A 144179-nucleotide genomic window follows, 5' to 3' on the forward strand; every position below is an offset into this window, starting at 1 on the left:
TATTATTACGCGGGTTATCATTAGATCTTAATGGACGAGGAAGATGCAGAAAAGATAGCATTCATCACGTCGTGGGGAACGTACTGCTATCGGGTCATGCCATTTGGCTTGAAAAATGTTGGGGCAACCTACATGAGGGCAATGACAACAATATTCCATGATATGATACACCGGGAAATCGAGGTGTACGTGGATGATGTGATCGTGAAGTCTAGAAAGCAGTCTGACCACGTCAGGGATCTGAGGAAGTTCTTCCAAAGGCTTCGCAGGTACAATCTTAAGCTCAACCCTGCAAAGTGCGCTTTTGGGGTGTCGTCTGGAAAGTTGTTGGGATTCATAGTCAGCCACTGGGGTATTGAACTGGACCCATCGAAAATCAAGTTCATCCAGGAATTGCAACCTCCGAAGAATAAGACCGAGGTGATGAGTTTGTTGGGGAGATTGAATTATATTGGCAGGTTCATCGCTCAGCTCATGACAACTTGTAAGCCAATCTTCAAACTATTAAAAAGGGATGTTGCAGTCACGTGGACAGATGAATGTCAGGAGGCGTTTGATAAGATAAAGGGGTATTTGTCAAATCCACCCATGTTGGTCCCGCCAGAACCAGGGCGACCTTTGATTCTATATTTGACGGTCTTGGACAATTCATTTGGATGTGTGTTGGGACAGTATGACATCACTGGCAGGAAGGAGCAGACCATCTATTATCTCAGCAAGAAGTTCACGTCTTACGAGGTTAAGTACACTCATCTTGAGAGGACGTGTTGCACCTTAACTTGGGTAGCCCAGAAGTTGAAACATTATTTGTCATCTTATACTACTTACCTCATCTCTCGCTTGGATCCGTTGAAGTATATCTTTCAGAAGCCTATGCCCACAGGGAGGCTCGCAAAGTGGCAAATCTTGCTCACAGAATTTGACATCGTCTATGTGACTAGGACTGCAATGAAAGCCCAGGCATTGGCTGTTCATTTGGCTGAGAATCCAGTAAACGAAGAATATGAACCTTTGAAGACTTGCTTCCCTGATGAAGAGGTAATGCACGTTGATGAATTGGAATAGATTGAAAAGCCAGGATGGAAACTTTTCTTTGATGGGGCTGCAAACATGAAGGGCGTGGGGATAGGAGCGGTGCATATTTCTAAAACAGGGCAGCACTACCCTGTTACGGCTCAGCTTCCTTTTTACTGTACCAACAACATGGCTGAGTACGAGGCATGCATTCTGGGTTTGAGGTTAGCTGTGGATATGGGTGTCCAGGAAGTCTTGGTCTTGGGTGACTTGGACCTTCTGGTGCACCAGATTCAGGGAGAATAGGAAACACGAGATTTGAAACTCATACCATACAGACAATGTTTGCATGATCTTTATCAACGGTTTCAGTCAATAGAATTCAGGCATATCCCAAGGATCCATAATGAAGTTGCTGATGCTTTGGCTATTCTGGCGTCAATGTTACATCATCCAGATAAGGCTTATGTAGACCCTTTGCAGATTTAGGTCTATGATCAGCATGCTTACTGTAATATGGTGGAAGAAGAACTTGATGGGGAGGCATGGTTCCACGATATCAAGGAATACATCAGAATGGGAGTATATCCAGTACAAGCTACATGTGATCAGAAGAGAACAATTCGTCGTTTGGCAAGTGGATTTTTCTTCAGTAGGGGAGTTTTGTACAAAAGAACTCCAGATCTTGGGTTGTTGAAATACATAGATGCTAGGTAGGCCACAGTTATTATGACTGAGGTACATTCTGGAATCTGTGGACTGCACATAAGTGGGTACGTGTTGGCAAAGAAGATTCTCCGAGCAGGTTATTACTGGCTCAATGTGGAGCGAGATTGTATCAGTTTCGTGCGTAAATGTCATCAGTGCCAAGTGCATGGAGATTTGATTCATTCTCCACCATCCGAATTACATACAATGTCTGCACCATGTCCTTTTGTTGCTTGGGGAATGGATATCATTGGACCAATTGAGCCAGCAGTGTCCAACGGGCATAGGTTTATTCTAGTGGCCATCGATTATTTCACCAAGTGGGTAGAGGCTAAAATGGTCAAGTCTGTAACCAAGAAGGCGGTGGTTGATTTTGTGCACTAAAATATCATTTGCCGGTTTGGGATACCAAAGGTGATCATTACGGACAATGGGGCTAATCTCAATAGTCATCTGATGAAAGAGGTATGTCAGCAGTTCAAGATTACACATCGCAATTCTACCCCGTACCACCCTAAAACAAACGGAGCAGTTGAGGCGGCCAACAAGAATATAAAGAAGATACTTCAAAAAATGGTGGAAGGTTCTAGGCAGTGGCATGAAAAGCTGTTGTTTGCATTGTTGGGTTATCGCACTACTGTCTGTACTTCAGTAGGGGTCACTCCTTAATTGTTGGTGTATGGAACGGAGGCAGTAATACCCGTAGAAATTGAAATCTCATCCCTTCGGATTGTCGCTGAAGCAAAAATTGATGACGCTGAATAGGTCAAAACCCGCTTTGAGCAATTAAGTATGATTGATGAAAAGAGATTGGCAGTAGTATGTCACGACCAATTGTACCAACAGAGAATGGCGAGAGCATATAACAAGAAGGTACGTCCATGAAAGTTCGAAGTGGGTTAGTTAGTGTTGAGACGTATCTTGCCTCATCAGGCTAAAGCAAAAGGAAAGTTCGCCCCAAACTGGCAGGGGCCATTTGTTGTAAATAGAGTGTTGTCCAATGGCGCGTTATATTTGACAGATATATAAGGGAAATGTGTAGAAATGGCTATCAATTCCGATGCAGTCAAGAGATACTATGTATGATTTCTTTGTTTGATTGTACTTGTTTGTATTTGGCATATTTTAAAGATTGAAATGACGAAGGCGTTTTTGTTCTGCTATCTAAACACTTTATCCCTCGTCGCCCCTTTTTGAGCCTTATTTATTTTCTTTCATACCCCTCTTTCGGAATCAGTAGCGAATATCAGAAACACAAGCGTGAAAGATAAGAAAAGGAAGAAAAGAAAAAGAGAAAGAAAAGGAAAGAGAAAGAAAAGAATGAAAAAAAAAAGAGAAAAAGGAAGAAAAACAATAAAAGAAAAAAGAGAGAAAAGCAAAAGGAAAAAAAAGAAAGAGAAAAAGAAAAATCACAACAACAAAGTAATTTCTATGACATGAACTACATTCGACCTGATTCCTTTTAAGGATACGTAGGCAGCCTCACAGTTCGGTCCCATCAAAACAAAATCCAAAAGCCCCCAAGCGAGAAATTGGGGCAGAAGTTGTGGTTGTTGTGAGAAATTTGATTCCGAAAGTTGTAATTTTAACCCATTTGAATTGTTTTGAGCCTTTTATACCCTTTCTTTCTAACCCCATCCAGAATCCCACGTTACGGTCCAAAGAAAGACCTTCTGATCAGTCTTCGAGAAATGCCAAGTCAAGCAGGTAAAGGTAATTCATGTCAGGGGCAGCACTCTGGTTCAAAAAAAATTGAGAGAGTCTTATTGGTGAAAACCTTCACGGGCACCGTAAGGCGACGGAAGCTAAGAGAAATAAAAATGAGAGAGTCTTATTGGTGAAAACCCTCACAAGCACCATATGGCGATGGGAGTTGAGAGAAATTAAAATGAGAGAGTTTTATTGGTGAAAACCCTCACGGGCACCTTGAGGCGAAAGTGAGTTGAAAAGTCAAGAAGTGAGAAAGGTCTGTTGGTGGAAAACTGTTTCAAGGCACCGCAGGATGAACAAGGTCAAGGTGGGTAAAGTAATCAGGTCATGGAAATTTTGAGGCAACAAAGTACGACAACTAAAAGTTGATTGGTTGGACAGATTGGGCCGATTAATCCGAAATGCATGTCATGATCATTGGTACCAGCTTTTCCACTTAGATAAGTTTCTTTTTCTTTTTTTCCCTTGTAGCAGTCATCTGGTTTTGGATTCTTCTTATCCTTAACCCGCAAAGTCATTGCATTTCATTTTCTCTTGGGTTTATTTGTCTAAGATGTTTCAATGTCAGTCTTGTTCAAAGCAAGTGAAAAAGAATTTCAAAGCTCACTACCAACTTCCAAAATTGCAAAGCATAGTTTGGTCAGCATACCAAAGACAACAAGATGTAAGGTGGGATACAGGGGATCACCCGAAGTTTCATCGGTGGAATGGTTTGGTAATGTCATGGGAGATTCAAAGGTTCAGATAAAGGGGTCAGAGGTAAAACAACAACATGGGTATAGAACACTTGGTTCGTTAGAGGTCATGGGGTTTGAAAGTCAGTCAGAAAGTCAAAACAGTTCAGGGCCAGTCCGGGGAAGCCAGTCAGAACAAAACAATGCAGCGGAAAGATCTTCAGCAAGAATGCCATCAACTAACCACCATTTTAAACTAACAAAATTTTCTTTGATTGAAACAGTGGCAGAAAATTTGTTTGTTCCGGAGGAACTCTCTGTAAGGGTAAAACAAGCATTAATCAGGTTTGACCGTAAACTTTCAGGACCCTCCTGGAAAATGTAGCTTAGTTAAAATTCAAAACAATCATGGGTAGCATAATTTAGCATAAATGTATCCCAAAGAAATATGAGTTGGTTTCAATGTTTGCATGTTTAAGATAGAATTCAATTAGGAGTTTTTAGGACCTTCCTGGATAATAGGATGTAGTTTAAAACCCTCTTAGATAACAGGACTTAGCGGAAGTAATACCTTTAGAAGATACAGCTTAGATCTATAATTGTCAGTTGTCAGGACCTCCCTGGATAATAGGACTTAGCTTTCAAATTCTTAGTAACAGTTGGTAGAATGATTCAGTTTAACACTCATCCATGTGCCCAGCTACCAAACTGGGGCAGAAAATTTTCTTTGTTTTATTTGTTTTGCTGAAGTCAGGAGCCCGCCTGGAGAGCAGGAAATACATTTCAAGTTGAAGTCAGGAGCCCGCCTGGAAAGCAGGGAAAACTTTCAAGCGTAGCAGTCAGGAGCCCGCCTGGAGAACAAGGGAGTATAATTTAAGTTTTAGCTTTCAAATTCTTTGTTTGTCTATCTCGAAGTTAGGAGCCCGCCTGAAGAGCAGGGAGTACTTTCAAGTTGAAGTCAGGAGCCCGCCTGGAGAACAAGGGAGTACAATTCAAGTTTTGGTTTTCAAAATTCTGATTGATATTCGGTAATGTGATTCGTTTTACACTTACACATGGGCCCCCATACCCAAATTGGGGTAGAAAATTTCCTTTGTTTTGTCGTTTTGTTGAAGTCAAGAGCCCGCCTGGAAAGCAGGGAATACATTTCAAGTTAGAAGTCAGGAGCCTGCCTGGAAATCAGGGAATACGTTTCAAGTTGAAGTCAGGAGCCCGCCTGGAGAGCAGGGAATACATTTCAAGTCGAAGTCAGGAGCTCGCCTGGAGAGCAGGGAATACTTTTCAAGTTGAAGTCAGGAGCCCGCTTGGAAAGCAGGGAATACATTCAAAAGCAGCAGTCAGGAGCCCGCCTGGAGAACAAGGGAGTACAATTCGAGTTTTAGCTTTCAAATTCTTTGCTTTGTCTATTTTTGAAGTCAGGAGCCCGCCTGGATAGCATGGAAATACTTTTCAAGTTGAAGTCAGGAACCCGCCTGGATAGCATGGGAATACATTCAAGTTTTGAAGTTAGGAGCCCGCCTGGAGAGCATGGGAATACATTCAAGTTTTGAAGTTAGGAGCCCGCCTGGAGAGCGTGGGAATACATATCAAGTTCAATAGTCAGGCATCCACCTGGAGAAAGGGAAACATCTCAGTTTACAATTCAAGGCGGCAACAAAGGAATTTCACCAAGAGAATACAAGACAACAAGGCAACAAGAAACACAAGAGCAAGTTTGAAGGTCTAGATATGATTTTATAAAGCATAGATCATAGTCTAGTTTAGCTTCTTTTATTTTTGACATGGTATAATAAGGGGTTCAGCAAGCAGTAACAGCAACAGCAGCAACTGTGAAATCACAGCCCCATGGTAGTCCCAACTACCAGACATTCCCGAACTACACTGACCTGATTCCTTATTAGCCAAGGATATGTAGGCAACCTCAGAAGTAGGTGCGGTCAAATCTTTCAAAAATGCTTCTCACGGAGTATTCAAACGGGCAAAAATCGCTCGTATCCGCTCACTTTATCTTTGCACGAAAACTCTTCATGTTTCCGAGCAAAGAGGGGCAGCTGTGAGCACGTGATTTTTGCCCTATATGAATTACTCTCATAAGTTCAAAACAAAATAATTTCGTTTCATTATTTGCAATTTTTGTGGATTTTGTGGCATTTTCTGTTAATTATTTGCATTTGTTTGTGCATTTCATGTTGTTTGATTAATGAAAAATACAAAAATATATTGCATTTGCATTTAGGATTTAATTTTATATTTCAGGATCAATTGACAAATTAGTTGTTTTATAAAAATGGAAAATCACAAAAAAAAGTAACTTATTTTTTGCATTTTTAATTTTAGTTTCGAATTTTGGTAGCTTTTCTTTGATTGGGTATTTAATTAGTTGTGGTAATTATTATTTAGAATAGTTAATTTAATTTGGTGGGATAATTTGATTAGAAATTAATTTAGATTTATTTTAATTTTAATTTTAATGTATAAGAAATTAGAAAAATTGAAAAAAAAAAGAAGAAGAAGAAGAAGAAAAAGTTTAAAATAAAGAAAAGGGAAAATTTGATTTTTGGGCCAAAATTAACTCATTTCTTCTCAGCCCAGTGCTAAACCCGCCCCGTCCAAGCCCAGAACCCATTCCCTAACCCGGTCCGCCCCACTTTAAGGTCAAACGACATCATTTCATTAGGCTTGATCTGAGCCGTTGAACTGATCTGATCGAACGGATCGGAACTGGGGAGGGTTTAATATATATATATATATATGTCCAAACGCTACCCTCCATCCCCCCTCATTTCATCTCTTCCAACACCCCCATCTCAGAGATCACCCTGAAACCCTAGTTAGCCACCCCCAAATCCTTCACCGCCAGTGGCGGCGCCACCACAAACCGCCACCAAACTTACACCAAATACCCTCCTCCATCTCCACATCCCAGATCCGCACCCCTTTTCTCTCAAATCGAACCTCAACCGTTCGAATTTCAAATCGAAACCCAGAACCCTAGCCCGCCGCCCCAATTTCCACCGCCTCAGCCTCGTGGCGCCGGCTCCAAACACTACCAAAATAACACCCTAGACCTCCCTCCCCACTCCCCTCTTTCCGAATCCATAATTCTTTTCCCTCGAACATGCCCCGAGCCCATCGAAACTTGAGTCGAAGATGAGACCTAGAAAGTCAAACTCTAAAATCGGCAGATTTGGTGACGATTAAGACCAAAATGGACCTTGGTCATGTGTTTTCATCTGAGAACACATGATCGAGACCCCTTTCGGTCAAAATCGAGAGATTGAGGAAGAACTTCAAAGTTGGCCATCCTTGCTAGGTATTTCTGTTCGTTTGCTGGTCTTGCATGATTTCTTTTTGTCATTTTGATTTCATTTTTTGTCGTATCCGTTTTCTTCTCTTCACCATAGGTTCATCTGTTAGTCTGTCCGTGTTTCATATTTAGCTTAATAGCATGTTTAATTCATTGGTTCTATTATTTAGTTCATCACCATCTAGTTTTCTGCCCCTGATTCCTTTTTAGAAGGTTCTTGTTTTTTTGGTTTGAATTCCCAATTCGGCCAGTTCTTAAAATTCTGGGTTTCTTTTGGACTTCTAAAAATTCAAAATCCCAAGAGGGGAATTAATGGGGGTTACAAACTTATGGGGGGTCTGAATTGGGTCAATTTGACCCATGTTTTGGACTGGTTCATTGGTGTAATTAACAAGGCTTAGAGGGGCAATTTGGGTAATCTAGGCTTAGGGAATCTTTTCATAACAGAATGGGAGGCTTCTGGTCGGGGTTTCAATTGAATTTCAGGAGTGGGATGTTTTAACTTGGCAAACAAGTCAGAATTTTAGGGATTAGGTAGCAAAATAAGAATTAGAAAGGGACTAAGGGGGTAAATACTAAATTGTCTAGGCTGCCCTATTTGCTTGCCTATAAAGGCACCATTTCTTGCCTTAGAAGGCATACTTGAGAAATCAGATTTTAGAAAATCAAAAACGGCTGAACTTAAAAAAGGGATTGTTCCATTGCTTTCTTTGTTTTGAATTCAGAGGTCCTCTATAGCTAAAGTAATTTCTCATTTTTTGAGTTGGAAAATGGATTGAACTCGGTATTAGAAAAACTGGTTTAAATTTGTTGATGGGATCACTGTTCTATTGATTTTTGTGAGGGAATTTTACTGTTTTATTTGGCTAAGTAAGTTGGTGTCTGATTTGGTCTATCCCTCCTGGGTGTTGATTACTGGGCTGTCTGTTGCTTACTGCTTCCTCACCTCTTTCTTCTCTTTTCAATTTCCAGGTACACTTCTTCATTCTACCTTATGTGAAGATTGATTTGAGGAATAAAAATGGAAACTCTAAAGTTCAAAACATATTTTCAACTTTCTGTTATGAGTTTAGCCTTTTACTTTGTATTTTATGGTGTTTTATAGCTTAGTACATTATTTCTTTGTAATTAATTTCTAATCTAGGCCAATAGTTTGTCGATTCTACCTCTATTTGGCCTTATTTCTCTTAAGTTTGAGCTCTATGTGGCTAAGTGGGTGCTATACGAGCTATCTCCTATCTGTTTAGCTATGAAAGTGTATCTGATGCTTCGTCCTCAGTTTTCTTTTCTTCTGATTGTTCTTTCAAAACTATAATTGATGTTTAGTTATTTGTTGCTGTCATATAGATTTATTAGTATTTTATTCTTAAGTTATGAATTAAATGTCAGCATGGAATTTAAGCTTCATGAGGTTTTGAGCAGTCCTTTCGTTTCCTTACTTGAGTTTGGCCTTCATGAAGTGGGAATGCAACTGTTTGAATGGTTCGATTTTTAATTCAGTAATACATGGCCACGATGAAACATATAGGTAAAATCAAGTTAAATAAGGGCAGCATTCCTTCCTTGAAATCTGTTCAAACTCGATAATGGTGGGTTCGACTTTTGAAGATCTGGTTTGTTAGAATGCATCATATTGATTCAAGTGTGGAATCTTTTAGAAAAATACGTGAATTTGAGAGTTAATATGGTAAAGATGGGTAATGAATAAGGTTTCCTAATTAATACGCTTAGTTGCTAGCACTGATTTATTTAGGCTCTAAATTGTGTGTTTATTTTCAGTTATGATCCATCTTGGTATAAGAAATCTATTTTGTTGAAGGTTGACTTTAACTCAGCACGGACCATGCCTGTGGGGATTCGATCCTCGACCCTAGCATAGGTTGATTTCATTGAGGCCTAGTTTTTCTTTATGGGCTTAGATCTAAAGCAATGTGCAAAATTTGAACGACATATTTTTGGGCCTGTTGATGTTCGTTTACTCAAATTAACTTAGTTTCTTCCTAATTAAAAATGGTTACGATTTTATTAGGCCATATTTAATGGGTAATCCCTTTTAGTTAATTTGAGGTGAGCTATTATTTAAGTCACAATTTATGGCCCTCAGACATCTAGTTTGAATTTCCTTTTAAATTGGGTTCAAGGTGTGCCGCGCCGAACAAAAATCTCAATTACACAGCCCTCATTTAATTATATCTTGTAATTCCTTAGAATTCGAGGCATACTATTTAGCAAGCTTTTCATGGACCTCGCAAAGTTGCAAACGCGTAGTTGCTTTAGGGCCCGCTATTTTAATAATTTACCTTCCTAAACTCGGGTGCGCATTTATGTGACCCAAATCCAAATAACAATGTTAGATAAGATATGTCGAGAGCCGCGGGTGCATTTATGTGACGTGGTTCAAGACATATTTTAAATAACGTTGTAATTTTTCCTAAAAATAATTAAATAAAGCGGTTAAGGCTAAAAATGCACATAGTTTTGAACTTGTTCTAAAATCAGATAAATAGGCCAATAATAACAGTTGAGCGACCGTGCTAGAACCACGGAACTCGAGAATGCCTAACACCTTCTCCCAGGTTAACAGAATTCTTTGCTCGAATTTTTGGTTCGCGGACTGTTAAACAGAGTCAATCTTTTCCTCGATTCGAGATTCAATCGGTGACTTGAGACACCATAAATCTCTCAAGTGGAGACTCTGAATCTTTTAACAATAAATTTCGTTTCGATTGTCACTTTAAATTGGAAAAAACTCCCTTTATACCCTTCTAGGGGTGTAGAAAAAAGGAGGTGTGACAATATGTCTAGTGGGTGTCTTGACTGCTCCTCGTCACTACTCTACCGAGGTTAGTCTTGATACTTACTAGGTACTCCTATGGTGTACTCATGCTACGCTTACTGCATTTTTGATGCAGATCTAGGTACCTCAGAGCTTGTTGATCACTAGATAGCTGATCGACTATTGTTGTGGAGACTTCAAGGTATACCTGTCGTCGCGTTCGCAAGCCTCGGAGTCACCTTCTAAAATTTTACTTTGTACTGTTTATCTCTATTCATGAACAGTTTTGCTTAGAGATTTTCTAGTAAACTCAGTAGAGCTTATGACTTGTAATACCGATTTTGGGATGTTATATATCTACTTTGGATTATTGGCCTCATGTCGAAATTTCGGGTTCATATTTAATAGTTGATTGGTTGAGATCTATTATAAATTTAGTAATTATTAGGCTTACCTAATTTTAGAGACTAGATGTCATCACGACCCCTATGAAAAAATTTTAGGTCGTGAAGTATTATGTTATAGATATTCCTTCACATGCTAGTATAACATGTGAGATTATATGTATGTCAGATTACATAATTGTTGATAGTCATGCTTTATAATTATACACCTTTATCTGTATGAGATACACAAAATTTGTTGCGGTTATGGTACATTAAGATTGGTTCGTACATCTTGTTATGATTATTTACGTGAGATTGATCCGTGCGATTTGTTATGATTAGGCACATTAAATTGGCTGTGCAGTTGAGTGTAGATTTGGATTTATCCCTCTTAGAGTCATTGAATACTGAAATCATGCTAGTAGTATCCGCATAGGTTTATTGGACACTTGAAGGATATCAATTTATTATAAAGTTTGAGTTTTTATTGCAGACTCTTGTTGATGCATTTCTTACGCATGCTACTTAATGCATATTCCTTTTATACGTTGTTTGGCACATTGGCATATGACTTGATCATGATATCTGAAAAAGAAGGCATTACATCTCATTCTTTGACTGTGCATTTTATATATGCTATTTTCTTGTGTTCTCTGTTATATGTTATTTTCTTATGTCAAAATATTTTTACTAAGCTTAATACTTATTGAGTACATATTGTATTACACTCGTACTATATTTTTATATATTTGTGTCCATATACTGCTCCTAGTACTAGTGGGAACCAGGAGGGTGCTTAGGAGCTTTCATTGGAGTTCGAGGGTGAGATGCTTCGCTCGATCCGCAGTTCCTTGGAGTCACCTTCTATCATCTTTTATTATTGTTTATTACTATTCACACAATGATGTATTATGATATAGTGTTGTATTGTATTATCTAGAAGCTCATAACATCGTACTACTAGTTTTTAGGATTATTTGATATTATTGACACATATATTGACTTATTGTCATGACCCAAAAACCTACCAAGTCATGATAGTACCTAATCCAACCCACAAGGTAACCAAACCATCATATAATAATGTTCGAATGAAAAATCAACAAATAAAAAAATAAATAACAATAACAACAACAACCCAGTAAAATCCCACAAGTGGGGTCTGGGGAGGGTAGTATGTACGCAGACCTTACCCCTACCCCAAAAGAGTAGAGAGGCTATTTTCGAAAGACCCTCGGCTCAAGATAATAAGAAAAACAAAAAGGAGAGAATATTAGTTTCACCACAGAGATCATAGGAAAAATAGAAACATAAAATACAGAAGGAAAAATGCAAAACAAAAATGATGGCTAGTAAATAGGTTCTGCACTGAAAAGAGAAAATAATAAGACACGGCAATGCCCCTAGCTATTTCAGACAAAAACCCTACCAGACTAGGCTCACAACAGTACAAGGTAACGCAAGACTCAGCTACCTCCTAGTCTACAACCGTAATACTCGACCTCCATAACTTCCTATCAAGTGTCATGTCCTCGGAAATCTGAAGTCTCGCCATATCCTGCCTGATCACTTCTCCTCAATACTTCTTAGGCCGCCCTCTACCTTTTCTCGTGCCTTCCACAACCAGTCGCTCACACCTCCTTACTGGAGCATCTGGGCTTCGCCTTTGTACATGTGCGAACCATCTGATCCTCGTTTCCCGCACCTTGTCATCAATGGGAGCCACGTGCACCTTCTCCCGAATATCATCATTTCTAATCTTGTCCATCCTAGTGTGCCCGCACATCCACCTCAACATCCTCATTTCTGCTACTTTTATGTTTTGGATATGTGAGTTCTTAACAGTCCAACACTCAGCCCCATACATCATTGCCGGTCTAACCACCACTTTATAGAACTTACCTTTGAGTATCGTTGGCACTCTCTTGTCACACAAAACTCCGGATGCTAACCTCAACTTCATCCATCCTACCCCAATACGGTGGGCGACATCCTCATCGATCTCCCCTTCCCCTGGATAACCAAACCAAGGTACTTGAAGCTGCCTCTACTTGGGATAACCTGTGATTCAAGCCTCACATCCACACCCACTTCCCCCGGCTCAGTGCTGAACTTACACTACAGGTATTCCGTCTTTGTTCTGCTCAGCTTGACACCTTTAGACTCAAGAGTCTATCTCCAAACTTCTAGTCTCTCGTTAACCCCGGCTCGTGACTCATCAATCAGAACTATATCATCGGCAAATAGCATGCACCATGGCACATCCCCTTGAATATGGTTTGTTAATGCATCCATCACAGGGTGAATAAGAACAGACTGAGTGCAGAGCCTTGGTGTAACCCCATTTCAACCATAAAATGCTCAAAGTCGCCTCCTACTATCCTAACCCGAGTCTTGGCCCCATAATACATGTCCCTAATTGCCATAATATAGGGAACCGACACACCTTTTGTCTCCAAGCATCTCCAGAGAACTTCTCTAGGAACCTTGTCATACGCTTTCTCTAGGTCAAGAAACACCATGTGCAGATCCTTCTTTCTCTCTCTGTATAGTTCCACCAACCTCCTAACAAGGTGTATAGCTTCTGTGGTAGAACGGCCCGGCATGAACCCGAACTGGTTGTCGGATATAGACATTGTCCTCCTCACCCTCGCTTCAATGACCCTCTCCCATACTTTCATGGTATGACTCAGTAATTTAATACCCCTATAATTGTTACAACTTTGGATATTACCTTTGTTCTTATACAATGGAACCACCGTACTCCACCTCCGCTCATCTGGCGACTAAGAATATAAATACATAAATTGAAGAAAGATATCATGGGCGAATAAGAATATAAATACAAAACTGACATGAAGAAAGATTATATCATATATTTGGAATATACATAAATTGAAATATAAGTCCTAAACTGCCATGAATAAGGTGGTAGCTTGGTCATCTATAGTAGCTTAGCTCCAAAATCTATATGTAAGGTATAGAAGTATAGTATGAGTATAACCGATCACATATACTCAGTAAGCATCAAGACTAACCTCAACGAAATAGTGACAAGGTTTTGTCAAAAGATACTCACTTTGTATAGCCTGTGCAGCTCAATAACATGTATAATAATATAGATATATCCAAGGAACAATCAAAGAATAAAGAATATCAATTAAAAGGTGCACACATTGTGTAAAACGCAGTAAGCATGCTGATCACACCAGTTCTAGTCCTAAAAGGATAAGCGATCGTTGCAAATATAATACGGTCTAAGATTATAATTTCATTTTAACCAAATTAACTAAAAAAAATACTACAAAGAAGTAAGAATTTATCAACTAAAGAGACTAAGGGTTGGAGACACGATTAAGAAGGTTTAAAGTTATTTTTTCTAATTGTTAGAATCCTTCCTGATATGTCTCCTATAATTTTGCCTAGGTATTCTATATTGATCGTGATCACTTCACGTGTCATAATTCTCTTTCGAGCAACTACAATAATTTACTAGATATATTCTTATGAATTACGCTAGCTGGCACTATCTTACTGCTCAATATGATAACGTCAAGACTTTGTTATTCCTAAACCCACATTTAAACCCGTCATATTGATTTCTCACATAAGTTAGGAGTGATGTTGTTAAACAACCACCTAAATATGTATCATTCCCAAGAAAAACATAATAAATAGGCAAACTCAATTTATGGTCATTCAATCAACAACAATAAATACGTAGTTCAAATTCAAAGGCTAAATTATATTAAAATATAATAATAATTCTTCCTCCAAAAGGTTCCATCAAAACTCTAGATAATAAATTAACTACTCATAATAGTATGTAGAAATACAATATTAAAACTCATATCCAACAATAGAAAATAGGAAGAAGAAAGAGAAAACTCGTAGTTGAATCTTTTTCCTTGCTCCTAGCGTATTCTTGCCACAAGGAGTTGTCTAACCCCTAAAGTAGTGTCTTCCCCCTTCAAAAGGATGTTTTAGGAATTATTTATATCAATTAGGATTTATATGACACGTAACAAATCAATCCAATCTCGAATAGAAAAGTTGGAATCCGCATCAACTTTCGCGCAACGCAACCTAGACGCGAACTCAGATTTTGAAAATTTTCTATTCGCTTCACTTCACTGTTTTGTGCATTCAATTTTCTCCTTTTTCATGTCCATTTTCGTGCCATGCGCGATAATAGCCGAACTCTCCGTTTTACCATTTTTTTCTTTGCTACAAAGTGATATCTTTTAATCACTTATTATCCAAACTTACTCATATACACAAGAAATACGTAACGAGCATATTTTATTTTAATATTATGTAATCTCCCGTAACTCACACGATAAATGATATGCAAACACACTTAAAAATATGCACTTTTGGTCATTTATCACCACCCGTACTTAAATATTGCTCGTCCACGAGCAACTTTAAGAGTAAGCACTTCGGCAAGAAATAAATTTTTAATCCTACTCAAGCATCACACCAGTGATAATGATTTATACCAATTCTTAGAACTTAGCATAAGTACTATTCACACTTTTCCTCAAGTTTACGTCATGCCAAGATTAATTAAAATAGTTGTGTGACTCTTTCTAACTTCCTAACCTCAAAAATTGACTTCAATTGATTCCATACTATGACTTGCTTCTTGTGCCAACTTAAAAATCAAGGACACGACTAATCCTTTGCAAATCATGTGCCCTCACCAACAAACCAACGAGAATAATTATTCTCCACACTCAAATATAAGTTCAAGTATCTTACGAAAGAATTCACTCATTCTCACAAGAAAACTCATATGCCAGCTAAGTTCGTACCATATGCTTGCAAGTAGTGTAAGACTCAGCTAATTTAAGCTCGAAAAGTCTAGGATAAATTAGGTCTTTATGGGTAGTAATGTAGGATAAGGGATAGGAGGATAGATACGGATAATAGTGATAACCTTCCAAACCACTTTTAGTACATTACACTTCTAACTTTTAAGCACATCCTCTTCATGATCACTCAACACCGTACATAACATAGCTCATTAACTTTAAGCACATCTACACAATCACTAGCACATATCAGTGAATTGGAGGGGTATTTTTTTATGGCATTCTTGTATCTTTTTTAAAAAAAAAATCTTTTCAATGCCCTCTAGAAGTTGGTATTTCTCGCTAGTGACCTTCATAATACATACGTATATATTTTGGCTTTTCTATGGTTCCACTTAAAAGCTACTCAATCTCTTCCCTTGCTATTCTATTGGAGGTAAAGATTTAATAAGATTTAATTAAGAACAAAGGGGATTGGCTAGTAATATGAGTGCCAAAGAAAAAGTCTACAAGCTCAAAATGATGACTATGGATAATATTAGCACTGGTAAACAAATAGGCTAAATGCTCAATCAAAGAAATACATGTATCACTTCCTAAACTTACACTTAATCATTTTGCTTCGACTCACATACATGACAAGTTCTAGACTAACAAGGGATGACACAGAGTACAACTAAAATTTCACCTCATACAATATACATAACTCACTCAGGATGGCTCAGACCCGACTTTCAGGTTAAAGCAACTAGCACAGTCATCAAATAATCCAAATACATAGGATGTAATAACATGAGTCAATAGACGAGACTAAGTGTTAAAAGAAAGCCACATATGCTCTCAAGGCATGTAATCACAGAAATTATAGAGAAAGTACTGAGTTCAAATGCTCTAGACTTAAGCCCCAATATAAACCATATTAGCAATATAGACACTCAAGTTCTTCCCATTCCATTATCAGTTCAAAAAGGGAAAAAAATCTTTTTTTTATTTTTCTTTAGACTTTAAACCTTTAACAAACTGTCTAAAAAGTCCATCATCGGGAAGTCCAAAACTTTTTGAAAATTCTACCTAAAAAATAATTATTACCCAATTCAAAGAGTCATCCCTTGAAAAAGAACAATGGTCATAAGAAAAACCAAGAGGAGTTATTTCTACCTAATTATTATTTTTCAATTCATTTTTTAATTAAACTAGCTAAATTAAAAGAGCACAAAATTATTCAGAGAACCTTTCCACCCCATGCTTCAGATATCCCCAATGTGGCAGGGCATCCCAATGCACTAAGATCCCGCTATGCACAGTATACCTTGTCCCTAATATACACCATAAATATAAAAGGGTAAAAGAAACTCCCTAGTAGGCCAAAGGCCGAAGTATTAACAACTCATATGATACTCAGACTTCTCCCAGCCTTGGTCCTTTGAGTGGGCACCCCTCACTTAGTTACAACTACTTTGCTTGCTTTTGCATCCTTCCAATGGTTTTACATTTCATATTCCTACTCCTACAAAATCAAAATAGTACTACAAAAATAACACATTAAAATAAATAATAAAGAACTACAAATAAATAAAAGCGGTAAAGTTAGGTTGCCTCCCAACAAGCGTTTGATTTAATGTCGTGGCATGAAGTGAATCACTTTTTGTCTCTACCTCGAGCTTATGAATTAAACGGGCAGTGAAATAAATCTAACTGGCCAAGCAACCAATGTGGTATTCTACACTTCTTGGCCTTTAGATGAGGTATCTAATCCTGTCTTTCTTACACGAAAATTCCATAATGTAGGCACCTTGTTCCTTATTCCTTGACTCTTCAATTGGCTCGGATGACTCTATTTCCATATAATCATCCAAATACAATGTGAAAAAAATTCTTGGAGTAAGGAACAATGCGCTCAAATATATAAACTTCAGGATTTTCGACATCCCCAACACCAATGACACTAGAGTCAACCAAATTTGTATCCCCAATTTCCTTGCCTGACTCTAGTATTACTTCTTTAACTCCTCCATCAGTGTGTCAACTGTTGATTCTAATCATACTGTTCTCGGCTACTATCCACAATATTAGCTTGTTGAATATTAAAAACTTTCATCAATTGACTCACTTGAGCCTCTAAGTTGTGAATAGTTGCCTCTTGCCTTTGTATCTGCAATTGTGTCTCATTATTTTGTTCCACAAGGCACATTAGATCTTCTTTAGGTCAGTATCCCCTAGTTCTTTATTCTTACTAACTTCACGAGAAAAAGTAGAACCATCATAATACGAGTTTGGGGGAGGATAAGAAATACAAGCACAACCATAAAAGTGACTATCTTGACCACCACACATATCATATATATTCCACACATAAGATTGAGTTGGTATACATAACTCATTTCTGGAAATATTTTGATAATTTTGTGGTTTCTTTCACAATATGCATAAGAAAGATCAAAAGTAGAACTACCAATACTTGAATCCTCATAATTCCAAGATGCCACATTTCTCAAATCACAAATAAAATAAAATAAAACAACATAAATATTCAAACTTGAACCCTCACAATATTTATAGCAACAACTACACTGTTAATTCTCTGGCAATGGTGCCAAAATTTGATCATGCCCAACTCTATTCCTAAAAAGGATAAGCGATCGCTACAATATAATCCGATCTAAGAGTCCGGGTCGAATCCCACAGAGAACTTAGAGTCAGTTACAGTTGTTCAGTATCGCTAAGAAATACAAGTCTAAATAATTTTCTAATTATAAAGATTATAATTTTATTTTAAATTAATTAACTAACAAAATACTAGAAAGCAGTAGAAATTTATCAACTAAAGAGACTAAGGGTTGGAGTTAAGAAGGCCTAGAGTTATGATTTTTCTAATTGTCGGAATCCTTCTTCCTACGTCTCCTATAATTTCGCCTAGATTCTCTACTGATAGTGAGCACTTCTTGTATCGTAATTCTCTCCCGAGCAATTGCAACAATTTACTGGATATATTCTTCTAAACTATTCTAGCTGGCACTATCTCACCGCTCACCATGACCGCGTCAAGGCTTTGTTATTCCTAAATCCACCTTCAATCCCACCATATTGATTATTCACATACGATAGGAGTGAAGTTGTTTAACAACCATCTAAATATATATCATTTCCCAAGCAATACATAATAAACAGGCAAAGTCAATTTATGGTCATTCAATCAACAACAATAAACACCTAGTTGAACAAATAGAGAAATTCAAAGGCTAAAATATAATAAGAATTTATCCACCAAAAGGTTCCATCAAAACTTTAGAAAATAAATTAGCTAATCATAATAGTATATGGAAATACAATACTAAAATCATAACCAACAATGGAAAATATGAAGAAGAAAGGGATGCTCCTAGCATATTCTTGCCTCCAAAGGTGTTGTCTAACCTTAAAGTAGTGTCTCCCCCTTCAAAAGGACGTTTTATGATGTATTTATCAATTAGATTTTTTAATAGATGGAACAAATCAATCCAATCTCGGATAGAAAAGCTGGAATTTGCATCAACTTTCGCGTAGAGTGCGACCATAGACGCGGACTCAACTTTTGAAAAATTTTCATTTCGCGAAGCGATCCGTGCCTTCACTTCATTTCATTATTTTGTGCATTCCACATGTTTTGCGTCCGTTTTCATGCCATATGCGAGAATAGACGAGCTTCCAGTTCTTTTTTTTCTTGCAATAAATTGATATCTTTTAATCACTTATCATCCGAACTTACTCTTACATGCAAGAAACACGTTTTACTTCAAAAAACATGTCCCGTGGCTATACAACAAATGAGATGAAAACATACTAAAATTATAAAATTTTGGCCATTTATCACATGCTTTTTAAATAACCAAATCAAGCATGTCCACATGCACCAAATTAGCATATCAATACAATTTGCACCAACTAGATCTAATTCAAGTACTCACACATGATCTTAAAAGGGACTATGTTTACCGTAAAAATGGTAATAATAATTAATTTGTTGATGGGACTCTAAAAATATGTGATCTATTTTTATGCTAGTTTGTTAAGCAGTTGATGCTAAGTATATGAAATTTAGGGGCGAAATATAGTTAAGGAGAGAGCTGTAATCAAACCGCTAAGTCAGCTATTCGGGGCCTCGAGCCTATCGATTTGGGGCCTCGAGGTCGATCCCAGGGCTCGGACTCGAGCTATCATAGGTGATCGGGGTAGGTCTAACAGTTATGAAATAATTGACGAAGGCTCTTTATGGCCAATGATGAGCAATAAATGATGAACAAATATGAAGATAATAAATGAAAGCAATAATATCAAGAGAGTGTATGAAAGAGCAAAGAGAATATTTTTTGTATATTTCTTGCGGAGCAATTGGGGCAACAGAGAGTTACAAAGTGTCAAGGATCCCCTTTATATAGGAGGAAAAATTTCAACATAGTACAAAATATATTAACTACAAAGGTACGGAGACGTGACAACTAGATGATACCCTGACTCGGGTCTTAGAGTAGCTCTCTAGGCTTCGTCAGTCCTAGCCACGTGCCTTGGGAACTCCCTATTTCCGCCGTGGCCGTGGTTGACATTATCACAAGACCGAGTGCCGACGAACCTCGAGGGAGGAGTATCGATCATAACCTTGCAGCCTCGAGGTCTCGAGATGATCTCATGAAATGTCTTAATGATGAGAAATTGGACCCTTCGATTTCGCTATATACAGATAGTCTCCGCGTTTCCTAGAATGAAGTGATGTGAAATTTTTTTGAGCCTCTGTTCCGAGGACATCATTACCGTGACATCAGCCTATCAGAGCATTAAATGTCATGTCCCAAAAAACCGTTCAAGGGTCACCGTCAAATGCGACTATCGAGAGACTCACAAACTACTATTGGCTCGTCCCTTCCGCTGCCCATGTGGTTCCTATAAATATACCAACCTTTTGATAATTCTTATTTTCTCAACATCTTCAAATTCACGAATCCAAACCCATCTCCTTTTACATTCATTCTTTTCACTTTCTTAGAGAAAATTTTACCGTCGCAATGGCCAGAATATCTAGGACGGTTCCTCGGCGGAACGAAGTCACCTCTTCATCTTGGTCGTTTAAGGAAAAAACAAAAGTGATACCCACTCTGGGACAATGTACTCTCCCCCCCCCCCCGATCTTGACATGTCTAAAGATTATACGACCGATAAACCCCCTGCTACACCGGGCCAATGCGAACACGTGTCCCAGTACGTCAGTGTCGTGACCAATGCGGGGACGGTAAAAAGGACTGCCGATTGAAGAAGGCAGCGGAGGTGGAGATTCCCGGCCCTAATGAGAACATAACGGATTACAAAGATGGTTTCCTCTACGTATATACTTATCCCTTTACTTTGAGTCCGACTGAGTCTTCTGGATCGCCTCCCCCGGAGATAGATCCGGTCATCCTCGACTTCTGAGACAAATATCAAGTGACACTCAGTCAAATCTATCCCTTTTTTTGGAGGATAGTCCTGATGCTCCGTTATTTCACTAATAAGGTTGGGTACGAGACCTTTACTCTGAATCATTTGATCAGGATGTACAACCCCTGGTTCTATCGAGGCTTGATTAGGCTTCGTCCTCGATCCAAGAAATCATTTTTCTCGAGCACCGACGAGGAAAAAGATCGAGGATGGATGAGTAGCTTCGTTCGGGTTAGAACCTCAGACATCATTCTAGCCGGGAAGACACCTTTCCCAGAGAGATGGAACATGCAGCGTAAGCATTTTTTCCTTCAAACATGTTTTAAGATCTTCTTTCCCTTCTTCCAAAAAGATAACCTCTTTTTATTTTCTACAGCTGCCGCTTGGTACCCTGAAGCGGTCTCGGATCTACCGGGGTGGATTGAGCGGTTAGACAAAAAGTTCCCGTATCTTACCCGATCTTGGACCGACCTGGACAAGACACGATGGGTGGCCAAAAATCATGGTAAAGTTTCTTTCGCAACCCTATGTTTTTTCTTGTACCTTCTTGTGCTGACAAGTTGTGGCCGCTATGCTCGTGTAGGCCTCGGTGAGAATGTGCTGATGAGACCACCCCTAGAGGCGAGATGGAGGTTTCGAAGCCTGCCAAGGGAAATAAAAGGAAAGGCAAGGAGGTTGCCGACCCTTCTGTGACAAAGAAACCCAAGCCGCACAGGCCTAAAACCGCCATTGGGACCTCAGCTTCTGCTTTCGAGGCAAACCTTGGTACTGATGACGAAAATGATGATGAGAGCGGGTACCACTTGGAGGAGAGGCTGAGGCCAGATGTGAAAGCCCCGCAAATACCCCAACCGAAAGCTGCAGAATCGGGGACGGCTGACTCAGGTCGGCCCCGTAGATCAGAGATCCGCGAGGAGGGTGTTAGTGGCCTCAGATCCCATGACCGAGTTCGGCGTAGTTTCCATTGGGGGGGACCGTTGTCACTGGCCCTGAAGGGTAGGGACTTGGAGCTTTTCAAGAGCAGGAATTGCACCTCGGGGACATTGGTGATATAGGTGATTTCATTTTCGGCTCCTATTTTCGTTAGGGGAGCTAAGGGATGCTCAAGATACGAATGCCACCAAAGCCGGGGATCCTCTCAAGGGAGGAGGCACGCTTGGCGATATTCTTGGCGACGTTAGCGGGAACGTCGATCTTGACACTCCCAGTTTTGTCAAGGCGGCCGAGAGGTTCATGCAGCAAGTGATAACTGCTTTAAGTATATTTATTTTAGCCTCGGACATCTTTCTTCATTCTTTTAACTCTTCGGTTTTGCTGTAGTGCAAAGAGATGTATGATCATGCCCTCTTCAGGCTTAACGGGGAGCTTTCGTGCCGTGAGAAGGAGCTTGAGAAGCTGTCCTCAATACTGCGAGAGTCAGAGGCTCGTTTTGCCCAGAAGGAAAAAGAGTCAGGTGAGCTCCGGGCTACTTTGGAGGGAGCACTCTGAGAAAAAGATGCCTTTGTCGAGCAGGTATTTTATTACGCATGAGTCTTTCCCTTGCTCCCATAGTTCGATACTGACTGATTTACTTTTCTTTTTGTAGGTCAAGCAAAATGACTCACAGATCGGGCGGCTAAATGTGGAGGTCCTCGGTCTGAGGAAATAAAATGAGGTGGTGACCTCAGAGTTGGCATCGACCCCTGATCTTCTCAAGGATGCCCGAAAGGAGATAGATGTGCTGGTTGCGGCCAAGTCCGAGATCAAAAGAAATGTAGCTACTTACCTGAAGGACGCAACCACAGCGCATCAAATAGCCCGTGACGTATCGATAAAGGCCGAGAAGAAACTAGCTCGGGCCATCAAACATGCTAGGGCGTAGGCGAGGAGAAAAATATTGGAAGAGATCGAGGCCGTAGGCATCGATCTGTTAGTTGGAATTGAGGAGGCCCGGGAGCTGGAGAGAAAGTTGGCGCTTTTGATCGTGCCTGACGAGGATCCCGGATATGGTTCGGGGGACAGTGGTGATGAAGAGTAGGCCTTGTGTTGCTTTTGTCCCCCCCCCCCCTTTCTGTGCATGTACCCCCGGGGGAGTGAGTCTTGTAAAGACGTCCCTTGTAAATACATATATTTTTTGGTAATGAAAAGAAAGGGTTTTTCTTCTATCTGTCTTTTCATTCTTTTTACCTCGCTTCCCGAGCAGGGTTAACCTTAGACTCTAGGCGTTAGCTCTTTGAAAACGTATTTGGAGCGGCTGGGACCCCTAAATCGGGTCCTGTCCCGAAGTTAGATCGGCAGCTTCTTTAGGGTCAGTGCTAGTGATAGCGAGGAGTCCTTGAGGCCTCACTGCTTCTCGAATTTCGTGGGATAGTAGCATTCGAGCAATCTGGTGAAGGGACCCCGAGGTGGTCTTGTTAGTACATTTCCCTAGAAAAAAGGTGATGTTAACGCGGCCAGAATTATTTGGCCCTCTGGGTAAGCGAGCAACCGCTGCCTTGCCCCTATATATTCATTCATTTGCCTCTCAAGTGTAGATTTTGCTCCTTTGAGTCACCGCAGGACCTGGCGCTTTGTGCTAGTTCTCCCGTTGTTCCATTTCAAAATATTTGCTCAAATTCATATCTCCCCCTTCCCATTTTTCATAGCCATGACTAATACGTCGACCTCTGCCCACCAAAGAGAGGGGAGTTCTGCTTATGTTCCGTATTCGGTCATTGGTACATTGCCGGTGCCTAGTGAACGGGCCTCGAGGTGCCTTTCCTCGAGAAAAGACATTATGTTGGGGAGACCCCCTGTTGTTCCAAGACATCGGGAGCATGCGTTGAGGTTTATCTCATCAGTGGGAGAGGAAAACCTTGAGATGATCAGAAAAGATTGTGAATGGGGGGAAGGCGTGGTATTGCAAGTGCCTTCCTCTGAGGAGAGCATCATGACCTATGTCGAGGGGTTTTTGAGTGTGTACACGCATACTTTCACATCGAGTCCCCCCGACTGGGTCGTGCTTGAGTTCTATTGGAGATATCGGGTTACCTTGGCACATGCTCACCCATTCCTTTGGAAGATAGTGCAAATGATAAGGTATTTTGCCGACAAGGCCGGGATTGATTTTACCCTCAGTCATCCCGTGAGGTTATATCGGCCACTGCACTATCGAGGTTTGATTGTTCTGCAGCATCGATCCACCTGGGCTTCTATCGTTAACAGCGTAGAGGATGAGGACCGTGGATGGATGAATCGATTAGTTCGAGTTCGAACGATCGATATCATTCCTGGAGAGTTTCTGCCCTTTCTTGAGAAATGGAACTTCACACGTAAGTGTCACACCTGTTTTTTCATCATTTTGACTAGAGGCGGGCTCCGTAATGACATTTTTCTATTTCGTTTTTATAGTGATTCCTTGGTTGCCGAACGAGGTCCCTGATTTGGCCGAGTGGTCTCGTAAGCTAGCAGCCTACTCGACTTATGATAGGCGCAGGTGGCGAGACCTATCCAAAGGGATGTGCGAGGCAAAGGATCATAATAGGTGCCTCGTAACTTGTTTCCCCAAAATGGTGTTTTTTTTCAACGTACTAACTTAGCCGCTGCAGGTACCGGAGATTTTTCTGAAATGAGACCGTTCTCTCTAGGAGAGGAGAAGAGACTGCCGAACTCGGTGTCGAGGGTCGATAATAAACAAAAAAAATCTTCGGGGTGCGAGGAGGCTTATAGCGGGGCGAGTCCTTCTCAGCGAATCAAGAGAGGTGATCTGACCGATCATTCGGTTTCGGGGACCTCCGTTCTCGAAAGAACATTCCCCGTTTCTGCTGATGGCGCTTCGGGGGATACTAAGCCATCGGACATTGGCTCGGCTTTTGGTGAGGCTAGTGGCTCGGCTTTATGGTAAGTTTGGTAGCCGGCATGGGACTATTCTGGCCTCACACTTTTCTTTTCTTATTGAATTTTCTTTCGCAGGCCTTCGACAGGCTCAAATTCGAGCTACTTCGATATGAGGCTCGGTTGCGGAGAACTGTGGATAGGGAGAAATCCCTTAAGCTTTTTTGTAAGAAAAAAGAAAGTGAGCTGGTATCCCTGTGGTGCGAGGCGGGTCGAAGACGAAATCACGAGAGCTGCCTTGAGAGATAGGTATCTTGTGTTTCATGTTGACGTATGCTTCTTCTTTCATTTTCGGAGGTTAACGTTTTGATATTTCAGTTGGAGAGCAAAATGGAGGAGCTGGAGCGGCTTTGGGGCGAAGTTGGCAGGGCAAAACGTGAGTTCGACGAGCTGCAAGCCCATGTAGATGCCCAAGTTGCGGCCAAGGAGAGTGTTTTGGCTAAAGTTTCCACCCTGGAGATGCAAATTCGGACTGCTCGTGCGAGTGATTCTGCGCGAGCGAACATGATCGCAAGGCTCGAGTCTGAGCTTTCAAAGACGAAGGCCGAGGTGATGAATGCCCGGGCCGAGGCTGTGATGAGTAGCACTAGGGCTGATCAGAGAGCGACGGCTTATTTGAAGAATGCTGCCACTGCTAAAGTTGAGCTAAGGAGAACTCTTGGTCGAGCGAGCAGTAGTAAAGAGTACGTAAAGTGCAAATCTCGCAGGGAAACTCTCGAGGAAGTTCATGCCAGGGGTTTCGATCTTTCGTAGGAGATCGAGCAAGACAAGGTGGAGGAGTATGATGCCAAGTTCCTTCTGTCTGATGCCGAAGATGGTGAGGACGAGGCCATCGGGTCATATTCCCCAAGGGGGACGTTTGCTTTTTTCTTGTTCTTGTTTATATAGCTTTCATATTATGTTATAAACAGAGCTTGTATTCTATTACCTGTATGTATAAGAGGGGAACCTCACAGTTTTGTATCTTCTGGGTTTCTGTTTGCCAAGATTTTAGCCAGATCAATCCGATCTCTTGAGTTAGTAGGAGTCTCTAGATTCGATGATATGGCCCTGGGGCTCATTAGGCTGGCCCAGGGGTCTTTTACACGCTTGTTCGATACGACCTTTAATATAAGCTGGCGTTTGAGCTCTTATGATTTTGTTCAACCGTTTTGGGTTTAGTCTCCGAGTATGGTTTCAGCTCGAGCTCATTTGACCCTCAGGATTTTACGTTTGCGTGGGCTGGCGATAATGACTCTTACGCCTTGGGCCGAAGTGGCCTTTTAATGTAAGCTGGTGATAGTGGCTCTTATTCTTTGGGTCGAAGCGAACTTTTAATGTAAGCTGGCGATAATGGCTATCACGCTTTGGGTTGAAGCGACCTTTTAATGTAAGCTGGCGATAATGGCTCTCACGCTTTGGGTCGAAGTGACCTTTTAAAGTAAGCTAGCGACAATGGCTCTCACGCTTTGGGTCGAAGCAACCTTTTAATGTAAGCTGGTGACAATGGCTCTTACGCTTTGCCCTTAGGCATATATAGTTAACTATTTTGGGTCCATTCTTCGAATCGGGTTACGACTCGAGCTCATTTTGACCCTCAAGTTTTCAGATTTTAGGCTGGCGACAGTGGCTCTTACGCTTTTGGTCGATGCGATCTCTTATGTGTGTGGCCTTGAAGCTCATTAGGCTGGCGATAATGGCTCTTACGCGCTTGGTCGATGCGACCTTTTATATAGGCTTTATTTTCCTCTCGTTAAGGACTTTTGAAGTAATTTTTGCCTGACTCATCATCGGTTCGGGAAGAACCTCAATTTCAAGTAACTTGCGGTGACGTTCGAGCACCTCGGGAGGCTTGGCTCGAAGGATGAGTAGCTCGAAGCCTATGATTTGGAGCTGACATGGTTGAAGCTCTTTTGCCTATGTCGAGGGTAGCCTGTTTAACCGGTTCTTTTCGAAGTAGATTCGAAGTAATGGCCTGTGATTTTATAGCGACGGTCGGGCATCCCCGAGTCGTGTTAGTTTGGCTGGTACCGCTGTGTGACCAGAGTCACTTATGTTTGGCCGGAGCCATTTTGATCCCGAATGAGATAGTTTCGGCATCTATATCAATGGTATGCTTTTATAGGGGTTTTACAAGTTCGATATATAGCCGAAACTTTGAGATCGGGTTTATGACTTTAGTAAGGTCTTACAAGTTTTTCATGCCTTTGAGGTCTTACAGTTTTGGATACTTGGTACAAGTATTGTTCATGCCTTGCTTGAGGTCTTGCAGATGCAACTGCTGCCTTATATAGGTCTTACGAGATCGAGTCTGCCCGCTCGGGGTCTTATAGCCTAGCATTTTGATAAGTCGATAGAGATGGTACTTGGCGGCAGTCCCCGAGTCGTCGAGGGTTTCTTGACTCGAGAGCTATTACTTCCTAACTTTGTATTGCCTCGTTGAGGGCTTACGATTTTGGAGATCCCGAACCTAAAGTCATGCAATTTTGGAGATATCGGCGCCAGTTCCCGGGTGTTCGGGGCACTTTTGGCCTTGGAGATGTTTCGAGATTTTCCTGCTTCCTCGTTGAGGGCTTATGAGTTTGGTGTTCTGACCCTAAGGTCATGCGGGTATCGAATTGTTGATGGTAGTCTCCGAGTGTTCGGGACGTCTTTGATAGAGAAATCGTTTTTGCGAAAATGTTGAGTTTCTTTTGGAGTATGAAATGCTTTGACAAAAAGTATTCTTTGATTGCTTGACACAAGTATAAATTGTTTCGTTATCGGGGGACCGACTATATAGGCACGGTTCGTTCGACCATTTGGCCCGATACATCATTTTACTAATGGGACCCTGGGGGGATGCCCTCCAGTATTCGGGGTTGATTGCAAAAGAAGACCAGAATACTCGTCGAGTCTTCCTCAGGTAGAACACGGATATTTCCTCATTAAAAACCTTGCCAGTAAAACCCTTGTCAGGATAAAAACCAGGTCGAAGGAAAGAGTGCAATAGATGTTTTAAAACCTTAAGGTCTTTGGGCTAGGTTAGCGCTTTGACTGCATCGATCGGCGCCTGTATGAGGGTTAGTATGGAATATAAAATAAAAAGGGAGATGGCTATACCTCAATGGCGATTGCGCTTTTGATCCTTGGTATTCGTTTGGAGAACGCGGTACGCTCCTTTATTCGGATACGGTCGAGGGCGTATCTCGCGGCTGCTATTTTTTTACCGATTTATCTCTTAGTCCCTCTGCTGGAGAGGGCTTTAGTGTTCCGGCTAGTGGCGGCCGTCTCAAAAGATCGTGTGGATGACATGTTGTGGCTCGTCTGCTTTGTTCTTCTTGGTTGTTTCCCTTTCTCGAAACTGGTTTTTGGCTCGGTCGCTGAGGAATTCCCGAAGATGGCCATTGTCGAGTAACCGGACCATTTCCTCCCGGAGTTGCCGGCTTCGGTCCTGTGTCCGTGCGTGTTGTGAAACTCGCATACTAGATTATAGTTCCTTTGTGAAGGATCCGATTGTACAGGCTTGTGTCATCTAGCGTCTCTGATTTTATTGATTGCGAACACGATGTCTGACACATCGACGTTGAAGTTTTACTCTGACAAGCGAGGTGCCTCCGTTGCCCTGTGTTCCTACCGAATCCGGCTCTGTTGGTGAGTTCCCTATGATTCTGTCCTTGGTCTATCCTTCGATCATTGCGAAGTGGGTTGCGCCTCGGGGCATTCCTCTTGTCTTCGATGTATGGCTGATATCTTTCTTTGTTTGGTTTTGGCTCCTTTGCCAGGAGCCTGTTTGGGTATACTAAGCCCGAGGGGGCTCCCAACTGGTCATCTTCGGCCCTGATTTTCGATTGGTACCGGTTGTGGACGTCCAACCAGGTCACAGCTGGATACTCGATCAAATTCTATTTCAAATATTTCGAAGCCACCGAGCTTCGTTCATTCAGACCTTGAGTGAAAGCCTGCACTACCCAGTCGTCGTAGACTGGTGGTAGCTCTATCCGTTCCATTTGAAAGCGAGATATGAATTCTCGCAGCATCTCGTTCTCCCTTTGCTTAATCTTGAAAATGTCGGATTTCCTCATTGCTACTTTGATGGCACCGGCATGTGCCTTTATGAAGGAGTCTGCTAGCATGGTGAATGAGTCTATAGATTTAGGAGCTAAGTTATGATACCACAGCATGGCCCCCTTCGAGAATGTTTCCCCAAACTTTTTCAGTAATACGGACTCGATCTCGTCTTTCTTTATATCGTTGCCCTTTACTGCACAAGTGTAGGCAGTAATGTGTTCATTAGGGTCTGAGGTCCCATTGTACTTTGGGAGTTCCGGCATTCCGAACTTCTTTGGAATGGGTTTCGGGGTCGCTTCCTCGGGGAGCGGCCTTTGTATGAACTTCTCCGAATCCACACCTTTCAGGACCGAGGGTGCGCCCAGGATTTGATCAACCTTGGAGTTGTAGGTTTCGACCTTTTTGTCGTTGGCTTCTATCATTTCTCGTCCGATTTGATCTTTTTGGTGAGATCCTCGAGCATTTTTACGATGACAGGGTCGGCTATCGACCCGTTATTGCTCAATCTCTCAGATACCTATTCGGCTGGGGGAGCTGTCCCTGGTGATACCGTGCTAGGAGTTTTCTGGTGACTTTGTAGCTAAGCAATAGCTAGCTGTTGTGCCTGTAAAATTTCAAAAATAACATGAAGGCTAACCTTACATTCTTCTCTAGTTGGGATTTTCTGTGCTTCTTGTTGATCCCCTTGGTGCACGCTCCTGTCAGTGTGGGAGCTTATGTGGATGCGCTGGGCGTCGCGTGACCGTGTCCATGGGATTGGCTCTGGTGCATTCCCAGGGTTTTGTGGTGGCACAACAACACCTGGAACAGCCACACCATTTTCCCCATGGTCCTCAAGATTGTTATTTTCATCTCCATTTGCCGAGTTAGACATTTTGACCTGAAATCGAAGATCTTGGACAAGAAAAAGCGTGAAAGATAACTTGCGTTATGTAGTAAAACCAGCAACAAAATAATCATTATTATTTTTATCCCCATGGTGAGCATCAAACTATTTACCTAAAAATGGTAATAACAATTAAATTTGTTGATGTGACTCTAAAAATACGTGATCTATTTTTATGCTAGTTTGTTAAGCAGTTGATGCTAAGTTTATGAAATTTAGGGGCGAAAAAATAGTTAAGGAGAGAGTTGTAATCAAATCGCTAAGTTAGCTATTTGGGGCCTCAAGCCTATCGATTTGGGGCCTCGAGGTCGATCCCAGGGCTCGGACTCGAGCTATCGTGGGTGATCGGGGTAGGGCTAACAATTATGAAATAATTGACGAAGGCTCTTTATGGCCAATGATGAGCAATAAATGATGAACAAATATGAAGATAATAAATGAAAGCAATAATATCAAGAGAGTGTATGAGAGAGCAAAGAGAATGTTTTTTGTATATTTCTTGCGGAGCAATTGGGGCAACAGAGAGTTACAAAGTGTCAAGGATCCCCTTTATATAGGAGGAAAAATTTCAATATAGTACAAAATACATTAACTACAAAGGTACAGAGACGTGACAACTAGATGACACCCTCACTCGGGTCTTAGAGTATCTCTCTATGCTTCGTTAGTCCTAGCCACGTGCCTTGGGAACTCCCCGTTTCCGCCGTGGCCGTGGCCGTGGTTGACATTATCATAAGACCGATTGCCGACGAACCTCGAGGGAGGAGTCTCGATCGTAACCTCGCAGCCTCGAGGTCTCGAGATGATCCCATGAAATGCCTTAATGACGAGAAATTGGACCCTCCGATTTCGCCATATACAATGCATGATAAAGATCCAATTTCTTAAAAAAATTCCAAATAATATTTATATGAATCTAGCATGAGACAAAGTGTCAGTATATAACTCGACAATTGCATCAAACCCGACACTCTCCAAGTGTCCAACCATTAGCTAACAAGCCTCATGCATATGAAAATACATGACTATACATATGTCAATTATATGTATGCATGTTTCTGCACGAGTCTAGGATGTCAATGCATGCTCAAGAATCAATCCTTTTTGAAAAATCAACATCTATACATACACACCGCACACATACTATGCTCTCGGGGCTTAAGGTACAAAAAGTGATCACCTGACTCCAAAGGGACAGATTCAAATCCAAGCATTGTACGGACAACTCACGTGATGCACTGACAATTCACATGCCAATAATAATATCACTCGCACGAATAACTCACGTATCGTACAGAAAACTCATATGTTAATAATAATATTTGCTCGCACGGGCAACTCACGTGCCTTAACATACCAATCACACGGATGACTCACATTCCATGCTTACTAATAATATCGCAATAACCACACGGTAGAAATTTCGTGTCATAATCATCTAAACTGCACTGGCAACTCACGTATCATAACCCTAGTCCATATAAGAGAATAATATGTAGAGTTGCATGCATATAAATAAAAGATAAGCATGTATAATGCACATGGGAAGAAAAGTAACCCTACAGGGATGCATGCATGAGTACAAGAGATGATTTCTAGGCATGATGTACGCCTAGGTATAACGTATGACTACGGTCGCAACACCTAATCTATAATCTGTTGTCCCAAGTAAAGGTAAAGTTTTGAAGACTGATAAAGGAACTCAGACATGAACCAGGTCCATCTTGTGAAACACAGTTGTGATCAACCCAAACATGTGAGATGCACGTGAAGGAGATAAACCTAACTTATCAAAAGTAGTGTCTCCTGATCATGATTGAAAAGGTTGCATATTGGATAAGGAGAAAGACTCCTTACACAAAGAGAACACGGTTTAGGAAAAGGATAGAGTTAGAGTATGAGATCAACTAGAACTCTTCCACCATGGAAGAGTAGCATCTTTATCCTAGTAAATCTCTAATTGCTAACTCCTTAAATATTAGTATTGTTCTATTTTACAGGTAATGCACATAAGCAAAAGTTAAACGTGAATTGAGGGCAAAATAGCAAGGTTTTTGCAAGTAATTTATGTGTGATTCAAGCGTGCAATCCCGAAGCTACTTGAACCAGATAGAAGAACCAGTTCCAAGTGTCTATATTTTATTCTAGATCAATTGTAGTAGGTGATTTTACATTGTACCTTTCAGCTTATATAGAAGCAATTGTATTAGGTACTTAGAGTTTTCAAGTTATAGTTAACTTGAAGTTGTCACAACAGTTGAGGTTGTGTACCACATCGGGATTAGAGTTAATCCTAGGTTTACAAAAGAGTTTTTGTAAATGCAGTTTTGGCTCAGTGATTTTAGTAGAGAGTTTGGGAAAATCCTGCTGGAAGGTAGGTCATGGTTTTTTTACCTTTTGAGCCAGGTGTTTTCCACATAAAATCTTTGTGTTCTTTATTTTTTGTATTTATTATTCCGCAACAGTAGTAGTTGGAACACATAGAAGAGCAGGTCCTTCTATAATAAAGTTAAGCGAAAATTGGGTACCACACAAATCATCCCCCCTCCCCCTCTTGTGTGGTATTGAAGTCTAAAATATCATAATCCAAATAACTTTCACGTCTAATTAAGCATCAAAAGACTAAACATGATCTTTAACATGAATAGAGAAGTTCAAGTAGTCATAATATTTTAAGGCATATCACAAGAATAACATGTGCGAATATGTTTATAATATCACATGTCACTATGGCCGAATCAAGTATATCAACAAATCTCAAAAATAGCTCACATGGCCCAAATAAGATGTCATAAGATAAAACATAATCTCTAAGCACGAATAATTGTGCCACAAAGTCATATATATCAAATAAAGAGTCAAGAAGATCACATATCCAATCAAAGCATAAAGAAGTGTAAAATCCAACCTCGACATGATATAATCTCAGTATCCGCTTATACACTCGTCACCTCGCATATACATCACTCCCAAAACATATAACATATAGCAAATAATTTCATTTTTAGAAAAATAATCCCTCAAGTCGAGGTAAGCGAGATACTTACTTTTTGCAAGCCAAAAGAATCTTTCAAAAAAGTTTTTCCTTTAAAAATCATCTCCAACCGGCTCAAATCTGGCCCAATAATACTCAATAAGATCAAATAAAGCTATAAAAATCAACTTCAAACAATAAAGTTTTGTTCTTTAATCAAATCTCAAAAAGTTAACCCCGACTCACGGGGTCAAAACCCGAGTCCAAGACCAAAGCCCACTGACCCATAATCTCACGAGTCCAAATATGTGATTATATTCTGAATCCGAGGTCAAATTGGTGTTCAAAATCTTAAAATATATTTCCTTAAGTTGTAGATAAAATTCCCAAATTTTACTTTAAAATTCTATGTTTAAGGTGTATAAATCTATGGGGAATCAAGATATATAATTAAATTCAAGTAGAAATTACTTATCCTCAAAATATGGGTGAAATCCATCTCCAAAATCGTCTCTTCACGATCTCCAAAACTCAAAATAGTGAAAATGAGCATTACTGAATTCTGGACATAAAATACCTCTGACAGCATTACCCTTCGCGAACGCGACCTCAACCTCGCGTTTGCGAAACACAAACTTCAGTCTCATGAAGGCCCTTCTTTGCAAACACAACATGTCCCATGCGAACGCGAAGGCCATATGCTCATCCTCCTATGCGAATGTGAGAAGCACTTCATGAACACGAAGGCCAAATCTACTCCGACCACTCCCTACTTCGCGAACACATACCACCTCTTCACAAAAGTGAAGAACAAAATCCTCCTGTCTACTCTCTTCTTCACGAACGTGAGCCTTCCCTCGTGATCGTGATACACACCTGACACCAGCAAGAACTAGCAATCTCAAAGTGATCCGAAACACACCGCAACCCCTCGGGACCCGTCCAAACATACTAACTAGTATGTATACCTTCCCCGAACTTATCCACGACCTCAAAATACGAACAATAACATTAAAATTAAGAATCACGCATCACACCAAATTCTTCAAATTTTCTTAAGTTCAATATTCCAACTTTCGAATAGAAGCGTCGAATCAACCCGGGCCACCTTAGGCCCGTACTAAACATACGTACAAGACCAAAATAATCCGGTCTAGACTCGTTTACATAAAAGTAAAATATTGATCAACTCTTCCAATTTAAAGCTTCCAAATTAAGAATTACTCCGCCAAACCTTGATCAAATATAATATAAGAGGTAAAAGTGAAATTAGGATCCCATGACAAAATTAAAACAAAACGATATCGAAGTTAAAGTAAAGGAACGGAAAAGAAAAGTAAAGAAAAACCACGAGTATACAACCACAAGGGTAGTTGAAAAGTTTGAAACGGGTAAGACTTTGTAGACACTATACATACACAGACCATATTAAGCATATGCAAAATAATCTGAATCTTACAAGGACAAAAGGGGTCTCCTTAAGGTTATTATAAGCCGTCAATCTGAAATCCAATCTCACAAAAAAAAGCATCTCTCCGATTGTTTTGCTTCTGTGTCCGAAAATTCTTATTCTTCCTTTTTCTTCGTCAGCCCTATCTAGGGTTTCTCTCTATTTTCTCCATTCATTCAGCCCACCACCCTTCTTTCTCTCTCTCTACAAGGTTTGCTTTTTTCTTCTCTTTCTCCATATATATATGTGGCTCTCTGTGTTTGTTTTGTGTGTTAATACTTGATTTGATCTCATTCCTGTATTTTTAAGGCGTTACATTTTGTAGATGTTTTCATTCTGTTTATGTTTTAGGTATTTTCATTCTGTTTTTGTTCTATTAACGCATTGCTTTTGCTGATGCATTCATGATTTCAGTTTTTTTGTGTGTTCATGTGTTAGCTTAATCTGATTCTGCCGCATATGGGTAGGTCGAATTTTTGAGTTTCTTTTGCTAGATGATGCCATGTCAAATAGCTGATGTAACATATAACTACTGGTTCAGCCAAAACAGTAGCTTTGGCTCATACTCTGTATATGTGCTGAAAAATCTACTAAACATGCACAAGTATTTAAATTCAAACCAAGTAACTCAAATGGTTGGTGGATTCAGTGGCATCACAAACCCATAAAGTTCAAATCCTAGATCCTTCTTTAGAGCTATTCATTTTGGATTGTGTTTGGTTTTGTAGTGTTAATCATAGTGTTAAGTGTTTCTTTTGGTCAGGTTTTGGACTGCTGTTACATTCTAAGCAGATTTTTTTTGAGAATAAGTTCTCTGAAATTTTCTGGTTATCAGGGTCAGCTTTAGGTTTGGGGATTAGGATTTTGAGCTGTGTGTATTAGGAGAAAAAGGAAAATTTTGATAATGAGGAACTCGTGGGCAGATTCTGTTGAGAATACAGCTACTGATAATGTTGGGCCTAGTGGTGGGAGTGGAGCTTCTGCTTCTACAAGGAGATCATCTTATGTCCCACCACATCTTCGCAACAAACCAATGGGAGCGGAGCCTCCAGCTCCATCACCGGGTGGTCCACCGTCTGGTAATGATCGTTCAGGATTCAATGGACCAACTAGTGGGTCTCGATGGGTTGGTTCTAGACCGGATTACGGACGCCAAGGTTATAGCGGTGGCGGCCGCAGCGGAGGTGGTTGGGGTGGCAGAGGCGGTGGTTGGGGTAGAGAGCGGGAAGTGAATCCTTTTGGTAATGATGCAGATGTGGACTTGGAGCAATCATTTGATCAGGAGAATAGTGGTATCAATTTTGATGCTTATGAGGATATTCCAGTGGAAACAAGTGGAGAAAATGTGCCACCTCCTGTTAACACATTTGCAGAGATAGATTTAGGGGAGGCCGTTAACTTGAATATTAGGAGGTGCAAATATGTTAAGCCGACTCCTGTCCAGCGTTATGCAATTCCCATCTCCTTAGCAGGGCGAGATCTCATGGCCTGTGCCCAGACTGGATCCGGCAAGACAGCTGCATTTTGTTTCCCTATTATTAGTGGAATCATGAGGGGGGATTTTTCGCAACGGCCTCGTGGGGTGCGGACAGTGTTTCCCCTTGCTCTTATTCTCTCACCAACAAGAGAGCTCTCAATGCAGGTAGGTATGGTACTAGATCAGTTTTGTGAAATGCATTCTTGATCTTTCTATCCCTTTTTTCCTTGAAAACCTTTAGGTTTGTTAATTCCAGTTGTATGCTGCATTTACATGTAGATACATGAGGAAGCTAAAAAATTCTCATATCAGACTGGTGTTAGAGTGGTCGTGGCCTACGGTGGAGCCCCGATTAATCAACAGGTACCTTTTTACCCTCTTTCCCTTCTCCGTATTTGTGAAGGAAAACAAATACATTTCCATGTGATATACTTGGGTACTTTGCATTTGATGTTGGATGAATATGTATCTTTTTGTTAAGTAGATGATTCCTGTAAGGTCATGTTCTGTTTTTTTCTTCTTTTAATAACTGTGGTTTTTATTTGACCTAGACACTGTGCATTCTTGAATGTCCACGGAAAGAGGCATATAAACTGAATCTAGAAGCATTTTGCTCCCATAAACATAAATAGCATAACAGATGACTCCTTAGTGCAGTGTTATTATGGGTTATTGCTTCATGGGCGAAGAGAAGTGTGTGCTTCACAAAGTGATCCCAATGAGGAGATGTCTATTCTTCGAATCTTATCTTTGAGGAGGTGGATTAATATCAATATTATTGTGTAGTGAATGCTGAAATTAGTTATTTTAGTTGAAATTTGATTAATTTTAATACTATGTCATATGCGTTTGGTATTTTTAAGCTTCCATGAATTGTGCACTACACGTCAAAGATGCGTGCGCTTCACTTCTCTCTCTTTATTTCCAGTTCCATGAGCCTTGCCTTTTTTGTGCACATTTCGTTTTTGAAGCACCGCCTTAGTGCACCATTTTGTTAAAACAAGTCTAATTCATGTCTCTAACAAAATGCACCTAAGGATGTGGCCTAGTGGTCATTGAAGTGGGAAGAGATGGTTGGAGGTTGCCCGGTGGAATAGTTGAGGTGCGTGCAAGTTTGTCCGAACACCACCGTTATATGAAAAAAAAATATATCTAATGAAATGCACAGGTGAAGTATGAGATACATCTACGGACTACGGTTAAACAGAAAATCTTTTAACTTTACAATATGCAACCTTTGTCATGTTGGCTTCATTTTTGGTGAATTTAATATTTCTTCTAAGTGTTCAGGGAAGGAAAGTTGAATATATGTAATGCTTCTTGTTGGTGTCAATTATTTAGATGAGAACCCATTCCTAGTTATATCTTTTTTTACACGTCTTCTCTGTTTTGGTGCATGTTAAACTGTTCAAAATTTAAGGATAATGAGTTATATCTTGCAGGTCATTTTGATTGTCTGGTTACTTGTGAATTTTTGTTTGATGACAGTTAAAAAGTATCACTAAGTGGTTATTGAACAGAGGGGCAAACAAACTTTTCTTTTGAAATAGTTGCATTTGTTTGGAGTTTTTAGCCAATATTATCCCTTATCTTTTGGGGTAAGCTTAACTTTGTCCTTTAAATATAACCTTGAGCACATTTAGTCTCACCAACAGAAAGCACCAAATCTGTTAGAAAACTGTCATGCTAAACTCCGCATGTATTTTTCTCCGTTAACAGCACTAGACTTCAATGAGTCTTCTTATAGAGGTTATAAGAAATGCACAAATTTACTGGTTTGTCCAGAAATTAGTTCTCGCTTCACATGTCCCAAACATTAAACTCCAACCACAACATTATTTTCAGCATAACTTGCAAAGATCTGATTTTGGCCGTAAGACGGGGAAAAGAAAATGAAAGCAGTGTGTTTTGTAGTAAAAGGAAAATGTAAAGAGGGTAAATGAGAGCATCAACAAAAAAATTCCAATTGACACATGAGTTTGGCAAAATGAAGAGCCAAAACCACAACTAGAACTAGAAAATTAAATATCAAAAGCTATATTGACTTGTAGGAGAAGTCGCTGAAGTAGTTTTGCCTGAAACTGAATTACGACTTTTAGCACTCACTATAACTAGGATTTGTTCTGCCACTGCTCCTAATAATCATTGCTAGGATGAACCAAAGTATTAAAGACTTGAATATAAATCAAGAAGGCTAGGGATTTTTTACTGTTGTAACAGATATGCAAAGGTTAATTCGAGAAGAAGGGTCCTTCAAAAGGGATGGATATCGACGATTTATGGGTTATTAAGCATCACGTGCAGATCACAGTGTGCTCTGCTGTTAGTTTTCTAACGGAAGTGGATTTTCTTTGTTTGTGAGACTAAATGTGCTCAAGTTTTACAAACTTAAAGGACAAATAGTGCTTAGGGTTATATTTAGAGGACAAAGTTAAGCCTATCCCTAAACATAAGGGATAATTTTGGCTAAAAGTTTCATTTGTTTGTATGATTAGAACACTGTTATTTTTACACCAGTCAATGTTCAATCCAATGGAGGTGTATGTTTCAATGCTGATAAGCCCAAGGTCGAACAATAAATTTTCTCATCGTCTGGTTTGGATAGTGGCACTCTGTATCTGGATAACTGAAAACAGGATTTTGGATAGAGGAGCATGGTTTCTTGTTTTCCTGTAAGTTTTTAAAGCAGAAATTCAAAGATGCACAGAGGTTGTAGATACTTCAGGGAGACTGATGTTTTTTTTTTCTTTATGAATTTAATTTGTGATTTATTCCAGCAAGAAAGTATCACTGGTTGAAAATGTCATATGGGTTTAACCAGATAGATTTCTCTGTTACTAGCATAATGATTATTTCCTTGAATATATATATATATATATATATATATATAATTTATATTTATATGCAACAACATCAATAACAACAACTACGCCTCAATCCTAGCAAGTTGGGGTGGGTGATATGAATCCTCGTCCCTTTCATTTAGCTCAACTCATCATCATTATTACCAAAATAAAATAAAAGTATAAGTAAAAAAAGATAAATATGTATAAATAATAGGAATAATAATAATGATGATAATATAAGCTCTTTGTCAAGTCTAAAACCTATTCTCAACTAGTAGGTATCACCTATATAGATTTTTCTTTTCCTTTGTGCCCTATCTTTAGTTAAGTCGACACCGATTCCAAGGATTTGTAGGTCTTTGGGGATAACTTCCTTCCATATGATTTTACCTCTACCCCATCCTATTTTTACACCTTCCACTACTACGGTTTCACACCTAAGGACCGGGAATTCTGTAGGTCGACACAGGACATGACCAAACCATCTCAAGTGACATCTTCTTATTTTATCCTCAATGTGTGCTACTTGCACCTTCTACAAATGTGGCCATTTTTATCTTATCTAATCTTGTGTGACCGCACATCTGTCTTAGCATTCGTATTTCTACAACACTCATCTTGTAGAAACGTTTGAACTTTAGCAGCCCAACATTCACTACCATATAACATAGTAGGTCACTAGGTCTAGGTCTAATAGTTGCTTTATAGAACGTACGTTTCACCTTGGTAGGCATCTTTCTATTACATAACACCCCGGTAGCACTTCTCCATTTCAACCATTTGATTTTAATAATATCTTCATCTATTTGTTCCATTCTCTTGAAATAACGAGCCTAGATATCTAAAAAAAAATTGGCACTATAGTTCTATCTAGTTTCATCTCAACTTCGCTCTTTTCATGCTACCTAAAATTGCAGTGCATATACTCAGTCTTACATCTACTTAGCTTAAAGCCCTTACTCTCTAAGGTGTTTCTCCATAGCTCAAGCTTTCGGTTGACACCCTCTCTAGTTTTGGCACTTATTACAAGATTATCAGCAAATAGCATGTCCCATGGGATCTCATCTTGTATTTTGTTGGCTAGCTCATCCATAACTAGGGTAAATAAGTAGGGGCTCAATGCAGAGCTTTGGTGTAAACCCATTGTTATGGGAAACTCCTTTGTATCCTCTACTACTATTTTGACGCTAGTGACAACTCCTTCATATATGACATTTGTATATTTAATATGAATTTATTTCTTCTCCTTCATCCATCAAAGAAGCTTCTGTGGTACTCAATCATATGCTTCTCTAGGTCAATGAACACCATGTGTAGATCTTTCCTCCTTTCGCGATAAATTTCCATCAAACTTCTTAGCACTTTTGTCGCGTCCTAAATCTAGGCTCTATTACTCTTTAGTCTTTCTCGGAGTTCCATTGTATGACTCCTTGAGTTTAATGCCACTATAATTCGCACAACTTTGAATATCTCCTTTTTCCTTCTTTTACTTTCCATCTCCATACATTCTCTTTGGAAATGACCTTCCTTTGCCAAGCAAGTGTCTAGATTTTGTCAAAAAATTGTTGTGATAAGAGCTAATGGTTTTGGCATGTTGTCAATTGGGTATCATTATATTCTTTCATGTTTTCAGCTGTTTGAGCAAGTATTGCCCTTCTCTCTCCTCTTTTCTTCCTGTAAGTAATCAGGAAAGAGAAAGTGTGCAATGTTTTGTAGTTGGACTTTAAAGTCATACACTGAAAAGTAGTTTTGGAGACTTGAAACAATCAAATCTAGTAATATTACTTTTATTTGGTATGCCGGCGAAGTGAAACCCACCCTGGAAAGAGGTCCTAGAATGTCAGCACTCAGTAGAAGTATTAAGAAATATTCAGTTATTTGACAATGGTGATTTGAAACCCACCCTAGAAAGAGGTCTCAGAACGTCGGTAGAAATGCTGAGATATTTTCAGTTGTTTGACTGTGGTGATTTGAAACCCACCCTGGAAAGAGGTTTCAGAACATCGGTAGAAGTGTTGAGAAATATTCAGTTGTCTGACTGGTGATTTCATTGTTAGATTTGCTCTCAAAGCCTGAACCTTCGAATATAAAGTGGTGTTTCGTGTCGATTTTCTGCTTGTTGATGAAGTTGTGTAAATTCTCTACTTTTTGGTACACCTCTTGTATATGTTGTTTCTCCTACAATGTCAATAAAATAGTACTTTCTTCAACATTAAAATAAAGTTGTATTTTACACTATTGCTCAAACAATTGCTTGTTACATATCTGTAGCTCCGAGAGCTTGAGAGAGGAGTTGATATTCTTGTGGCAACTCCTGGAAGACTGGTTGATTTACTTGAGAGAGCAAAAGTTTCATTACAGATGATTAGATATTTAGCTCTTGATGAGGCAGATCGTATGCTGGACATGGGATTCGAACCTCAAATCAGAAGGATAGTGGAGCAAATGGATATGCCTCGACCTGGTGAAAGGCAGACTATGCTGTTCAGTGCCACATTCCCAAAGGAGATTCAGGTTTTTCTTGTAGTCACTAGGGCTGTTTTCAATCAACGTTATTATTTGTTACTATAGTGTTTGCTACTTGCATTTTCTTTTGGAATTACGCACATCATCTTAAAGCATGGTTTGTGCTTCTTTGTACTTTTACTAAATTTTCCAACGTTTTCTTTTTCTTTCTCCAACCCACTCCTCCATCCAATTCCTTGCTTGCTGAATTCTAATATGCCAATTTTTCTTGTTATTGTTTGGTACACTATGCCACCTTTCTTTTTGCAATTGTAGAAAATATGCCTTGCAAAATGTTGAGTTTGCAGTGAGTAAAGTCTTCCGAGCAGTCATAGTCTTGTTTTATATATGACTCTAACCCTCCTTTTTTTTTTGTGGAATGCAGAGACTGGCATCTGATTTTCTTGCAAACTACATATTTTTGGCAGTTGGACGGGTTGGTTCGAGTACTGATTTGATTCTTCAGCGAGTTGAATTTGTTCATGATGGTGATAAGAGAAGCCATCTTATGGACCTACTGCATGCACAGATGGCTAATGGGGTTCATGGCAAGGTAGCATGTTACGCTAGCTCTCTCTTGCTTTAACAGTTATTTTCATCTACTTTGATCACATTTGAGGAACTTCAAGCAGTTGACTGGATGGAGAAGAAATCAAGATTTCTAATCCTAGGAACATAGCAGAGAATTGAGAATGTTGGCATTCTGCTTTTCCTGTGTGTACAAGCACTAGCATAAAACCTCTCTGCCCGGTCACTATTTTTTTTTTGTTGATAAAGTTCTCCACCTGGTAACTATTAGCTGCTCATTCTATCCATGATTGGTTTTGTTGGTTTACATACTATAGATATGAATGCTGAATTTCCTAGATTGGAGTCTTCGTAGATTTTCATTCTGCATGAGTTTTCTTTTAGTTTGACTGGTTTTGCAATTACTCTTCTCTCTTAAAATGTTTTAGTGTCTTCCACTGACATGATTGCATCCTCTTCCCTATTTGCTGCTGCTTCGTTGAACATAGATTCTGTTGTATTGTAAAATTTATAGATAATGGAACACAAAGTGGAGTCTTTGAGCTTTAAATTGACTGGCAATTTGACTGTGTTATTGTTTTCTACAGCAAGCTCTAACTTTGGTATTTGTCGAAACAAAGAAGGGTGCTGATGCATTGGAGCATTGGCTGTGTATCAATGGGTTTCCTGCAACTGCCATTCATGGTGATAGGACTCAGCAGGTAGGCGAGATCTAGGTATTTTTAGGTAGATCAAAACAATTTCATCTTCGATCTTCTAATATGACCTTTTACACTGTTTTGCGCTTCCACTACAGTGATTAAATGGTGCCATATCTTGCTATCAGTGCTTGAATTTCAATACTGTCTATTTAACATATAACAAAGATGAGGTGATCCAATATTCTTGTCTGCTTTTACAGATACGTGTATGCATGTGAGTATAAAAAGCATTGAAATGTGTGCCTGAAGCATGTGTAGCTATTTTACTTTTAGCTGTAGAAGCATAGTGATTTGTATAATATATTGAGAAAAAGGGGCATTCGGGCACGTGACACATGTACCTGATACTTCTAATTCAGTTCATTTTTTGTGTTGCACCAACTATTACTCGCATACACTATTTTGCAGCTTCATAGCCAACATTACCTGTGGGTTTATTTTACAGGAAAGGGAGCAGGCGCTAAGAACATTCAAGAGAGGGGATACCCCAATTTTAGTTGCGACAGATGTGGCTGCCCGAGGCCTTGATATCCCTCATGTTTCTCATGTTATCAACTTTGACCTTCCTAATGACATTGACGATTATGTGCACCGAATAGGCAGGACAGGTCGTGCAGGCAAGTCAGGATTAGCAACTGCTTTCTTTAATGAAGGTAATCTTTCAATGGCCAAACCCCTAGCTGATCTGATGCAAGAAGCTAATCAGGAGGTACCTGAATGGCTGACTCGTTATGCTAGCCGTTCATACGGAGGAGGTAGAAACAGGCGGTCTGGTGGAGGCCGTTTTGGTGGGCGTGACTTCAGGAGGGATTCCTCTTACAGTAGAAGTGGTGGAGGTGGTGTGAGTTACTATGAAGGAGGTAACAGCAGTGGTGGTTATGGCAATTATAGCGGGGGATATGGTCCTGGAGTAACTAGTGCTTGGGACTAGCTTTTCAAACTTATGATACCTATATTTTCCTGCAGTTGTATATTACTCATCAACAAATTTGGATTATGATATTTTTCAGTGCGAAAACGGGGTTGAGTTCTTGTTGTTTTGTGGTCCTATAGGGGACAACTGCAAGATTGTTATGGTAGTTAGATTGGCAATTGGAGACCACTGACAGCTTTGTCCAACAGTTCAATGATGCCTTTGTTTTAATATATACTACTATTTCCCGAATTATTTTCTTGAATGCATATCAAAGGTTTATAGCGACACATGCAATGCATCTCATTTAGAGTGGTTTTATTGTATTTTCAACAAAGTGAGATATTAGACGCCTCAATCTTTTGAAGGTTTCTTCATTTTAGTTGTATCTTTCTTACTTGGGGAGTGGAAACGGGAAAGAAGGCTCATACGGACATTGACTACTATTTGTTTGTAATACTGATTGTTGACAGTGGAAATGGATTGCATGCAGGATCACAAGTGTTGGCATTGAACTAGCCTGTCTTCATTTTGTTTGACAATCTTGTATGAGAAACTCAAATGAAGCAATGCGCTCTTCAGAAATCTTCACGAGTTGAGAGTGGCTGTTCTATTAATGGCCTCTACGTCTGATGACGAATCTTAGGATGTGTGTAGTGTGACAGAGGTCGTGTTTGATTACCAAGAAAACTTTTGGTTCCTAAGTTGACAGGTATCCAAAAATTCGGTGCATGTTATGTTAGAAGAATCCAATGTAAAAGGGAGGGGAATGTCATTATATGAAAAAGGACATTCACATCAAGCACACGCATTTTGCACTCCTCAATGTAACATAGCCTAGTAGACAAATGCCGTGGGCTTTGTGTGTGACGTAGTTATAAGGATTGACCAAGAAATGCTAATATCTTGTTAACGATGCAAATACTATTTACCATAAAGAGTGTTACAAAAGTCGGAAAAATGACACTATCTATCCGCTATAAAAACAATAGCCGAAAGAATATATAAAATTTGTATATTTTTTGTATATATACATTTTGTATGTCATATACAGAAAAAATTTATACACTTTTGGCTGTCAGATGTAAATAGTTTCTGATGCGGACTAAAAGTGATAATACCCTTAGGTTCCAACACATACATATATTATATGCGTGATTGCCTAACCTTGGTGTCCAGGACCAAAGTATGCATATCCGAAAGAATTGAACCCATGCAATCTCACCACTGTGTCGAAGATTAATTGGCAGTCCCCTCTTCAAACAAGCAATTTTTTTAAAATATCTTCATAATTTCTCTAAAGAGAGATATAGTGGGAGAATATTCATCAAGAAAGTACAAATGAGATATAGTAATAGTTTTGGGCTAAAGTATAAATATTGGAGAACTTGTAATTCTTTTCATGAAAATCGGACAAAGTTGACCAATTCTCTAAAATTAGCCGTCAAAATAGAATACCCTAAAATCACCCTAAACTATCATGTTTTTGTCGGTTACATATTTAAACTATCCGGTATCCCTAAAACCCTCCCTTAACTATATCCACCTATATATTAAAAAATCCTTCGTCGATTTTTTAATGAAATATGTAAGGTAACTCGTTAAAAGGCGTGAGAGATAAAATTATACATAAAAATGGCCCCAATTGATCATTTTTAATGGTTAATTACTATTACCTTCTTTAAAAATTTAATTTTTATATTTTCCCTCTATTTTCTTTGTATTCTAGCCTTCTTCTTCATTTTTTTCTCTTCCTTTAATTTTATGGGTTTCATATGAAATTCTTTTCTTCTCTTGTTCGTTTGAAAATTATTTTTCTTCTTCATTTAGGTTTTCTTCTTTCAACAAAACCCTAATTTTTTTATCCCAAATCTCGTATTAAACTAATTCCCCTTGAAAACGAAGGCTAATAAAAAAATCTATTGTTTAGTCGAAGTTTAATGATGGAGATCACATTGGGACATGGTGTAGCCATTATCAGAGGAGACAGAAGAGATTTTTTTTTTTTTTTTTTTTTTTTTTTACAGGTGACCATGTGTTTATCCCTTCACACATTTAATTATTTTTATTATTAGTTAAAATTACTAATTAAATTGATATATCAGATTAGGCTAAGTAAATAGAAGGATGAATCACACTCACCACTAAAAAGTCGACAAGGGTTTTTTTAATTGAAAAAGGGTATGATATGTCCCTCTACTATTACAAATTGTTTAAAGTTGTCCCCCGTTATACTATCGGACCATAAAACTCCTTACCGTCTTACTATCCGCACACATTTATCGTTAAGTGGACGTAGGGGACATGTGACACTCATCCGTACCTTTTTTACATATGGTATCATTAGACTCGACTCGATACCATATTACCCGATAGCCAAAATCGTAAAATATAACTCAAAAAATGATTAATCTTCTCTTCTCTCACCTCACACCAAAACCACTGAAAAACATGACAGCTCACCGAAAAATTCCTCTGATAGTACTAACCTCCACTGTACTGCCACCTTCTTCATCTCCCTTCTTCTCTTCTTCTTTTTCTTCATGTTCCATCATCCAAACAACAAACCCGTTCCACCAAATAAGCAAATGGAACCGGTGAAACTCGCCAGAAAATACACAAAGCCAACACCACTGACTATCTCAACTCTCTCTCACTGCTTTCCTTTTTCATTTTATAACCACTATGAAAATCGGCAAGATCTACTACAGATCTTGGCCAAAACACCACTGCCTTACTTTTGTTATCTTTTTCAAAAAAATAAAAAAATACCAGTGCCTTACCCCCTTCCTTCATTTTCTTCTACTTATTTTCTTTTTCTTCTGTCCAATTTATTGGATCTAAAAACTCAGAGGTTTTGTATTTTTTGAAGTTCGCCGGAAAATAGAACCTCGCCAGATCCCATTGAAATTCTTGAATTTGCTTGTTGGTTTTTACGGGTTTGGGTAAGGGGTAATATGGATCGGGTCGAGTCTAATGTTACTAGATGTAAAAAAAGGCACGGATGAGTGCCTCGTTCCCCTCCGTCCACTTAAGGATAAATGTGTGCGGATAGTAAGACGGTAAGGAATTTTATGGTCCGATAGTATAACGGGAACAATTTTAAACAATTTGTAGTGATAGATGACATATCAGACCTTTTTTCGATTTTTTAATATACAAGTGTATATAATTAAGTGGGGATTTTGGAGACACCGAATAGTTTAAGTAGGTAACTGACAAAAAAATGATAGTTTAGGGGGTTTTAGGGTATTCATTCGATAGAATATATCTATAAGAATTACTCTTTGGACTCTCTGCGCCTTATAAGATTGCACGACCACTTGATTTAAATGACTTGTGAAAATGTCTTGATTTATCATAGTTTTTACTGATTTCCTCTTTTCTCGGGGCTCGTTTGGTATAAAGGATAATTAAATTCTGAATAAAATTTGAAATTGATTTATCCCACGTTTGATTAGGATAAAATTCTAAGTGGGATTATACTGGGTTGTTGTTGTTGATTAGGATAAAATTATGGTATATATAACTAATTCCGGAATTAATATTCTGGAATTGTAGTATTTTTTTTATCCTTATGGGAGAGTGAGATAATTAATTCCTGGATAACTTATTTCCCAATCAAACAACCCCTTAGGATTTAAATTTTAGCATACGTAAAAAAATATTAAGAGTTTTTTCTTATTTATAGATAGAATTATGTAGCAATAAAATAATAATAATACAATAATTTCTTTTTACTCTGACACTTATACTAGAAAAATAATAAATATCTAGTGGAATAATATGATATACGAACTGATCCAAACATCACTTTTATCCCGTGAAAAAGGGTTCTAAATGTCCCTAAATTATTGGAAAAGGTTTAAAAATACTCTTCATCTATCTATTGGGCTAAAAACACCCTTCCAACCACTTTTTTAGTTCACTTATACCCTTTGACCGTTAGGTCAATGCTAAATTAAAAATAATTATTATTCTTTTTGTAAAACTTAAAGAAATATTTTGCAAAATATTTCCGTTTTTTTGAACTAATGCACCAATAGTCCACTAATTTAGTAAAGTCATCTTTTTATTTTTTTTAGTTTTTACAAAAAACAATTCAGTTTTTACAATTTTTTTTTCATTTTTTCCAGATTTTTAAAGCATTATTTTTTGTAAAAACTGAAAAAAATTGTAAAAATAGAAAAAATATTTTTAATAAAATATTTTCGTTTTTTAAAAACTGAAAAAGATATTATTGTTTTTGATTTTTTTACATTTATTTCAGTTTTTTTCACTGAAAAATGAAAATAAAACGAAATGCTCTAAAAAAACTGAAAAAAATGAAAAACAAAATTTCAAAAACAAAATATTTTGTTGAAAATATTTTTTTCAATTTTTAAAAAATGAAAATATTTTATTAAAAATATATTTTTCTTGTTTTTACAATTTTTTTCCAGTTTTTACAAAAAAATTGAAAAAATAAATATTTTTTTGTAAAAACTGAATCATTTTTTATAAAAACTGAAAAAATAAAATAAGAAGACTTTACTAAATTAGTGGACTATTGGTGCATTAGTTTAAAAAAACAAAAATAGTTTACAATTTGTTTTTGTAAGTTTTACAAAAAGAATAATAATTATTTTTAATTTAGCATTGACCTAACGGTTAAAGGGTATAAGAGAACCAAAACAGCGGATGAAGGGATATTTTTAACCCAATAAATGAATGAAGAGTATTTTTAAACTTTTTTAATTTTGAACTCTTTTCCGTTTTTATCCCCCAAAAAAAGGGGGAGGGGGAATGGATTTGACATGTGCAAGTTGGAGTCGATTGGAAGGTTGCTTCGCACAACAACGTTTAGAGTTTTGACTTCTGACTTCTGACGAAAGACCATATCAGATCTTTGTCAATATATAAATACTACTCCTATACTAGAAATAACCAAATTATCAAATAGTACTATGTTTGACTAGTAAAAGGGATTTTTATTTCTCTGTGTATTTTGTAAGGTAGTGTTTTAGTTCAAATATAAATTTTTAATATCTTAAAACTTCATAAGTACATAGTTATCTGGCATGGTTAGTGATAATAATTTTTGCTAGTGATGTACTCAAAGTTTTGCATTTTTTACATAGCCTATTATTAATTTGTTATATTTCAATTTTTAAGTGATTTTTATATGAGACTCAAAACGAATATAAGGTTTTAAATTAATACTTTGTATTATTTGTCAAGAATGTCAGTGTAGTGCATATAAACATATTTCTTTTCCAAAAAAAATTACTCTATTGAAAGAAAAAAAATACTACTCTTTTATTACCCTCTAAAATAGTTAGAATTAGTTTTCGAGCAGAAATTAATTCTACATGTACTTTTGTGACCTTATCATCCCAATCAAGACTTAAGGGGTGGGAATTAATTGATCAACACAAAGGTATAAAATTAAAATTAAAAAGGAAAAAAAGTGACAATCAGGACTAGTGGTGGCAAAATAGTTTAAAAAATAAATATTAGTCCATTAAAAAATGAGTTGGATAACGAATTTTAAAAATAAATTGAATATGGATAAGAAACATATTATCCATTTAAAAAATGGATAACCAATGAATAACTAATAAGTTTAACTTTTACATTTGTAAAGCCTCAAATTGGAGGTTACTCAAGTTTAGAAAACTAGGAAATCTCCCAAAAAATGATCATATTCAAGAAGTTATCTATAATATGGATATCCATATTATCTGTCACTCACCGATTAACCCATTTTTTATCTGTATTAAATATGATCAGAGCTGAATAATTTATTTGTTTTTGTATTATCCGTTTTCGATCCGCCGCCCATATCAGATCTGATCTGCCCGTTTGCCACCTCTAATTAGGGCTAATGCAGGAGTAAAGGCCAACTGCATCTTAATTTTTATAATTTCAATTAATTAGTTGTCTTTGTTTGCTATTTAACCACAAGAAAGAAGAAGAGAGACAAAAGAAACAAAAAACAGAAGGTTTGGGATAAACCTCAATGAAATAGTTATTTTTTTTCATGTTTGAAAAAACGAAGTGTTTTAACGGAAAATTCACGGAAAAAAATATGAATCGTGACAAAATGTAAGGCCGGATAAAAACAAAAGAATAGCGGAAAAAAAAAGAGAAAAGAAAATACTCTCAGAAATTTTACGGCGAAACACTAAGTTTGGAAAAAATAAAAAAATTCTTATGTACAAACGGGCTCTAAAACAATTAACTCATCATCACTGCGGATGAAATTGGAATTTTTCATCATTTGTGTTGAAAATAAAAAATTGTCTTAGAAATCTTTTTATAGTCAAGTCAAACTGACTCTTTCTCTGCCAGCCAAATCCAACAAGGAAATTAGTTGTTTCCTAGAAAAATACTGTTACCATTTTTCTAAAATTTAAAAACTAAAAAATGGAAAACAAGAAACCAGAGAATCACTTTCTTGTTTCTCTCTCATCCCCTTATAGTTTCAAATTCAATCTTTTTTCCCTTTAGCTGTCTCTGAAGAAAAAAAGGAGGAAAAACCTCTGTGGTTTCTTCAATCCCTCTTTCTAAATTCTTGAGAAAAAGGGGTAGAAGAAAATTAAAGGAGAAATTTGAAAAAAAATAAATATAGTGATGGAGAGCATCCCAGGGTGGGAGGTGGTGTTTTTGTGTGGAATTGCTACATGGGTTGTTTTGTCTTCAATATTTAATGTGACCCAAAAGATTAGATCTTTAACTCAATATTGGGTTTCTAGTTATGTTGTTTCTGGCACCCCCATTACTTTAAGGATCCAGGTTTGCTTCACAATATGCAAAATTCTGTAGATTTTATGATAAAGTTTATGTCTTTTCTGAATTCTGTTTGATGGGTTTTTCTCTTTTTTTTTCTTTGTAGAAATATCAGCACAAATATTTGGATGCCTTGTTTTCTGGTCTTTCTTGTGTTGTTTCTGTGCCTTTCTACACTGCTTTCCTTCCCTTGCTATTCTGGGTATGTTTTTCAGTTTTACATTTGGAGCTCAAAAGTTTAAAGCTTTCTGTTGTAAGTTTAAGACATTTTTTTTATGTTGCAGAGTGGACATTGCAAATTGGCTAGACAGATGACCCTTTTGATGGCCTTCTGTGATTATGTTGGTAACTGCATAAAGGTACTACTCTCTTTTCTCTTAACTTTACTTATCTACTCAGTTTTAATTTTGTTAGGTCATGGTTGGCTTTATAATGAGCTAAATGTGCCATTTCCAAAATAAATACTATGCTGAATGTGTTTGCAGGATGTGGTATGTGCTCCTAGACCCAGTTCACCACCTGTTAGGAGAATAACGGCAACCGAAGATGAGAAAGAAAATGCTCTGGAATATGGACTTCCTTCTTCACACACCCTCAACACTGTCTGCTTGTCAGGGTACACATCTTCTTTTTGTTGTGCCGCTTCATATCTGTATTGATGCTGAAGATTCCTATAGATTGGTGAATGCACATTATATGTGCTGAGAACTTAACGATATTGTGATCTAGGAAAAATCAATAATGGTTCACGTCAAAGAGAGAGTTACTGTTTTGACAGGCATAGATCTATATTTCTCTTCCTAAGGTGAAAAACTTAATGCTTTCGCATTATTGATAAAAAAACATATGCTTACTACTTCTGAGGGAGAATAGTCCGGCAGTACTTTGATCATGTTTCTTTTTGTGATTGACCAAAATGGTTTATCAAGTGTCTGAATATGCCCATTCCTCCAACATTTTCTTTTCTGTGAATTGGCGGCCAGAAGGGGCAGTGTCCAACCACCTCTTGGGTTGTAATATATACTATAGAGAAGGAAAAATACTTAACGTGCTGCATTTTTGGTAGCAAAACGCTTTACTCATGCCTCATCCAATCAGCATAGTCTTACTCCTCTCTTCTATGGATAAATCAGGTTCCTTCTTCAGTACATCTTATCCTACACAGAAAATGAAGATGCCATTATTGGATTGGCAGGATTTGCAGTCGTTTGTGTGTTTGTTTTCTTGATTGCAGTAGGTAAGTTTTACTTCTTGCACAAGGCTCCTATCTTTCTTCTTTAAAACGTCCAGGACTGAATTTTTGCTTATTTATCAGGAAGAATATACCTGGGAATGCACAGCTTGATTGACATCATTGGGGGTCTAGCTTTCGGATTGGCAATCCTGGCATTCTGGCTCTCTGTTCACAAATACATTGATGATTTCGTAGTCTTGGGGCAAAATGGTATGAGTGCTGCTACCTGTTTTGAATTTGCTTTGGTCTTAAATGGATATGGAGTCAGGTTCTTAATGTATTGGCATAAAGGTTCTTAATGTATTGGAATCTGTCGGAAAATCCTCTTGTTCCTCATATATCGGGTGTTATAACCTCAGAGCTGGATGAGAGAAGACATAGCTCTTTGCACCAATATCAATGGTAGATTTTTGGACGGCCTTTTGCGGACTTTCTTTGAGTTCTTTCATAATAAAAGAGTATAGATCAGTCATTACAGAGATATATTCGCTTTAAGTTCCCTCTTGAGCATGAAGATGCCCTGTGCTCTGCTTCTATATCATTTTCCCCTGAATCCTAATGAGGGCTAAGTTGCGCGGACTCTTCGATTTTGATGTCGTCCCCGTCCCGATACGAGACAGGGAGCGGGATACGTCCCGGATACGGTCAACTGACTTCAGACGCTTTGACCGGAGTCCATCGACAAATTTGGGAGAAAAATTGAGATTTTGATTTCTCAAAATAAAAAATAAAACAGATTTAGGAGAATGAAAGAATAATGTCCATCTTGGAGAGTGAAAGATTGAATTCTACAATATTCATGTAAGTTTTTCACAGCATATCTCTCAAAATTTACAATATTTTTATAGCTCTATTTTTCTTAGCCGAATCCCCGTACCCGTATCCATATCCGGATCCACACCCCTGAATCTTAAAATTTAAATTTTGCCGAATCCGATACTCGGATCCGTCCCGTATTAGATACCCGCACCCGAGTCCGAGCAACTTAGAATGAGGGGCTTTGTCAGTATTAGGTTCTTATCAAGGATTTGAATGAAAGTTTGATATGGGTAGACTGAACCTAACTTTTAATAATGCCCATATTCAGCAGCAATTTCTATCGAAGAGCAAATATTTTCTGCTTACAATCTGATGCTATTAAGATAGCTTAATTTGTATGTGCAATTTTGTCTCCTAACAATGCTTGTTTTATCCCTACCAGACAATTTGAAAGAATTGTGTTCTTCGCATAACCCCCAAAAAATTCTATGCTGGGAAAGTTAGATGCTTCACCTTGGTTAACCCCAGTGCTTCAGTGCGGGCTGAATACAACACTAAACAAGAAAATAGAGATAGCAAGGATATACTAATTGTTAAGGAAAATTTATTGATGAATGTTAATGATAAGGTAGGAAGATTTGAAGTTTAGTAAAAGAAAATTAGTCAGTAATTTGAACTAGGAACTTGCATCTGAATCAGAAATTTAAAATGATCTTTGAATTTGATTTACATGGTTTGTAATTTTTTGGTCCGTATAAGTAGTGAATATATTTACAATTATTATTTTGCAATATATGTTTTAATCTATTTCTTTCATTTGCGCTTTTTTCCGCTAATGCTCATGCTTTAATTGCTCTTAAAGTCTTAATAGGTGTTTGGCGCTTTTCTATGCTTTTTGCCTTTGATTCACTGGAAAGAACATTGGTTATGAGAAAATTCTATCTTTTGATTATTTAAGATAGAAGAAAGTCGATTCTTTGACAAATGGGAGTTTGTCTGCTGTTCTGAGATTTGGCATCTTTTGCAGTTTCATCCTTCTGGGCTGTGCTTAGCTTCTTATTGCTCTTTGCTTACCCAACACCAGAGATACCAACTCCAAGTTTTGAGTTCCACACAGCCTTCAATGGTGTGGCATTGGGAATTGTAAGCACACAACAGTATTTCCTTGACTTTATCTTGTGAAGTTCATTTTTCTTCTTCCACCTATTCCTTTGTTGAGACCTCCCACTGAAATTTCTGTTCATTGACCAGATTGTTTCAGTATGTTTGCATAAAATTTGTACAACTGAAAAATGACTGTGTAGAGAAAAATGTGGGCAACAGTTATATCTCGGTGCTTAGCATATGATTGTAATATTTTGCTTCTCCTGATTCATAGTTCATGTTAATCAGTTATCTAGATATATAAAAAAAGGTGATATTGTTTTGCGAAGTTACTTCTTCTGTTCTGCTTTTCTCCTTGATGAGTTAGTCAGAAGGTAGTCGTCTATCTACAAAGTGATTGTCTTTGGACAATTTGTTGGAGAAGGTGGACTTTCGACTGTTGAATCCAACATTTTCTTTTACTCTTAGTAAACTTGTTATTTGTCGCACTTTGACTTGTATGATTAACATGGTTCTGTTGGTAGTCATGAAACTCCATTTAAATTGAATGACTAATAGTGCAAAGGCATCTTAGTATTAAATATTGGTGCGGGTAGGCTGTCCCGAATTAGAAGCCATTTTGTGTTGCTACCTTGGTCGTGGTAGCCAAAAAATAAAGAGTATGCATGCTATTTATTGTCTATCAACGAAACAACTAGATATGTCAAGGAGTAGCATAAGTATCCTGTGTCCAATTCCTCCTCTCATATTTCGTTCGCATAGCTATTATTTAAGCAAAAAATGGAATAAGTAGAATTGCTGGAGAGAGGGAGAGAGAGGTGTCTGCTCTTTTCCTCGTAGGTCCACAGTCAATCTTAACCTGTGTCTTCTGCTCAAGCGCCATCCTTTTTGATTCCTACTCCTGTTTACATTCCTGCTCAACACCTCACTCTCTCTGGGGATGAGGGCTAATAATCCTGTAGACCTTAGTTATTGTGGATTCAAATGTTTAGGACTGAGGAAGAATTACTTGGTATTGGTTTTCTCTATGAGAGTTCACGTAATGAATTTCTTTCCTTTTGTTCTAACTTTTGGCAAGGTTACTGGCAGTAATTTGCTTTTAGTTATGATGCATGTCCTTGTGCTCTGCCTTTTTTTTGTTTTCTGGACGTAAGAAAGGATGAAATGATCTCTTATGAATAGGGTACAGGGTAATTGCAAGTATCTCTAATTTCATGAAAAAAATTCTTCTGTCCAGGTAATTGGCGTCCAGCAGACATATCATCAGTTCCATCATGAGAGTGTTCCTCGTATCTTCACTCCCGATCTTTCCTTTCCTGCATTTTTGGGAAGAATGCTAGTAGGATATCCGACTATACTCCTTGTGAAGTTCTGTAGCAAGGCTCTTGCCAAATGGATGCTTCCCATACTTGCCAGTGCGTTGGGTATCCCAGTGAGATCAACCAGCTACGTCCCATCACTAAGCTTTTCACCTTCCGCTAAAAAGTCAGATGAAATAAAGCAAGCAGGTTATATTCAAAAGCTATTCTTTTTCTCCCATCAGGACTCGTTTGACGTGGATACTGGTATAAGGCTTCTTCAGTACACTGGTCTTGCATGGTCTGTGGTGGATCTTGTGCCTTCTCTATTCTCTCACCTAAGCCTATGATGCTTGGTATATCATGTATAATAGAACATATTTTTTGTGTTGATATGTAGGAATACGTTCTTAGCTGACCATATTGACCTCTTGTATGTCAATTTTGAACATGTATAATATATCATTACTAATGAAAATGAGGTATATTCTGCGGGTTCTGAAAGCAATACTAGCTGCTTTGCTTGTCTCATCTCAATTCAAAGAGGATTGTTTGATCTGTAGAGAGATAATTTGAAAAAATTTATCCCCTATTTAGTTCAAGGATCAGGTATGGGATAATTGTTGGAATTAGATTTTCTTATGTGATATACAAATCTATTATTATTAGCAACTTAATAACATTTAATTCGGACAACAAAAAACATATAAAAATAGATGATGTGGTTTAGTTGTGCTGATTTAGCGATGCTCTTTTGCTTTCTCTTTACTCTAAAAGTAAATAGAATATTGAAAATCATTGAATTTGTTTGTTCTGATACAAGAGATTGACCCGAAAACAAGATATGGTAGGTCTTGAAGATCACGGTGGTGAATCGTGTGATGGGAAACCTTCCTGCATAATTCAAAGCGCGCTGAATTAGAGTGGGAGATTTACCACCTTATCATTGCATGCAAGTGTTTTTCAATAAGGAAAAGAGAGAAGAGCAGCCGATTTAATATATTAAACCCTGATTCGATCTTCATATAATAGACATTTGTGGTTCGGCCCTTCCCCGGACCCCGCGCATAGCAGAGCTTAGTGCACCAGTCTGCCCTTTTATACTTTCCCGGTGTCATAGGTTACCTTTATATCTTCCTCTGCCATGACATGCCAAAGTAGGCTGTCCACTTTTGTGTGATTCATGAAAGCAAGGCTGTCACACTCTTGGGTATTCGGCCATATACTGAAGGGTATCCGAAAGCTACTTCTATCCCGATTTTTGAACTTTTCTAGTATCATTAGGTTACTTTTCCATCTTCCTCTCCCGTGACATACCTAAGTCGGTTGTCAACTATCACATTTACTGGGATCCGGGCATGGTAGGGTCTTTATCCTGAAGCTAATACAGGATAAAAGAGGTAGAAGTGGAGGTAGGGTTGGAGGTAATATTTGTGAAATTCTCTAAGTTCCAACCCAGTTCCAACAATGCACTTATGGGCACATCATTTGTAGGGGAAAGCGGAACTGCTTGACGCTGTATGCTAAATACAACAAGCCCGATTCACATCATTATGCTCAATAAAAGGAACAACTCTTCAGTAACCCACGGTGATCCGACCCCACCGACGCTTTTTTCGTTGTATACCCCCTCCATCCTTCGGAAGTGGAAGAAAGGGTACTCTAATTTGAATACATAGTAGGGCCCCAAAACGCTTATGTTTTTCCTTTTTAATACAAAGAACTAGAAAATTTGTAATCCATGTAGAAGCTGAAGAACCCTAAACATTTTTCATGGTAGACTTACATTGAAGTGATATTACATCAGTGATTTGATTTATTAATTGAAATGATATTACATTAGTGATTATCAGGAAGTTCTTTTTAAGTATGATTTTGTCCGGAAATCACAAGTCTATACTTCTATTACAGTAAGATGCAGAAACTTAAAGGAGCACACTGGGATTAACTGCATGATCCTCTTCCTTTCATCACATGCTTCCTTAGCCCTGGAATGTGGACGTTAGAGATGTAATCTTTCCAATCTATGCTCTCTACATCAAATCCAAATTGCCATCTTTCTTCTTTAGACATGCATTCCATCAACCTCTGAGTATTGCTGTTGTCAAATCTGGAAATTTTGGAATTTTCATTTAGTGTCATGACAAACTTTATATATGCATAGGGTTATGTTTTTAAACTCTTACCTTCCTCCATAGAAAGTGTACGGTTCATAGATATTAGCCAAGTACTTTGCTTGCTCCACTGACTTTCTACAGATATTCTCAAGTTTCTTGGACAAGTTGCTGTTTGGATCAGCCAAATCTGTTAGGCCACTCCTGTTAATGGCGTCTTGCCAAAGGTGGGATGACAGGTCCTCCATGGATCTCAGCAGCGTCATCTTTGGAACATGAATTGGTCTTCCTTTGGAATCAATGTATGGTGAACGATTGAAGTGATCAAATAGCATTCTTGCCAAGTCCTTGAAGACTAATGGATTTACAGCAGATGAAGCAACCTGGTAAACACTACTTCCTGGTTTTCCTTCTGTCCCATGTTTTGCCATGGCTGCCAACGTTGCATTCACAACCATGTCAGCTGGAACCTATAAGAGACATAGAAATAATGTTGATTACACACTACCCTTTATATTAGGATTAAAATTGAATCAGTGGATTGAAGAACTTGCCACATCAAGAACCCCATTAGGGTCTACAAGAAATCCTGTGAGCTGCCCTTTACCATAGTACAAAATGATTGGATCCATCATCCTGCATAAGATTTCAAGGTTAATATTATTCGGAAATTACATTAGCTTAAGGTAAATGGAGGTCTTTTAGGTTAAGTAGAATACCTGCTCCCTTCCATCCATCCTGGAAATGGTTCCTTGTAGGTGCTTTCAATGACACTTGGTCGAATAATAACTACCGGAATATCACCTCTCATACTGTCTATCATCATCTCTCCCATTGCCTTTGTGAATACATAAGTGTCTTGCCAACCAAATTTGTTTGCTCTGATCAGTTCAAAACTCTTTGTTAAGCAAATTGTGTTTACATATTTCTTAAAGTTATAATGAAGCAAATGTCTAGTGTTACATATACCTCTCTAAACCAATTTCTTTCATTTTCTGAGACACTGAGTTATTGTCTAGAGCTTGTTTAGACTCCAAAACTAACTTTATCTCATCTTCAACATTCAAAAAGGGGAAGGAGTTGTGATTGACTCCAGAGAGAAGATTCTCCCTTGCTATACTATCTCCAATGCAGAATGGCTTTTCCATAATTCTACCTTGTCTCTGTCCATTTACATAAGCTGTTTCCAACATGAAACAATCTAGTAAATCGATAGACACATAATTTTAGTTGAATAAGATCAACAGTTTAACTTGCCTGTAGATACTTGTAGAAAGAGTTTAAGATTGTGGCATTGTTTTGCAAAGTTGATAAGGCGGCTTGGTCCTCCAGTGTTTATATCAAGTGCAATATCGTACCTGACTTTCATCACATATATTTGTTAGATATACTTGAGAAAACATGAACATACACTATTCCAAATGTAAAATTTCCAACAACCTTTCATCAAAAGTTGTATTAGCAGCTGAATTCACAATTATGTCAACCTCTTTGGCTATCATTTTGGATGTATCTTCATCAATTCCTAGATTAGACTCACAAACATTTCCTACCACAGGTACCAACTTGGTCAACATGAAAGTCTGATAAAATTTCCCATGGACTTGTTTGAGGGACTTGAATATATCAGCATTGAGGATCTAAACATGTGAGAGAACTGTTAAAAGGTTGAAAAGGACCAAAACAGAAAAATATTATGACTAAATAAGATTAATGCATACTTCATTCTTCAATCTCTTCATAGCATGTTCTTTGTTCTTTGCCTTGATCAAGATGAATATTTTGTTCACATCAGGTGCTGTCCTTAACATCTTCTCAATTAGAACTGAATTTCCAGCAGAGCGAAAAAGGTGTTAGGAAAATCAATAGCATAGAAAGAAAAAATGAACAACAACAATCTCAATCCCAAGCCTCGGCTATATGAATTGTCTTATCCATATTGCCTCATTTAAGCTCATCTTAGTCTAATACGAAAAAAAATTATGCATTGGAAATAACCTTTTCCCAGAAAACCAGTTGCACCAGTAATGAGAAATGCTTTTCCCCTCAGAAACTTGGTAATGCCTATACCATCATCATGCCTTTCATAAGGCACCAAATCTTTCACCTTAATTTCAGCTTGGCTGTTACTATTTGGACTCAAAACCAAACTTCCTGCAGCCTCCATAAAAGCTGTGCTATGATCCGATCTAATCACCGATGACCTAGAAGACGATTTTATAACATTTGTACCACTACTTTGGCAATATATCATGTTGTCAACTTTCTTGGCAGGGCATCTTGTGGAATTATTAGACAATTTCAAAGCAGTTGTTGATATAACAGAGCAAGAACTTAGAGTGCTCAAAGCCTCCATTGATGCAAAAGGGAAAGAAGAAAAAAAAAGTTTAAAGGAAAATAGCAGGAAAGGTTATAGCTATGAGGTGCAAAGATAGCCTGCAACAATCTACTAGCTAGCTAATCACTGTTTTCTTGATTTTTTTTTTTACTTTTTCTTTTTTTTAAAGAAAAGAAAGTGAGAAACAAGTTAACTAACAAGTTTCTATATTATAAGTGAGTTTGGTTTGATCTAAGAGGGAGGGAAAGATTGAGGGAATGTGAAGAAAAAGAAGGTTTGGTTTAGGGATATTTAAAAGGAAGAGGAGATGAAAGTTAGGAGAATGAAAAAAAGGCACTCTTTTTGCCTCTTTCTTCACACTAATAACCAATGGCTAAGTTGGCGGGAGTAATTTATATACTTGTTCTCATTTGATTATTCAACTTTGGTGTATAAAAAAGTCAAGAAAGTATATAAGAATAAAGAGTGTGATAATTGTGGGAAGAAAATTGTGCGAGAAAGTGGAGTCAAAATGGGAAATGGCACCATTGGTCAGCTATTTTAGTGTGGAGAAAAAATTATTACTTTCCATTCTTATAGACCAAAAATTATTAATTTTTTCATTCTTACAACTTGTGACTTAATATTTGGAAACACAGGGCAGAGTGTTGTATGTATCATGGCCATGGGGTAGGACGTTCGCCATATAAATTTGTGGAAGCAGAGGGGTGAAGTATTTTACCTATCATAGGCAGGGGCGGAGGCAGAGAGCGAGTTACGGTTTCGGCCGAACCCAATAGCTTTGGTTTACACTCTGTATTTGTTTGATGAAATTCATTAAACATGTACAAATAATTAATTTAGAACTAGGGGCGAAGGTATATATCCCTAAGGGTGGTCAACTGACCATCCTTGATCGAAAAATTACACACACACACACATATATAGGTAAAATATTAGATTTTAATGGTATATAACATAAATTGAACACCCTTTATCGGAGATTTTTTACTTATTTCAAGTTTGAACACCCTAAATGAAATTCCTGGCTTCGCCACTGTTTAGAACTCAGTAACTTAAAAATAATTAGAATTCCGAACCTATAAGCTTCAAATCCTGGCTCCGCCTCTGATCATATGGCAGGACATTAGCCCTAACCCACAAAATTTTATAAAAATAAATTTTGAGATAAAATATACAAATTATTGAAAATGCATCGAAATTGCATGAAATTCAAAATTAAAAGATGTACATAAATTGATTTAACTTTCTCGGTAATATTACATAACAACATTGTTTTAAGTCATAAATATAATTATTATATAAGTTATATTCAAAATTCTAAAAAAAGATCCAAAAAGGTAACGTCTTTAGCCATGCAGAGCAGACAATTTAATGACAAAAAGTAATATTGTGACATTTTCGCTCTAGATTACTTCAGAATTAATAGTCTTTTACAGGAGCTACTATAGTGTTTAATTGCTGAATAAGATTGACTTCCACCTTGACATGATTAAACTTGAGTTGCAAAAGAAAAAGCACACGGTCTATTTCACTAATCTTGTCCATTTCCTCGTCGGGAGTAGAGGCGTAGGCAGGGTTAAAGGATTCAAAAAAAAAGGAAAAAGTTAAAAATCAATGACCTTACACAGGTTATGAACCCCTTGACCACTAAGTTATGCTTTTGGGCTGTGTCAAAGGGATTCAAAATATAATATATAGAAATCAAAAACAGATTTTACCTTATATATAAAGTATAATTTTTCGGCGAAGGGGATCCGAGTGAACACCCTTCTGCCCCCTAAATCCGCCCCTGCACGGGAGGAGTAGATTGCAATTGCTGCCTCAATGGCCAGATCTTCCATGTGTGACTGAAGAGCTCCAAGTGGAAAATGCCTTGATTTAGAGAACTCGCCATCCATATTTTGGTCAGCCCTAATAAACAACATAGGTATGCTGCAGTGTAAGCTACATCCTCACCATTGATAGCTACATCCTCAGCTAGCTACAGTGGCGAAGCTAGAAATTTTCCCAAGGGTGTCCAAATTTAAAAGAAGTGAAAAAAATTTCTGACACAGGGTGTTCAATATGTGTTATATAACTCTAAAATATAATATTTTAGCTATGTACACAGTGCAATTTTTCGACAAAGGATTGTCAGTTAACCACCCTTGTTACCATGTGACTTGCCACTGCTCAGCTAGTCATTAACGTCTTTACTCGTATGATCTTATCGAGATTTTTAAAGACACTTTTGCTCTAGTTTAGTTCAGAATTAATAGTCTTTTAAAACATGTGACAACCCCTTTCTTGTACACTAGTAAGATGTTAAGGACATATTCCGTTCCAAAAGAAATGATAGAATTCTATATTTGGAAACAATTTAACTTTAAACAATTTCATTCTTAGTGAAAAGTTTTGATAGTCACACAAATGTCATGGCCTTACAAAGCTTTTACCCTTAAGCTTTTAGGATTATATATTTCAAAAGTTCATCTAAATTGAAGCGAAGGAAAGGAAGTATATTTCAGGCCAAATAGGACTTCTTGTTCGTCCCTCCTTTGGGACAATTATATTAGAAGGTCTTCTAGAGCTACCCTTCCCTCCCTTTCTTGTTCTGTTAATGACTGAAGTCAAAATTGTCATCATCTTCTTGTCCTTCTCTTTTGTCCAATTATACTACTCCGCATATACCGTTATTTGGTGAAAGTAGAATGTCAATGTGCATATTACGTTCTTGACTGCAAGTTTACCTTGAAATTTGACTATTTCTGTCCTTTGAGTCTTAGATGATAATAACACCCATGACCCACTCTCAAAAGTTTTACATCATTTTAGTTGAACGCAACAAATCAAGTGAAGGAATTTGCGCTGTTTTTGTTCCAGAAAGTCACACCCAAAAGGCCAAATTCTATATTTGTCTTGTAAAAGACACTCTCAATGAGGACTAGATTAACGTCCCCTGTTGATGCTATATCCTTCTCTTTTCCTTTTCTTCTTCTTGAATAGTCGACGACTTTGATCAACACTTGAAACAAAAGTAATCAAAAATGAAAGTTCATACATTTCATAATTTGAGGATCACTAACACTACTAAAAATCTGCTTAAATTCGTCCAAGAAAACCGATCAAAATCGGTCGGAAATTGTAAAAAAGCGATCGATTTCCAACCGTTTTTAATTGGTCGGAAAAATGATGGTCGCTAACATGTTGCGACCGAAATCAGTCGAAATTTTCGTTGACTGGCCGTCAAACTTCACTTACCGACCAAAATCAATCGGTATTAATTAAATTTTTTAATATTTAATTTTCAAATACCGACCGAAATCGGTCAAAATTTTAAGTAAAAGATAATTTAATTTAAATATGTAATTATTTATAAATTGTAATTTATTTAAATAAATAAATTTAAATTCATAATTTCCAGCCAAGTTCGATTGGAAAATTTGAATTTCTGGGCAAAAACTAAGCAGAAAATGCCTGCTTTTAAGCTACACCTGACAATTACAACCAATATACATCCTATAATGGCAGCATTACATTGCTGTCATTCAACCATAATTAATCAACAACAACAACAATTAACTAACAACAATAACAACAATTATCTAACAATAACAACAATTAACCAACAACGCTAATAACAACAACGCCAACCCCAAAAACAACTATACAAATGTTCAATAACAAAATAATATCAACAATACAATCATCATTCAAAACTAGTCTCAACAATAATTATAATTATGAAGGACTACCTATAACCGCCTTTTAAGTCAGTTGATTGTATAAATAATTTTTATATAATATTCATTGAGTTATCGAGGACTAGTAATGAAGTTTACACATTTGAACTAGGTTTTTAAAAAAAATGGCTCGCTACACTAACAAATACCACAAAATTATGCCCGTTTTACACTGATTGTCCCCCTAAGGAAATGTTCTTTAAATATAGTGCCCGTTTTATATTTTATTACAAAAATCAACTTTTTCTTTACGAAAACATCATAGTTCTTCAATATTTGAGCTTTAAATTATTGTTTGGGGTGAAACTGAAAATTAATGATCAATTATTATTAAAATTAAATAAAGACTGATAAGTTATGCTTAAATTATTAGGTCAACACTCATTTAGTAATTTGTTTTAAAATCTCAAACCTTCATTGTTGATCCTGAGAAATTGTTGAAAAAGAGAAAATGGATCTTTTTGATTTGGTATTATTTGACCAAATTAGTGAATGAGAATCATTTGTGTTAGTATTTAGAGGTTTTGTTTTAAATTTGGGATCATTCGGAGCGGATTTGAGGTGGTTTGATCGAAATTGCAATTGTTATTTTAAAGAACACTTTGTTGATCTCAACATAGATAAATTATGTTGATCGGGTAGATTTTGATGAACGATTTAACAAATAGGTCGATTGCAGATAACACAAAGTCATGCCAATATGGTAGAGTTTGGTGACCAATTGTGACGACCCGGTCAGTCGTCTCATGAGTTACCGCTCTGTTTTCTCCATTTCTGCTTCTTTATGCTTTTTTTATCCGTGTTATGTGGTATCGGGTTGGTCGGATCGAATTTAGAATGATTTTGGTAGGGTTTGAGACACTTAGTCTCTTTTGAGGAAGCTTAAGTTGGAAAAGTCAACCGGATGTTGACTTATGTGTTAAAGGACTCGAATGTAAAATCCAATGGTTCGGATAGCTTCGAGAGGTGATTTGGGACTTGAGAGCGTGATCAGAATGAGTTTTGGAGGTTCGGAGTAGATCTAGGCTTGAATTGGCGAAGTTGATATTTTGGTGATTTCCGGTTGATAGGCAAGATTTTCATTCCGAGAGTTGCAGTAGTTCTGTTGTGTCATTTGGGATGTGCGTGCAAAATTTCAAGTCATTTAGACGTAGTTTGGTTGGGTTTTTGATCAAAAGCGTAAATTAGAATATTTTGGAATTCTTAGGCTTAAATCCGATGCGAATTTGGTGTTTCGATATTGTTTTGAGCGTTCCGAAGGTTGGAACAAGTTTGAATGAGGTTATGGGATATGTTGGCATATTTGGTTGAGGTCCCGGGAGCCTCGGGTGAGTTTCGGTGGTCAATCGGACCATTTCGCGATGTTTAAAATTGCAGAAAAACTGTTGTGTGTTGCAGAAGATTTAGACCTTCGTGCTCGCGAGTGCATCCTCGCGTTCGCGAGTGGGTCAGCTGATGAAGGCTAGGATTTAAGCTTTCACGTTCGCGAGGAAGGCTACGCATTCGCGAAGGGCTGGATGTTTGTGCTTCGCGTTCGTGAGGAGGGGAGCGCGTTCGCGTAGAGGAAATTGGTCAGCTGGGTTTGAGGTCGAGTTGTTCATTGCGTTCGCGAGAGAGGGAATGCGTTCGCGAAGAGTAAGTCTGAGGAACCATCGCGTTTGCGATGGGCATGTCGTGTTCGCGTAGAGGATATTTGGTCAAAGTTATTTTTGTGCTTCGCGAACGCTAGACGTTGACTGCGTTCGCGAAGAAGGAATTAAGGCCTGGACAGAAGGTTTAAAAGGTCGTCTTGTCCGCAATTTTGGAGTTATTTCTTCCATTGTTGGTCGTTTTTGGAGCTTTTGGAAGGGATTGAAGAGGGATTCAAGGGGAGTCACTTGGAGGTAAGATTCTTGGCCTTAAAACTCGATTCTAATATGAATTCCACCTAAATAATCATGGAAATTAATCCAAAAATTGAAGAACTAGGGCTTGAAAATTTAGACCTTTGATTGAGGATTTGAAGGACCATTTGAGGTCGGATTTCAGAACTTTTGATATATATGAACTCGTGGGGAGATAAGAAATCTATTGATGTAAAAATTATCAAATTCCGAGACGTGGGCCCGAGGGTCGAGTTTTGGTAATTTCGGAATTTATATTGTAATTGATTATTTTCGCTTGGGCTTCGTTCCCTTAGCATATTTTGACATCCTCGTTCTGATTTTGGATAGATTCGATGTGAGTGGAGGCCGATTCGAGGGGCAAAGACATCGTGAGCTAGAGATTTGACCGGTTCGAGGAGAGTAATGATTGTAAATGATGTTCTGAGGGTATGAAACCCGGACTTGCACATCGTTGTGCTATATTGAGGTGACGTACACGCTTGATGATGAGCGTGGGGTCGGGCACCATTGGGGATTGTGACTTAGTCCGTCCCGAATGACTATTTTACCGCATATTTGACTGAAATCTATTTGCTATCATCATGATTTGGACTTAATGCCATATTTGGGCCTTGTGCCAACTATTTGAACCCTTCAGGAATTTTTACTGGTATTTCCTCACTGTTTTGACTTTATACTTGAACTCAGTCATGTTATATTTCACTGTTTTCATACTCAGCCATATTTACTCTGTTTAACACTTACATGATCTTTTAAATGATATTTTTGGGCTGAGAATCATGTTTTACTATTGCCCGAGTGGCTTGTGAGGATTTTGACTAAGTAAGGCCGAGGGCCTATGTTGTGAGGAAACATTTGATACTGATTATGAGGCCGAAGGCCTGAGATATGTACGCCACGAGGTGGCTTGATTAATATGAGGCCGAAGGCCTAGTGATGATGCCATGAGGTGGCTTGATATTGCGCTTGGGCCGTAAGGGGCCCCTTCAGGAGTCTGTACATCCCCAGTGAGCGCGGATACCCATTGTGATGTGAGATTGAGCTCGAGGGGCTGGTATTGTTCTATGTGATTGCCCGAGGAGCTGGTACTGTTCTATGTGATTGCCCGAGGGGCTAGTACTGTTCTATGTGATTGCCCGAGGGGTGAATTTGTTGATACGGTGCACGAGGGGTGAACCTTTATGTGTTTATCTTTTTCTTAATTTCATGTCAATTACCATGCTTGATTGTTGAAAAAGGCTTTTCATGAAGTTAAATTTGAGTTAAAGAATTTTTACCTATCTTTCACTGGTTTACTGTTTTAAAGGTTTTACTGCTTCATTATAGCATGCTTTTGTGCCTTACTTGATTTCCTGCTTTCAGTCTTTATTTATGATTATTACTCACTGAGTTAAAGTACTCACTTTACTCCCTGCACCCTGTGTGCAGATTCAGGCGTATCTGGTCCCGCTCTCGAGTGCTGATCATTTCTGGCTCAGGCGGATCCGAGGAGTCTCTAGGTAACTGTATCCCTATCTTAGTCCTTCATGTTCTTAGTTTTCTGTATTAAACTCTGTAGTTATATTTGGAGTATTCCGTTTTGCTAGATGCTCATAACTAGTGACACCCCGGTATCGGGTTGTGTTGGGTTATTTTCCGCGAACTATGCTATTATCTGTTAACTTTGGATTATCTTATCATGCTGTAGATTTATTTCTTATGGTTTAACTGTTAATAATTGGATATGGGAAGTGTCGACTGGCCTTGTCTTCACGAGAGGTGCCATCACGACCAGGTCAGAGTTTAGGGTCGTAACAACAATTGAACAAGAACAAAGTCATGTCAATCAATTAGGTTAGTGAACAACTTAACAAATAGGTTGAATACAAATAATACAAAGTCATGCCAATACGGTAGAGTTCGGTGAATAATTAAACAATAACAAAGAGTTTGTGAACAATTAATAGTATATGTAGAGTAAATATAGCATAAAATCTACCAATCTAGCAGATAAGTTATTGGCAAGCAATAAATGTGTGGGGGGCCAGGGGTCATTTTTTTTTGTTGGTATTCTCGCCTATATTTATGTATTTCGTAGGTTATTTTTTGTGGCAGATCCCTGTGTTTTTTAAAATTTTATTGTTTGAATATAGCCAAATTAAATACAGTGTAAAAGCAGCTATGAATGAATACAGTAAATTGAATACAACTGAATATCAACTTTTTGTGATTTTTTGTTGTTTGAATACAATTGAATTAAATAAAATGTAAATGAATATAGTCGAATTGAATACCTTGTATACAAACGAATTGAATAGAGCGGTATACACCCTATTTTTTTTTTGATTTTTTATTGTTTGAATACAACTGAATTCAATACAGTACAATGTAAATATATAAGAATGAATACATTTGAATTGAATACAGTATGTACAACCGAAATGAATACAACGACATACATCACATGGCAAGCAATTAGTAGCTACAGAATGTAATCAGCTAAATTATAGTTACGCCCAGAAATACGTCTCCAAATAATAGTCATTTCTAACGTTCCCATTTTCTAAATACTTTAAAAAACGAAGATAGTATTTAAAGACCAACCCCTTGTAAGGTCATTCGTATCAATCACCCAATTATTACTGCCTCAAAAGTCCATATTATGCTTTCCAAACAATCGTTTTATATTAGAAACTTTTTAATATGGAACACTTGGTTAAGATCAAGTCCCCTGAAGACTATGCTTACTCTGATGGATTATTTTACATGATTTGTCTTTTTTTTTTTTGGTTTGAATCTCTATCCATATTTTAATACAATAATATATTGAAGGTTAATTTAACAGGATAATTTGACTTGACCAGTTGACTTCTAGCTTAGTGAAGGTCAAGAGTGAAACAAGTGATACAAATTTCAATTGTTAAGAAGCCGCGTTTGCTCCTCTTTATTTGACTCCTTCTATTTTGTGTATGTAAAAACTCTCCAAATTCAGAAACTAATTCCATAGAATTTCTTTATTTTTACTTTTTTGGCCATTATTCTCCTCCTTTTAACCTAGCTGGAGGCCAATTCAAATTTACTAGTTGATTGGCTTTATCCGAACATCCGCTACTGATGAAGAAATTTGTTCGAAAATAAATAATAATAACAGCGATAATATCCCCAGTTAAACTTCAGAGCACATAATATTATGCTAACACAATATCTTTTCCAACGGTTAGGATAATTGCCTTCCAAGCAATAGACCCGGGTTAGACTCCGGCAGACGCAATTTTTGTACCTTTTACTTATTTACCAATTCTGTGCATTTATTTGTTATTTAATGAAAATCTGCATATATCGTTTCGGTCTATAAAGTATGGTATGTTTATTTTGTAAGATGACAAATTGCAGGTCTAGAGTGTTTCCTTTTCTATGCATTTATTATTGCAGGTCTAGAGTGATTCCTTTTCTATTCATTTATTTTTATTTATTTTATTTTCCTATTGTGAAAATCTGCATTTATTCTTTCGGCATATTTTAAAGAAGTTTGGTAGGTTTATCTATTAACCTAAGAATTGCAGGTCTAGATTGTTTCCTTTTCCCTGCATTTATTTGTTTGTTTATTTCCTTATTTTGAAAAACCATGTGTATATTATTTCCACATTTCGTTGAGAAGTCTGCTAGGTTTATCTTGTAACCTAATACTAAAAGGTTGGAGGTCTAGAGTGTTTTCTTTATCTCTTTAATTATTCCCTATTTTTGATAATTTGCATATTCTTTTTTAAAATACTTTGGTAGGTCTTGTCATGTAAGCTAAAAATGCAGGAGTGTTTCCTTTTTTTTTTAAAAAAAAAAAAAAGATAATAAGCGGCCATTCTTTGTTTTTGCACGCCTTGTCTTAATAAGCTTTTAAAGATGTAGTTCTAAGCACTTATTGTTAAGAATTTAACTTGAAAATTTTGCAATGTGCACGTTACAGCTTCACCTCCACGCAGTACGATTGGCTTATAACATTTAACAGCTTGTGAGTTAGTTGACTTCAATACCTAGAACAATGAAGAATATAAGTAAATGCTCTGACGCCAATAAGTTTTTCAAAATAAGAAAATAAATTAAAAAATTAATGCAGAGAAAAGAAAACACTCTAGTTATGTGTGAAATTAGGCGCATGTCAATGGTTCGCATCTTGCCACAAAGTCTGATATTTAAGTGGGTAATGCGGGCCCATTATCCGTGAATAATGCGTCACTAGGTTTTGGTCTAGTGGTAAGAACGCATATGTTATGTGTGAAATAGGCGCACATTAATGGTTTGAACCTTGCCACAAAGCGGGGGAAGTGCTCAATGAGCCACTAATTAGAGATGTCTTTATTCTTTAGCCACTTTTTAAAATGTATTTATTCTTTAGCCGGTGCTTAAAATTTTTTTATCCGTTCGGACGAAAATACCCCTGTGCTAGACATGGGTGCTTTGTAAATATTAAGGACATGGTGTCCTTAACTTCATGAGTGTTGTGTAAATATTATGGACAAAGTGTCCTATATTTGCACCTTCTGTTGTTAAACTTTAAGACATCATGTCCTTAACTTAATATGTGCAGTGTTAATGTTAAGGACATAGTATCCTTAACTTCAATTGTGCGGTGTAAATGTTAAGGACAAAATGTTCTTATCTTGTATTTGCACATTCTGTTGTTAAACTTTAGGACATCATGTCCTTAACTTCATATGTGCAGTGTAATGATGTCCTTAACTTCATGCGTGCAGTGTAAATGTTAAGAACATGTGTCCTTAACTTTATGAGTATTGTGTAAATATTAAGGGCATGATGTCCTTAACTTCATGAGTGTTGTGTAAAGTTAAGGACACCATATCCTTAATATTTACACAACACTCATGAAGAAAGGGTAAAAACGTCTTTTCGTATTAATTTTAATAGAGCAGTGACTATTTTTGCTCAGCATTAAAAATACTGAATAAAAACTAAATACCACATGAAAAAATGGTTATCTCACGCCATTTTTACCCACAAAGCCTGATATTTAAGTGGACAATGCTGGCTCATTATCCATGAAAAATGCATCACAAGCCCTCTGGGATTTGTCGATTACAAAATAAAAATACATGCCCTGATCATTCTTTTGAATATCATGGTCCTAGATTAGACATTGTTCTTCTGGAAGCTGTAGGAAAACTAGAAACTGAGTTGAGTGTGTTCCCTAAAGAACTGAATGGAATGCAGACAAACTAGAAGTGCAATTTTCTAGTCAGTAGACATACATCGAGCACATTTGCAATGGAAACCGAATCCTTCAGAAAGGATAGCTTGCCGAGCATTATGATCCATGCTTGCATCGATGTAGCATATCCGCAACTCTTCTCCTGTTATATAACATGACAGTTTAAACGTCAATGCGAAGTTACTGATGAAATCCTAGAGATTAAGAAACAGTTAGATGACTGAAAACAAAGCAGGGAATTGACGACTTATTTGTCAATTATATTATGCCAACATGCTCAGCTGGACGGGAGATCACCAGTTGAGGTTTATCTTTAAACTATTTATAATAGAAAATCTCAGAGAGACATATTCATGGGCAATATTACCAGTAGAAGGAAATCAATCAGAGAGAATTGGAATTAACAGGCCAAAATGGAGCAAATGAATATTGAATATTCATATTATTGACCTCAACTAGCTTGGGATGGAAGATTTTGTTGTTGACGATTTTTGCTGTTTTCTTGTTGTGTTTGTAATATAGCAACATTAACCAAATCATAATTACGCAGAAACGTAGATGTTCACCGCAATAGAATTGTAGGTCTAACAGCTTATGCAAAATATTAAGCATGCATTGTTTTGAGGTCAGAATTTGGATAACTGCTGCTATCGGGCTATAATCACGTGGAACCTCTGTATTCAATGACAATGAACATCCAAAAATTGAACCATAAAACAAAAGCCTAGACGGTTTCACCACATAAGTAAATATAGCGTTCTTAAATCTTATGGGACTGATTCTCTTACAAAGACACATGTATAAAACCGCAAAGTGAACAGATCAAATAACGAAAGGAGAATCACCTGCTTCAATATCACGAAGTGCCTTCAATTTTGCGTTCACACTTTCTATCCACAGAATGTGTATATTGGGATCTGCAGGGGGAGAATATGAGTTAATTGAACTGCTTTGTGTTCCATTGGCACATCTCTGGATATAAGCATTGGAGCAAAAAAAGTTCTTTCTTTGTTCTTCTTCTAGGTTATTTTGTCTGCTTAAATTCAATTATTTCTAGGAAGTGGGTAGTACGGAAGTGAAACCACTAACAACAGTTGCAGATCAGAACTTGGAAGATCATAGCAAGAATGAAAGTACGGCCCTACCCATAAAGGCCAGTTTAGAAGAAAATGATTAAAGCCAATTTATAGGAAGAATGTTCAAATCTTTTGAATCACTGTGCATAGTATCCTTAGTCCTAATTGCCACAGATTATGAGACTCCACTGGGGCCAATTCATTAGCCGCAGCCCTTCAGAGGAACTAGATAAAATTCCTATGCGCCCATTCGACAACCATCAGAAAATTGCGGCCATAAGTTTATGGAGCTATGGAAACTTCATGGAGTTGGGAAACAAAAACGTGAACATATGCATAGTGTGAACATTAACCATGTAAATTGTACTGTCTGTCGTACAGAATCAAAACAACAGGCATGCAGACCAATGAAGTTTTTGTTTTGGTATGTCTCTACAAATATGCATTGCGATTTGTGATTGATGGCCAACTGAATTTTTTTAGATAATGTAAGTGCTAAACATCAGAAGAATGAAAACAAACTCTTACCGCAGTCATGATTATAAAATGACGGTAGTATATAAATAGCATTTCCAACAGCAGCCTCTGCGTCTACTGATGCTGCTGCTGACAAAAGGATATCTTCATACGATCCCAAGGCCAATTCAATCCGAAAAGAATTAATACGGATCCGTGCCAATACATCAATATACCATTGCTTTGTCAAAACTAGTAGAAGTTAAAGAGACAATAGCACCATTTCTCTCCCAGTATGTCCTAACTGATTGAAGTCCTCTACTTTAAATAATAACGAGACTACACCGAACACGCCTACTGTATTTCTTCAATAAAACTATAATACACTCCAATCCTACGAAGACACTAGATACGAAAGAGTAAGGATACATGCAATCTGCTCATCTGTGAACCCTGCATCTTCAAATGTGCTTCTCAGCAGCTGATATTCCTTCTCCATCTGATATTAAAAGGGTCAGAATAGCCTCCATTGATTACAGATCTAACTTGCAAGATGTAAGTCACAGGAATCTATCTCATTCACAAACTAATTAGGAAGAAAGTTTTATTTCATTCCACCTTCCAAGGAAAAAGAATCAAGCGGAACTTCTTTTTGTAAGTCATACAACATTCTTGACAGAGTATTTTCATAAATTCTGGTCATTGGCTGTTCCATTCATGAAAAAATAACTTCTTGAAGTACATTTAAATGGAATATAGATTTAAATGATGTATGCCTTTTAAAGGTACAGGCAGTATTATCAAAGGCCAAAAGCGGGAAAGAAAAAGCTCAGTTGAATCGGGTTTTATGTGCAAATCACAAAAAGGAGCAAATGAGTAAAATATATGAAAAAGATACGTACATAATGCATTAAAAATAATAATATAAAAAAAAAAAAAAAAAAATAACTCTTACGCACAAAGCGCGCTTAAGCCTGAAGCTCGGTGAAGCTCAAGTTGTGCACTTCACTTCGTTTAATTGGCGCTTCACCTAGTTTGACAATACCTGACTACCTTAGCCACCATATATTATGCACTAATGCCTCTCCTTACTACTGTTGGTATGATCGAAAATATTTCTTCAACCAATAAGAAAAAGAAAACCTTGCAAAAGAATCCCAAGTTTCTTGTTGAAGATATTTATCTATGTTTACACGACGACACTCACCTGTTAACTTCGGAAACAAAGTTTTGCAGCAAAAGTTCGTTACACTGCTGAATGAGATACAGTAAAGATTCTCAAGGATTAGAAAACAGCTAGCGAGTTTGAAGTTTTAATACAAACACCACAAACATGGATTCCAACTTCTAAGCAAAAGGCTGAACCTGAAATACTCACCAGTAAAATCATTCCGGAAGATAACGTTGCTGGCTGAAGTATGTCAAAAGTTTCAGGAGTGGAAGCTCCAGATATAATCATGCAAGCCAATCTCTTTACTAGAAGTGGATACTTTAGGCCCTGAGTTCTTCATAACAATAACAAGCAAAATGAGGAAAAGCGACTTATAAAGATAAGTGAAATGAATATCTCCAAGCTATGTGTCATTAGGTCCATATATGCTTTCTAAAGCAACTCCAACAGTCATTCACGCCTTAATAGCTAATAGTACAATGAATCACGAAGGATGATTTCCTCCCTATAATCATATCCTATCATCATATACAAAACCATGATATAAGGTTTATTAGCAAAAAAATGAGATGGAATGAGAGATCAATCATATGTTCATATTTTCTACTTTAAAATGGAAGCAGACCATAGGAAAGCCACTTCCTTCTTTTACATGTGGAAAGAATATCTATTGCATTCGAGAAGTATCCTAGTTTCTAGCTAAAACTAAGAAAAGACTTACTTGGTAACAGAAACTAACCAATAAAACATGAGAAAGAATCTACTTATGCAGACAACCCTTATACTCGAATAGTTCTGCTAAGCAGATTAATTGGAATACCCAAATCTGACCTGCCAAAAGAAATTCAGATTATAGGAAACCTGATAACTTAACATGTTCCATGTGTGGACAACTTATAAGCTAGAGAACAGTAAATTTTATCTCATTCAAAAAATAAGTATATCTTTCTCAAAAACTTACTCTTCGAATTGTTCTATAAATGTATCTTTTCTAAAAAAGTATAAATGTATCTTTTCTAAAAAGCAAATAGTTATAAAAATGTTAATGTAAGTTATCTCGCATCATCTGTCTCCTAGCAAAAGCCAAAAGGTACGTGGGACAATTCCCATGATATCCTGTAGCTAAACGCATACAAAATTTATCAAATTTGTTGAAATAAATTGTTTAACTAAATGTAAAAGAATAGTTCTGAGTGTTGATAGATTTATAAATGCTTGAATTCTTTTCTTTGGAACATATGGATGTTGGGAAAAGTGCCCTCAGTGATCTAATTCAGAATTTCCTGTTGACAAATTAACATTTTGAACATATAGGAAACAATATTTCATTGCCTTCTCCCCCCTCATGTATAAGAATTTAGTAGTGGTATGACTCGAACTTAACCATGTAATGCCCATATACATAGGCAAGAATGTGACGAATAGGATAAAATTGATTCAGGAGAAAACCAATAGAGCAAACAAGAAAAATTCTATCCAGAATAGAGGGAAACTAGAAACTTCCGTACCGACAGTATTCATGAATAGCTGACCAATCTGCTTGCTTTTCAGTCTCATAGAAGATCTAAAACCGTGAGATAACATTAGTTAAAAGCGAGATATACTAATACAAGCAAGCTTCTTTATCGGAAAAAAAACATTAATACAGACGAGCTTATTTTAAAATCCAACAACCAAGACACATTAAGCACAACAAAGTAAGTATATAGAGCAAGTCATAGGATAGTCCCCTTGTGGAGTTATTAAAGCATATAAAGTTCATAGTCACTTAATTACCGCTAAAGAAGCCATTAGGTTAATTAATGGAAGCTAAATAGTCTTTCCATAAGAAGATCCAAGAAGTAGTTAGTCCATAAGGTCTTACTGTGCGTTCTGATATCACCAGCTTATTGCATGCTCGTGATATCATCAACTCCAACCTGTCACCACAGGTTCATTCATTTGGTAATGGATCCAGGATTTGAAGTTTATGAGCTCCTAGCCTCCTACCAAGAAATCAATATATAATTATAACTGGCCAAATATTTATAATTATTCAGTGGATTTCTTAATACTTATACAGGGCCAGAGAAAAGAAGCTACTAAGTTCCCGTGAACCCATAAGTTGTGCTCTCGATCCGCCACTGTTGGTAATGCCAGCAAAAAATGAAAACCCCCTCTAACCTGAGATTTGTAGAGTGGCAACGCGGCGGTAGATTCGTTACTGTTTCCAGAAGACTATCTCAACTAAAGTAGAGGGCACAGTCTGACGACAAAACTTGCCGTTTGATCCTTGGAGATAATTAAATTGTTCGTAAGCATGAATTTTCACTCTTTTAGAAGGTCATAATAAAATTGAAATGATCAAACTGACCACAGTTAGGAACTCTATTGACATTGCACTTCTCTTTCATTTTTTTTGATATTAAGAGGGCACAAAGTGAACTTCAACCAGAATTCATAGTATTATGTTAATGCTGCCTCTCAATCCTTAACCGCCAACCCCACCCCACCCCCAAGTTCTCCTCCCTCTTAAACAATGTTCTGAATGTCTTTCCCGGAAGGTAATTGACAAATGACAGCACAACACAAACATCAAACGAATTGTGGAAATGGCTCAGTTCAAGATGTTGTTAAGATAGCTTCCCTATAGTTAAATGGTAGCATAACCAGATTTGGACTAACCTCCAAAGCTATTGAAATGGGTCAATTCAAGGTGTGCATTTCTAACAACAACAACAAACCCTGTATAATCCCACATAGTGGGTCTTGGGAGGGTAGTGTGTACGCAGCCTTACCCCTACCTTGTGGAGATAGAGAGGTTGTTTTCAATAGGCCCTCGGCTCAGAGAAGCATAAGAACCATATTAATGAAGAGAAAAACAAGAAGCGCAACCGCGAGAAGCCATGTAAAAGCAGCATAAATAACAACCAGATAGTAAAATGACCAAAATGAAAGAAACTACAGGTAATCATAGAAATCTAATACCAACAGAATATGAAAGTACGTACTAATACTACCGGTATGACAAGGAGAACATTAAACTAACTAAGGTGTACATTTCTACTTACTCTTTTTTCTGTGATAGTGGTCCGCTCCAACTTATGCACACCTCCACTAATTCATCCAGCAATCTGCTAAGGGCATCTCCAACCTTCACTCCAAATCTTTACTCCAAAATAGAATAAACTAACTCCAATTTCCTCAAAAAATGAATATTCCTTTTTATATTCTTCTCTCTCGTCTATATTATTTTATTATCTTTTATTTAAATTTTATTTTCTTATTTCCATTAAACAAATCCTATCTTTTTTTTCCTTTTTACATATTCATCCCATATAATTCATATTTCTTTCTTATATAACCATTTAAAATAAAATTATTTTATACCATAATTTTTTAAATAATATAATTTGTATGCAAATATTATAGATTAAACATATTAATGGATAATTCAAATCGTTGAGATATAAGATAATTCAATACATATTTCATGTAGTTTAAAATTTAGTTTAAATATTACTTAAATATTCAACTTCCACCTCTAGTATGCTCCCATAAATGATCTATTAATGCATTACGAAGCGGAAAATGAGCATCTTTGTCCTTTACATACAATTTTACATAAAAATAATATATGCACGAAAATTAATTTATCAAATTATACGCTAAAATTAAGATGTAAAATTAATATTATAAAGATATTACATAAACATAATTAGGTATATATAATATGATAAATTAAAAGGGTTAGATAATAAAAAATAAAAAATAATAGAGAATAGTGATGGAGTAGATGTCTGGAGTGACACTATTCACCCTCCAAATTTGGAGGTGGGTTGAAGCAAAATTCCTCCATTTTTGACTCTAAAATGGAGTTTGGAGGCAAAAATATAGTATGGTTGGAGATGGCCTAAGCACTAGTATTGGGCAAACTACCAACTAAAGACTAAAGCAGGTGGGCTTGCGCTGAGCGCTGTGGTTAGGACTCCGGGCACACTTCCATTATCCACTCAAAGTCTCAAACAAAGCTAACCATACAACTCTATAAAAATACCATCCATTTGGAAGAAGAAAAAATAATCAATCTTTGTCATAAACCCACTTTCAAACAGATTGTGACATTTACATTTCTAAACAATGGATACCTAGTTCCCATAGCTATATGTCGTCACTAAACAACGACGTAATCTCTCAAACATATAAAGAAAACAAACTTTACGAAAAAGGGTTAGTATACCTTGGAATCTTCTCTACATTCATCACTACAAAACGGAATATTTGACGCTTCAGTTTGGTTCTTGAATTGAAGCTTCTTGAGGCAGAAATAACAGACGCTATGAAGTGAAGAAAGAGAAGGGTGAGAGACGATGGGTTTGGCAGTGTGGATGAGTTCGCCGGAGCCGATTCTCCGAGAGGCAAACACACCTCGACCGGCTGACTCGGTGAACCCGACTTGGATCGGAGGCGGCGAAGCGAGTCGACTCGGGCTTGACTCATTTGCGTAGCCATTACAAATTGAGAGGAACGGGTTTTTCCTCCTCGTATGAATATGAATATTGGACATCCGACGGAGTAATGGTAACATTGCCGCTACTTCTGAGTGCTGACCCAAATTGGATTTGTAAATTTTACCTCTAAACCCCGAACTTTTTCTTTTTTTTCTTACTCATATTCCTTTTTTCGGTAAAATACACACCTGAGCACTTTTTAAAAAATATTTAAGAAAATAGTATTACTACTTTTTGTTTATTTCATAAATAGCAAATTTTCTTACACTAATGGCAGATAAAGATTAAGCACATAATTAATGAGCAGACAAAATGCATAAATTATGGAATATTGCCTTTCCATACTTTCTCTCCTTTTTTAAAAATTAGGAATTCAGTTATGTTCTCTTAATTTTCGTTACATTTATCTACATATTTTTTAAAATTTTCCTTTTCCTTTTGACACCATACTTTCTGTTAGACCCCTGACAAAGCTGATCGGCAAGCGGCACGGCAGTGGCAAGGATTTTGGCATGATGGCCTTGCCATTGGCCTATGTGCGAGGGAAAATCAACATGCAAGACAATGCGGGGGTGTTGTCAATGGCAACAAATTGTTGCTAAGCAAGTGAGACGGACTACACTTGTATTTGAGGGCTAAGGTGCGACGGACTACACCAAAGCAAGAGGGGGCTGCGTACAAGCAAGGCCAAGACCTTGACGGAACTAGGCGGGCTGGATGGGAGCTTGACAAGCCAAAACGGGAAAGACCTCGGCGCTAAAGTGAGGCAGCTTAGTGCCAAGGCAGTGGCATTGGCAATGTGGTGTTGCCATGACTTAGGTGAGCGGACTGGCACCTAAGTTAATTGTGGGCAAACGACTTGGCAAAGGGAAGGGCATCAAGGCTTGGTGACTTGATGTTAAAATCAGTATGGGCAATGGGCAGACTTGATCAAGTAGGGGCGACTTGACAAGGACAAACAACTGTGGCAGCGGATTGGCGTGCGGCTAAGTCAAGGGTGACGAGCTGTGGCGATGGCATTGAGCGGGAGCAGTGTCAAAGGCTAAGGCTGGGCGCAAAGTCAGCCTTAGACGTGCAGCAGCTGGCCAAGAAACACGCACATGCAGTGCACATGAAGTGGTTTTCAAGTGTGCTGTGCACATGCCATGCAGTTGGCGGTTACAACCCATGTCCAAGAGTTGCTGATTAAATGGCTGAGTCTTTGCACGTTTTTGGGGGCATGTTAGAGACATGTTCCCCACGTTTTGATCATGGGGATCACTTCCTATCAGTTGGGGGATGTCAACTGAACATAGGAGACTCTTTGGGGCTGACTACACTATATATATGTGTGTTAGCAGCCTTAAAAACGGGCTAAGTACCTAGGGAGGGAAATGTCTGAAAATAGGCATAGGGTTGTCTATTTTGTGGCTTGAGCATGGCAAATTATGTGCCATTGCCTTGCCAAACGAGTGGCAGCACGAGTAGCCTTAGGCAGGGGCTTTTATAGGGCTGATTCGTGCATGAGTAGGCCATTTTTGTGAGTTGGTGCCTGCCAAGGGTGGCAGCACCTTGCCTAACTCGAGATTTTCCTTTGTAATTTGATTTATTATAAAAGGTTGGGAAAGGGTTCCCGTAAATCTGTGTTGCCTTTGTTTTTCTTGTTGCCTTTAAATTATTCTAAGTGTTGAACCTCGAAACCAAACGAAAATTGGGTAAGGCTGAGGTCAAGTGGGGACTTGACTGCCGCACATCGGGCAGCATTTTCGGCGGACAGAAATTGCCGGTGTGACAATTGGTATCAGAGCCAGGTTAGGCTTGGTTTGGTTTGGTTCGTGATGAGGTCGAGATGGCCATGGACAAGACTGCAAGACAAGGGGTCAGTGTGCTTGTTCGTGGAAGGGACTGTCTTGGCTTAGAAATTCAGAAAAGGCAAGGAAGGCAGTGATGCAGAAATTTCGAGTTTGAGGGTGCCAAAAATCAGTGTGGGTTCTTACAAATCAGTCAGTTGGCGTGCTGAATTTGCTGTGGGAACGACGGACAAGAAATGCAATGAGAAAACAAAAACGTTGCACTTGAGGGCAAGGACAACGTTATTCTCAAAAGGGATGCTGAACTTGTGATGTCTTTGCAAATGGCAGCATGTGTTGGGATCTATTCGACGAGGGCGTCGAATTCAACTGGTTGGGGTGGTTTGTTAGACCCCTGACAAAGCTGATCGGCAAGCGGCACGGCAGTGGCAAGGATTTTGGCATGATGGCCTTGCCATTGGCCTATGTGCGAGGGAAAATCAACATGCAAGACAATGCGGGGGTGTTGTCAATGGCAACAAATTGTTGCTAAGCAAGTGAGACGGACTACACTTGTATTTGAGGGCTAAGGTGCGACGGACTACACCAAAGCAAGAGGGGGCTGCGTACAAGCAAGGCCAAGACCTTGACGGAACTAGGCGGGCTGGATGGGAGCTTGACAAGCCAAAACGGGAAAGACCTCGGCGCTAAAGTGAGGCAGCTTAGTGCCAAGGCAGTGGCATTGGCAATGTGGTGTTGCCATGACTTAGGTGAGCGGACTGGCACCTAAGTTAATTGTGGGCAAACGACTTGGCAAAGGGAAGGGCATCAAGGCTTGGTGACTTGATGTTAAAATCAGTATGGGCAATGGGCAGACTTGATCAAGTAGGGGCGACTTGACAAGGACAAACAACTGTGGCAGCGGATTGGCGTGCGGCTAAGTCAAGGGTGACGAGCTGTGGCGATGGCATTGAGCGGGAGCAGTGTCAAAGGCTAAGGCTGGGCGCAAAGTCAGCCTTAGACGTGCAGCAGCTGGCCAAGAAACACGCACATGCAGTGCACATGAAGTGGTTTTCAAGTGTGCTGTGCACATGCCATGCAGTTGGCGGTTACAACCCATGTCCAAGAGTTGCTGATTAAATGGCTGAGTCTTTGCACGTTTTTGGGGGCATGTTAGAGACATGTTCCCCACGTTTTGATCATGGGGATCACTTCCTATCAGTTGGGGGATGTCAACTGAACATAGGAGACTCTTTGGGGCTGACTACACTATATATATGTGTGTTAGCAGCCTTAAAAACGGGCTAAGTACCTAGGGAGGGAAATGTCTGAAAATAGGCATAGGGTTGTCTATTTTGTGGCTTGAGCATGGCAAATTATGTGCCATTGCCTTGCCAAACGAGTGGCAGCACGAGTAGCCTTAGGCAGGGGCTTTTATAGGGCTGATTCGTGCATGAGTAGGCCATTTTTGTGAGTTGGTGCCTGCCAAGGGTGGCAGCACCTTGCCTAACTCGAGATTTTCCTTTGTAATTTGATTTATTATAAAAGGTTGGGAAAGGGTTCCCGTAAATCTGTGTTGCCTTTGTTTTTCTTGTTGCCTTTAAATTATTCTAAGTGTTGAACCTCGAAACCAAACGAAAATTGGGTAAGGCTGAGGTCAAGTGGGGACTTGACTGCCGCACATCGGGCAGCATTTTCGGCGGACAGAAATTGCCGGTGTGACACCTACCATGGTGGTGACGGGTGACGGAGAATTAGGGTTCGATTCCGGAGAGGGAGCCTGAGAAACGGCTACCACATCCAAGGAAGGCAGCAGGCGCGCAAATTACCCAATCCTGACACGGGGAGGTAGTGACAATAAATAACAATACCGGGCTCTATGAGTCTGGTAATTGGAATGAGTACAATCTAAATCCCTTAACGAGGATCCATTGGAGTCTAATAAATGCATCCCTTCCAGAAGTCGGGGTTTGTTGCACGTATTAGCTCTAGAATTACTACGGTTATCCGAGTAGTAGATACCATCAAACAAACTATAACTGATTTAATGAGCCATTCGCAGTTTCACAGTCTGAATTTGTTCATACTTACTGTTACGCAACGCCTTCCTGATGATCTTTGGAAGGGCAACGTAAGGCTAAGCAACCGATGTCAGTGCGGTTGCTGTCCGCCAATGAGGTCCTCGCCGCACGCTAGACTAGATTGTCAGTGCCGTGCGGGAAAACCAATGTCGTGGGCAATTGCGGAAGCTTGAGAGAGAATTGGGTTTTGAATGCTGATGATGATTTTATTGATGACTGAAAATGATGATTACAATGATGTGGTGTCGAGGGGGAGAGACACCAGAAAATGCTGATTGAAATGTTTGATTGTTTGGTCCCCCTTAATAATGCTTAAAAAAAATAAACCAACATGACAAGACTAGTCCTAATAAAGCTGTAGAAGCACACTGAAATGAAAATGATGAAAACTAGTCTATGATTACAATGAAAAGGACTTAGATTATTACAAGGAAAAACTAAGTCCGATGGCAGCATCTTTGTCTTGCGGGTCTGCGCGCGCGTTGCTGTGGGCGCGCGCGACACTTGATGTGCTGGCCTGAGGCTGGGCACTGGTGCTTGGCATCAGGGTCTGTGCGCGAGGCGCTGCTGGAATGGGCCTGCAGCTGGGCGCTGGCGAGGCATCAGGATCTGCGCGCGCGGCATTGTCAGGGCGCGCGGCGCTGTTGTCATTGGCCAGCCCTTGGGCGCTGGCGAGAGGCATCGGTGGGGCGACAGAGGCACATGCGCGCTTGTCACTTGGCGCAGCCAAGACCACGGGGCCGACCATGGCGCTAGGCATTGTGAGGCTTGCTAGGCCGCCATGGGGCGCGGCCAAGGGGTCATGGGGCATGTCTGGAAAGCAGCCCATGACATTCTCCCCCACCTGAGTTGGCGCCGTCCTCGGAGCCTTATGATGATGATGATGATGATGATGTTTCTGATGGTTGTTGGATGGGAGGTCTGCGCCCCTCTGTTGTTTGAGCTTGCTGTTGTAGCGAAGCAATGATTTCATGCGGCTGACATGGAAGACTGGATGGATCTTCCACCAGGATGGAGTTTTTACCTGGTATGTGGACTCCCCAATGCGTTTTTCAATGGACAGGGGCCCGATGTATTTTTGTTGCAGGCGAGGGTCATGGGTCCTTTCTGCAAACAAGTACTGCTTTGGGATGCGTAGCATTACTTTGTCCCCTGGTTGATGTTGGGAAAAGCAACGCTTTTGTTCGGTGAACCTTTTTGCCCGCTCTTGGGCCCTGATGAGATAGCTCCGCACTATCTCCATGTTGCGCTCCCATTCGCTCGAGAAGTTGGCAGCTCGAGGAGATTTCGGCATGGTTGAGGCATTCACCGTTTGCGGGAGAAGCGGTTGCTGTCCGGTAACAATTTCAAAAGGGCTCTTGTTTGTATGATGGCTCTTTTGAGAATTGAAACACAGTTGAGCAGCATCCAGGAGCTTCACCCAATGCTTCTGTGATCCGGTTGCGAAGTTGCGGAGATATTCCTCCAGCATGTCATCGAACCGGTCTGTCTGGCCATCCGATGGTGGATGGATGGATGTGTTGTGACTCAATGTTGACCCAAAGCACCTGAAGAGGTGGGTCCAAAAGTTGCTAGTGAAGCGTGAGTCGCGCCTACTAACAATGTTCTTGGGCAGGCCCCAATGTTTGACAATGTGCGAGAAGAAGAGTCGAGCTGTATCTTCTGCTGAGATGTTTTGCGGGGCTGCTATGAAAGTTGCATAGTCTGAGAATTGATCTATGACAACCATGATGGATGCAAGATTGCCGACTTGGGGCAATCCCGTGATGAATCTGAGGGAAACACTTTCCCATGGTCTCTGAGGGACATGTAATGGCTGCGAGGGTCCCGGCTGTGATGAGTGATCCGACTTGTCCTTGTGGCATGGCTGACAAGTCTTCACACGATGATGAGCGTCACCAGTCTTTTGAGGCCGATGACATGATGGCTGATTGTTGCTGCGAAGGGTAGCCTGAACCTGAGGTTCATGTCTGTTGACTACCTTCTCCAACTGCATGGCCGAGATGTTTTCAGCGGCCATCTTTATGGGAAAGCATGGTATGGTGCAGGGCTTGGCCCCGTTTTCTCCCATCATCAGGAGCATGTTGGCAAATGGTACTGGAATGGTGTTGGTTTGCCTCATGAACTCCAAACCCACTATGATGTCGAAGTCATCTATGATTGCGATGCGCAGGTCGATGCTTCCTTTGTATGGGCCAAGTTTCACTGGGACATTTGTAGCTGTTCCACCCAATGTCTGAGGTGGTGAGTTGATAGCCTTGACGCGGCCTTTGCTCTTTTGTACAACAAGACCTAGGCGCTCTACTTGTGTTGATGACAAGTAGTTGTGGGTGGCACCCGTGTCTATCAAGGCGTGAAGGGGCTTGCCGTTCACTTTCAATTCGACGAACATTAGGGTCCTCGCTTGTTTAGGAGGTCCTTCGTCCATCTTTTCTTTCCCTTTCCTGGTGATCGGGACTGATGTTTTCTTAGGAGGACATGCACTGGTCCCCGCTAAGGCATGAGGGATAGAGCCAACAATTGCATTGAAGGCGCCTACCTGGTCGTCGTCTGATGAGTCTGATGTGTCTAACTCACCCTCGACCGTCTGATGAGCATTGACCTTGATGTTTGGGCATTCATTGTTCCAATGTGCCCCGCCGCAATGACGGCATTCTGAGGGAGGCTTTCTCCCCTGATTGTTGTTGATGGATGCAGCACTGTTGTTGTTGGAGGGAGGAGTCTTAGTTTTGGATGCACTCCGATCTCCCCCACTTTTGCTTGGGCCACCATTGCTGGGATGGTGCCCGTTGGATCCCCCTCGGACAGACGGCTGGGGCCTGTCATTCTGAGTTCCCAAATGATAGTCGCCAAGGCATTCTGCAGCTTGAATGGCCTTGGGCAGGGTGTCTACCCGTTGTCGCTGTAGTTCCATACGGGCATGAGGTTTCAAACCTTCTATGAATGCGAAGAGTTTGTCTTTGTCCCCCATGTCGCGTATGTTTAGCATGAGTGCGGAGAATTCGCGCACGTACTCCCTCACTGATCTGGTGTGGCGGAGGTCCCGTAGCTTTCTCCTTGCGTTGTATTCCACATTTTCGGGAAAGAACTGCAGGCGTATGGCTACCTTCAATTCGTCCCATGTCTGAAGAGTATCTTCACCGGCCTTGATGGCTTCGTGTTTGACCCGCCACCAAAGTTTGGCATCGCCCTGAAGATACATGGCAGCAGTCGCTACCTTTTTGGATTCCTCCAAATGGCCCACGGCATCGAAGTATTGTTCGATGTCGAAGATGAAGTTTTCCACTTCTTTAGCATCCCGGGATCCGTCGTATGGCTTTGGCTCCGGTATCTTAAGCTTTTGTGGAATGGGGGTGAGGTTTGCTGCACCCCTGATGTGATGGTCGCCTTCTCGAAGTAGGCTCTGTAAGGCAGCATTGACAACGTTGAGCTTGTCAGTCAAGTCGTTTATGGTTTGCTGCATGGCAGTTAGTCTGTCTGCCTCATGTTGCTGATGGGCCAAATCATCGGCACGCTCCTGTTGGAGGTCCTCAAATTTGCCATGGATGTTGGCAGTTTCAATGGCTGCCGTTTGTCGGTCCTCGTCGGAGTCACGACTGATGTTTGCAATGTCATTTTCCGCCTGCCGCATTCGGCGGTCCAGGTCGTCCAACCTTTGCACTAGGTTGTTGCTTTGATCAGGCACCGTTTCTACGATGGGTCGTAATCGGTCAACCGTCTCTTCTAGGGATGCTAGACGCTCCCCATGATTCACCATGGTCAGAAATGGTGATGATGGCAAATGTTCCCTCGTCCGATGTCGAGCCTAGGCTCTGATACCAACTGTTACGCAACGCCTTCCTGATGATCTTTGGAAGGGCAACGTAAGGCTAAGCAACCGATGTCAGTGCGGTTGCTGTCCGCCAATGAGGTCCTCGCCGCACGCTAGACTAGATTGTCAGTGCCGTGCGGGAAAACCAATGTCGTGGGCAATTGCGGAAGCTTGAGAGAGAATTGGGTTTTGAATGCTGATGATGATTTTATTGATGACTGAAAATGATGATTACAATGATGTGGTGTCGAGGGGGAGAGACACCAGAAAATGCTGATTGAAATGTTTGATTGTTTGGTCCCCCTTAATAATGCTTAAAAAAAATAAACCAACATGACAAGACTAGTCCTAATAAAGCTGTAGAAGCACACTGAAATGAAAATGATGAAAACTAGTCTATGATTACAATGAAAAGGACTTAGATTATTACAAGGAAAAACTAAGTCCGATGGCAGCATCTTTGTCTTGCGGGTCTGCGCGCGCGTTGCTGTGGGCGCGCGCGACACTTGATGTGCTGGCCTGAGGCTGGGCACTGGTGCTTGGCATCAGGGTCTGTGCGCGAGGCGCTGCTGGAATGGGCCTGCAGCTGGGCGCTGGCGAGGCATCAGGATCTGCGCGCGCGGCATTGTCAGGGCGCGCGGCGCTGTTGTCATTGGCCAGCCCTTGGGCGCTGGCGAGAGGCATCGGTGGGGCGACAGAGGCACATGCGCGCTTGTCACTTGGCGCAGCCAAGACCACGGGGCCGACCATGGCGCTAGGCATTGTGAGGCTTGCTAGGCCGCCATGGGGCGCGGCCAAGGGGTCATGGGGCATGTCTGGAAAGCAGCCCATGACATGACTTTTGTCAAGATCAAGATGATTGGGTATTGTTTAAACCTACAATGAGTAATCAAAGTTTTATTGTCTCAAGCTATTCAAGTCTCTTCGAGAAATGACGCAACAAAGCAAATTTCTTGCTTAAGTTTGATAAAAGCAACGTTACTGTGATGTTGCTTTATAGAAGACCATCTTTGATCGATCTAACAATAATTATCTTCCCAAATGTGACCATCCCAAGTAGACGGATCTGCCTTTGTGATCTTACAATAGGAAGAAAAGGAGTTTTTGAAGTTGAAGTTGAAGGTGAATGAGAAATTGGTTGAATAAATTTTTTATTGGAGGAGTATGGCAAAATAAGAAGAATAAAAGATTTAATTAATTAAGGAGAATATTCAAGGCTGCTGTATACATTTAAACATGATTTAAAGATAAGGCTTTGTTTTCAATCTTAACTAATTAGTTACCAAATAGAATAAATACACCTTCTAAAACAGTACACAACCCTTCAAAATATTTTCTGTTTTTCTTAATATTTTTAAATAAATAATACACACACAAAAGAATTTGATCCTTTTAAGTTTCTGTCCTTCATTTTTCTCGAAACTAAGACTGACTATAATATAAGAGAAGGAAAAAATAATGAATTTCTAGCACACCAGTATCCGTAGAAAGCAATAGGAATGCAAGAGTATATCCAACGATTAGTGGCGTTGGTCAAAAAGCCATTGCACTTTCTATACTCATACTCGCATGGAGCATGCATCCCCTGTATATTCACTTAGCATTTGACTTCTACCTATGCAAACTCTTCCAAAGGACTTTTACACTTTATACGTACCAGTAACAAGTCATCGTGCCTACAATGACAAAATAAAAGATTATATTTACGTTTAGTCATCTTGATAGATTGTTCAAATTGTGAATGCCTTGACACCTACAAAAATTAAAATTCAGTCAATGACCAATCAAATATTATCTAGGCGTCGCTCATATATTATAAGCTTGTCAAAATGGAAACAAAGAGATATGATATAAACACGTATTAGTAATAAATTTAAAAATTTACTGCTAGTATAATAATTTGGTATTAATGTCAATAACTTAATTTATAAGTAACATAGAGGAGTTAGACTATGAGAAAATTGATGCGTAAATGCCAGTGCGTTAGTAAATTAAGAACCTGGAAAGCAAAATTTGACTTGTGCATGTTCAAGATTTTAGGTGCTGGGTTTGCCAACTATCAAGCATTTTATACGTGGTATTAGTTCTTATTAACAGTGTGTGAATGAAAGTAATCGGTGGCAAGTGGCAACTCCAGATGTGGAAAAGCGTGATGTCAACCGATACGATCCTTAGCTTCCTTTTGCACTTGTTAGCATAACAAGCGCTTGTTTACCTTTTCCTTTTAGGTTTGTTTTTATCTATTAGGTTATTTAGAAGGGTAATATGGTCTTTTAACTTTTTGATTGAGAGCTTTATGCTTTTAATATAATATAGATAGATATAGTTAGATACGTGCATACATATACAGGATGATATGTAATTATTAAATACAAAATTTGTCGATATATATGAGATATCACATATATTAGCATACGAGATAGACTGAAAAAAGGATACATGTATCAATTGAGATACATACAAATGCTATTACTTAGTTTTTGGACTTCTAATATTACTTTGGGCCCAGAAGCTCACTCTTGTATTTATCTCTTTACATTAGTTAGCTAGGCGGGTCAATATAAAGTGGGCTCAGATAGGTGATCGGTATATTGTATTGAGACAACACTTTTATTTTTTACACATCAATAAATACAGAAAATCCTTTTTTTCTCTCTCCACGACCCGTATCAACCCTAGGTAGATTTTCACTGATTGACGCTCAATCCAAACTTTATCATGGTATCAGAGCCAAGATCTGGATAGATCGGGTGATTACCTCACGTCCAATGCTACACTTGAATGGTTTTGCCGAAGTTTTGTTGTTCCGCTGTTGTCCGCTATTTGACTATTTCTGACGAGTTTCTCCAGTTGCGATGTCGAAATTAGTGTGATTCCTGGTGGTGTCCGATCAAGTTTTCTGATTAATCGAACTTTTTCTTGTTTTCCCGTGGATCTTTGTCAAGTTAGGGTTTTGATAATTTCTGCAGCTGCACATTCAGCTAGAGTTTAATTGTGTCTTCTGTCATTCGTTTTTATAGATAACAAAGCCGTTGTTCCTTCCGGTCGCGAAGGAAATTGGTAACCCTAGACTTCTCTCTTCTGTTTTTTGTGTAACTTGCATGTGTAGTATTTTTCTGTTGATTGTGTAAAAATGTTGGATGATAATACTTCTCCATTTGTATTGTCTACTTTTCGACCTGCAACCTCTTGTTATGTTTTTCATGAAGACGATTATACTCATCCTTGCCATCCCTTTTATGTGCATCTATCTGATTTGTTGGGTTCTTCGTTGGTTTCTGTACGTTTTGATGGTACTGGATATGGGCCATTATCTTGTGGCTTTATCTGTTAGAAATAAGTTGGATTTCATCAATGGATCCTCAGTCAAACCTCCTAATAGTTCTCCCTTGACAAGACAATGGCAGAGTTGTAATTATTTAGTCGTCTCATGGTTAACTAACTTCCTGTCCAAAGATATTTCTCGTAGTGTTGAGTATTCTGAACTTGTCAAAGATATTTGGAGTGGGTTGGAGAAAATATATGATCAGGAAGATGCTGCTAGTGTTTGAGCTTAAGAAAGAACTGGCTCACATCTCACAAGGTTCACTCGATATTGCCTCTTATTTTAATAAGATCAAACAATTGTAGGATGCGATTGATGCCTTGTCAATCAATAGAGTCAGATCTTGTAGTAATTGTGGTTTTAAATCTAATTACCAGAATGATGATGATGTCCAGAAAGTGTATCAATTTTTGACGGGGGTAAATGATGCATATGTGCATATTAGAAGTAATATATTCATGATTAAGCCATTTCCTTCTGTAAGCACTGTCTACAACATATTATTGTTAAATGAGAAGCAAAGGCAGTTCTTTACCTCTCCTAAGTTTTTCAGTTCATTTGCCTCCTTAATACCGATGTGTCCAAACAAGAGTTTCCTTCCAAAGTTAATTTTAATGTTCATAAATCCCCTACATGCAAATACTGTATGAAGCCAAGTCACACCATTGATAAATGCTACAGATTGCATGAGTATCCTTCTAATTTCAAATTCACTAAAAGGTCTGGCAGTAGAAAGATTGTTGCTCATGTTGAAGTAAATTCTCCTGGTCCTCCTGCTACTGTGGCTCCTACTATGAGTCTTGAGTTTGTCAAGCCTTCTGAGTCTGGTCCTATTTCAATGGTTCCTGGTTTGTCTCAAGATCAATTCTCCCAGCTGATGATATACTGCAACAGTCCCATGTCCCTGCTGACTCCTCCTCTACTCCTAGTTATGGCTTTTGCTATCTTTGCTGGTAAGCTATTATCAGAAAGTATTTTGATCAAGTCATGTATGCTTTCACAAGTAGATAGTTTTATTTTAATTATAGACTCTGGAGCCTCTGACCATATGACCTCACATAAAGACTTACTTTTTAACCTACAAACTCTATCTGTGCCTTGTCTTGTTTCCCTTCCAAATGGATATAAGGTAAATGTTCACTTAGTAGGATATCTGACTTTATTTCCACTTTTCACAATTCATCATGTACTTTATCTTCCCTCTTTCCAATATAATCTCATCTCTATTTGTAAGTTATTAGACCAGTACAATAGGATTGTTCTATTAACCAGAACTCTTTGTGCTATATAGGCCCCTTCTCTGAAGATGTCTCTGGCTCTTGGTAAAGTGGATCACAATCTCTACAAGCTACTCCTACCTCATGTTGCTTCCGCCAGCACCATATTCTGCACTCCTTGTGCTGTTAATTTTCCTGATGTTTTTCATGTTTGTGCTATTCTTGAAATACATACAAATGTAAATACTGATGTAAATGTTAATGTTGTTAGTTATAATAAGTAACATGTAAATACTGATGCAAATTTGAATAATATCAATAAAATGTGTGATTTCGCATTATAGAATTGGACATATCCTTTTTTCTAGAATGAAATACATTTCCATTCTTGACTCACATTTGTCTTCTAAGCAATTTTTTTCTTGCGCAATATGTCCACTAGCCAGACAAACTAGATTGCCCTTTTGTGATAGCAGTATAGAAAACATAAAACCTTTTCAATTGATACACATTGACACTTGGGGGCCACACCACTCACCTACATATAATGGCTCCAAATATTTTTTAACCATTATTGATAATTTTCTATGAGCCACTTGGACTCACTTAATAGTAGCCAAGAGTAATGCCTTTGACCTTTTTAAAGCCTTCATTGCCATAGTTGAAACTCATTTTCAATTAAAAGTTCAAAATATAAGGGGTGACAATGCCTTAAGGTTGGGATCTACTACTGTTGGGTCCAAATTCTTTTCTAAAAAAGGAATATTGCATCAGACACCATGTCCTCATACTCCATAACATAATGGAGTTGTGAAAAAGAAACATAGACATCTCCTAGAGATTGCGGGAGCCCTTCTCTTTCAATCTGGTCTCCCTCTTAGGTTTTGGGGGGATTGCATTCTAACTGCAACCTACTTGATAAATAGATTTTCCTCTAGTCTATTAAAAGACAAAATCCCTTATTAGATCTTATATAACAAACTCCCAATATATTCCAATCTTAGAGCTTTTGGATGTTTGTGTTACTCTATTGTTCCAAAACCTCATAGAGATAAGTTGCAACCTAGAGTTGTTCCCTTTGCATTTCTTAAATATCCTTTTGGAAAGAAGGCCTATAAGCTGTATGACCTGTAGGCTAAAACCTGTTTTGTTTTAATAGATGTCACATTTCATGAACATATATTTCCTTTTATTCAATGAGGTTTTATCTCTTCTACCATGTCTAATTTACTATTTTCTGCTTGTTTTGACCACACTGCTAAGCAGAGTTCCTCTCAAATTTCTGATTACTTTTCACCTGACCCTTCCAATTCTCCTTTGTCTTTATTGCCTGCTTCTCCAGATGTACATTCTGACTCTCACAACTCATTTCTATCTGATTGTCCTGATTCTGGGGTGCCTGTGATTGCTTCCCCCTCATCTTCTGGATCCTCTTCTCCTACTACTAATTCTGAATATCCTTCATTGAGGAGATGCTCAAGGCCCCATAATCCTCCTTCTTACCTACAAAATTATGTTTGTGACTTACCATCAAATTTCTTCAGGTCTGCTAATTTTACTTTTGTGTCTACTTCTAGTTAACATCATGTATTTGAGCCAAATACTTATTCTCGGACAACAACTATCCTTGAGTGGCAGGATGCTATGAGAAGAGAGTTTGAGCCTTTGGGGGCTAATGGGACTTACGATATAGTTGAGTTACCCAAAGGCAAAAATCTAATTGGTTACAAATGGGTATATAAAATTAAATATAAAGCTATGAGAGCATAGAAAGATGTAAGGCTAGACTTCTGGTGAGGGTTGACACACAAGTTGAAGGCATAGACTTTCATGAAATACTTTTACCTGTTGTTAAAATGTCTAATGTCAAGACTTTAATTGATGTAGCTGTAAAAAGGAAATGACCATTGTTTCATCTAGATATTAATAATGCTTTATTGCATGGGGACCTAGATGAGAAAGTTTTCATGAAAATACCACCTGGTCTTTCTGTTTCTTCTAGTAAACCATCAGTCTCATGCCTTTCTCCTTCTATTTCTCTGGTTTACAAACTCAAGAAATCTTTACATGGTTTGAGTCAAGCTTCAAGGAAGTGGTATGTCAAGTTGTCTCAATCACTGTATTCTAGGGGGTATGTGCATTCCTTAAATAACTACTCCCTTTTCCCTAGAGGTTCTGGTAATGAATTGGTGATTCTAGTGGTTTATGTTGATGACATTATCATTACTGGGACTGATTTGTATGAAATCTCTGTTGTGACAACTTTCTTCCATGATCAGTTCAAAATAAAGGATTTAGGTCAACTTAACTATTTTTTAGGCATTAAAATTTTATATTCTGATGGTGGCGTGCTGCTTCATTAGAAAAAGTTTGTGCACAATTTGCTCACAGAGTTCCAGTCTTCTGACTGCTCATCAGTTGTGTCTCCTCTTGAAATGTATGATAAGTTGAAAGCAGACCATGGTGATCCCCTTCCTAATCCTGAGACTTACAGGTGTTTGGTGGGTAAACTTAATTTCTTAACCCATACCAGGCCTGACATTTGTTTGACTGCGCAACATTTAAGTCCGTTTATGCAGAAACCTTGCCCTCTTCACATGTAGGTTGCTTTGCGTTTACTCAAGTATCTCAAGGGTACCTCTAACTTTGGAGTTTTCTATAATGCCTTATCTTACCTCTCTCTTAGTGTCTATTGTAATAGTGATTGGGGGTCTTGCCCGGATAGTACGAAGTCTATCAGTGATTTTTGTATCCTTCTAGGGGAGTATAGTGGGTTCGAAGTCAAAGAAACGACCTGTGGTGTCTTTGTCTTCTGCCGAGGTTGAATATAGGTCTATGAGTAAGACTACTGCTGAGATTACTTGGGTTTGCAGGCTTCTATCTGATTTTGGCATTACCAGTTGCTCTCCTGTTAGGTTGTTTTTTGACAATCAGACAGCCATACATATTGCTAAGAACCCTGTCTTTCATGAGCGCATCAAACATATTGGCTTGGAGTGCCATTTTATTCGCACCAAGTTGAATGAAGGACTGCTACACACTTCCAGTATGATTCAACTTGCTGACATGTTCACTAAGCCCTTAGGTGGAGCTGTTCATCATCTGCATCTTCGCAATTTGGGGATTATCTCACCCTCCAACTTGCCGAGGGGTGTTGAGATACGTACAAATGCTATTACTTAGTTTTTGAACTTCTTATTTTACTTTGGGCCTAGAAGCCCACTCTTGTATTTATCTCTTTATATTAGTTAGCTAGGCGAGTCAAAGTGGGTTGAGCCCATTTCAGATAGGTGGTTAGTGTATTGTATTGAGACAACACTTTTCATTTTTTATAAATCAATGAAATACAAAAAAAATCCTTTTTTTCTCTCTCAACGACCCATGTTAACCCTAGGTATATATTTACCGATTGACACTCAATCCAAACTTTCTCAGTATCATATCAAATTATCAATTGAATCTACGGGATTATACATTAACTTTTTTTAGAATACAGTTATCTTTTCTTTAACTATATTTTATTTGTAAACATATTTGAAAGATGATATTTTGAGCTAAAAAATGGGAAAGGAAAGATTGTAGTTTTTATGCCTGTTTTCCTTTATTTGATTTAGGATACTACTATGGTGTTGTTAATATTAGTTGCCGTAATAGATTCCTAAACAGTCGATAACGACGTTAAGTTGCTGCCATTTTGTTAATTATGAACTATTGCTATGATTATGTTAAATTTTCTAAATAGTTCCTACTTATATTGGTTCCTCTTTTTTGGAGTAATATATAGACATACCATCCCTAATTAACTGATTCGATTAATTTGAATCAGTGTCATGTAAGATTTTATAAAAAAGGAGTGCGCTCCCTATCAAGGATTTTTTTTATTCCCAAATTCAGAGTGCTATATTTTTTTGGATACACCATGAAATTCTAAATATCTCCTGCTTATATTGATTTCTTGGCTAAAATTCTATATACTCCTTTCATTCACTTTTATTTGTTCACCATGCTAAAAATACATTTTTACTTTTAGTTGTTCACTATACAAAATCAAGAGAAAAACAATCTTATTTTCCTATTTTAGCCTTATCATTAACTACTTATTCCCCTAGTTATTTCCCAAGACTTTTAAAAAATCTATTATTATTATGGATAAAATTATAAAATATATACTTCATTGTTTTAAAAGGAGTGCAAAGTTAAAGATGGACAACTAAAAGTGAATGGAAGGAGTATGTCAGACTAGTTAATGTTATATTTCTTTTCTAAACTAACAATTAAGCAACGTTTTAAAGTAAAAAACAAAGATCAAGATGTACTTATGATAGTTCTTGCTTTTTATTCAAACTTATTAATTTTGACCATGTATTAATATAGAATCTTTAAATTTTTTGAAATAAAATTTGCATATTTAAAAACTGCGTAAAAAGTACTATAAATTATAATAATTAATAATTCAAATATTTAAAATACATATGAAAGAATTATAGTCAGAGAACAACTCGTTTAACTCTCGAAATTCATATGGAGGGAGTACTAAATTTTTAAGCTCTAAAGAAAAATAATTTCATAAAAAAATGAAGTTGCAAAATAAAAAATAAAACAGCTAAAAGAAAAAAATATAGATGCATTTTTTAATGACTGTAAAATATTATTGCATAATTTTTTATTGTCAGAAAAACATTTCGTCGTAATTAATAGTACTAATTTAGAGTATTTTTTTCTTTAAAAAAATGCTAGAAATTGTTATCTTGGCAGTTGATTTTGAGGTGAAGAGCATTTATGTCCCATTCAACTTGTTAAGGGTATTATTTTCAAATCCACAAGTTAAAGGAGTGTACAGGGCAAAATTGGTCCGTAATAAATGGTCGAATGATAGAATGCCATATGGAACCGAAGACACGTAAAAGGCGAGTCAAATAACTACCAGTACCGTGAACAACAATTGCAGTTGGTATCGAATAAACCCCGAAGGGAGCCTGGTCAATGGGAGCGGTTTGAATGTTTGCCATCGGATAACACTCAATGAAGAATATTCTTTATCATAAATGGGCAGTCGTTCCAGAGAATAATTGCATTCATGGCAATGCCGTTACATATTCATCAATGGCTCTTTTATTGTCATTTAAGTGGGGCTTGATCCTAGGATCTTGTTTCCCTAGGTATAGTTCTAAATAGCAAGTTTAGTAGCCATTGTCAAAGACGAAATTCTTGGCAAAACCTATGATGTATTCTACTTTCACTCTCAATCAAAACAATTTTATTTGCTTTTTTATTTTGTTCTCATTTCTGTCCTCGGAGACGCTGTTCTCGGAGCCAGGCTTGTCTCTTCTTCAATCTTAATCGCTAAGTCTTACTTTATAATCTTGTTTATTTACCATTTTTGGATCAAATTAGTTTGCTTATCTCTAAACCACGTAACAAATTCAACTGTACCGTTTTAAAGGTAAACAGTCTGGTACCCACCGTGGGGCTTAGACAATTGCGTAATTACTTTAATCTTTGCATTTGTTACTAACTTATTTGATTTTTTCCTTAGAAAGAAATCGGAAATGGCAGATAATGATGTCAACATCGCACAAAACATTGAGGGACACGAGAATTTACCCCCAACATGAAGATTCAATCAGTGACACCCATAACAGAGGGGACGAGGAAACTTCAGCTCGTGAAGGGCAATACCTCTGGTATGTAGGGGAGTCAATTCCCGATGATGCGAAAGAGGAACACATTATGGAAACAATAAGAATCCTAAGAGAGGAACAAAAAGCCATAATGGGACACCTCTCAAGGCATGATCAAGTATTGACGGAGTGGAAGCAAGCGTTGTCAGGTGCTTCCAACAATGCAAACAGAAGGGGTCCAACTCTTCCTAGTATTCCTACAAATCAAACGGCTCGAAGTGTTGATAACAACACCTCAAAGGGAAGGGTTGGTTTCGATGGTGTTGGGGGGACCGGTAGCGAGTCTGGTAATGATAACGATAATGATCCCTTAAAAATCGAGCTCATGAGATTTATGAGGGAAATGAACGAATGGATGGATTAAAATGCGAAAGAATTTCACGCCTGAATGGATCAGATTTCGGACGCACCACCAGTTTTGAAGTGCGCAGATTCGAAAAAATAGACTCAGTTGTCGTTTAAACTGAGCACATCACCGGAGCTAATTTCGAAGAGGTTCAGGATGTCGGACATACCAAAATACGATGGGACTTTGAACCCGCATGAGCAGATCACAAATTATACCACGACTGTGAAAGGGAATGATTTGGCTCAACGTGAAATTGAATCGGTTCTGCTGAAGAAGTTTGGAGAAACCCTCACAAAGAGGGCCCTGACATGGTATTCACTCTTACTCAAGCATTCAATTGACTCATTTGAAATGCTTGCAGACTCATTCATTAGGGCCCATGCCGGGGCCAGAAAGGTCCAAGCCAGGAAGGTGGACATATTCAGGATCGTACAAGGTGAGTCTGAATTGTTGCGGGAATTCGTGATCAGATTCCAGAAAGAGAGGATAGCTGCTACCGGCTGTACCAGACAAGTGGAAGTGGAGGCGTTCACAAAGGGTTTGAATTCGAAGAGCTCGAACGCTTGCCGAAAGCTGAAGGAAAGCCTGCTCGAATTCCAAGTGACTACATGGGGCAGATGTTCGTAATCGTTATGAGTCAAAAATAAGAATAGAAGATGATCAACTCGGGTTCTACGGGACCGATACAAGAACCATGATAATTTCAAAAGCAATTTCGATACGAATCGACGATCTTCTAAAGTTCGTTTCCTGCCATACGAGAGAACCAAAGGACACAACAACAAAAGGTTCTGGTCCTCAGATAGGTTTGCTCCCGACAGAAAAACTGACTGCGGCCAAAAATAATAGATCGTGTTGGCCCAAGAACAAGTGAAGTTTTGAATAATGACAAATGAACTCAGTCATGGACCAGGTCCATCTTGTGAAGCACTGTCATGATCAACCTACACATGTGAGATGCACGTGAAGGAGATAAGTCCTACTGATCAAGCAACAATATCTCCTAATATGATCAAAAAGGTTGCATATTGGATAAAGGGAGAAAGTTTCCTTATATGAAGAGAACACAATCCGGATAAAGAGAGTGTTAGAGTTTGATATCTTCAAGGACTCAACTACGATAGAAGATCAGAAATTAAGTCCCAATCAAACTCTGATTTCTAACCTATTAAATGACAGTTATTATTTTCTTTTACAGGTATTGCACAAACACAGAAGTTAAACTAAATTGAAAGCAAAAGAGCTAGGAGATTTTGCAAGCAATTTATGTGAGATTTGAGTGTGCACTCCTGAAGCTACTTGAACGAGATAGAAGAACCAGTTCCATTGTGTTTTTTCTTATTCTAGTTCAATTGTAGTAGGTGGTTTAAAGTTGTACCTTTTAGCTTTCATAGAAGCAATTGTATTAGGTACTTTGAGTGTTCAAGTTATAAGCTAACTTGAAATTATCGCAACACTTGAGGTTGTGTGCTACAATGGATTAGAGTTAATCCTTAGGTTTACAAAGAGTTTTTGTAAATGCGGTTTTGGCTCAGTGATTTTAGTGGAAGTTTGGGAAAATCCTACTGAGTAGTAGGTCGTGGTTTTTTCACCTTTTGAGCCAGGTGTTTTTCACGTAAAATTCTCTGTGTTCTTTATTTTATGTACTTTTTATTCCGCAAACAGTAGTCGTTAGAACACCTAGAAGAACCAGGTTCTTCTAGAGAAAAAATTGGGTACCACACAAATCATCCCATCTTGTGTGGTATTGACGTTTAGAACATCAATTGGTATCCGAGCGGTTATCCTTGAAGAGGCTAACACCTTAGGAAAAGATCAACATGAGTGCACCACTTGGGAATTGGGAAGGGCAATCCACTACTAGGCCTCCACTTTTCAATGGTCAGTACTATTCTTGGTGGAAGAACAGGATGAGGGATCACATCATAGGAGAAGACTATGAACTCTAGGACATAGTCACTGATGGTCCTCTAGCAACCACTAAGAAGAATGCTGAAGGAGTGGATGTGCCAAAGACAAGAGCTGACTGCACTGCACTGCTGAAGACCTGAAGAAGTGGGAGAAGAATGCCAAGGCCAAGAAATGGCTTGTGTGTGGACTAGGTCCAGATGAGTACAGTAGAATTCAAAGTTTTACCACTGCTAAGGAAACTGGGACACTTTGCAAGTGGCTCATGAAGGAACACCTCAAGTGAAGAGGTCCAGAGGAACACTGCTGTATTCTCAGTATGAGAATTTCACCATGAAGGAAGGAGAAACCATCCAAAAGATGTATACAAGGTTCACCACACTGACAAATGAACTTAAGTCTCTTGGAAGGATTATTCTTGAAGAAGACAAAGTTGAGAAGATTTTGATAAGGGTTCTTCCAGTCTCTCGGGAAAGAAAAATCACTGCTATTCAGGAATCAAAGAACATTGCTACCCTCAAGCTGGATGAACTAATTGGAAACCTTACTGCCTATGAACTAAGAAGGCAAACCATGAAAATAGATGTACCAAAGAAGGAAAGAAGTTTGGCTCTCAGAATTGCTGAAGGTTCAGATCTGGAGGATGATGAAATGGCTATGATCACAAGAGATTTCAAAAAGTACCCGATGAGAGGACTCATTATAAGCGTTGCTATGGTATTTGTTTGGCACGAGTGGAGTATGATGTTGAGCATGGTTATGCAATAATTAATAGCATGTTGGCACGTATTTGCACGTTAAGAAAGCAGTAAATACAGTAGTTTCATAATTTAAAGCAGTAATAAAAGAAATGAACAAAGGAGACAAGTCAGTTTTGCAGTTGAGAAGGAAATCGAATGCTTAAAGGAATTAAACAAGTAATTGCACATAAGGAGGTACAAATTAACAATAACATTCTGAAATGGTAAAAGCCTAAATATCCCCAGCAGAGTCGACATGCTATCATGCCCCCTTTTTCCCCTCTTATGCATCGGGAGATCGAGTTTATGATATTTTAGGACAACTCATTCCTTTTGGGAACTGGGTTTTGCATTTGAAGAGTCGCCACCTAATTATTTAAGGTGCATTAGGACACCTATAAGGGTTCACTTCTAAGTTCATTTGATAACCAGAGATAGGGTAAGGGCTTGAAATTATCCTAAGGGGAAGGTGTTAGGCACCCCTCAGGATCCACTAGTGTGGTTCCCGGCCAGACAGTTTCTTGTGAATTTGTGCAATTTAGCAAATAGACAAGTATAGGCTCAAATAATAGGGGATTTAAATTTAAATACATAAGAGTATGAAAGAACAATTAAAAGATGAATTTTGAAAAGGAATTACAGTTCTACATATACTTGAGGGTATATAAAAGAAGGGGGTCCTAGGTTTAAATATAACATGGATCACATCAATGCGATACCCGGTATGACACTCCTCGAAAGAGGGGATACACGTGGTATTAGAACACTGGTCATCATGTCCATATCTACCCTCCCCACCCCATTAAGGTATTAAAGCGTAGATTGGTCTCGACCACTATTGCATGCTATTACCCGTCCCATTCCTATGAGTCCCGGAGGAACTTAGGACTACTATTCTTAAAGGGGAGGAATATTAGGCTGACTTTTGGGTTTCAAAAGGTGAAAAAGCTAAGGAGACATACAAAAACACATAGGACTGCATATTAGGGGAAACATGTAAACAACCAAAAGGCTCATGTATGCCTCCTCAAACAAAGCACATAAATAGCATGACTTAAACATAGTTAAGGTCTGAATTTGAAATACTAAGGCAAGGAGAATTTTAATCATTGAGGCAGACCAGTTTATTACATAACTCAGATAAAAAGTTCGATTAGGCCTACTTGCTGGTTGTAACAATTACTACTTAACAAAGACGAATTCCATTTTTACTTGTTGTTATCACCTAAGGCTTGCCTAAGGGTTTGGGTGAGATCCTATGAACATGGTATCTACTACTGATCCAGAATGTGGCAAAGCAATAACAATTTTAAACGAACGATTTGGATCCTATAGGCATGTTTTCTAACCGTGTTAAAGTAAAGAGTAAGGTTGTTTAAAACCGATTCAGGGTCAAACTGATTTTAAATTGGTTTCAGATCCTATAGGTAGGATATCTAGTATTGTTCATTTTAATTCCTACAGACATGATATATAGCTTGATCGAAAAAATGAAACAGACAGGATTTACTTCCTATAGGCATGCTTTCTACAAAAAGGGGACTGATTTTTAACCTTATGGACATAATGTCAGATTTTAGCTGTTTAGATCCTAAGAACATGATGTCTAAGCGTGGCCATAACATGCAGAATTTTGAAACAAGTCCTATGGGCATGTTATCTAAATGCTGAATTAGATGTGCAGAATTTAACAAATCCTATAGACAGGTTCTCTAAATGCAGAGTTAAACATGCAGAAAACAAGTCCTATAGGCATGGCATCTAAGAGCAGTAATAAACATGCAGAAATTTAAACAAGTCCTATAGTCATGTCTTTTATAGCTAAACATGCATACATACCCATCCCTTTTCACTAGCCAACCCCAATGTTTATTACAACTTATTACAGACCAAATAATGGATTGCATCAGAAAAAGTGTAAAGAAGAAGTTACAACCAAAGGAAGTATGATTCTTGACTTTCTCTCTGAGTTATGGAATAAATCACCTCAAATGTCATTGTTTCAAAGCCTTTATCAAACTTGAGTGTGTCAAAGTCCCTAAGGGTCTCAAGGGGATCCCGGACAGTGCTCACACCCAAATTTGCATAACCAGATAGAGATGAGAGCAGTGTGGAAGGGCCAACCCTTATGTGTCCAAGTTCAGAGGGAGCTCATGGGTCCCAAGGCAAGACTCACATAAGAGGGGCAAAACCTAAGTCTAAGAGTATAGTGGAAGTGCAAAAGCAGAGATTTGTTTAAAACTAGGTTGAGAATTGCAACGGGGTAAGGGTAGTTTGGAAAACAGTAGTAGTATAACTAAAATTATACAGCATCAGTAATTGCTTAAAGGGGGCAGGGGTTTGGGAATACATTGCAGGTAGCATATGACCCTAGAAGGGGTCAAATCTGGACATGCACAATAATAAGTGATACTAGCATGCCCATAAACCAGCCAGAGGACACAACACATAGAGAGGATACGAAACATATGATCCAGGGAGGGTCAGGTTTGGGTCATACACAACAATGTCTAATGCTGACATGCCCTCAAACCAACCAAGGAATACAAACACATAGGGGATATGGGGCTTTGGAATTCATAAGTCATCATAGGTGACTGACAGACTTAAAACATTAGGAAAAAAACGTTAATTCAAAAGAGGAAGGGGCAGATCACAGCATGCTTAATAATGGAACTCGATTAAACGCAAGCAGGAAATAGGCAAGAGTGCAAGAAATAGTAAAGAAACATGTTGTTGATGCTGAAGATTAATTAGAACATACCAGTAAAGAAATGCAAAAAGAAAGTAAGCAAATTTCCCACAGCCTAGCCCTGGCTTTCAGCCGGCTAGGTAAGGCAGTAACAGAAGTAGTAACAGAGAAAAGAGAGAGAGTTTTGAGTGAAGTGTGTGTTCTGAACTCAAGTGCTCATTTTTTTTAAAGAAGAAGAGTGCAAGGTATTTATAGTTTTTTGAAAACTAGAAAAGGAAAAGTAATAAGATACAAACATGGAAACAATCATAGGTCAGAATCAATTACACAAGTGATTCCCTTTAATTAAGGAATCACTGTTTAACGGTAGTGACAGATTCAAAATAAGGAAAGAAAATCAATTTGTAAGCAGACTGATTGTTGCCATAAAAGGAGTAGTAAAACCATTAAGTAAGCAATCAAGTCTCAATACAGAGATATGTTTTTTGGGAAAGAAATCAGCAAGGTAAATATTACAGTAAAGAAAGAGAATCAATCAGCTTTGAATAGGCGAGTGAAATTAGGGTTCATAAAGGAAAAACTTTAGAAATTAATCATAAGATGAAGATCAATTAAGGAAGAAACTCCAGCATATACTTAGAGTGAACAAGACATCAGGCATGCGATGCCAAACCTATTGGCAAAAGAAACAACATATAATAGCAGCAGGAATAAACATATGGTTCAGTAGATAGTCAGGGCTCACACATATACCCAAAGCAAAGAAGAGAGTCAAAAGTGAGTAAAGCTCTCACAGTAACAAGTGAGGAAACCTCTTTAAAAAGTTAGGGTTTCAACAATAGTCGAGTTTAAAGGATAGTAAAACTCAGAATCAAATAATCTCATAAAGAAAAGAGCCAGAAACAAAGAACTTTAATCACATCACATGTATGCTCAAACAAACAGGTCCAGGCCAAGAAGACCTAGGGTTTTCAGCAATAATTTTAAAAGATGGTAAACAGACAAATCAAGCAAGAGTTTAAACAAACAAGCACACATCAAACAAACATCTTCAGGACTCGATTGAGACCCAAAAGAAATTATGGTTTTCAACATGCTAACTCAGATAGAAGAACAACACGAGCAAAACATAGCAGAATCACAAATATGTTAAAATCAGAGAAGAGATTTTGAAATAACTTAAAAGAAAAACCCTAATCGGAAAAGATGAAGAGTCGTTTTGAAAGCAAAGTTAAAGAAATCTTCGAGAAAATGTTTAAAAGTTCAAGGTAATCACAGATCTAAAGCAGATCGGAAAGAAAGTTAAAAGATCTTAAAGATTAGGGTTTCAAAAAACCCAAAAAGGTGAGAAAAGCCCTAAAAGTTATCGATCTAACCAAGAGAATCAAGGTTCTGACTCGAACGACCATGGTTGGCCGGAGAAAAGGTCAAGGATGACCGGAGAAGAGCCATGAACTGAAATTGAACAAGGAATGGACCAGGCTCCTTCAAGGTCTGGCCGTGAAACCATAAGAACAAACACATAGAAGCCATGGAAGGCTGGTACAGGTCTCAAATGACCATGGAAGGCGATGGATTAGGCAAATATCAGGGTGGGGTGAGAGGTCGACGGCTAAGGTTCATGAGAGTTTCAGAGAGAGTGTTGAGAGAAGGGGATTCAACGGCGGCGGTAGGTGAGAAATGAATTAGGTTTAGGGGTTGGTTTGGGTTAAAAATGGTAAGGGGTAATGCGAGCTGTTGATCTAAACGATCAATGGCTGGGATTAAAGTGGTTAGGTGGGAAACCCGGGTTGGGTAATCTAAACGGGTAAAGGATCGGTTTAATTTGAAATTGGGCCAGGATAAATTGGGTTCAAATTGGGGTTCAAATTAGGCTGAAATTGAAATGAAATCTGGCTAGATTTTAAATAATCATTTTCTCCATTTATTTTATAAAAAATAGCAAATTAAATTCTTATATTAAATTGAAAGTACTAGAATGTTTTATAATATATAATTATCAATTTAAAAATATTGGACTTAATGTTTATAAATGTAAACGCAATTAAATCTTAAAAGAGGCTAATATTGCAATTATATGCAATTTGACTTTAAAAATACTAAATAAATTGGTAAAAATATGCAAAAATTATCTTAGGTATATTTGGAATAAATATGAGAATACAATAAATGAATCATCAAAATGATAATTTTGGGAATTATTATTGGATTTTTTATGAATAAAATAGGGAAATAAATTGGTTTAAAAATCTTTAAAAATTAAGAAAAAATAATAAAGCATTTGGACATACTTATATATGCACACATATGATATTTTGAAAGTATTTTACATATTTAAAAGTTATATAGGGAAAAATTGGGTATCAACAAAGTTTTGACCAACTTTATGGCCTATTTTATTCCCGGGTTAATGCCCCAAGTTTCTAAAGAGGCAATACTGGTGTTGAAAACAACATCAGGAATTTGGACCTTGTTTACGAATGGAGCCTCCAATGTAAAAGGGTCTGGGCTTGGGGTGGTTCTAATAACGCCCTCGGGGAAAACCCTAAGGGCGAGTATGAGGCTTTGGTTGCAGGACTTAAATTGGCTCAGGGACTCGACTCTGAGGTCATAGAGATTAAATGTGATTCCCAAATAGTAGCAAACCAGGTGTACAGAATATTCGATACAAAGGAGGAACGCATGTTACAGTATGTGAATAAGGTTTAGGAATTGCTTACACGATTCATGGAATGGTCGATCATACACATTCCAAGAGAAGAGAACGTGGAAGCAGACATATTAGCTAATTTAGGGTCGTCTACGGAGATGAAAAGATCTGACTCTGATACTGTCGTTCAACTTATGCATTCGGTACTAGATGTGGATGTCTATTGTGAAGTGAATACGACCAACTTAGTATGAGACTAGAGGAATGAGTTCGTCGAATATCTTCGGCATGGCAAGTTGCCCGAAGACCCGAAGGCGTCCCGAGAACTATGCACCAAAGAGGCTATTAGTGCCTCATAGACGGGCAATTATATAGGAGATCGTATCAAGGCCCGTTGGCCTAAGGTCTAGGAGCCTTTGAGGCAGACTACGTGATGAGAGAATTACATGAAGGAATTTACGGGAACCATTCCAAGTAGTTTCATTGGTACTGAAGCTGGTTAGGGCAGGATACTATTGACCCTGTGGCCATTCAAGAAATAAGGAATGGATATAGTATTCCCACTGTCATCGGGTCCTGAAAAGGTAGATTCCTCTTAATTTTAACTGACTAATTCACTAAATGGGTTGAAATAGGTCCTTACCAAAAGTTCGATGGGTGCGAAGTGGTCGACTTCGTATGGGACCACATAGTCTACCGATTTGGAATACCAAAGGAGATTTCCTGCGACAATGGACCACAATTCATAGGCTAAAAAGTTAAATTTGTTTTGGAAGATTTGAAAATCAAGAGGATTACATCCTCACCATACCATCTGAGCGCTAATGGACAGGAGGAGTAAACAAATAAAATGATTATCTAAAACCTCAAAAAGATGTTAGAAGCTGCTAAAGGCAAATGGCCCGAAAAATTACCGTGCGTGTGTCACGACCCAAACCGAAGGGCCACGACAGGCACCCAATACCGTACTCAATCGAGTACCAACGTAACATATCTTTCTTATCATACTATCATTGGTAAATGGGACAAAAGGGTCGTCATGAGATAATCAGAATAAAACATAAGGGAATACTAGACATAGGACGACCCAACATGATATAGAAACTTATACATATGACATACGTGCCTATAAGGCCGACATGATCATTTGTAAACTCAAAGCATAGGCCGACAAGGCCATACAAGTATCCACATACCTGACATCTGTCTATAAGCCTCTAAGAGTATATCAACATCATAAAGGTCGGGACAGGGCCCCGCCATACTAGTCAATACATGTACAAATCATACTGACCAAATAGGCAACTTTTAGTTAAGCTGATTTCCTACTAGGAGGACTATCAACCTGTCTTTCAGTACATGTGAGTATGAAACGCTGCGTCCCCAGAAAAAAAGGATGTTAGTACAAATAAAGTACCGAGTATGTAAGGAATAAAAAGTAGTATATAAAAGACATGAAGGAAATATGAAGTAAAGTACTCAACCTGTAAGTCTGAATAGCTCTGTGAATCATAAAACATTTATAATGTCATGCATGTGCATGTAAATGTCATATCATGCATAGGTATATGCTTACATAATATCATCCAGCCTCTGAGGGCATCCCATCATATCATCTCGGCCTCTGTGGGCAAAATCATCAACGTATACCAATTGATCAGGTGGTGGTGCATATATAACGGCATAATCTTTCCCTATACCCCATATACATATACTATATGTGTATATAAAACCATCTGGTCATGGGTCAATAGACATGTATAAATGAATGCAATGCATAATGAAGTAAGCCAATAAGATCTCTCAGAATATCATGAGACCCATGAACAAACGATATGATAGTAGGACGTATGGAAAATCAAGAACATAGGCAACCCTAGTACTTCTAAGAATAGAATCATTTGTGAAACTTGCGTGCTTGCTCGTTTTGTTGTGTCATATGGATCATGCCAAAAGGAAAGACGGGATAGCCTTAACGTAACTCTTCCTTATTACTCAACCAAGCTCAACACAACTTCTTGCATCTACAACAAGCAAAATGATATTGTCGTTAACATATAATATCATACCATCGTATTTGGCTAGTTGTATGGATTAAGGAAATCGGGCAGCAACTCCCCTAATTTTAATATATCCCAAAGACCACTAAGGGTCATCAATAGCCCAACAACAACAACTATAACCAATAATAGCAACAACAATAATATAATCTAATATGAGTTTCTCCGATTATCTTTACAATCATATTGAGCGGCAAACCCGTTTTTACTTATAACAAGATATAAATTAAATCCAACTGTTATTCCATAAATTAGTTTACAACCTTCAAAACGTCATACTTATATGTACTATATTATTTCTAGTTCAAAACATCCACAAAATGCCTTCCAAAACAACCCCATGCATCTAGCACCTTAATTTTTATCGTCACTCACTTATTTTTATCTTTTTTTCTTCAATCAACTTAATTGACACCTAGAAAAGCTTAACAATAGCAGCCAAAATATTATCAAATTATTTCTCACAATTTCCAACCACCACAAACCATATATTTAGCCACAAAACAGTCCAACCAAAAAGACGACCATATCCCATGTTCTTTCAAGTGCTATCTTATGGTTTTCACTCAAACAACACAACCAACGCAAGATTAACCTTAGGCACAATGAAGAAGATGTTATACATACCTTGGACAACAACTACAACTTGAAACCAAATCTCAACTTAGCTCAAAATAGCCCTCAATCACACCACAACATCATACAAGCATTCTCTTGTAGTCTTTAACACCTTTGCTGATGATTTGAGTTGATTTCCCTTGAGTTTGGTTCTTGGGATCTTGGACTAGTTCTTGGAGAGCTTGAGAGTGTTTTGGTGTGAGTAATATCTATAGTATTGATGAGATATAAGGGGATAATACCACTTATAAGCCCACCGCCTCAATTCTTCAAGAAGGTGGGTAAACTACCTGCTTGGCAGCTTGAGCAGCGAAACTTCGGACACTTGTATCTCTCTACTCCGATATCGTATTGACAAACAATTTTCAGAGTTAGAAACTAGACACATGGGGATTTAACTACATATAAATATCTCCCTATAACTCTCAATAGCTTGGGACAAAATTGAGTTGCAACCTGGCCTATAAACCTGCCAGTTTCTCTGAAGTGCGGCGACTTGACTTAGCGACCCTGCTTTAAAAAATTCATGTTTCTCTAACCCGATATCGTATGAATAAATGGTTTGGAAAGTAGGAAACTAGGTTCAAAGACCTTAATTTTGGTATATAATATGTCCCCAAATGACCTTATATAACACATGAAATATATTGCTCAAAATGCTTTATTACAAGGCAAATCTTTAGTCGGTTTTTCCGCAACTTAAATGCGATTTTCCCAAACTTTATATTTAATATCTAAACATCATATATAGTTATATCATGCCTTTAAACTCATTTAAATCATGATTAACAAGTGTCATATTCATCTTAACTTAGTTAAGACTTTGGTAAACCTTTCTTATCCTTGTAGAAGGATTTCGTCCTTTTTAATTTTACATTAAATAATCATATAATGACAGTGACGTCCGAAGTACAGGGTGTAAAAATATTATATCAATTTATATACTTTCAAAGAGGATCTCATTTCCGAGCTTACATTAATTGACTTACGACATACTTTCACGTATAAAAACATGGGGTGTAATAGCGTGCTATGGGCATATCGGACGACATCAAAGTCGAGTACAGGAGACACACATTTCTCTCTCGTATATGGCACAGAATCTATGATATTGGTAGAAGTAGGGGACCAAACTTACAATAATGAGTCATTATTGGTGAAGCTGGATTTGCTAGATGAACATAGGGACTTGGCATACGTGAGGATGGTGGCTCAGAAGCAAATGATGGAGAGATACTATAATCGGAGGGCCAATCTCCATTACTTTAAAGTATGAGACTTGGTTTTAAGGAAGATGACTCAATGCACTCGGGAAATCAATGCTGGGAAGCTGGGTCCGATGTGGGAAGATCCCTACTGTGTTTCAGCAGTCACTGGTGAAGGATCGTACGAGATGGAAAATTAAGATGGAGTCATATTGTTGAGCAATTGGAACGTGACTCACCTCAAAAGATATTACTGCTGATGGATCCTACAAATACTGAAAGTATGTGATGTACTCTTTTTCCCTTCGACCCATTTTGTCCCAATCGAGTTTTTCTAGCAAGGGTTTTAACGAGGCAGCAACAGAAAGCATACTACGAAAGGAGCGTCATCAGTAAAGTTAAGAACTTTAAATGACAAGGCATTGAAATCACAAACCACGATGGTATGGTTAAATAATATTTGGCTCGATGGCAAGTTCCTAATGGAAAACAAAACTTGCCATCGAACCAACGACTATTTAACCATTCACGAGTTATTTCCACCAACAAAATAAGACTTCTGGTATTCCAATTTGCATACTTCACATTCAAACACTTGGGGGAATAGTATCAGATACGACAACATGAATGCCATAAAAATTAGGGACTGCGAGAACCAGAAACAATAATGTCTCATCAAAACCAGGGACTGCATGGCCAGCCCCATAGAAATAAGTTGTACAAGTTAGCCATATGTACTGGCAATTTTTTTAGCGAACGAATGCTTATGCGCTTTTAAAGATAGAAGGAATAAAATAAAATCCTTTTATTTTTATCTTGTTTCTTGTCCAAACGATGAGTTGATTTTACCTTTTGAAAGTTAACAAAAAACTTTAAATGCTTGTGTGGGAATGAATAGGAGACGTCCTTTTCAAGAGCATCATAAACATAAAAGGTCCCTCTCTATGAAATCCTCATAGTAAAGGGTTGATTCCGGAAGAATTTATTCCTGAATCAGAAGCTATCAGATGAAAATGTGCCTGAAGCTTTAACTAATTCAATGCAAAGAAAATGTGTCTTGCACAACAGTTAAGCAAAATTCTTATTTATTTGTCAAAATTGCCAAACTCAATGAAAAGTTTGGCATAATTACAAAAGTAAAAAAAAACAAAGGAAAGGGGAAAAACAATAAAAGAAGAAACTCTAAGCATTATCATCGCCGGAGCCCGAGGGAGAGAGTCATCTATGTCCCTCCTAGTGGAAGAGGGTGGATCAGTCGTCGTTCGGAGCTTGGGCCTTCATCATCATCCTCTTCAATTTCATCATCGGTGCTCGAAGAGTTAGTTGCAGCAGGCTGAGCAGGGATATGTTCTCAAGCAATTAACTCTAGTGCTTGGGTCGTGGCAATGCAATCATCAATATCAACGATGCCCGCTTTGGCCTCTTCCAAAATTTTTCTCCTCATATGATACCTAGCATATGTATTTTCAAATACGAGGGAATCCCCTTGGTACTGGATCTTTGCCTTAAGTCTGTCAACCTTGGCATAAAGTCCATCCCTATTGGATCTCATGGCACCGAGGCTAGAATCAAGATCACGGGTTGTAGATAGATGAATCCGGTTTTGATCCATGATCTTCTTGAATATTTTCTCCATTTTGGCCCTCTTCTCCTTGGCAGCATTGTCCTCCTTGGTTTTGGAGCTCAAGGTTGCCTTTAAGTTATTCACTTGTTCCTTAGTGGCAAACTCGTACTCGCCAGCAGCAAGCACAGTATCTTGAAGTTCAGCCTACTTAGCCTTAGCATCTTGAAGTTGTGCATGTAATTGAGTGGCTTCTTGACTGTGGGCCATCACTTATCATTCGCTTTGCTGCAACCGGGCCTCAAGCTCGCTCGCCTCAGCAGCTTTTGCCTCTAGCACTAGGAGGCGTGCAACAAGTTGATCTCTCTCGACCAACAAATGATCCCATTCGGAGGTGAGTCCTCGTTTATTGAGGATCAATATATGCAGACCCTTGGAAGTAAGGAAGTTGGCCTGTAAAAAGAATATCAAGATTAGAAATCCCGTTATATCTGATAAATAGAGAGTAAATGATAAGAAAGAAAGTACAGTACCGCTATCGCATTATGCATTGTATTATTCAACAAACACTCCCCCGAAAGGGAGCGTATTTTGTTCTTATCTTTCTCCGAAGCTATCGGCTTCAGGCAGTTGGCAAGCTCCACCGGCTTGGATAGCAGATGACACTCCTTTGAAACTGAAAGAGTAGCGCACCTCCTCCCACAGGGATCTGGGGAAGGGGGTGAGTAGTTGTGCCCCAAATTGCCATGTTCGGGAGACCGGGGAGGAGAAAAACCCTCCTCTCGAGTGTCTTTTACCGATGGAGGAGATGCAGTGGGTCCTGGTGGCGAAGGTGAAGCTGGTTTTGAGGGGCATGAAGTTGTCGATGTTGAAGGTTAAGAAGTAGAAGCGGCGGGAGCAGTGCTGATTATTGGTTGCTCAATTTATGAAGGTAGAAGAGGCTCGGGGTCTGAACTCCTTGGACCAGAAAAGCAACGAGGACAGGACAACAGGAATCGACATTATCTACCAGATCCATCTCACCCCAAAGTTCTTGGACCTCTTCTATGGTCGGATTTTGAAGCTCTCAGATGATGAAATTCTTCTTCTTCTTTGGAAGGGAGCCACTACATCACTGACTTCTCCATCTTCCACAACAACCATTGTGGTCGGCTCAGTTGTTGTGATCTTTATTTTCTTATTTTTATCCCCAGCCGAGGAAGAACACCGCCTTTTTGGTTGCTTTTCTGGTTGGGGACTCCGAGAGGAAGCAACACCACCGGAAACAAATTCGCATGCACTGATTCGAGCAAGGGCACTTTGTAGTACCATCGCGACATCCGTGGGGTCAGCCAAAACATCAACCTTGGGGAGGGTGCCAGAGCCTTGCGGGAGTCCTGAGTCATGTAAAACATGGAGTTAGTAAAATTACCTACATTCATGCGAAGACAAAATAAAAAAGGACTCGGTTTACTATGGCTTTTGGCCTTCCACCCGTATTTGGGTCCATTCCCTTCTACCGGCGGGATTCTGGTGTTGTAATATCCAAAATCTTCTGAACCTTCTAGTCCAGGTCTTGAACCCTTGGTGGTTCCCACCGGGTAGCTGAAACAACAGAAACAAAGAGGTCAACAATGACGGAAAATGGTCTTTTCACGAAAGAAATAGATGAATAAATTACAAATTTACGAGAACGATTCCATGATTCAGGAAAAGATGGAGCTGTGGCCGGGATGATATCCCTGGTAGCGATGATGACAAATCGCTCCATCCATCTACGGCCACTGTCATCATCCGCACTAGTGAGAAGGGTGTGGTGGCCACATTTGCTGAATTTATTAGTCCCCATGGAAGATTTTGGGGGAGTAAAGTTTTATTGTATGTGTCAGGGTTAGGGTTTTCTAATCTCCGTGCACAACTGCCTTAGCCAAGATACCGTATGCCATATAGACGGGCCTACTTGTGCCAAACAGACCTGGTACCGGTGGCAAAACCTCAAAATTACGGGGTCATGCCCTTCACTCGTCCCCAAGGAGAGCGGACATAAAGTGAAAGGATACGTATAGACATACGTAAAACCTTTCTTGGTAAATGTAAACTACTCTTTCATATCCGGAGCAAGGATGTTAAGGTTTGGACCGTTGCAGTCCTCCTTCACAGAAGAAATACTCAAAGGACGAATAGAGGAAGGGTACCTGCTAACGGCCCAAGTCTGTGGGGACGCGGATGGATACTTCTTTTGGAAGTCATTGGCGGTGCTCAGGTGTTTGGGTATGATGGTGCTTACCTTGGGAGGCTCAGAATCACCGTCAGCCTCTTTGTCTTTATTTCTCCCTCCACCGAAGAGAAGACTAGAGTTTCTAAAAGATTCAGTAGAAGAAGTCATGGTAGTAAAAGGATAGTAATTTGTTTTAGACAAAGTCAGAAACGATGAAAGTTTTCTAAGCACAAAGAGATTAAATGCAAAGAAAATGATGAACTTATGAAGATTTTGGAAGTGAAAGAGGTAAAATGACGAGTATAAGTAAAGATATAGACGACAAAAATTGTGGTCATGATTACCTCGAGAACTGGCGAAAATATCACTGAATTGTGGGGAAACACATGTTCAGAGTATTAAATGCAAGGAGACGTGCGTCCTTTCAAGCGCCAGAGGCTGTTCAGGAGATTTTTCGCCAAGAAAGGGATCTTCACCAACTTCTCGATAACACAAAGACATGTCACTGGAAAGCAGCGGGACTATTTGTATAAGTTAAAATTGATCCGTAATAAATGGTCGAATGATATCATGCCATGTGGAACCAGAGGCACGTAAAAGACGAGTCAAGTAACTACTAGTACCGTAAACAACCGCTGCAGTTGGTATCGGATAAACCCTGAAGGGAGCTTGGTCAACGGGAGCAATTCGAATAATGTTTGCCATCGGATAGCATCCAATGAAAAAAATTCTCTATCATTAAATGGGCAGCCGTTACAGAGAATATTTGCATTCATGGCCTGCTGTTTTATATTCATCAATGGCTCCTTTATTGTCATATAAATGGGGGTTGATCCTAGGATCTTGTTTCCCTAGGTATAGCTATAAATAGTAGACTTAGTAGCCATTGTCAGAGACGAAATTTTTGGCACAACTTATGTTGTATTCTACTTTCATTCTTAATTAAAATAACTTTATTTGCTCTTTTACTTTGTTCCCATTTCTGTCCTCGGAGAAGCTGTTCTCGGAGCCGGGATTGTCATCTTCTTCAATCTTAATTGCTATGTCTTACTTTTTAATCTTGTTTATTTACTATTCTTAGATCAAATCAGTTCGCTTGTCTATAAACCTCGTAAAAAAATTCAACTGAACTGTTTTACGGGTACACCCTGAGGTTTGATTAAATTTACAAATTTCTCTCCTCGTCTGGTTTAGTTATTATTGTTCCTTGATAATGTTAGATCTAATATTTTGGTCATCTCCACAATAATGGATATCCTTAAATGTACTGCTCTACTTAAAATAGGATAAGAAGTACGAACTTAAATCTTTAATAGGTTTCAATTTCTGGAAATCAACTTGACAAAATTTAGAAGAGCATAATTTAGTGTTAATTACGGCAGGTGGCTGAGCCAGCTGGAACATATATTTTCAACTGAATTTCAATATATTAAAAAATACTCCTATAATTTCCCCCCTTATACTAGTAAGTAGTATGTAAATCACTTCATTTCTTATTTTTATGATAGATCCGTACAAAAGAAATACATGTCCGAGACTTGTCCGTTTTCTGTTACATTTTCACTTTGAAATTTGTCACCGCAATTTGCATCTTGTATTGTATAACTTTCTTGTGTGCATTTCGTGCTTGATAATTTAAAAATAATGAGATCAAAATTCACATAAACTCTCATAAGATTACATATGTATCTAGCTCCGAAACTGTTAGGGAGTATTTCTTTTTCGGTTTGACATGAATTCCTAAAGCTAATTCAGAACCTAATAATTGTTGATTTTTTTTACCTACTAATTATTATTAATTTTTTTTTATTTTCCTCATGTGCCCGGTATCTACTTTGGGACCACGACTAATCCAGATTCCCACCGCCTAAGGCCGCTAAAGGAGGAAGCGTTCCCCACTAATTCTAGCATTGTTCCTCTTTTGACTAGGCCACTTTGAACAATAAAAGATTATACAATAGAGAAAGAGAATGTGCGTAAGCATTAATGGTTGTTTTGAGATTTTCAAATTTTAAAGAGAATTTGCCCAATTAGTCCATGCCCTTGACCCCTTGGATGCGCTCCATGGTGTCCTAGCAATTCTTTCAACGCCTAGCGCCATGGACGGTCTCGTAGTCTTGGTCGCGCCAAGCAACAAGCACGCCTATGCCTATGTCGCTCCACCGATAGTCCTCGTCAGCGCCCAGCTGCAGGCAGGTGCCAACAGCGCCGCGCGCGCAGACTCTTATGTTAAAGACAAGGTTGCTGCCAACGGACCTACTTCTAGCTTGTAGGAATCTAAATCCTTTTCATTGTAAATATAGAGTAGTTTTACTTCCTGTATTTCCATTATGTTTCTCTAGCTTAGTTAGGTCAAGTCTTGTAACTTTGGTTTTTTTTAAGCATTATTAGGGGGGATCAAAAAATCAAACTTTCAAGCAAGCAAACAATTTTTTGTACTAGTGTCTCTCCCCCTTGACATCGTGTTGCTTTTCTGTAATAACTTTCATTAATGTAATCAAGCTTTCTTTCATTTTCATTCTCTTTTCTGTTCTGTCAATTGCTCTTGACATTGGTTTTTCCGTACGGCACAGACAATATCGTCTAGCATATGGAGGAGACCCCAGTTGGTGTATAGTAACTGCACGGACATCGGTTCCTTAGCCTTACGTCGCCCTTCCAAGGAATCTCAGGAAAGCATCGCGTAACAACTGGTATCAGAGCCTAGGCTCGACATCAAACGAGGGAACATATTGCCATTACCACCATTTCTGACCATGGTGAATTATAGGGACCGTATTACGACCCTTGAAGAGACGGTTAACATATTACAACCCATAATGAATACCACATGATTTAAGAATCAGCCTAGTGCCCTGGGCAGTAGAATGCGATAGGCCAAAGGTGACATCACAAACATCAGTCACGACTTTTAAGGAGACTGGCAAACGGCAGCCACAATGGCAGCCGAAATTTTCAGTAAATTTGAGGGCCTCCAATAGGAGCGGACCAAGGATTTAGCCTATAGGGCACAATGGGCAGACAGGGTGACTACCATGCAGCAAACCATAGACAAATTGACAGGCCAACTCAATATGTCAATGCTGTACTACAAGGCCTACTTCGAGGAGGCGAAAATTAGATCAGAGGTGCTGTGAACCTCACCCCTGTGCCACAAAAGCTGAAGATTCCTGAGCCAAAACCATACAATGGAGCTCGGAATGCCAAGGAGTAGAGAACATCATCTTCGGCATCTAACTCAATGCTGTGGGGGAGTTAGAAGAAGCAAAAAAGGTAGCAACTATTGCCATGTATCTTCGGGGTGATGCTAAACTCTGGTGGCGGGTGAAATACGAAGCCATCAGGGCCGGTGAAGATACTCTCGAGACATGGGCAGAACTGAAGGCAACCATACGCCTACATTTCTTCCTAAAAAATATTGAGTGCAATGCGCGGAGAAAGCTACTGGAGCTCCGCCAGACCAAGTCAGTGCGGGACTACGTGCGAGAATTCTCCGCGCTCATGCTGAACATACGGGATATGGGGGACAAAGGCAAACTCTTCATATTCCTGGAAGATTTGAAACCTTATGCCCCTATGGAGTTGCAAAAACAAAGGGTAGACAATTTACCCAAGGCGATCCAAGCAGCAGAATGCCTTGGGGACTATCAAGTGGAAGCTCGAAGGGATAGGCCTCAACCGCCTGTCCGAGGAGGATACAAAGGGGGCCATCCTAGCACTGGTGGCCCTAGTAGAAGTGGAGGAGATCAGAGCACAACCAAATCTAACACTCCTTCCTCAAGTAGAAATAATGATGCGTTTCATAACAACGATCAGGGGAGGAAGCCCCCTTTAGGGTGCTATCATTGCAGCGGGCCATATTGGAACAATGAATTCCCATAGGCACAAGTTAATGCCCATTAAACTTTTGATGATGGGATGGATGATGACACAGATGATGCTGGCCAGATAGAACTAATAGGTTCTTTCAACACAATTGTTTGTTCTATTTCTGAGGCCTTAGTGGGAACTAGTGCAGGTATCCATAAGAAGAAAGACCCATGCCCAACCACCAAGAAAGGAAAAAAGAAGGCGGATGAGGGGCCTCCTCTTAACCAAGAGAAGACCTTGAGGTTCGTCGAGATGAAATCTAATGGCAAGTCCATTCAGACAATGATAGACACAGGCGCTACTCACAACTACTTAGCCTCAACTCAGCTAGAACGCATCTAGTTTTGGGAAAAGGCAGAGTTTGTGTCAAGGATATCAACTCACTGCCTCAGCCAGTGGGTGGAATAGCCAAAGGAGTGTCGGTGAAGCTTGGTCCTTATAAAGGACAACTTACGTGTGGTGATCATAGATGACTTCAATATGATAGTTGGATTGGAATTCATGAAGCAAACCAACACCATTTTTGTACCTTATGCAGACATACAATTGATGATCAGAGAAAACAGGGCCAAGCCCAACACTATCCCATACACAAACCATAAAGATGGTCGCAGAGAACATCTCGACCTTGCAGTTGAAGAAGGGTGTCAAAAGACATGAACCTACATTCCTGGCTACCTTATGTATTTAAGATATTGAATGCTCTTTGGGTCCCATTCCTGCACCCGTGCATGAGCTGCTAAAGGAGCTTGAAGACGGCATACCACATGACATGCCAAAGTGACTCCTGCCTAGGCGCACCGTGGACCATGAGATTGAGTTCGTGCCGGGTGTGAAGCCACCCGCTCGAGTGCTGTCACAACGCGAACTCACCAAGCTTTGGAGATAGTTGACATAAATGCTGGAAAGAGGGATCATTGTGCCCTCGAAGTCCCCTTATGTCCCTTGTGCTATTCCAAAAGAAACCAGATGGCACCCTACGACTCTATGTGGATTATCGGTCCCTAAACAAAATAATTGTGAAGGAAAAGTACCATATCCTGCTAATGTCAAACTTGTTCAATAGATTGGGTGGTGCTATAGTGTTGACCAAAATAGACCTGAAGACAAGTTACTGGCAAGTTCGAATTGCTGAGGGAGATGAACACAAGACCACCTGTATGATAAGACCTGGGTCGTACGACTTCCTTATCATGACATTCGGCTTGACTAATGCTCCAGCCATATTTTGCACCCTGATGAACCAAGTCTTCCGAGAGTGCATTGATGAATTCATAGTGGTCTACTTGGACAACATTGTGGTATATAGAAAAACACTAGAAGAACAACTGGAGCACCTGCAGAAAGTCCTAGACCGACTGCGTGGGAACGGATTATATGTGAAGCTAACCAAGTGCTCCTTCGCCCAAAAACAGATTGACTTCCTCGGACATGTTATCGAGGAAGGGCAGATAGATGGTCCAATAGAAGATTCAGGTTGTCACAGATTGGCTGACGCTTAAGGATATCCACGCCTTAAGGGCGTTCCTTGGACTATGCAAATTTTATCGGCGATTTGTGAAAAACTCTCTCATTTCAGTGTCGTTAATAGAAATCCTAAAGAAAGTCATGCCTTGGGATTGGGGTCCCAGGAGAGTGGAGTCCTTCAACACATTGAAAGCGGCTATGTCTAGTAGCCCCGTCTTGGCCCTTCATAATTTGGCCAAGCTGTTTAAAGTACAAACGGATGCCTCTGACTAAGCTCTGGGCGGAGCCTTGCTATAAGAGGGGCATCCGGTGGCGTACGAGAGCCGGAAACTGAAGGATGAAGAACGATGCTATGCTGCCCACAAAAAAGAATTATTAGCTATCGTCCATTGCTAACGCCTTTGGAGGCACTATCTACTGGGAACCCCGTTCGTTATCAAGACAAACAACACAGTTGTTATCCATTTCATGACCCATCCAAAGCTAAATGGCTGATAGGCTAGGTGGCAGGAACTCCTAGCGGAATATCACTTCAACCTGGAGTACCGAAGTGGGAAGACTAACCAAGTTGCTGATGCGCTCATTCGGAAGGCTGACTTAGCATCGGTGTGCCTACTCGCCATCCGAAGGGGGAAATAAGTGACCACCACTATAAAAGAAAAGATACATGATCTACTCACCAAGGATCCTGTTGCATAGTATTTGATTGATTTGGTAGGACAAGGCAAGACTCGCCAGTTCTATGTGGAAGATGTGTTCTTGAAGGTGAAAGGGAACCGACTTTATGTTGCTAAAGGAGGCGATCTGCGAAGGACTCTTCTGATGGAATCCCATGATACTTCAAGGGCCGGCCACCCATGTGTAGAACGCACCATATCACTGTTGTGCCGTACTTATTATTGGCCGCAAATGGCTGATGTTGTTGCGGAGTATGTGAAGACTTGCCTAGTATGCCAGAAAGACAAGTCAGACCACTTTACACAAGCGGGTCTTTTGGAGCCATTTCCCGTTCCAAAGATACCTTATGAAAGTGTTCACTAGATTTCATCACCAGATTGCCCAAGGTCGGAGATCTTACAACTATCTTGGTTGTAGTAGATCTGTTTTCCAAGTATGCTACATTTATAGCAGCCCCAAAATATATATTAGCAAAAAATGCAACTCAACTCTTCTTCTCTCATGTTGTCAAATATTGGGGTCTGCCTAAAGACATCGTTAGTGATCGGCGGCTCTCACTTCACTAGCAACTTCTGGACTCATCTCTTTAAGTGCCTTGGGACCAAATTGAGCCACAGTTCAAGTTTTCATCCGCAATATGATGGCCAGACAGAGTGGTTCAATGACATGTTGGAGGAATATCTCTGCCATTTTGTTACCGGATCATAGAAGAATTGGGTAAAGCTTCTGGATGCTGCCCAACTCTGTTTCAATTTACAAAAGAGCTCTAGTACAAATAAAAGCGCTTTTGAAATTATTACCGGATAGCAACCTCTACTCCCACACATTGTGAATGCTCCAAACATGTCATAATCTCCTCGAGTTGCTAGCTTCTCAAAAGAATGGAAGTGAAATTTGGAGATAGTGCGGAGCTATCTTGTCAAAGCCCAAAAGTGGATAAAAAAGCATGTTGATCAAAATCGTCACTTTGTTGAATACCAAGTAAGAGACAAAGTGATGCTGAAAATCCCAAAGTAATACTTGTTTGCAGGGGTACATGACCCTCACCTATTGCAAAAGTGCGTTGGACCCTTGTCCATTGAAAAGCGCATTAGGAAAGTTACATACCGGATGGATACCCCAGCCTAGTGGAAGATTCATCCAGTCTTCTATTTCAGCCTTCTAAAACCTTTTCGGGGAGATATGGATGATCCTTCACAGAGCCAACTCACAATATCCAGTATTTGAGGCCCTAATTCAACCGAGAAAAGGCATGTAGAAGCTATTCTTGATGATCAAGTGGTTCATGCTTCAAGGAATGATCACCAAGAGTTTTTGGTGAAATGGTATGGCTGTGATACAGAGGAGAATACTTGGGAGAGGGGAAAAAACCTCAAATCCTACAAGAGCCTAATCGATGATTATCTTGCAAGTTAGGCGCTGAGGACGTCGCCAACTCAGGTAGGGGAGTATGTTATGGGCGGCTTTCTAGCCATGCCCCATGACTCCTTGGACGCACCCCATGGCCTCTTGGCAAGCCTCCCAACACCTAGCGCCATGGACGGTCCCGTGGTCTTGGTCACGCCAAGTGATAAGCGCTCATGTGCCTATTTCGCCCCATCGAAAGCCCTCGCCAGCACCCAGCCATAGGCAGATGCCAACAGCCGGGTGCGTAGACAGAGCCACGCGTTCAGACACAGATGCTAAAGACAAGGTTACTTCCAACGGACATACTTCTACCTTGTAGCAATCTACGTCCCTAGTTAGATATATGTTAATCCCCAACAACGATGCCAAAAATTTGACGAGGCCAATATGTATTGGAATTTCCTGCTCGTATTCTGTCAAATTCAAATATAGTTTAAGATATCGTCCCACAGAAACTGGATAATCTATGCTACAAACTTGTAATATTTTAATTACTATTTGAGAGAATAAAATTGATGAAAAATGAGTGAGGTTTAAAACTTGTTAATTACTTAAACAAAATGAATAACTTTTGGAAGATTTATAATTTAAAAAGAGTTGAGAATCATTGAATTCACTTGATAATTTACTATAATAACATCTCGATTTCTACATTTATTTCTTTAAAGAATAATTACTTATTTCTAATACAATTATATTTTGCTCATTAAGAAATAACCAATTAATAACACTCCATAAAATTTTGTTACTTAAGACTACTGACGTTTAAATCGAAATATTTTTCTTGCTTGAATTGTGCTAAAAGAAAGTAAAAACTTCGTGAGAATATTTTTACTAAAGATCAATAATCTTGCCTACAACAATTCCTCTGTGAGAATTAAAACTGAGGCAAGCAAGATTACAGACTTGAAATAATAGTTTACTGAAAATTACTTTCACTATACTATTTTATTCATCAGTTTTTATATATTAATTTTGCTCCATTAGAATTACAAAATTAATATATGAATAACTTAGAGATAAAATATATAGACGTCATAATAGAGTAATTAAAATCATCATTTCAGCACAATATGAAATATAAATAAAAAGTTTCAAGTCTAGAATATATAAAATCTGAGATAATATTATAAAATATATCAAGTTTCATCAACTATCCCAGCGAAAAAAGATTACTCCATTATGGAGTAATAAAAGCTAAAAAAAGATATTTAGAACACTAGAAATATTTTAAAAACTAAGGAAATATTTTTACTACAAAGAAAAAAACCAAGACTAGTTCTTGTCTTACAAAGATTGGATATCCTTATACAAAGAGAGCTTGTTATTTATAGGAAAAGATGAGTAGCTTTTGTCATGTTTCACTTTTGCGAATGTGAAATCCATGTATGCAAAGTGACCTTTGTGTACGTAGATTCCATATATGCAACTATAGCACTTGTGCTTCACTCTTGATCTCATGAGTTAGTCTTGCAAATGTAGGTTCCATGTATTCGAATGTGACCTTTGCAAATATAGATTCTACACATGCATCTATGATTCTTTTGCTTCCATTCTTGGCTTCATAGGTTAGATTTGCAAATGTAGGTTCCATGTATGCGAATGTGACATTACGTATATAGATTCCACATATGCAACTATGCTCCTTTTCATCTTTATTATCTCTTTCCATAAGCCCATATGTATATTTCACATTTGCGAATATGAAGATGATGTGTGCAACTGTAGCTTTGCTTCATTCTCTTGTCTTTTATCCTCTTTCCTTCTTTTACATAATTTTTTCTTCCTACAAGATTCGTTAGAAAATATGCAAGAATAGGAAATCAGTATTTTTTTATTTTAAAAACTTATTTTTTTACATATGAAATTACATGAATAATTTATATCCATCATTAGGTCAAGTCCTGTATACTTTGGTTTATTTTTTTTAAGCATTATTAGGGGGATCAAGCAAGCAAATAATTCTCTGTACTGGTGTCTCTCCCCCTCGACACCGTATTTCTTTTCTGTAATAGTTGTCACTAATGCAAGCAAGCTTTCTTTTGTTTTCATTCTCTTTTCTGTTCTGTCAATTTCTCTTGACATTGATTTTTCCGTACGACACTGATAGTCTCGTCTAGCGTACGGAGAGAACTCTAATTGGCGGATAGTAACTGCATGGACATCAGTTGCTTAGCCTTACGTCGCAGTTCCAAGGAATCTCAGGAAGGTGCCGCGTAATAGATAGCATGCAACGTGGAACCGAAGACAGGTAAAAGGCGAGTCAAGCAACTACCAGTACCGTGAACAACATTTGCCGTTGTTATCAGATAAACCCCGAAGGGAGCATGGTCAACGGGAGCGGTTCGAATATTTGTCATTGGATATCATTCAATGAAGAATATTCTCTATCATTAAATGGGCAGCTGCAGAAAATATTTGCATTCATGGCTTGCCATTACATATTCATCAATGACTCATTTATTGTCATTTACGTGGAGCTTGATCCTAGGATCTTGTTTCCCTAGGTATAGCTATAAATAACAGGCTTAGTAGCCATTGTCAGAGACGAAATTCTTGGCAAAACTTATGTTGTATTCTACTTTCATTCTCAATTAAAACAACTCTATTTGCTCTTTTACTTTGTTCTCATTTCTGTCCTCGGAGAAGCTACTCTCGGAGCCAGGCTTGTCATCTTCTTCAATCTTAATTGCTAAGTCTTACTTTTTAATCTTGTTTATTTACTACTTTTTGGATCAAATAAGTTCGCTTGTTTATAAACCCCGTATCAAATTCAATTGTACTGTTTTACGGGTAATCAAGGAGGTTTGGTTAAGTTTACAAATTTCTCTCCTCGTCTGGTTTAGTTATTATTGTTCTTGGATAATGTAAGATCTAATATTTTGGTAATCTCCACAATAATGGATATCCTTAAATGTACTGCTCTACTTAAAATGGGATATGAAGTACGAACTTAAATCTTTAATAGGTTTCAATTTCTGGAAATCAACTTAACAAAATTTAGAAGAGCAGAATTTAGTGTTGGCTATTATGGCAGGTGGCTGAGCCAGCTGGAATATATGTTTTCAACTGAATTTTAATATATGAAAAAATATATTGAAATCACTTTCATTTCTTATTTTTATGATAGGGTCGTACAAAAGAAATACATGTCCGTGACTTGTCCCTTTTCTGTTACATTTTCACTTTGAAATTTGCCACGGTAATTGGCATCTTGTATTGTATAACTTTTTTGTTCCTAAAGCTAATTCTGCACCTAATAATTGTTGGCTTGTTGCTCATTTACCTACTAATTATTATTACTTTTTTTTTAATTTCCCACACGTGCCCGATATCTGCTTGGGGACCCTAACTAATCTAGATTCCCACCAGGAAGCGTTCCCCACTAATTCTAGCACTGTTCCTTCACTGACTAGGCCACTTTGAACAATAGAAGATTATACAATAGAGAAAGAGAATGTGCGCGAGCCTTAATGGTTGTTTTGAGATTTTCAAATTTTAGAGAGAATTTTTTCAATCAGTCCAAATACATATAGCAAGCTCAAGAATTATACCAAAAGAAAGAAGAAGACAGCAATACATTTCCTATGCTGCTCTGTTAGCATATACAACAGAACAAAGAGGAAAAATAGCAAAATAAAACTGCTAGTCACGGATACATAAAACCATTCTTCAGGAATCCTGTTTTGCAGCATATATACACAATATTAGGATCACTTGTTAATAGTGTGTAGGTCAGTACCATCCGAATTACCAATATTTATGATGGCTTAATCGGTCATTATTGTTGATGTAACGGTGACCTCCAATCCAGACTTTCCTCAGGATGCGTCTTGTTTAATCCTTCAGGAGGAATAAAAGAGTCAATAGAGAGTCCGGGGACGTTGAATGCAACATCATCGATGATATACGTCTCTTCCATTCGGGTGATTGCAGGCCCTGCCTTTAAGTTGTCACCAAATCTCGTGATAATCACGCTTGAACAACCTGAATGTGCAACCATCACACCCTCTACAGGCCGGTAATCCTCGACTTTTGTAGCCATTGTTGTTTCCCAATAAGTTGGAGGGGAACCAGGAAACTGAATTCTGGTCAAGTATGAGTCTTCTACATAAACTAGCAAGCCACTTCTTTGGCTGAAATAACCAAAGACAACATGCTTGATCATCTCTGCTGTGTTATCGCTCCTTTCAGTTAAGTCATGGTGATTCGCGGATAATTTTAGAACAAAGCAATCCATACTCAATATTTTCTTTTCACCAATGTATTCTGCTGCAGAGAAAACTGCTGCTACAGCTAGTGGATCAAGCCCCTACATATCAATGTGTTGAATTCTGTGTTAGCAATAAGAGATGTCCAAGTAATGTGATATGGGAGTTTTTCCTTTCATACTTTCCCAAATGAAGTTTCAGTATAATGAAGAAGGAAGATTCCCGACAAAGGATGATCCAGAATTTGAAGTTTATGGATTCCTACGGTGTCCTCAAATTAATATACAACAATAATTGGGTTCACAATCAAATATTTATAGATATTTACTGAATTTTTTAATACATATACATGATCTGAACAAAAGTTATTGGGTTCTCATGAACGCATAGCTCCGCCTTTGATTCCCAAGAACACCAACAATTATATTACTTTCGGCCTATGTTGCTCGGACTCTCCGGAAATGTTGCTGGGTGCGTGTCGGATCCTCCAAAAATAATGTATTTTTGGAGAATTTGACACAGGTGCAACATCATTTTGAAGAGTCCGTGCAACATAGCTTTCAGCATCTTTGTTTGCAAAAATGCAGTATGGTCACAACACAAGAAGCAAAAAAATATTTTGGGGTACATGTACTTCTGCCTTTTTAGTATGTCTAAAAGTTGTGAAATGCGAGTGGTCACATGTACCACCATCACCGCAGGCAAAGGCCATGCTTTAGTGTTGGCTTTCCACTTAGAGATGAGAATCAATATTGTGTGAAAAAACTAATAACTGAGATAGGGAGTAACATGCTAAAGGTAATAGAAAAACAAGATCCATACTTTCCTTCCTTGCCTGCCACTTATGGGGAATATTCCCATTTCTCCTTACATCAGCGCCATATATAAAGCTAAAGACTTCCTATTAAGTAGTAGTACTCCCTCCTATCCAAAATAAGTGATTTTTTGGATATTTTCACACAGATTAAGAAATCCACTTTTTAGTATTAATTAGCAATGGAATTGGCCATATTAACTTTTACTATCTCACATAAATACTCCTAACACATATTCCAACACTAGTTACTCCAAGGACAATGTAGGAAAAAAATAATTAATTCATTCTTGAAATCTGGAAAAATTACTTATTTTGGACCACAAGAAAAAGGCCAAAAAATCACTTATTTTGGACCGGAGGGAGCACTATATTTCAAATAGTACCACAATACATCTCCTAGTATAAAATAATTTATCTTATTTACATTGACGGCATAGAAGGGAACCTGGTAAAGTTACTGCCCATGTGACCAGGAGGTCATGAGTTCGAGCCGTGGAAACAATCTCTTGCAGAAACGTAGGGAAAAACGGCGTACAATAGATCCTTGTGGTCCTGCCCTTCCCCGGACCTTGTGCATAGCAGAAGCTTAATGCACCGGCTGACTTCTTTTTTTTTTTTACATTGACGGCATAAAGACACTCTTAGTATATTCATTTAAACATGTTGTAACAAGTTACCTCTCTTATTTTTCAGGTTATTAATTAACGTATTATGAATGGTTACAAGCATACAGTTATGACTTGCCTGAAGAGCACGACGGAGAGGGCGGATGCCGCCTTTGGCAGCATGAGTACCTAGCCAAGGTGTGTGCCTCCAAGCCACATTGCCATCACTACCAGCTACAACTTTCTGACCACCAACAACTAGCTCAATCAACCACTTGTTAGGTACCATTTGCCACAAAACAAAACATCCCTTTTGTGAAAGGCCAGTACTGCTAGATCCGGCAGGCGAACCAGTTGATCCGAGCTCGTCTACTATGGCCATCGCAACTTTCCCGCTGACATACATGTTCTTCATCGTTGCCCCTTCAATCTTCCTACAGCCAGTTGCTGCTGTGAAGTGTTGAATAATGTATTGAGCTGATGACGAAACCTGTGATGCAAGATTCATTTAATAACGAATTAAGTCACCTAACTAGAAATCAAATGTTAGTTAATACTGACATTATGATAGCATTAAATATTGTACAACCATTAATTTATGCCACCTTATTAGTTCTAGGCCAGTAAATGTTTGTCTATGTGACCTTATAGTACAATAAATGATGAATAGGAACACGTGCATGTCCCACTTCCACAAACATCTCCACTGTCTGAATCCAATCTAAGATTTTGCATTTGATCTAGTTTCAGTTCTCAATTCTTTTTTTAATTAATGTTAATTTTGAACAAGTAGTACTACATTGAAATTGATTAAATTACATGTGCTTATTTTAAAATGCAAGATCACTTAAAAGAGTGCCTCGAGCCCCACAAAAATGTGGACTTAACTGATTGTATTTAACAATCAAAAAATCAGATCCTTGCTATGGTATATTGGTTTCTTGATTAATAAATATACCTTGACTTGAGAAAAAAATACATGAGCTGTTTTAATCAGTAAAATGCTAAGTAGAATATTACTCTCTCCGGTCCACAATAATAGCCTGTTTGGCCAAGCTTTTTTTGGGGCCAAAAGTATTTTTTTTGCCAAAAGTATTTTTTTTAAAAAAAATTAGTTGTTTGACCAAGCTTTTAGATGAAAAAAAAGTAATTCTGAAGAGAAGCAGAAACAGTTTTTGAGAAGCAAGCAGAAACAGTTTGTAGCTTTTCTGCATAAACACTTTTCTGAAAAACACTTTAAAAGTTTGGTCAAACACTATTTACTGCTCAAAAGTGCTTTTCAATTTAATTAGTCAAACACAAACTGTTTCTCACCAAAAACACTTTGTTTAAAAAGTACTTATGAGAAAAGAATAGAAGCTTGGCCAAATAAGCTATAAGTGACGAATTTGTTTTGGGCACACCCGTTAAGAAAATACTAAATTCTAGATGAAAATAGTTAGTGTGACTAAACTAACCTTCATTAAAAGTTACACCATAATTATAGTCCAACCTTCATTAAAAGTTACACCATAATTATAGTAGTACTTACTTTTCTTCTCAAATGTGAGGATTAAATGACTTTTTAGAGATATATACATAAGGATAATTTTGCAAAAATAAATTGAATATTTTCTTGATTATATAAATAAATATTTATTTTGGACCAAAATAAAAAAAATTAATTGATCGGCGGAACGGAGGAAGTATGCATTATGTGAGAGTGAAATATCTACGTACCCAGCCCCAACCCCTAAAAACGTGGTAGGGTGCTTCACAGCCTAGACCACAAAGAAAAAAGATAAAAGAAATTCACAACTCAAATGGTTACTCGAAAGCAAAAGCAAATATGGCCTAGGACAGTGCACTTGTACAAGTTTTCCAGAAATTTGACCCTCTGTTTTTGTTTCCTCAAAAGTAAAAATATCCTTACTTTTACTACTATCATATTTTTTTTTCTTCCTTCCTGTTTTTCCTTCTGTTATACCATTTGAGAAAAAGAGAGTACTAACTTTTTTTTTCCAGAGTGAAGCCAAATAAGTACGAATAAACATTTGGCCTCCTTTGTTTATAATTTTTTTCTTTTTTTCAAACTTTCTTGTCAAAAATGGGTTTGTAAATTTTGTAAGTTCTTAGAAATTTTTCGAAAATAAGTTTTTCAAAAAATACAAAGTGGTTTTAACAAATTTTTCAAAATATTTAAAGAAACTTTGCAATATTTTTTCGAAGTAAAATGCACGTACAAACATAATTTTAAATTTTAAATATTCTCTCTGTTTCAATTTAGATAACACATTTCGCTTATCGAGAATAAATTTAACTAAACTTTAAAGCTAAATTGAATTAGTTCAACATAGTATTTTAAAATTAAAATTTAGATATTCAATAACTATACAAAAAATATTATAAGTTGTAATTTTTCTCAGGTCAATATAATAAAAAATATTTAAAAATATTGGTCAAACTTACACTTTGACAATCCATAAGCGAAATATAAAATGAAACGAATCGAGTATTATTTTTCAACCTATCTCCGAGTACTACTTTTTCCAAAAATTACAATTTATATGTCCAAAGGCCTGCAAAATCTACCACAAGAAAGATGCAATATCAAGAGTGTCAATAAATAATGGGCGCTAATTATATCTAATAATGAATCCTATAGAACAAAGATAAGTAATAATGGAAAAAAAGAAAAAAAGAAATGGTTGGCTTACTTGAGAAAAGGGCATTTTAGGAAGAAAAGAAACAGGGAAGAGAGGGCAGCCAAGAACGCTGAGGAGAATCCTGAGGTTAGATTTCTTGGTAATGAAGAGCAATGACAAATGAGTTTTAAGCCAGTTCCTCCATGTTTGTGCTAATTTCTTTGATGATGAAGAAGATTCATTTTCTTCTTCGTTTGTTGGCACTTCTGATAATGGTGCTAGACGACTCATTTTTATATTTCTTGATGATCACATAAATGAACCAAGATTGCAAATGTACACTTCCATCTATAAAAACAACAATATGTCTATGTCTATGTATTAGAAATAATAGAGTATTTTTTTTATTTTTTTTATGGGTATAAAGGAGAAAGCTTTGCAATTCTCTGGTTTCTTGAGATTTTATGGAGATGGAGTAGTAGAAGGAAGGTGCTGTTTAAAGGAAAGAGAGATTTGTAGAGGAGTTGCTTTAAATAGCTAGTGTAGTAAATAAATACAAGTATTTCTTCTCTTTAGATTGTAGACTTGTCTACGTGCACCTCACCTCGCGTGCGCTCACTCGCCTATACTACTAGTAGTCTGGTACCAATATTTTTTCATTTCATTGTTTCAAATTTATCGGATATCCCGAAGGGACTCGGTACTCGCATCTAAAAAAGAAAAATTGCTTTTTTTTTTCTCTTTATTTAAGGTGTTAAGAAAAAAAAATAAATTATAATTTATTTGAGAATTCAGAGTGTTAGGTAAAACTTAAAAGTATTCTAAAAGTCAATTCTCGTTCAATCCTCAATTATACTATTACTCCTAAAATATCTTTTATTATGTCAATTCAAAGGATATAATATATTGATTGACGAGACACACTGGAAAGTTAAAGATAGACTAAAAGCTGGGAGATGTTTCTAATTGAGCAGGAATCAAAAGCTTAAGAAAAAAAATATTTTTTTACTCCTCTTTGTTTGCGCAGGAGCGTTAAAAGGAGTTTGATTCCTAAGGTTCGTCCAATTCAAAATGTTAGTAGTAGTTAAATGGGACTAAGGGTGTGTTTGGTATAACGGAAAATGTTTTCCGTGGAAAATAAATAGTAATCTTATTCATTTTTCGGTGTTTGTACGTAAATTAAGGAAAATGACTTCTCAAGAGTATTCATAAATAATTTAAATATAATAAACATAAAGTTATAAACTTTCAAACCAACAACCTTCCGGACCCACAAATTTCAAAAACTTTCGAACCGCTAAATTTTTAAAATCGCGGAATTTCGAACCCATAAACATTATAATTTCTAAACCCGTAAACTTTCAAACATATAAACCTCCGAACTCATAATTTTGGAACTTGTAAAATTTTGAACCTTTAAACCGATAAATAAAAAAACTAAAACTGAAAAATATATTTTAAAAAAAAATCGGATTATGACCACACCGGGAGGGGGGAGGGGGAGGGGAATGGAAAACGAAATAACAGAAATTTGAAATTATAAAAAAAAAGTAAAAAAAAATTGTGCGGGTGGGGGGGTTTGGGGAGTGGGGGTGGGTGGTGTAGAAAAACGAAAAAACAAAAATTTGAAATTGCAAAAAAAATAAGGTAAAAAAAATAAATTTTTTTGCGGGTGGGGGTGGGGGTTGGAGGGGTAGTAGGGTGTGTGGTAACGGAAAAACTGAAATTTAAGAAAAAAAGCTTTTTTTAGAGAGAGGGGGTGGGGTGGGTTGGTGAGGGTGGGTAAGGTTGAGAAGGAGTTTTGAAAAATATTTTCCCTTCTTTTGATAAGGAAAACATTTTCCTCCAATTGGAGGAAAATTAGTTGATAAGGAAAATATTTTCCAAAATATTTAAACCAACCAAACATAGGAAAATTGAAAAACATTTTCCGAAAAATATTTTGCTTCATACCAAACACACCCTAAGTTGATACTATTTTTCAGTTGAAGAAAAAGGAAAATAATCACTTTTTTACATTGTAAATTAAAAATTAGCTACTATGTCTAAATTCATTAATATTTAGCTACTTTTAATGAGTTGTACAAAGATATTTCTAAATGTTATAAAATAATAAAAGAAGAATGAGAGTATTGCAGAGAAAAAGGGGGAGATGATTCTTATTGATTTTAGGATTAATTACAATGGAATAGGGGGAAAGTGACTTAGCCACAAAGTAACAAACTCAAAAATCTCCCTAAAAGATACACATTCACCATAAATAAAATACTATTTATAACACCCCATTGAATGTCGATTCAACAGATAATGTCCTCGTTAAAATCTTAACTAAAATAAAACCAGTGGGACAAAATTCTAGTGAAGGAAAATTAGTACACATGTTTAGAAATACGCTTTATGGTTTCCTTATTAAAAATTTTGCAAGTAAAACTCAATGGGACAAAACCTTGTAAGGAAAAAAGAGTACAACGGATATTAACTCCCTTTGATGAGCGCATCATTTCACATCTTTAAGCTTTCGCATCCCGATCTTGTACACTAGTTTCTTGAAGGTTGACGTTGGTAGAGATTTGGTGAACAAATCATCCATATTATCACTTGAACGAATCTGTTGCATATTGATATCACCATTCTTTTGAAATTCATGTGTGAAAAATAACTTTGGTGAAATGTGTTTTGTCCTATCTCCTTTTATGAATCCTTCCTTCAATTAGGCAACACATGCTGCATTGTCTTCATACAAAATTATGGGTAGTTTGTCACACTTCAAACTATATTTTTCTCGAATAAGAAGTATTATAGACCTCGACCACACACATTCTCGACTTGCTTCATGAATAGCAATTATCTCAGCATGATTAAATGAAGTAGCCACGATTGATTGCTTGGTCGATCGCCATGATATGACAGTGCCTCCACATGTAAACACATAGCCTATTTGATATCGAGCTTTGTGTGGGTCAAATAAATACCCAGCATCGCCATAACCAATAAGATCGGGACTACAATTATTTCCATAAAATAAGCCTATATCGGTAGTCCCTTTTAAATACCACAATATGTGTTTGATTCTATTTCAATGTCTCCTTGTAGGAGCGAAGCTATATCTTGCTAAGACATTAACTGAAAAAGTTATGTCATGTGATCTAGATCACTTTCCTGCTTATTATGATCATTTGGATCATTTGCTCATTTTTTATCAAGAATTTTATTTGAAACCAATTTGTCTATATGCTTTAAACATATCATAGACTCTGTCCTTCCAGGACTTATTTTAATATGAGCATTTGCAGTGAGAATATAGTTACTTTTTTTGGGTAAGCAAATGCGTCTGACATGCTTTGAAATATAGTGCAGATGAATTATCTTTTTATGAACTTCAAGGTCATATTATCTTCGACGATCTAGAGGTACAAATGATAAGTCATTCCACGTAACTTTTTCTCAATTGTTTATCCTGTCTCCCCCTCATGTTAGAAAAACTAACGTACTTCCTCAACTTTGTATATCCACCTTTGTGTGTTATAGTGTTAATCAAGATATACACTACGCATCAATAATAATAAGACGGAATTATTTGGTTCCTGACCCTGAACCACTTGTGAGGGAGAATATAATATAATTTCATATATAACATATACTCCCTCCTTTCCAATTTATCTAAACTTATTTGACTGGGTACGGAGTTTAAGAAAAAATGAAGACTTTTAAAATTTGTGGTCCTAAACAAGTCAGAAAGGGGTCCAGAGTATTTGTGTGGTTATAAAAGCTTCTCATTAGGGTAGAATTGGAAGTTTATGCTAAATTATTTCCAAATTTAGAAAAGGGTCATTCTTTGGAACGAACCAAAAAGAAAATAGGTTCACATAAAATGGAACGTAGGGAGTATCAAACTGATATAGATAACTTTGTTCTCATAAGAAATAGTTTCGCTATTAAGTGGAGGCACTCAATAAATCTATTTGCTAAACCAATTTTTATGTAAATCAACTTATCAAGATAAACTGTCTTGAATAAAAAAAATATAAAAATTATACTCAAATTTTTGAATTATTGAGCAAGTTACCTCGCAAACACCAGGTTGCGGGTTAATAATAAACGCACATGTAACCATTGTGAGCACGTGATTTTTGCTTCACGAAAACTACTCCAAAAGAAATCAAAAATAAAACAAAATTCTCTTGGTGTACAATTTTTAGGATTTGCATGACATTTTTGGATAATTATTTGTGTTTTTATCCGTAAATGTTTACCTTGTTGTAGTTAATTGAAAAATGCAAAAAATACATATTGTATGCATATTTAGGATTTAATTATGCATTTAGGAATTAATTAAACCATCATTTGGCTCTAAAAAGAAAATCACAAAAATATGCGTTTTATTCTATTTGTTGTCATTGTGTGATTTTATTTTAAGGTTTTAATTTGTGTGTTAATTGTTGCAAGTGTTAATTAATATTTGTGTAGTTTTATTTTTGATTTTACAATTTAATTAGGAATTGTGTGTAAATTAGAAATTAAAGAAGGAAAAGGAAAAGAGTTCAAAAAATGAAGAAAACTCGGATTGGGCCAAAAGTTTAAATTGAAATTGGGCCCAAATCAATACCAATTTTGACACAGTTCGGTTAGCTGGTCTCTCAGACGAAGGAAACGACGTCGTATTGGCATGTTCCATCTGGACAGTTGATCAAACAGATCTAACGGTCCAGTGCAGTTCTTTCATTAAACCAAACGACGCCGTATGGTTGTATTTGATCGGGACCGTTCATTGCTTTTGATCTAATGGCTCCCAGGCTTTCCCTCATGACCCGACCCACTCCCATCTGAGACCGACCCAATCCCCACTCAATCAAAACGGCACCGTTCTTTTAAGTGAAGAAATCATGACCATCAATCTCACTTGATCCAACGGCCAGGATCCATCCCTCCCCTCCGTATATAAGGCCAATTCTCACCCCACTCCCCCATAACCAAACACCCCCCATCCCTGTTCATCGTCTCTTTCAGAGACGGACCCCAAACCCTAGCCGCCCTGAAATCCCTCCGTTTGAAAGCCGACGGCAACAACGCCGATGACCACCACCTTAACACCCTAAGACTATCTGACCACCCCCGTTCCAAATATGTTACTCGTGTAGTTCGAATCTTCCCCCATCTTCTCGAATCTTCATTTGAATATTCGAGCCAAACGGAAACCTACACCAACCAACCCCAAACTCACCCCAAGGCACCCCCTAACAACCCTCGTTACGGATCTGTTGGTTGTTCACCTCGAATCAACTTCCAACTTCTCGAATCTTCAATCGAAGATTCGAGCAGGACTTAGATCAAGCCCATCCACTCCAAATTCATACCAGGCAACCCCCAGACCTCCCTCATACCCAAAATAACTTTGGTTCCCTTCGAATCTGGCTAGAAATATTCGAGCCCTAAATCAAAAAAACTAGGAACCCTAGAAATTCAAATCATGGAATCCGTCCAAATTAAGTGAGGATTTGGGGTCTAATCGACCTTAATCGAAGTGTTCTCAGTTGAGAACACTTCGACTAAGGTCTGTTCGACCTCAAAGTATCCGAGTCCGAAGATCGAGCCTGGGTCCGTTTAATTCTGATGTTTTGAGGTATTTTTCTTTTTCACTTGTTCTGTGTAACTATGTATCTGTTTAGTTTAGTTTTATTGTTTTTTTTTCAATTCTTTTTGTCGATTGATTCTGTTCATCTTCAGTAGACCTTTTTATTTGGTCCAATTCTACCATTTGTTTATGTTTGCTATAATTGTTATGTGTTATAAGTTGTGTAATCGATTAATAAGTTGCGTCGATTAATTAGTTTCCAGTTAATCCATGTTTCTGTCAATACCACTGAAATTACCCGTGAATTGCTTGATTATCTGGGTCTGATTGTTTAGTGTCAATTGTTGTAGGCAATCGGTTAATTAGTTTCGTCGATTAATTCGTTCTTGTTTATAGACCAATAAGTTCGTCAAATGGTTGTTGTGTGTGCTGATCTGTGGACACTTAGTTTCAGGGCATTGTCAATAGGCTGACAATGATCCTGCATTCATGTTGATTCTGATTTTATTATTCAGTTTCAGCTTTAAGGATTCTGTTGAGTTCTATGTTATGCTAAGTCTGGTTTTGATTTAATTTCAGTTCATTTGTTCCAATTGAATTCTAACCTCAGTCATTCAGTTATCAGAAATAAGTTTGGTTATCAGGTTTAATTTTCAAATCTTTGTTAGTTGAAAACAGATTTCAGAATTAAAGTTTTAATACAGTTGAATAATTATATTAGGAGGCAGTAATATTAAGGGGTTTTCAGGGTTGATTTAGGAATGAAATAGTTAGGATTATATTTTAGTATTAGTGCATTGTTAGTGAGATATTAATTAATACACTAATGGGGAACAAAAGGGAATGGGGGCTGAAATTAAGGAAAAGCTTTCCTTAGTGGGATTTTAGTGGAAAATTCTGATTTCAATAAGAAAAAGGGTCGGACAGTAGGCTGGAGAGAGGGCAGACTTGTATAAAAGGGTGTTGAGGCTGGAAATTGGAGAGAACAAAGAAAAAAAGAGACAGAATAAGACTGAAAAAGGATTTTTTCTGAAAAATACTAAAAAAAGAAAAAGAAGGAAGGTTGGAGAGTTGATTTTCCTTCACCTCTGAAAAACCAGAATCAGTTTTGTTAGTGTTTAAAAAAAGTTCAAAGTGTTTCTTTCTTGGAGAGTTTAAAAAATAGAAATCAAAGTTTGCTGTTCTATTGCATTTCTGGTTCTACTGTTCTGTTTAGGATTGCTGGTTTGTTTTCTGGAATTTCATTGAAGTTTCAAGTAGTTTTCTGAGTTTATTATTTCTGGTCTGTACTGGTTATTTGTTGCTGTTTCTGGTATATCTATGTTGCTGCCTTGTATTTCTGAAATTATAACTGGATTTATGAGTTTATTGCTGGGTTTTTAATCTCCTGGTTACTGGTTGTTGTTGTTGTTGTTGTTGTTATTGTTGCACTGTTACTGCCCTGCTGATCTCTCATCTTCCTCTTCTTTTATTTCAATACCAGGTACACTTTCGAATCGATACTGATGTGGCTGTGAGATGTGAAAGTAAAAAAATGAAATGCTAGGGTGTTTTGATGAATTAGTGTTGTATCTATAGTTTAATAAGATAAGTGTATTTATATAGTTTATTTTATAGCTCAATTGGAATGCATGACGTAGTCTTGTATTTAACTGGAATTGTTTGGTTTTCAAACTATAGTTTGTTGTTGTCAATTACAGATTCCATGTAATTAAATATGTAATTTGTAGAATGAACAAATAAGTTAAGGGATTAGTTGCCATATTTCATCTCCAGTTTTCTTTTTGTATTTGAGGCAGATTTTAAATAGGCAGCGTTTGATTCCGTTAGGCAGCATATAGGCCAATATTCGAATCCGTGTTGATAACATTTCCTAGCCATTAATTCAATAGTTTAAATCAATTTTAGGAATGTTAGTTTAAATCAAGTTGGAGAATGGTTAGACGTATTTGAATATTTTGTATGCATTTCGTAAATTCAGCTTTAGTAGTTCACTTATAGAATAAAGGCACGAAACATTTCTCCATTTTTATGAATTCGAGTGTAAATTACCGTTATCATCTACTGTAATCCAATAACTACTTTTCAAGCATGTAATTAACTAGGATTATTTTCTTTTATTTTTAGAGACAAACTCAAATAGAAAAATGTGGACACCTTAGGATTGCTCTTTTAAAAATAAATGAGACGAGCCTCGCCAAATAAAACGCAAGCTGCGGGGCCCTCAATAAATGGTTAATAATTAATTAGACTTCGGATGGGCCGTTTTAGCAAGATTTCACGATCTTCTCAAAAAATAATAATGCATTAGTCGCTTTAGGCGCGCCTTTAATAATTTACTTTCTTAAACGCGGGTGTACATTGATGTAACCCAAATCCGAATCTTAACGGAGTTAAAGTGTGTCGACGACCACGGGTGCATTGATTGTGACGTGGTTCGAGATACATTTTCACAACGTTGCAATTCTCTGTAAAAAAATAATAATAAGAGCGGTTAAAGGATTAAAATTTGCACGTAGGTTCATAACTATATAAAAATCAGATAATCAAGCCAAATATGATAATTGAGCGACTGTGCTAGAACCACAGAACTCGGGAATGCCTAACACCTTCTCCCGGGTTAACAGAATTCCTTACTCGGATTTTTGGTTCGCGGACTGTTAAACAAAATCATTCTTTTCCTCGATTCGGGATAAAAACCGGTGACTTGGGACACCATAAATCTCCCAAGTGGCGACTCTGAATTTTAATAATAAATCCCGTTTCGATTGTACTTTAATTGGAAAAACTCCTCTACACCTTTGCGGGCGCGGGTAAAAAGGAGGTGTGACAGCTCTGACGACTCTGCTGGGGACTGTAAATCCAGAACCACTGGTTCAGGGTTAGAAATTCGAGCTTAGAATAATTGTTGTATTTGGCTTTCTTTATTATATGATGTTTGTTATATTTTTGGATTTAATGTGCGAAATGATGCTTTTTACTACTTTGATATTATTTGAACTGTACATATAAACTGTGCCGAAACCTTCTCTTCTCACCTCCGGGGATGTGCTTACTGGTTGAGACTCCCTATTATGTTAGTGTCATACCCTGAAATAAAAGAGGCTCGGAAAGTTTCTAAGTTGGCTGGCCTTTTGGTTCCCGGAAAGGAGCTCCTTCCTCAACTCGAGTTGTCCGCTCGGGTACACTGTCTAGAACATATACCCAGGTTGAACCTAGAATAACTTGACTTCATGCTGGATCCCTAGTAGGAACGTTTATTTGCATCATGTTGCATTTGACTTAGGGGACTCAACATAGGGGTTGGATCCGTCTAGTACAAGCAACCTGAAATGAAAAAAAGACCATCCTGCTGCATCTTGTTTGTTTTGCACATTTATTTGCTTCAGATCTGCATGCTGACCGGCTTCTGAAATCGGGAATTTTTGAAAAATTGTGAAAAAAAAATATATAGCTGTGTAGGGAGATAACTACTTATTTTTTAGAAAAATAAAACTAATGTCCAAGTAGTGTCAAAACCCTGCCGAAATTTTGAAAACAATTATCATTTTTAGTTTGATTTATTTGAAAAAAAAACAAAAGAAAGGAGTCTTGTTTACAAGTTTAGTTTATGTTGGGCGAACTACGCCGGTTTGATTCTCGCAGGGCGTGAGATACGTAGGCAACCCTCGTCGGGTCCAACCTCCCATTTTGCAAAAAATAACCAAAAAAAAATGTCAAAAATTTTAATTTTTCGTCATAGAGTCGGGTGATGCCGTTTTTATCAAAATAGCCGAATGTTCCCAAAAGGGACGCCGGAAGGCTGACTTTGCATAAACGGCCACTTCTGTCATTTTTTTTTTATTATTGATCGGTTGACTCACACAACCTTAAAATCTTCGTCCGTGAAGTGCGGAAAGGTCGTGTTCGAAAAATCGGGTCTTTCTTTTATGAAAAATAATGAAATCGTTTGGAGTCAAATAAATTTTCTTTTGTTTAATCACATTAATAAATGTGCAGAATGAGCACGACTCAAAATGAACCTTTTTTAATCATGAATAAAATCCCCCTCCAGTTGCGGCTATGGTGGAATGATTTAAGCAAAGAAGGGCGAGACGAAGTCAAGAAACATCTGAAAGGTCTCACGGGTTTGTTGATATCAGGCCTTGAGGGGATATTATAAGGGCACTGGTCACTTATTGGGACCCTGTGCACAATGTCTTCTACTTCTCGGACTTTGAACTCACCCCGACTTTAGAGAAAATAGCAGGGTACATCGGCAGTGCTGAGGTTCCGTTGAGGCGTAAATACCTGGTTGCTCCAAGAGCCGTAACGGTGCACCGGTTTTTGGACTCGTTAAAGATAGTCAGAACAATCCATAAGCCAGACTTGGCGAAAGGTTTTGCACTCTGAGCTTCGTATACCAAAGATACGGCCACATAGGAGGATTCGACAAGCCAGAAAACAAGTTGTGCAGTAAAAGTAACCGTCAAAAGTGGGATGAACATAGACGGGTTGCTTTCATGATAACCTTCTTAGGGCTTTTAGTGTTCCCAAGAAAAGACGGGAATATTGACATAAAGATAGCTGGGGTCGTCAGTACTTTGCTCACTCAAGATGACAGCACGCTTGCGCCCATGATTGTATCTAATATCTTCCGAGCTCTCACGGCCTGCAAAGCCGGAGAGAATTTTTTTGAAGGGTGTAACTTGTTATTGCAAATGTGGATGACCGAACACCTATGTCACCGAGCCCAGTTCCTGAGCCATGGATCTTCTAAGAAAACCTGCATAGAAGAGTTCTACACCAGAATTAATGAGGTCCGCCTACCTGAAGGAGTCTCGGCATGGACCTCATATTTCCGGACCCTCAACGCCAGTCAAATACAGTGGACACTGGGATGGTTACCGATCGACGAAGTCATATATATGCCAGCAGCTAGGCCCCATTTTCTCTTGATGGGACTTAAGAGCATTCAACCTTATGCGCCGTATCGGGTTTTGAGGCAGCTTGGGAGGTGTCAAATAGTACCGAAAGATGAGGACCTGAGCACCCAAGTGATTGAGATCAGTTCCGATGGCCAGTTTCCTGAAGCAAGGGTCCGCCAGATTTGGAACCAATGTCAATACTTGGAGGCAAATACTTGTGTACTGAATCGGGCAAAAGGGGAAGTTTCACCTGGATATCAGGCTTGGTACAAAGGGGAAGCGTCGTCTAGAAGGCCGGCTAAAAGACCTCACCTTCAAGAATTTGCCAAGTCCTCACAAGAGCATTGGGACTGGTTGGCGAAGGAAAAAGAATACAGGGCCACAATAGGCAAATTGAAGCAACAGGTCATAGATCTTCAATTTGAAAGAGAAATTCAGACCGTGACCAATGAAGGGGAAAGAAAGAAATCAGCCCAAGAAAATGACTCCCTTAGAGCTCAAAACCAACAAGTCATAATGGATGCCGACAACCAACGGAGAAGCCGGTCCGATAAAAGGTTGATAGCAGGGTTAAGGAATCAGGTCATTGAAAGCTGAAAAGACTTGGAAAGATCCAAGGCTAGCATAGCAAGAATGCGGGCCAGATGGGCAAAAGGTGCAGCAACGCAGAAAAAGCACCTATGGCAAGTGAGAAGGGATTATGAAGGGATCATCGCAATATTAAGAGAAACAAATTCCACTCTCACAGATCGGGTCTTTAAACAAGCCCGAGATGCTAGAACGGACAGGAAGCGCTGCTATGATTCAATAGCCCGAATGGAAGAACAAATGGAGAGGTTCCAAGATCAGGTCGTTGACAACACTCAAGTATTGGGATTAAAGAATCAACAAATAGAACAGCTGTGTATGGAAAGGGATAGAATCAGGGGTAGGATCGATGAGATTGGGCGCTACATCACCACGAAGTGCTTAACATTTGAGGAAATGCCCTGTGATACCCTTTTTGCCTCAGTCATGGGTTATGTCCACCGGATCATGGAGGAATTAAAAAGCTTGCAAAGAGGCCTGGCACCAAAACCCGCGGAAAGGCCGAACGATGCCTCGCGGGCACCAAAATTCAAGGCCTTAATGTATCCCTAGTTCAAGTATGCACTTGTTTGTTTTTAAAAGTCTGTTGTCTACCTCTCTGTTCTCTTTTCATATCAAATAATGTTAATAGTGTGGAGTCTGTATTTCGTTTGTTTTTTTTCAAATAAGTAGCTTGTAATAGCATATTTTGGTAATAAAATGCAAAATTGTGTCTTTATTTTTACTTATGGCAGAACTTCGCCCGATCTGATTCATGTGGGGACATGATACGTAGGCAATCCACATAAGATTCGACCACCACTAAAAGATAAAAAGAAAAGGCAAAATGAATAAAAGAAAGGACATAAGCCGTAATGACGCGTGCAGTCGAAGCAAAGACATGTTAGAAATGGTTAAACTGCCTAGGAACATTGCATTCCCCAATGTAAAATTGCAATATGTGTTAAATTCTAACGCTAACAAGTCTGTTGTTTATATCAGAGAAAGAGATTTCAAAACAGTTAGCTCGTTAGAACATTCTGGCAGATTACCATTACCATACAAGATCAAAAGGGCCCATTCCGGAAAGTATGTCTGGTTCGGACAAAAGTGTTGAGGAGGAAAAGACAGAGATGCAAATGATGAAGGAGAAAGTAGACAGGTTGAGACAAGAGATAGCTGGGATGCACCTAGCCTGGGCTAAGGGACAAACACCACCAATACTTCCCCCTACTCCTACCCTTTCACCAGCTCGAACTCCGGAACACCCTTCCACTGGTCAATCAACGAGCTTCCCCATTGCCCAATACTATCAAGGGGAAACTTCCTATAATCCCCAAGCTTCACCACCCAAACAAAACCCTCCACCACTAGTTGTTCCTGTTTTCGTGGTACCTCCACCCGCCATATTGCAAAAATCATCCGATGAACCAGTGTTTCAGGTTCACGACAATCAATACTATCCTCCTGAACTCACCTTCAAAGCACCCGAGCCATACACTTACACCCCTCACCTTCAGCTCCCGACAGAAACTGAGAGGCCAGCTAAGAATTCGGAGCAGGACGAAGTGCTCCGTAAAGTGAAAATCCTGGAGCAATCCTTCAGGAATATGCATGGATTGGGCAGCAGTGTGTCCTATAAAGATCTGTGTCCCTTCCCCGATGTTCAATTGCCGGTAGGTTTTAAGATGCCAAAGTTTGATCTATATGAGGGACATGGTGTTCCCATGGCACATCTACGAGGTTTCTGTAGTAAGATGAGAGGGGCAGGTGGAAAGGATGAGCTGTTGATAGCCTATTTCGGTCAAAGTTTAAGAAGCGGGTCCACATTAGAATGGTATACGAGGCAGGATCCTAGCAGGTGGTATACCTGGGACGATCTAGCACAAGCATTTGCAGGACATTTCCAGTATAACCTTGAGATCGTCCCCGGCCGTCTTACACTGTTAAAGCTTGAGAAAAATCCTGGAGAGAGCTTCAGGGAATTCGGATTCCGTTGGAGAGAACAACCAGCAAGAGTCGATCCACCAATGAGGGAAGGTGAAATGGTGGACTACTTCTTACAAACTTTGGAGCCAACTTACTTTGGTCACCTGGTGACGTCAGTTGATAAATCTTTCAATGAAGTAGTAAAAATGGGCGGCATGGTTGAAGAGGGACTCAGGTCCAACAAGATAATGAGTTATTCGGCGATCAAGGCCACAAATCAGGCTATCCAAAGCGGCACGGGAGGTGCGCTCGGGAAAAAGAAGAGAGAGAAGGTTGCAACAGTCGAAGCAGGTACTTGGTTCAAATCCAGAGGTCCTTCTTCTCGCTACCAACCCAGACCCCATTACCCAAACTATCCACACAATCCATACAACCCTCCACAACCCTATTATCCATCACAAGAGCCACATTTCTTCGTCCATCACGCCCAAACTTACACCCAGCCTCCGGCTCGCCCGCAATGGCGTGCGCCGGCTCCCCAACATACATATCCACCTCCACAAAACACATATCCACCTCCACAAAACACATATCCACCTCTACAAAACACATATCCACCTCCACAAAATACATATCCACCACCAAGGGCCTACAGGAATCCTTTAGGGCCAAGTTTCCGCGGAAATCAGGCTTTCAAGAATGAAAGGATGCAGAGGCCGAGAACATTCACTCCGCTGGGAGAAACCTATACTACTCTGTTCCACAAGTTGAGGCAGTTAGGCCTATTAAGTTCTGTTGAACCCAAATTGCCAAATCCCCTTCCCAAAAATCTGGACCACTCAGTAAGCTGTGAATATTGTTCGGGGGCTCCCGGGCATGATACTGAGAAGTGTTGGAAGTTGAAGACTGTTGTACAAGATCTTATTGACACAAATAGGATCGAGGTTCAGGCACCAGAGGCACCCAACATCAATGAAAACCCATTACCAATGCACCATGAGGCCCACATGATCGAACTAGTGCACGAAGGAGGGAAACCTAAAACACCCTCACAAACGGTAATGATGATTCGTGCCAGTCCAATCGAAAAGTCGACTGGTGGAAAGGCAGTGGTACAATTGGGAAAGGTAGATGACAAGCCATTTGTGGTAGTGGGGAAAGGTTCGTCTGTTGCTGCGAAGAAGCCAGAGACAGTCAAGGCAGTGCTGCAGGGAGTATCAAGCACACCAGTGTTGGTGGTGAAGGGGGTCCACGTAGAACCAGTTGTTATCAGGCCAGTAATGCAGTTGCCAATTAACAGATGAGAAAGTTGTGCCACGGAGCTACAATCAAGTGACAGTGATGCATAAGGGGAAAGAGGTTGTGGAAGAAGTATGCGAGGCCTAGGGGTTAACTCGTTCGGGAAGGTGTTTTGTTCCCGCAGAATTGAGAAGGACCAATCCTGTAACAATAAAGAAGCCAGTGATGGAGGAAGAAGCAGAGGAGCTTTTGAAGAAGATGAAGGTACAAGACTACTCAATTATAGAGCAGTTAAGGAAGACCCCAACCCAGATTTCGTTGCTATCCTTGTTGATCCATTCAAGCGATCATTGTCAGGCCTTAATGAAGATTCTGAACGAAGCCCATGTCCCGGACAAGCTCTCAGTGAACCATTTGGAGAAAATAGTGCACAAGATCTTTGAGGTAAACCGAGTGACATTCTCTGACGATGAGTTACCAGTAAAGGGTACAGAACACAACAGAGCACTCTACCTGACTGTGAAATACGAAAACTCGGTGGTCACTCGAGTACTAATCGATAATGGGTCAAGTGCCAATATCTGTCCATTGGACACTCTGAACAAACTAAAGGTTGATGATGATAGGATCCACAAGAACAGCGTCTGCGTCCGAGGTTTTGATGGGGGCAGTACTGACATAGTGGGTGATATCGTACTGGAATTAACCATTGGTCTAGTCGAGTTCACCATGGAATTTCAAGTGATAGATGTGGCGGTGTCGTATAATCTTCTGTTGGGACGACCCTGGATCCACGCAGCCAAAGCAGTGCCTTCTACACTGCATCAGATGGTCAAATTTGAATGGGATAGACAAGAGATTGTGGTACACGGGGAGGACGGCACACATGCCGTCAGTGATGCCATTGTACCCTTCATAGAAACCGATGATGACAAGGGCCCATGGGTTTATCAGGTTTTTGACGCAGTCTCAGTAGACAAAATTCCTGAGGGTGGGGGCCTTCCACTTCCCAGAATCACAGCTGCAACCTTCATGATAGCCTCAGAGATGTTGAACAACGGGTTTGTACCAGGAAAAAGGTCTGGGGATTGATCTGCAGGGAATGGTCCAGCCAGTTTCTTTGCCCAAGAACCTGGATACTTTTGGGTTGGGATTCAAGCCTACCGCAGCGGATGTAAAGCGGGCCTGCAAGTTGAAGAAAAGAGTATGGGTCCTTCCTAAGCCAATCCCGCGCCTATCCAGATCATTTGTCAAAGCAGGGTTCAAGAAGTTGCCGGTCCCGGAAGTTCTCGGACCCCTGATCGGGCCAGATGGAGATTTGAATAAGGGCTTTGAAAGAATGTTCACAGATGTCAACATATAGAAGCTGGAGAGGGTTCCAGTAAGGCAGACATACAGTTTGTGGGGCCTAGGGCCAATGTCAACAATTGGACAACTACTCCTCTTCCTACTTGGAGGGAGTCCTGGTAGTTGGCTCTGATTTTCCTTCTTGTTTTCTGGATTATTCCAGGGTTGTAATTCAGATTCCTTTTTATTTTTATTATTGCTCAACAAAGTGTGAAACCTTGTCATCCCATAGTTCAATAAAATGAAAAGTTTCTTCTTCATTCCTTATTTTATTTTTAATTGTTGTTTCTTTCGTTTCTTTTTCTGAACAGTTCTTTTTATACTGGTCTTAACGACATGACATGCACAACAGATCTTCAAACTAGTCTAAAAGATCAATCTGATTCCGAACTAACTATACAAGAGGTCTATTATGATAATGAATCGGAATACGATGGGGATGAAGCCTTCGAAGAAATAAACAGAGAGCTAAGCCAGTTTGAAGAAAAATCCAGGCCCAACTTAAATGACACAGAAGCCATCAATTTAGGGGATGCAGTCGATATCAGGGAAACTAAAATAAGCATCCACATTGCACCAAATATCAGGGAAGAATTAATCAAAACACTTATTGAGTTCAAAGATGTTTTTGCATGGTCGTATGATGACATGCCGGGGTTAAGCACGGATTTAGTGGTTCATAAATTGCCCACTGACCCGGCATGCCCTCTTGTCAAGCAGAAATTGAGGAAGTTTAAAACAGACATGAGTGTGAAGATTAAAGAATAAGTAACCAAGCAGCTACAAGCTAAGGTTATTTGGGTCACTCGATATCCTAATTGTTGGCTAATGTGGTGCCGGTGCCGAAGAAAGATGGGAAGATCAGGGTGTGTGTCGATTACCGCAATCTGAACAGGGCAAACCCAAAGGACAAATTTCCTTTACCCAACATCCATATCTTGATCGACAATTGTGCCGGACGTGAGATCGGATCTTTTGTAGATTGCTATGCTGGGTATCATCTTATTCTGATGGATGAAGAAGATGCGGAAAAGACGACATTCATTACGCCATGCAGAACTTATTGCTACCGGGTAATGCCATTTGGTTTGAAGAATGTTGGGTCAACGTACATGAGAGCAATGACTACTGTGTTTCATGACATGATCCATAAAGAAATTGAGGTGTAAGTGGACGATGTGATCATAAAATCCAAGCATCAGGAAAACCACGTAGCAGACTTAAAGAAGTTTTTCCAAAGGCTTCGAAAGTACGATATTAAGCTCAACCCGGCTAAATGTGCATTTGGAGTTCCATCTGGAAAGCTGTTGGGATTCATCGTCAGTCGGCGAGGTATTGAACTGGACCCGTCAAAGATCAAATTTATCCAAGATTTGCCACCGCCGAAGAATAAGACAGAAGTAATGAGTCTGTTGGGAAGGTTGAATTACATTAGCAGGTTTATTGCACAACTCACAGCAACCTGTGAACCCATCTTTCGGTTACTGAAGAAAGATGCTGCGATAGAATGGACGATAGAATGTCAGGAGGCATTTGACCAGATCAAAGGATGTTTATCAAATCCACCTGTGTTGGTTCCACCTGAGCCGGGGAGACCGTTAATCCTTTATCTAATGGTCCTGGAGAATTCGTTTGGCTGCGTGTTGGGGCAACACGACATTACAGGAAGGAAGGAGCAACCCATCTATTATCTCAGCAAGAAGTTTACAGTATATGAGGTTAAGTACACTCAACTCGAGAAGACATGTTGCGCCCTAACTTGGGTGGCCCAGAAATTGAAGCATTATTTGTCCTCATATACTACTTATCTCATTTCCCGCTTGGATCCACTAAAGTATATTTTCCAGAAGCCTATGCCCACAGGGAGGTTAGCAAAATGGCAAATATTACTCACAGAGTTTGACATCGTCTATGTGACGAGGACGACCATGAAAGCCCAAGCGCTGGCCGATCACTTGGCTGAGAGTCCTGTTGATGAAGAATACGAGCCCTTGAGGACGTATTTTCCTGACGAGGAAGTAATGCATATAGATGAGTTGGAATTACATGAGGAACCAGGTTGGAAGATTTTCTTTGATGGAGCCGCAAATGCGAAGGGTGTTGGAATAAGAGCGATACTTATTTCTGAACCAGGACGTCATTATCCTGTTACAGCTCAGCTACGTTTCTATTGTACCAACAACATGGCTGAGTATGAGGCATGCATTTTGGGTCTGCGACTAGCTGCAGACATGGATGTCCAGGACGTTTTGGTCTTGGGAGACTCGGACCTCCTGGTACATCAAATTCACGGTGAATGGGAAACACAGGATTTGAAGCTCATACCATATCGACAATGTTTGCACGATCTGAGCAAGCGATTTCGATCAGTGGAGTTCAGACACATCCCAAGAGTTCACAATAAGGTTGCCGATGCATTGGCCACTTTAGAATCAATGTTGCATCACCTAGACAA

The 144179-nt window shown here is 38.7% G+C and overlaps 7 protein-coding genes across 9 annotated transcripts; 4 read left to right on the forward strand and 3 right to left on the reverse strand.

Moving 5' to 3' along the window:
- The first annotated feature begins 21463 nt into the window (after positions 1-21463).
- On the forward strand, positions 21464-25442 carry LOC138887206 (uncharacterized). Its single transcript, XM_070168929.1, has 6 exons — positions 21464-21722; positions 21925-22079; positions 22158-22290; positions 24404-24695; positions 24779-24878; positions 24987-25442. The coding sequence occupies exons 1-6, from the start codon at positions 21464-21466 to the stop codon at positions 25440-25442; spliced, it is 1395 nt and encodes a 464-aa protein (XP_070025030.1).
- An 8581-nt stretch (positions 25443-34023) lies between these two features.
- LOC104220496 (DEAD-box ATP-dependent RNA helicase 37-like) lies at positions 34024-43250 on the forward strand. Of its 2 annotated transcripts, none has more exons than XM_009771381.2 (7): positions 34024-34239; positions 34792-35670; positions 35785-35868; positions 40623-40865; positions 41242-41409; positions 41972-42085; positions 42531-43250. In XM_009771381.2, exons 2-7 carry the CDS (start codon positions 34933-34935, stop codon positions 43014-43016), a joined length of 1833 nt encoding a protein of 610 aa, XP_009769683.1. In that variant the 5' UTR covers positions 34024-34239; positions 34792-34932; the 3' UTR covers positions 43017-43250. The 2 variants fall into 2 exon arrangements, with proteins under 2 accessions (XP_009769683.1, XP_009769689.1); XM_009771387.2 differs by having other exon boundaries at positions 34100-34239; positions 34864-35670.
- A 6173-nt stretch (positions 43251-49423) lies between these two features.
- LOC104220511 (lipid phosphate phosphatase delta) lies at positions 49424-54672 on the forward strand. The gene is made up of 8 exons (XM_009771398.2): positions 49424-49775; positions 49876-49971; positions 50054-50128; positions 50255-50385; positions 50903-51006; positions 51085-51213; positions 52790-52905; positions 54104-54672. The coding sequence occupies exons 1-8, from the start codon at positions 49614-49616 to the stop codon at positions 54512-54514; spliced, it is 1224 nt and encodes a 407-aa protein (XP_009769700.1). The 5' UTR covers positions 49424-49613; the 3' UTR covers positions 54515-54672.
- A 1236-nt stretch (positions 54673-55908) lies between these two features.
- On the reverse strand, positions 55909-58877 carry LOC104220521 (fatty acyl-CoA reductase 2, chloroplastic). Its single transcript, XM_009771405.2, has 9 exons — positions 58277-58877; positions 58000-58103; positions 57719-57918; positions 57536-57636; positions 57248-57458; positions 56998-57159; positions 56833-56914; positions 56351-56748; positions 55909-56274 (listed from the first exon to the last, which is right to left on the reverse strand). Exons 1-9 carry the CDS (start codon positions 58632-58634, stop codon positions 56109-56111), a joined length of 1782 nt encoding a protein of 593 aa, XP_009769707.1. The 5' UTR covers positions 58635-58877; the 3' UTR covers positions 55909-56108.
- A 10329-nt stretch (positions 58878-69206) lies between these two features.
- On the reverse strand, positions 69207-76766 carry LOC104217332 (histone-lysine N-methyltransferase ATXR4). 2 transcript variants are annotated; one of them, XM_009767548.2, is made up of 7 exons: positions 76350-76766; positions 73639-73694; positions 72338-72464; positions 71389-71458; positions 71032-71211; positions 70273-70344; positions 69207-69569 (listed from the first exon to the last, which is right to left on the reverse strand). In XM_009767548.2, the coding sequence occupies exons 1-7, from the start codon at positions 76695-76697 to the stop codon at positions 69451-69453; spliced, it is 972 nt and encodes a 323-aa protein (XP_009765850.1). In that variant the 5' UTR covers positions 76698-76766; the 3' UTR covers positions 69207-69450. The 2 variants fall into 2 exon arrangements, with proteins under 2 accessions (XP_009765850.1, XP_009765851.1); XM_009767549.2 differs by lacking the exon at positions 73639-73694 and having other exon boundaries at positions 76350-76753.
- A 10817-nt stretch (positions 76767-87583) lies between these two features.
- Positions 87584-92006, forward strand: LOC138887207 (uncharacterized). Its single transcript, XM_070168930.1, has 9 exons — positions 87584-87826; positions 87912-88085; positions 88259-88735; positions 88898-89089; positions 90090-90338; positions 90462-90531; positions 90777-91121; positions 91215-91324; positions 91584-92006. The coding sequence occupies exons 1-9, from the start codon at positions 87584-87586 to the stop codon at positions 92004-92006; spliced, it is 2283 nt and encodes a 760-aa protein (XP_070025031.1).
- Positions 92007-121366: 29360 nt separating this feature from the next.
- Positions 121367-126686, reverse strand: LOC104217333 (uncharacterized). Its single transcript, XM_009767551.2, has 3 exons — positions 126236-126686; positions 123679-124029; positions 121367-122218 (listed from the first exon to the last, which is right to left on the reverse strand). Exons 1-3 carry the CDS (start codon positions 126452-126454, stop codon positions 121688-121690), a joined length of 1101 nt encoding a protein of 366 aa, XP_009765853.1. The 5' UTR covers positions 126455-126686; the 3' UTR covers positions 121367-121687.
- Positions 126687-144179: the final 17493 nt, after the last annotated feature.

Source organism: Nicotiana sylvestris, chromosome 3, assembly GCF_000393655.2.
Source record: "Nicotiana sylvestris chromosome 3, ASM39365v2, whole genome shotgun sequence".
NCBI classification, from domain to species: domain Eukaryota; kingdom Viridiplantae; phylum Streptophyta; class Magnoliopsida; order Solanales; family Solanaceae; genus Nicotiana; species Nicotiana sylvestris.

Coding starts and splice junctions, on each gene's coding strand:
- LOC104217333 (XM_009767551.2), bottom strand. CDS start 126,454: ATGAGTCGTCTAGCACCATTATCAGAAGTGCCAACAAACGAAGAAGAA. Junction 124,030..126,235: donor CTAAAATGCCCTTTTCTCAA/GTAAGCCAACCA, acceptor CTTGCATCACAG/GTTTCGTCATCAGCTCAATA. Junction 122,219..123,678: donor CTCTCCGTCGTGCTCTTCAG/GCAAGTCATAAC, acceptor ATTGATATGTAG/GGGCTTGATCCACTAGCTGT.
- LOC138887207 (XM_070168930.1), top strand. CDS start 87,584: ATGGGCCATTATCTTGTGGCTTTATCTGTTAGAAATAAGTTGGATTTC. Junction 90,339..90,461: donor CTTCTTACCTACAAAATTAT/GTTTGTGACTTA, acceptor CTTGAGTGGCAG/GATGCTATGAGAAGAGAGTT. Junction 90,532..90,776: donor TATAGTTGAGTTACCCAAAG/GCAAAAATCTAA, acceptor ATGGGGACCTAG/ATGAGAAAGTTTTCATGAAA.
- LOC104220521 (XM_009771405.2), bottom strand. CDS start 58,634: ATGGAGGCTTTGAGCACTCTAAGTTCTTGCTCTGTTATATCAACAACT. Junction 58,104..58,276: donor AACTGGTTTTCTGGGAAAAG/GTTATTTCCAAT, acceptor CTGGAAATTCAG/TTCTAATTGAGAAGATGTTA. Junction 57,459..57,535: donor CTTTCTACAAGTATCTACAG/GCAAGTTAAACT, acceptor TGTTGGAAACAG/CTTATGTAAATGGACAGAGA.
- LOC104220496 (XM_009771381.2), top strand. CDS start 34,933: ATGAGGAACTCGTGGGCAGATTCTGTTGAGAATACAGCTACTGATAAT. Junction 35,671..35,784: donor CAAGAGAGCTCTCAATGCAG/GTAGGTATGGTA, acceptor ATTTACATGTAG/ATACATGAGGAAGCTAAAAA. Junction 41,410..41,971: donor CTAATGGGGTTCATGGCAAG/GTAGCATGTTAC, acceptor TGTTTTCTACAG/CAAGCTCTAACTTTGGTATT.
- LOC104220511 (XM_009771398.2), top strand. CDS start 49,614: ATGGAGAGCATCCCAGGGTGGGAGGTGGTGTTTTTGTGTGGAATTGCT. Junction 50,386..50,902: donor AACACTGTCTGCTTGTCAGG/GTACACATCTTC, acceptor TGGATAAATCAG/GTTCCTTCTTCAGTACATCT. Junction 52,906..54,103: donor ATGGTGTGGCATTGGGAATT/GTAAGCACACAA, acceptor TCTTCTGTCCAG/GTAATTGGCGTCCAGCAGAC.
- LOC104217332 (XM_009767548.2), bottom strand. CDS start 76,697: ATGTTACCATTACTCCGTCGGATGTCCAATATTCATATTCATACGAGG. Junction 71,459..72,337: donor CTTCCGGAATGATTTTACTG/GTGAGTATTTCA, acceptor TTTTAATATCAG/ATGGAGAAGGAATATCAGCT. Junction 69,570..70,272: donor ACTTCGTGATATTGAAGCAG/GTGATTCTCCTT, acceptor GTTATATAACAG/GAGAAGAGTTGCGGATATGC.
- LOC138887206 (XM_070168929.1), top strand. CDS start 21,464: ATGGAGGTTTCGAAGCCTGCCAAGGGAAATAAAAGGAAAGGCAAGGAG. Junction 21,723..21,924: donor ATCGGGGACGGCTGACTCAG/GTCGGCCCCGTA, acceptor TATTTTCGTTAG/GGGAGCTAAGGGATGCTCAA. Junction 22,080..22,157: donor CCGAGAGGTTCATGCAGCAA/GTGATAACTGCT, acceptor GTTTTGCTGTAG/TGCAAAGAGATGTATGATCA.